Source organism: Phasianus colchicus, chromosome 1, assembly GCF_987193195.1.
Source record: "Phasianus colchicus chromosome 1, bPhaCol1.hap1.1, whole genome shotgun sequence".
NCBI lineage: Eukaryota > Metazoa > Chordata > Aves > Galliformes > Phasianidae > Phasianus > Phasianus colchicus.
Genome location: NC_143436.1, coordinates 50,343,058 through 50,464,610, shown reverse-complemented (window position 1 = coordinate 50,464,610; position 121,553 = coordinate 50,343,058). Strand labels below are relative to the sequence as shown.

Sequence of the window (121,553 nt, the reverse complement as noted above, 5' to 3'; positions counted from 1 at the left end):
CCAGTGCCCAAAGTGGCAATCTCACAACCTTATTTATCATGGGAGTCTCTGTTTTTCAAGCTGATGGGCACTCATCAGTAAAGATGAGTGGATGAGATGAGCGATTCAGGTTCTTGAATCATAAAATCACCAAGATTGGAAAAGATCTCCAAGATCATCCAGTCCTTCCATCCACCTACCACCAGTTTTTCCCCACTAAACCACGTTCCTAAGTACAATATCTAAAAGATTCTTGAGCACCCTCAGGGTTGGTAACTCAACCACCTCGCTGGACAGCTTATTCCACCATTCAAACACTCTTTCACAGAATTTTTTTTTCTAATATCCAACATGATTTTTAACGAACAATGGCAGACTGCCCCATACAGTACCTCACTTGGATGCACCTGGAGTCCTAGAAGCTTGACTACCCCATGTTCTCCTACAAATGGGCCATGAGCTTGTTTGGAGATTCTAGCAAGGGAACGCAGCTACCATATACCCTTGAGCAACGGATGGAACGTCTCTATCAGGGAAAGGCATCCTCTTTCACTAAGTAAGCAGCTTTGGGAGGGATGTGCATGGAACAGTGGGGGAGGAAGGAGACACACACCAAGCCAGCCAGATCAGCCTTAGCAATCAATGGGGTGAAAGATGTCACAGCCAGTTCGCCCTCACATCTGTGAAACTCCAGTGTCTCTGAGAAGATCCTGTCATGTACCAGTCTCAGCCAAAGCAAGAAGTTCCAATCACTGCTTGCAAAGTCATATGCTCACCCAGGAGAGTTTGGTCTGAGTGAAGGCATGTACATTACAGGGAGAGCTGTTCCAGAGGCTGTTGGAGACCATGGCCCATGGCACGTCATGGGGACCCTAACCCCATTATGCGCTTCCTGCTGTGCAAAGTCCTGTGTACGTTAGTCATCCTCTAGGTGCTTTGCTTTAGGCCCAGCATTTATGCAGGCTGCTCCCTAGTACCTGCAACTTGTGACAAAAAGACAAGCAGCACCTGCCACACCATCCAATTGTTCAAAAACTAGAATGATGTAGGTGGCACTCACTTGAACATTAGATTACTATTATATCCAAATGAGCTACAGCTGTAGGTAGGTCAGGACAAGCCCAGACAAAGCCTGCCAAGGCCAGGGTTACTCACCTAATGCAAAGCTGGTGATCCCTTAAAAGCAGTGGGCATTATTTCAAAAAACAACCTCCTGTGAGGTGGGTTGCTACCTCTGAGGTGTATGTGTGGGGCTTGTAAGTGCTAATGAGAAGGAAAAGTAGAAGCCTGACACAGGTGTTATTGCCTTCTTGGTCATCCATGGAGCTGCTTTGTGTGCTCTGACCTCTGAGTCCAAATCCTGTGTTCGGTGTTGACCCTGATGTACTGAAGGATATTCCTATGAGGATACTGGTGTGACACGCTCAAAATGAGGAAGGTCGTTATCTACAAAGAGGTGAATAGCAAGGTGCAATGCTGTCCTCAGCCATCTGGTTGAGTCTCCCAGATCCCATGCAGCAGTGGCTGGGGAGAACAGCAGTGAAAGCACAGATGAGTGTCCTAGGGTAAGGAACAGTTTGTGCCGATTGACGGAGATGCCCTGAGTAGCACCTGGTTTTGCCCTCCAAGCTCCCTGTCAGCCCCTGAAAAGATAAATCTTCCCTTCTTCCTCTCCCAAGCTGAAATGTGCATGTGGAAGGATGTTTTCTGAGCTCTGATTATAGAATAGCTTAGGATGGAGTGGTCTCTAAAGCCCACCCAGTCCCAGCCCATGCTGTGGGCAGGGCTGCCACCCCCCAGCTCAGGCAGCCCAGGGCCCCATCCAACCTGACCTTGAATCTCCAGGAATGGGGCACCCACAGCTCTCTGGGCAGCCTGTGCCAGTGCCTCACTGGCCTCTGAGTGAAAGATTTCCTCTTAACATCTAACCTAAATCTCCCCTCTTTTAGTTTAAAGCCCTTCTCCCACGTCCAATCACTAACAGACCATTTAAAAAGTCACTTTCCCTCCTGCCTGTAAGCTCCCTCAAGTACTGGAAGGTCACAATGAGGTCTCCCTGGAGCCTTCTCTTCTCCAAGCTGAACAAGCCCAACTCCCTCAGTCTATCTTCATAGCAGAGGTGCTCCAACCCTCCAAGCATCGTCATGGCCCTCCTCTGGACCTGCTCCAACAGTTCTGTGTTCCTTCCTGTACTGGGGGCCCCAGGCTTGGACACAGTACTCCAGACAGAGCCTCATAAGGGCAGAGTAGAGGGAGGCAATCCTCTCCCTCTCCCTGTCAGCTACTCCTTTTATAATACAGCCTGGATACTGTTGGCAATGTGACCTATTGCCTTTTTTATTTACTTTTTTCAACATCTTTCGTCTTGTCTCCTGCAACCGAAGTGCCTACCACTTCTTAGTTCTGGGAGTTCCAGCGTAATGGATTGTGAGGAGCCTTCTGAATTCTCCTGTATTCCTCCCCAGCAGGAAGAGTTTTATGACTTCTGAATAGAATTCAGAAGTCAGAGCAAAAGAGAAGAATCAGGCTGCAGAAGAAAAATGTCCCTTAATTCCCTTAATCCAAGTGAATTTGATTCAAATCAAACTGTTTAAAGACAGTTTTGTATATTAAAAAGAGCATGCCTATGTTTCACGTGTTGTTTAGATATGCACTTCTGGGTAGAAATATTCCTTTTTTTTTTTTTTTTTTTTTTTTCCTATCCACTGTTCCAGCACATTGAAGTTGATAAATCAAAGTTTGGCATGAAAGAGAATAAATGCTAGAGATATGAAGAGATATGTGCTTCCTGCCTACTCTTAACTGGGAGCTGGGACGAGGGATGTTGCTAGCGGGTCAACTAAGACCACGATACTTTTCCACGGTGGGGGGGGAGGGAAGCTGTCTTTGCATAAAATGATCGCTGAGGTTGAATAAAGAGCTGCTCGTTGGAAGGCCGGAAGCATGGAACGGTGCGGCCGCCGTAAGGCGCCACGCTCTTCCGCCTTCTAGCGGAAATCGAACTACGCCTCCCGTCGTGCCCCGCGGGGAGAGCAGCGGGAACAAGCTCTTCGCTGATTGGCTCCTTTTCTTCCAGCTGCTGCCAATCAGATGCGCGGCTGCGGGGAGGGATGTGCTCCACGCGCGTGAGGCGGGCTAGCGTCCTGAGAGCCATGGAGCAGGAACAGCAGCAACAGCAGGGGGAGGTGAGCGGCGGTGGGGTCGGAACGGCACCGCGAGAGGCCTCCTGCTCCGACAGCGGAGTGCTGTGCAAGGCCCCACAGCACAGGCTGGGAGGCCTGGGCCGCCCCGTGCCCCGCGGGAGGCGCGTGGCGCGAGCTGCGGCGGCCGTTTAACGGCTGTTTGCGGGAGGTTCGCCTCCCGGTGTGGCTTCAGCGGGCCGTGGGGTGGGGGAGAGACGGGGGCACTGCGGGTGTTCCCGCTCGGTAACGCGTCTCTGCTTTCAGACCCTTTTGGTTCCGGAGCAGCGATCCCAAGCTATTTGCTTCCTGCGAGCTGAAGGGAGGTGCGACCACGGAAGGGGCTGAGATGAACAGTTCCTAGTGCCTCACCTTGCACTGCTCGCTGTGTTGATGCTGTCTTCTTGCTGCTCTCTTGTGAATTCCTAACGCCTCTTCTCAGGTTATTTTGCCCTTATTCTTAGCTTGAGGCTTTTCTAGTCAGCTCCTCCCCTTCAGTTCCCGTCTCTCTGCTCGCACCGTAACAGTTAAAGACCTGACCCTGCCTGGATGCCAGGTGTGATCAGATGCAGAGACATCTGGTTGTAGGGAAAGGCTCTTTAATAAAACTGAACCCATTGAGACAGCTTCTGAACTGAGGTCAGCTCTGGTTTATGCACTTTCCAAAAGACATAAACTCAACTCTGAAAAAAGTTGGCCAGCAGATCACAGAATCACCGAGGTTGGAAGAGACCTTAAAGATCTCCAGTCCAACCATCCACCTATCGCCAATAGTTCTCACTAAACCATATCCCTCAATGCAAAATCCAAACGGTCCTTGAACACCTCCAGGGTCAGTGACTCCACCACCTCCCTGGGCAGCCCATTCCACTGCTTGACCACTCTTTCAGAAAAGAAAAGTAGTATTTCCTAAAATCTGATGTTTTGTCTGCACTAGTTTTGTGAGTTTTGGTAGCCAGAATGTGTAGCTTGGTACTCTGTGGGAAGCTTGCTATGACACAATGGTGTCTGCACTGCTGTGCACTTGTTGAAAGAGGCAGTGCCTGGAAGGACGTGGGCTCTTTCCATCTTTGTCAGCGTGTCTGTGAAGTTCCCTGCATTCATCTCACATTCCTCAAACTTTATGTCGCTGCAGCTCTGTGACTGTGCTTTTTGCTCTTGGGAAGCAATGTACAGCACATAAAATTCCTCTAAAGGAATTTGTTGTTGCAGGAAGAGCAAGGCCAAGTGCAGGGTGCCGCACTTGGGCCAGGGCAATCCCATGTATTTATACAAACTGGGAGAAGAACCCTTTAAGAGCAGCCCTGCAGAGAAGGACATAGGAGTCCTGGTGGACAAGAATCTGGACATGAGCCTGCAGTGTGTGCTTGCAGCCCAGAAGGCCAACTGTGTTCTGGGCTGCATTAAAAAAGGGGTGGTCAGCAGGGAGAGGGAGGTGATTGTCCCCCTCTACTCGGCTCTTGTGAGGCCCCATCTGCAGTACTGTGTCAGGTCTGGGGCCCCCAGCACAGGAAGGACATGGAGCTCTTGGAGCAGGTCCAGAGGAGGGTCACTAAGATGATCAGAGGGCTGGAGCACCTCTTCTATAAAATAAGTTGATGGGACTGGGCTTGTTTAGCTTGGAGAAGAGAATGCTCTGGGGGGACCTCATTGTGGCCTTCCCGTATTTGAAAGGAGCGTATAAACAGGAGAACAACTGTTTATGAGGGTGGATAGTGAAAGGACAAGGGGAAATGGTTTTAAACTGAGATCGGAGGTTTAGGTTAGATATGAGGAGGAAGCTTTTCACTCAGAGGTGATGATGCACTGAACAGGTTGCCCAAGGATGTTGTGGATGCCCCATCCCTGGAGGCATTCAAGGCCAGGCTGGATGTGGCTCTGGGCAGCCTGGTCTGGTGGTTGGCGACCCTGCACACTGAAACTGGATGATCACTGTGGTTCTTTTCAACCCAGGCCATTCTATGATTCTATGATTCTTTAAACTCCTGAATTTGAGATTGTTGCATGGATTTCTTGCACAGTCCAAGGCTTCTCTGTGGTCCTGAAGGCCTCCCAGCAGTGAAGGCAAGCTTGTGAACATTTGGCATAACATGTCTGTTTTAAAGCAGTCTGGTTCTTTTGTTAGGTGGTGTCTTCCATTTGCAACAAAACTTCATCTTTGGAGAGGGAGGAGGAAGGTGAGGAGGAGGAAGAAGAGGAGGAAGAGGATGACTTGGACATCTTTGGAGGCTACGACAGCTTCCGGAGCTACAACAGCAGCTTGGGCAGTGACAGCAGCTCCTGTCTGGAAGAATCTAGTGATGATGAGGTGGCAGATCGGGAAGTCGGAGATCTTCCACTCTCCCCTGTGCACCAGCCACCCACAGGCCGGATCACAGAAGACAGTGGCTCTGAGCCAGGTAGTGCCCATTCCTGTGTGTGATGGAAAGAATGAGGGTTGGAGGAAGTCAAAGTGTGTGTGATTTCATTCTGACTATGCTCTGGGAGCAGAACTGGACTGAGACTGCAGGTTCTGGATTACATGGGGGAGCTGTTATGTGCAGTGGGGATTACCTGGGCTTAGATCTGTCACTTGTAAAGCATTGACCCTGCTAACTGCTCATAACTGTGCTTTTCCTCTCAGCTGTGTGTGAGATGTGTGGGATTGTGGGAACCAGGGAGGCTTTCTTCTCCAAGACCAAACGTTTCTGCAGCGTCTCCTGCTCCAGAAGTTACTCCTCGAACTCCAAGAAGGCCAGCATCCTGGCCAGACTGCAGGTGAGTAAAAACCCATCCTCCTTCCCTGGAGATGGAGCAGAATGCCACTGTGTACAGGAATGGATTTTTGCTGTCTAGTGAGGTCTCAGGTTGCTATTACCATAGTTTCTTACTTCTGCTTGAAGCCCCCAGCGAAAAGCATACCAGCTGAGAGGTGATGTTTCCTAGAAGCTGGGAAGGGCATAGTTATATTTCATTTGTTGTATCTTCTAGTTCCTGAGAGCACTAATAGTAACCTGAAAATCATCCCTGAAGAGATGTGCATCTCCTGCTGGCCAGTTGCAAGCTTCTTTCCCTTCCTATTCCACTGATGTTCCTTCTTTTGTAGGGGAAACCGCCAACGAAGAAAGCTAAAGTCCTGCACAAGGCAGCCTGGTCTGCCAAGATCGGGGCCTTCCTCCATTCACAGGGCACAGGGCAGCTGGCAGATGGGACGCTGACAGGCCAGGATGGTGAGTATAGACAAGTCATGAGGAGGTACATCTTTAGGAGGTGTGACTGTGAGATTAATAGCCCCATGCTTCACTCTGATTTCTCCAGAGATGCTGGGGTCCCAGAGGTAGCCCCAAAACTCCATTTCTCAAGAGCAAGTGACACCACTTATGGGATCTAGCTCCCCTTCTGGGAAAATGCACTCAAATACAGAGTCCCTGCTCGCTGGGTTGTGTGGTTGCATGTTTTAGTCTAGAGGTAATTGTGTACTGTGTGCCTTTAGATAAACCTCTTTGCCTTACTTTCTTCTCTTGTCTATTTCTAGCACTAGTCCTGGGCTTTGACTGGGGAAAGTACCTGCAGGAACATGGCTTCAAGGCAGCTCCAGTCAGCTGCTTCAAACACGTGAGTTCTTTGCTTTGCCTCACAGTGTGCGTGGTACGCGTTGCATGCACTGGGCTCTCTGGTGGTGAGTGGAGAGAGGCCTGGGGAGAAGGTTCTTGAGCAATGTTTGTGAGGAAGGGAGCTGGGGTTTCTCACAGCCAGGAATGGGAGGGAGTCCAATGGGGGGAACCTTTAATTTCAAGGGTGGAAGCAGAGGAGGAGCACTGCCAGTGGTGATGAGTCTTTACTGGGGTTTGACTGGGTTGGATGGCAGACAGTTCCCAGCTGCCTCTGATTTCTGTGGGTGAGTACCACATGCAGTGATGTGCAAGGAGGAACAATAGCTGTTCCTCCAGCAGGTCTGCTACCTCTGACAGTGATTGCCAAGCCCTGTGAGCCAAGGACCCAAGGCAGAAAAAATGGAAGGATACCAGCAGCTATATTCTCTCTCTGTTAAAATAATCTGTTCTGTGTTTTGTTTTTTTTTTTTTTTAACTTTTTCATCTGTGATTAATATTAACAAAATTGACTTTTTTGAATATAGATCAGGAAGATAATGGCAATTTTATTGATGATTTGGGATTTTCATATTATAGAATGGCAGCAATATAGGTCACCCTGAAAAGTAATGCCTCTTAGTTCCATGGAAACTACAAAAGGTACAAAGAACACTATTTGATAGAGCAAATTCTCAACTATAAAACACTATTTTTCAACATAGTCACCACCATTAGCTGAATCATATAGATGAGCTGATCAAGATACTCTTCATTTTGTGGTGTGGCAGCAATGCATGGCTATCTGGGACCTGGCTTGTCTTTCACACTGCTTTCTCCTCTGCTGAAATGCAGTACCCACACCTCACTGTGCTTACATCCACTGTTTACTCTCTGTAACTGTTCAGCAATCATCAATGAATGTCAGTGGGTGCAATTTTTTCCACATGGAGGAATTTGGTGATACACCTTTGCTGCTTCTACACTTCCATGTCAGATGTCATTTTGTCAAACTGCCCCTCTGCTGCCCTCTGTCACGTGGCAACGGAATGTAATGGAATGTTGGCAGGAAGGTACAACCTCTGCTGCTATATCACTGTGGGCCAACGTAATAAAGTAGGAGGCATTACTTTCAGAGCAGCCCTTGTAATTTGAGACTGTAGAATAGCCAGCAATGAAATAGTACATTTTTACCTCTTGGGATCCTCTGTAAACACCCCAGTGAAATGTTTGTCACAGTTTGGTTGCTGCTGGCAGGTACAAGAGGGATAAAGCATGCAAATCTTTTGTCTAAGGTGAAAGTGCTCAGACTGCCAATGTTCCTTTTCTCACTGTGGCTGCCTCAATTCTTTAGGTGCCACTCTTCGATCAGTGGGATGACGTGGTGAAAGGTATGAAAGTGGAGGTGCTGAACAGTGATGCTGTGCTCCCAAGCCGAGTGTACTGGATTGCATCCGTCATCCAGACTGTAGGTAAGCCTCCGATGCAAATCCCAACAGCCAGACATGGCTGACTGCTGGGGGAAACTTGAGTAAGAAGAACATAGCTGGTCATGTAAAGCGTCTGCTCTTTGGAGTTCCGCAATTCATAGAATCACAGAATGGCCTGGGTTGAAAAGGACCACAATGATCATCTAGTTTCAACCCCCCTGCTGTGTGCAGGGTCGCCAACCACCAGACCAGGCTGCCCAGAGCCACATCCAGCCTGGCCTTGAATGCCTCCAGGGATGGGGCATCCACAACCTCCTTGGGCAACCTGTTCCTATGAGTGAAAAGCTTCCCCCTCATATCTAACCAAAATCTCCCCTGTTTCAGTTTGAAACCATTCCCCTTTGTCGTAGCACTACCCATCCTCATAAACAGCCATTCCCTCTCCTGTTGATATGCTCCCTTCAAGTACTGAAAGGCCACAATGAGATCTCCCTGGATCCTTTTCTTCTCCAAGCTAAACAAGCCCAGTTCCCTCAACCTTTTTTCATAGAAATAAATTGGAAATTGCTGAGGGATTTTGGACAGGAAATACCATGGTATAGAAGAGGGAGGAAAACAGCATCTGATTCCTTTTCTGGTTGCTGGACTCTTTACAAGGACTGTTCCACCTCCATAATGGTTAGAGAAACTGTGATAACCTGTGCGAAGTTCTGAATTCCTTGTTGTAGGGAATAAACCTGTAGTACCCAAGACAAAGAGAAATTCTGTCCCTAATGCCTTTGTCTGATTGTCTTCTCTGTCCTGACAGGGTACAGGGCCCTTCTGCGATATGAGGGCTTTGAGAATGATGATGGCCATGACTTCTGGTGCAATTTAGGCACAGTGGATATTCATCCTATCGGCTGGTGTGCCATCAACAGCAAAATCCTGGTGCCACCACAAAGTGAGTATGGGGCAAGAGAAGCCAGCACACTGGCTTGGCTGCCTTAGCTTATGCATGGTACAGTGGGATGGACACTCCTACCCACAGCTCTGCTTGTGCTCTGCTGTGACAGTTGGGGCTGTTCACCCTGCATCTCCCTGTGGCTGACCCAGGGGGCTGCTGGATGCCAAGCTGCTGTGTCACATCTGTGGACAGATCCTAATGAATGTAGTCCTTCCTTTTGACCTTCACAATAACTAGGTTTAGCTTTTGGAGGTTCATCTTGGATGCTGTTTCTGAGCAACATACTGGCTCCAGTTCTTGCTCAGCTAGCAGTTAGGAGAAGGATGCTAGTTTAGCAGGATTCTGGCAATGGATTTGTTTGGCATGACTTCCATGTTTCCTGTAATACCACTTCCACATCTAGATGAGTGGAGCTGGATGTCAGCTTGGCGCAGTCCCTTCTGTGGTGGTGATCCCTCACAGCCTGTAGTGAGGGTGAGCTGCAGAGTAGAGTCTGCCTGAGGGCAGAGAGAGTGTTGGAGTGTGAAAGCCTTCTAGTACAGATGAACTCTCCTCACTGAAGAGGAAGGGTGTAGTACAGTCCTTTGGTCATAAAGATGTGCTTTTTCCCTTATGCATGTCTAGCTATCCACGCCAAGTACACTGATTGGAGAAGCTACCTCATGAAAAAATTGGTGGGAGCCAGGACCATCCCAGTGGATTTCCACATCAAGGTGAGATCTTGATGAAGGTGGTGTTTCCTTTGTTGATTCTCAGGAAGTTGGTTTTTTGCTGCTTGTTCCTGGAACACAGCTGAGAGCTCACACTATGGAAGGTGCTGGAGGCAGGCAGATGTTGTCTGTGTGTTTCTCCTTCCAGCATTCCACTCCCACCTGATGAGCAGAAGTCGGGAGCACCTTCTTTTCAAAGATCTGCATTCAGTTTAGGCTGGTTTAAGTGTCAGAGTCTGTTCAGAGTGCTCTTAGTAGTTCTATAGCACTCTGAGATCTCCAGTGCCAAAATATCAGGTGTTCTGTAAGTGCCTTTGGGTATTTGAAGGCTGTTATCAACAAACTGCAGGTCTCCAAAAAGTCAATCAGAAGGCAGCCAGTGACTCATTGGGTCTGTCTGTAACATAACTCCAGCGTTGGAGGTAGAGTTGGCAGGTGGTTTATCATGTTGCTCAACCTTTGATCACAGTAAGATAGCGAAAACAAGGACCTGACCTCTTGAAGTCTACTGAGAATCCTGTTACCCTTTGGGAAGCTGTACCTCTCTGACTGTTCCCAACCTTGAAACCTTTGTGGCCTCTTTCATGGCTGAAAAAGGCACACAACTCCCCATTCAGTTCCTGCTGACCAGAGAAGTGATTTTTTTTTTCACCTTCCATAATATTCACGCAACATGCTGACTAAGCATGGCTCCTGGTCTGGAGCTCTTGGTTGTGAAGCCACAGGAGCAAGGGAGATTTAAGGTGTATGTGCCCAGCCATGCTGTCATGTTGTAGGGCTGGCAGGTCCCTGTGCCTCTGATGAATTCACCCCATGCAACACTTCCCAGAAATGTCTCCCAGTCAGCTTTGGGCAGTGAGAGGAGCTGACCAGAGTGTGTGTGAAGGGGAAAGCTGTTTCTTTGAGGTCTTTGGAGAAGGAAGGCAGTGTGTGCGATCACCTCACCTCTTCTTCTTGTTGCCAGATGGCAGAGAGCATGAAGTACCCGTTCCGGCAGGGCATGCGGGTGGAGGTGGTGGATAAGAACCACGTGTCCCAGACACGCATGGCAGTGGTGGACACTGTCATCGGGGGTCGACTGAGACTCCTTTATGAAGATGGTGACAGTGATGATGACTTCTGGTGCCACATGTGGAGTCCCCTCATCCATCCTGTGGGCTGGTCACGGAGAGTGGGTCACAGCATGAAGAAGACAGGTAGGGATCAGGCCCCAGCGTGCATCTTTTGGTTTGCTATGTGCTGCCCGGCTCTACCGTTAACACCAGTCCCATCGTGGTGGAAGATCAGGCATTTGTTTTTGTATGAGCTCTGTATCACAGCCTGTTATAGGAAGAGGTGGAGGGATTGAGCCATTCTTGTTCATCTGATCTGAATCTCATTTAGCTTCTGAGTTCTCACGAGATAACTGATAGCCAGGATGTTTTCTTGCTGTGTTTTCTGCATGTTTCTCACTTCTTTTGTATTTTTTTTTTTCCCATTCCTTACAGAAGAAAAGCGCAGTGACATGGCAAACCACCCCACCTTCCGGAAGATTTACTGCGATGCTGTTCCCTATCTGTTTAAGAAGGTAGGGCAGGTCTTGCTTTTTGCCATGGCTTCAACACAGAGAGCAGTGATACTACTTCCTTGAATACATGTTGCTTTGTGGGCAGTTAAGGGTGATTCATCTGTTCCCCTTACATCTATAGGACAGTGAAGAAGAAAGTCAGAATAATAAGGCAGGAAAACTAAAAGATGGCATCAGATTGAGCAGCTCAACTGAGTAGTGAGCAGGTGCTCAGAGTTTTGAGTAGGAGTAAGCAGCTAGACTGTACTGATGGGGCCTGAGATCAGAAGCAGTAGTTAAATGCTTGGTCTGGCCTGAGTCTTGGCAGAAACTTGCTGGCACAAGGGCAGTATTGTGCTGTCTGCCTCTTTATATTGTATTTTAGTTCTTTATTTCCCCTCCCTTCTTGGGCTAATCCAGTTTGCACCTGGGGCAGTTGGTGTCAGGATGGGTCTGTCCCACACTCCTGACAGTATATGGTTTTTCTGGGCTCTCCTGTAGGTTCGCGCTGTATATGCTGAAGGTGGATGGTTTGAGGAAGGCATGAAACTGGAGGCCATTGACCCTCTGAATCTGGGCAACATTTGTGTGGCCACTGTTTGCAGGGTAAGTTTTGGGAGGGGAAGAGGAGGTCTTCTGGCTTTATCTGAGACATCCCAGCCTTTCCTCAGGTCTTTGCAAATGGATAGGACTGGGTAGGATTTTGTCTGGGAGAGAGGAGAGAGGTGTAAAGTGGAGCAATCAAGAGAAAGATAGGCAGCTGGTATATGGAGGGTGTGAACTGGGGCATTAGCTCAGAGGTCTGACAGGCTGATGAGATCAGTAGCTGGCCATCCACACCTACATGGACAGCAAGAGAAGATGAGCATGTGTGATCTGTGAGCTAACTGTCCAGGGCGTGTGACTGGCAACAACCTTCACACTTTGGCATGCAGTAGGGAAGATCCTATCTCCAGTAAGGAGAGCCATCTGTAGTGCTGCTTTGAGGAAAGAGAGAACTGATGAAGGGTAGTGGCATATATCTTTTAATGGGCAGCATTCATAGGTTTGGGAAGCTGAGGATAAATGTATCTCTGACCATTTCTCCTGATGAGGTGATGGTGGGCTTTCCTCCTGGGCTGGTATTAGAAGGTAAATTGCGCCTCCAGGTTTCCTCAGGGAGATGCTCTGCATCTCCAAAAGCAGGGTTTACTTGGGCTTTCCCTGCTCCCTCAAGAAGCTGCTATCATAGAACCCCAAGCAGAAGGCTGTGATACCTTGGGTCTGGCAGGGGGAATCCGAAAAAGTTTTGACTGGAAAACATTCCCTTTAGTCAGCTCTTCAGAATGCTGACAGGCTGGGGGCACTTGTGCCTACAACATTTTGTCAGTACTAATTAGCTGCAATGGACATTATGAAACGAGTCTCACTACTGTAGGTAGCTGCCTACAGCTGGATTGGGTGACCTTCCCTTCAGCCCAATAACAAACTCAGTGTATCTGGTGCAGAGGGAGCTCTGGGCTGCCAGTAGGATCTGGTTTTGGGGGACAGCAGAGCTCCTCACCTTTATGGCAGAGCCCTTATCATAAAACTGATAGTGTCAGTTGCAGTCCTGCAGCAGTTGCTGCTTATGCTGGCTGACGTATGAGGAGAAGCTTCTGTGGATCCTGGAGCATATAGCATTGCATTTTACTGTCTAGTGGCAACAGTGATTCAGCTGTGGGTGCTGTTAGATCCTTTGAAAGGAAAGACTTTAGAGCACTTTTGCCTTTCACTCTCATCTTAGGTGCTCCTGGATGGATATCTCATGATCAGCATTGATGGAGCCACATCTGATGATGGCTCCGACTGGTTCTGCTATCATGCTTCCTCACATGCCATCTTCCCTGTCAACTTCTGTCAGAAGAACAACATTGATCTGACCCCTCCAAAAGGTGAGATTTGGATTCTGGCCTGTGGCACAAACCTGTGCGTAGAATCTGCTGGCCTGAACTTTTCTGAGAAGTGGCAGATTGAGATGAATCAAAACCTCAGAGTTCCAACCTTCCTGGTTTTTGAGATAGAGCTGACTGGAGGAAAAGCCAGTGCGTTTTTGCTCAGTACCAAGTCTTGGTACTTCGTGAAATGAAGCAACGTCTCCAGAGGGCATTAATGTTAGTTTAGCACCTGAAAGATCATGGGGACGAGTGTACAATTCCAGGTGAATAATGAGAGGTGTAAAGGATAACAATGCTGGGAAGGGATAACTAGAACTATTGCTCTGTGACTTGGACCACTAGAAATGGCAGAAATCACCTCTTTTTGCACAAATAAATCGAGTCTGATATGCCATCCCTCTAAGAGTGGATTTTACTGCCTCACCTGGCCATGCCCAAAAAGGGCTACTCTGAATTTGTGTTGCAGCATTTTGTGTACTGCTATTCTGTCTTCCTTTTATGTTGCTGTTGGTAGGATAAAGATTGCTTTTATTGGTTTGCTTTCGATGTGCAGTCAAACCACTTCTTGATTGTTTCTTCTCCCCTATTTCTGTGGTCTGTTATATGCCTGACATGGGTATTCAGTGTTGCATCTTTACTCTCTGCCCACTGGAGGGAGGTGCTGGACTGCCATGGAATATGTACTCTAAGTGTATGTCCAAATCAGGCTTTACATGCTTTGGAGGTAGCTACTGTGCTTCCTTCTTGCCCATTCTGCTTTTTCTCTCAGCTGATCTGTCCAGTGCTCGTGTTGCTCCCCTGACCTCTTCTTCCTCCTTCAGGGCAAGATGCAAAGACTTTCAACTGGGAAAGTTACCTGGAAATGACAAAATCAAGATCTGTTCCGGCACGGCTCTTCAACACAGTGAGTGCTGCCCAGGAGTAGAAATATGTTTGTAGTCAGCAAGAAAGAGCACAAGAGTTCTCTCTGTTATAGAGTGGTTGAGCTGGAAGGGACTTCTGTGTCCATCTGGTCCAACCTGCTTGAGCAGGGACACCTAGAGCAGGGTGCCTAGGCCCACATCCAGATGGCTTCTGAAGGTCTCCAGAGAGGGAGGGAGGGAGATCCTACAGCTTCTGTCAGCAATTTCTGCCTGTGTTCAGGCTTGAGAGTGGGCTTTTTCTTTCTGCTTGCTGTAGGCAAGCCTGTAGCTGTCATAGGGAACTGCTGTCCAGATATGGCTTTGGACTGGATGTAATTGCGTTGGGTTTTCCTTTATCTTTTTTATGCACTCAGGACTGCCCAAACCACGGCTTCAAGGCAGGCATGAAGGTGGAAGCAGTGGACCTGATGGAACCCCGGCTCATATGTGTGGCCACGGTGAAGCGTGTAGTGCACCGTCTCCTCAGCATCCATTTTGATGGCTGGGACAGCGAGTATGACCAGTGGGTGGACTGTGAGTCTCCAGACATCTATCCTGTGGGGTGGTGCGAGCTGACAGGTTACCAGCTTCAGCCGCCTGTTGTTCCAGGTGAGTGAAGGCTTGACTCTGGTTTCTAATGCTGGAGACAAAGGTGTCCTCCCTCCTTCTCTGTGAGCGGCTCCTCCTTTTGGCCCATTTGACAGCTTGGGCTGTGCTGGCTCCCACAAGTCCTTCTCTGTAGCTGCACAGGCTTGCAGCTAGCAGAGGAAGGAGTCTGTGGTGAGGAGAAAAAAACCTGAGGTTTGAGGTTGGCTCAGGTTTCCCTCAGCATCCCCACCTGCACACCAACAGAGAACTGCTCATGCTGAAGTTGGGTAGAGTTCAGGTGGTCCTGTCCCTGCACAGCTCCCTCTTACAAAGCACACTACAGCCTTAGCCAGGTAGCAGGGGCACCTCAGGCACTGCTCCCTTATCTCATAATTTCTCTGACTCTGTGAAAGGTAAGAGCGTCCCTGTCAAGAGTTTGTTCCTTTCCTTGTCACAGGGAGGCCATTGCCTCACCTCTGCAGATTATTTCCTTTTGCATCCAAGCTACAGATCTCATTTTTTTCTGCCTGTTCCTGCCCAACGTGCACTAGGCCTCTCTCCCCTGTGCAGCCCCAGCCTGTCACCCTGTGCCCTCACATGGAAGCACAGACATCAGCTGCACTAGGGCCTTGCTTTCCCCTCAGCCGGTTGTCTCGGGAAGAGGGCGCTGACTCGGGGGGGACGGGTATATCTTGTTTCTCGCTTATATCACTTCATCCCAGTTACCTACTGGTTATGGGACTTGGCTTTCGTTTCCCTCTCGTCTCTATGGCAGAGCTCACAACTCCAGTGAAGGCCAAGGAGGTGCCCAAGAAGAGGAAGAAACCCTATGGAAAGAAGAGTGAGTGATGTTTGATTAGTGCCCTCCCGCTCGCTCGCAGGCTGGGCCCAGTTAGAGGAACCCTGTCTATGATCTGTCAGAGCAGGAGAGAGAGGCCTCGTCTTGCTGTGTTTGCTCTCAGTCAGCTCTGGGTGTGACAACTCAGCTTCATCCTTCTTACTCGCCCCCATTACCCAAGAGCAGAGCGCTGTGTGTGTGTGGGAAGGCTCTGTCTCACAGTCTTTTCTGTTGGCTGAGGTACAAATGGCGCTTGTTTCCAGGCGTGAGGTGTGCTGCTTTCCCACCATGTCTGTGGTAAGAGGGAGTTTCTTGACCACATCTGGAGGGCAGCCAGAAAGCAGCCCTGGCTGCTTTGTGTTGAAGGAAAGAAAGCCTTAAGATGGCTGAAGAGGCCAGTAGAGGGGCTGGACCGTGTCACTGTTCTACCTTGTCCTTGTTGCTGTCATTGTTGCAGTAGATATGGCAAGTCATGCATAGAGGGGCAAGGAGTTCCTTCCTGGGGGGTGGAGAGGAATGGACATCTAAAGAGTATAAAGACACTGAACCTAAATAAAAACATCAGCTAAAAATGAAAATATCAATGCTACGCTGTCCATGCCCTGGAGCCACCGTGCCTATTTCTTAGGGCTAGATCCAGACAGGTAAGCAAAGCTTTAATGGACTCCAACAGGACCACCTCCTGGGAATTTAAGCACATGCTGAAGTCCCTTATCTCTAATGAAGGACAACACGGAGGAGCATATGTTGAAATGATGAATGTAGAGTTCTTCTTCAGTAGCTCCTTTTCTTTTTTTTTGAGTAACCAGTTGGAAGCTAATGATGGTGTAGTTTGCTGGTTGGTTGCGCTGGTCCATGGCCTGTGGCTTCTCAGTGGAGCTGGGGTGCTGATTTACTGGGGGAAAGAATTGCACATTTTCCTATGCTTTGTTATCTCTTTCTTAAGGAAAAAAGTTACCTGCCAAAACCCGCACCATCAAGCAGACGGTCAAGAAGCCTCCCGTCTCACGGATAAAACGAGAAGCAAAAGCTTCCAGCAAAGCTTTGCCAGATCCGGCACCTGATGAGAGTAAGGGAATGAGTTACTTTACCCTGTAGCAATGTGCAGCTCTCTGGTGCTGGGGAAGGGGGTTGGGTGAGGTGCTTGGTGTGCGTGAGGTGGGGTCTCAGAAGAATTCCAGTTGCTCTTAAAGGCTTAATTTCACCTTTGTGTGGACCCAAATAGGCAGAAGGTGGACCACACTGGCTTTCCCTGTATTAATTTCCCCTTCTCTTTTTCTGTCCTTTGCTAGTCATTGCTGTGCAGGTGAAAGAAGAAACCATCGACCCCTCGGAGGCAGAGTTTGAAACCACACAGCTTCCTGTTCCTGTCAGCAGCATAAAACAGGAGGACACAGAATGATCTTGGAGCGTCCTGCAGTTGCCTCACTTCATTTGTGGCCCTTTGGGAAAGGTCCTGTCTGTGGGAAGTAGAAGACTTAGAGGGACGTTCTCTCTTTGTGGCAGGCCACCCTGCATCATCACATCTCTGCTTTCTTGGTGAGCAAGAAGATTGCCCCCGGCCTGTAACTTTAAGCCTTAGCAAATAGACTTCAGAAGAGCCTCAGGCTTGCAGAGGAGCATGAATGGGTAGCTGCTGTGGCAGTGTGTTCCCTGCCCCAAAGGCATCTTTCTGAGCAGAAATCGCTGGTGGGGACAGAGACTGCCAAAACAAGAGGGCAGTCTGGGCTCTCAGCTGCAGCTGATGGTGTCATGGTTGTGATTTGAGATGATGTGTGCAGGTCACACATGTCAGGGAATCAGCTGCTATGCTGTGCTCCCTGGGTGCAGCTGCTGCCTTTGGAAAGGAGAGAAAGAGTGGAAGAGGTGAAAAATGGAAAAGGAATGATGATACCTCTTGAAAGAGCAAGAGACCTCTGTGTACCATCACTTCTTGCTTTGGAACCCAGAACTGCAGTGTGCATGGTGCACAGTTTGAGATTTTTATTTTTTAGTAGTCCTACTGTAAATTTGATCAACAATCTGTATCCTAAGGCCCTGTGGATTAAATGAAGGAAGAAGCCAAAGGCTTGTGTCATGTTTTCCAGCATACCAGGGCTACCCAAACTGGGGAGCAGAAGAACAAATCAGAAAGGTCAATGTGGCAACAGAGACAAAGAAGCTTTCTAAATATTCCTGTGAGCTTTCTACAGGTGGGGAAGTGCCTGTCCTGGTGCTAAAGGCTATGTCTGGCTGCAGCACATCTGCCTTGTCAAATGCTGCAGGAAATGACAGCTGTGCAGGACAGTGTCTTAGTCATGAAATGGCTGCCTTGGCCCCACTCCCTCTCCAGTTTCCAAGCAAGAGCCTGCAGTGCCAAAATAGTTTGTGCTTTGGAAAGTGCTTCATGACAAAACAATAATAATAAAATGGCAATGATGGCAAAACTAGTTAGTGAACACTGGGGAGAGTGAAACACAAGTGGAAAAATTGTGGAGGATCAGTGTCAAAGCTGATGGGCGAACTGGGCCATTGCAGTCTGCCCTGTAAATGTCTTCCTGGGTCTCAGCAAACATCTGGCCCAAGAAGGGCCATCAGAAAACTGTTATGGAAGCAGCCTGTTGTGGGGTGTTAATGAAGGCAGGGAAGGGGATGTCCCTGCATACCTGTCCCTGCCTGCTCCCCAGCCCTGAGTCTGTCCAGCTCCCATTAGATGCAGGGGGATCCTGTTGTGGGGCTAAAACAGAGTTTCCTCTCTTCCCCTCCCAGTGATGCCAACCTATGAACTGTTGTAGGGAATAGGCCAGGTATGCTGCTTATGAATGGGATGGGTGAACTACTGATCAAATTTTGCAAAAAGGAGAACGATTTCAATCTGCTTTTGTTTTAATTCTAAGGAGCAGCTGGGAATTCAGCAGTGTTTTCTCTGATAAAAATTTTTAAGTTTTCTCCTGTAAGATTTGAGCCAGCATGGGATGTTGTGCAAGAGCTGCTTCCAGTCTGTTTCAGCATTTCTGAACCTTTGAAAGCAGTCAAGTAGAAAGAACACTTGTGAATTCCAGCTTTTCCGCTTGGCTCTTGAAGGCTTGTGAAGGTAAAGCAAGCATATGGCTTTGCTGTTGGAGTCATCAGATAAAGCACATTGCAAACACTATGGAAGCTTTTCACACAAGTCCTTTACAGGATAATGTGCCTCTGTGGTCTGCAAAGACAAACCTTGCATCTGCCATCCTTGGCCAGGACAGGTCAGCATCACTCCACTGTGGCCAAGCTCTCTCCTTCATACCCTGTACAAGCTCTGTGTTGCTGCAGCGAGGACAAGCCAGAAAACTGCTCTCACCATGTTGTAGGTACAGCTCTGTAGCACTTTGCATGCGTTTCCTAAGCTTTGTTTTTCCTGAAGCCTCTGGATGGTGGTTTTTCTGATCTCTTCTTCTTGCTGGGCTTTCTTGCAGCCTTAGCCTTGTCAGCACTGGCTCCTCTGGCTCTCCAGCCAGGACAGTTTTGGAAAGTGGTGGAAAACTTCACCTTCTGCCCCTGCGCTTCTGCAGGGGATGCACAGGTGGCCCCGATACGCAAGTTGAGTTTCTCAATCCACCTGGAAATGAGGCAGAAGATCAGAGGAGGAGCAAAAGATGAGGCAAAATTGCATGTGAGCGGGTATGAATTGCTGCAAAACCTTTTGCTCAGGGCCTCACCTGCCTAGGCTTGGAATATCTGCTCATCCCAGTGCATCACTGCTCTTCTTACACTCTTTTTGCACACAGATGTGTCTTTGTGGGACTAGACCTCCCTGCTGAACCCATGTCACCAGTTGGGCAGCTCTGAGTGTCCCTGGGGCTGTCCCCCCTCACAGCACTCACCTGTACAGTGGTAGCAGCCGGCAGTTGCAGTGGAAAGGCACGTCCCTCAGATTGAGGATTTCTAGCCCTGTGAAGTTGCTCATGTCAGGAATGTTACTCATTTTGTTACTCTCCAAATGTAGGGTTTTGATCTTGGGTCCAAGTCCAGCAAAGGCACTGGGGGAAATCTGCAATGGAACAAGAATGGGGCAAGGGGATCATTGTCAAGAGGAGCAAACTCTGTTTCACAGCTGCTCTGGAGAGCTGAGAGCCTGTCCTGAATTTGGAGCATCCATGAAAGAGTAGCTCTAACTGTAGCAGTGACCATGGATCATGTTCTAGGACTCACTAGATCCTACTCCATTTCTGGGAAGAAGGTGATGTGCAGGAGGACATAGAGTGATCTCTAGGCACTGTTAAGAGGTGCATGGTCTGTATGAGATTGGTGTTAGCACCAAATTCTTGACGAGGAGAAATTCAGGGTTATAGCAGAGGAGTCCTACAGGAGGGGTCATCAAAAGAGGAGAAACTGGGATTGAGGAAGGAGTGGTTTGAAGAAGAAGGGTTACAGGAATGATCTGTACCCTGCTGGCATTTGCTATCTTTAAGAAACAGAGTGAGGCTGTCCCAGGTCAGCTGGGGTGAGGCAAAAGCAAGACACAGCTCCATCCCAGCACAAGGAAACTTCTCCCCCTGGCTGAGCTGTGGAGCATCTTCCAAAGCTCTGGGAGCCTGGGGATTTCCAGGGGGCAGAGATTCCTACAGGGGCCTGTCCCCTGCTCACACACACCTTCTCCAGCCCCATGTTGTCCAGATAGAGGTGCTGCAGGCTCCCAGCTACTGGCAGGAAGGCGCCATCCCTGATGTGCTTGATGGGGTTTTGGGACAGCTTCAGTTCGCTCAGGGCAGGCAGGTGCTGCAGGGAGGCTGTGGGCACCTCCTCCAGAGAGTTCCTCTCCAGGTGCAGCTTCTCCAGCATCTTGGTGGCAACCAGGGCAGCGGGGCCAATTCTCCTGATGACGTTCCCAGCCAGGCTCAGCCAGCGCAGCCCCGCCAACCCCGCCAGGTCACCTTTGACCAGCTCCCCAATGGCATTGTGCTGAAGGTGAAGGGAGAAGAGGTTGGGCAGGAGCTGGAAGGCACCTGAGGGCACCTGCGTGAAGGCATTGTGATCCAGGTGCAGGTAGGCGAGCTGTGGGACCCCCTCAAAGGCAGTGGGCACCAAAGTGCTGAGCTGGTTGTCAGAGAGGTAGAGGTAGACCAAGCTGGGCAGATCCCGCAGCGCCCCAGGCTGCAGCTCTGTGATGCCACAGCTCTGCAGGTGGAGGGACACCAGTGCCTTCAGGCCCAGGAAGGCGCCCGCAGGCACCACGCCCAGGGCATTTCGGCGTAGGTCGAGGAGCTGGGTGTGTGTGGGGAAGCCACGAGGGACCTTCCGCAGGCCCCTGTTCTCACAGTTTGCGTGGTGGAATTCAGGGGAGCAGGTGCAGCCCGTGGGGCACGGCCCACTCGTTGTTCCCCCAGTCTGCACCGAGGGCACGGTGGGATTGGGGACGGGCACCTGGGGCTGCCCACACTTCATCTCAGAGGGCCGCAGGGAGTCGAGGGGTCGGCCCTGGAGGGCTGGGGGGGCCACACATCTCCCCTCTGCCTGCACTCTTGCCCGCCCCATCCAGCGGTGGAAGGGGAGCAGGAGGCAGGAGCAGAGCAGGGGGTTCCCATCCAGGCTGATCCTCGCCAGCCCCCCGACCCCCACCAAGGCGGGGAGCCCCTGCAGCTGGTTGTGTGCCAGATCCAGCGTCCTCAGCAGGGGGCTGCGGGAGAAGGCATCAGGTGCCACATCCTGCAGGGCCGCATGCTCCAAGGAGAGGTGCTGGAGGGAGGCCATGGCCACGGCCTCCTCGGCCAGGTAGGTGATGGGGTTGTGGCCCAGCTCCAGCCGCGTGGCCTCGCTCAGCCGTGCCAGAGCCTCGCTGGGCAGCGCCTGCAGCTCGTTGTGGTCCAGGCTGAGCCTGCGCAGGGCGGGCAGAGCAGTGAAGGCCTCATTGCCCAGCACGTGGAGGGCATTGTGGGACAGCCGGAGCCACCTGAGGCTCTGCAGCCCCTGAAAGACCATGTCTGGGAGGTAGACCAAGGCGTTCTCCCTCAGATCGAGGAGGGTGAGGGACGCCAGCCTGCTAAAAGCACCCGGCTGCATCTCCTCCAGGTTGTTCTGCCGCAGGATGAGCTGCTGCAGGGAGGACAGCCCGTCCAGGGCCTCCTGGTAGAGGACAGAGATGCTGTTGGAGGCCAGGTTGAGGTGAAGCAGCCGCCCCAGCCCCCGGAAGGCCCCTTCCTCCACCCTCTCCAGCTGGCTGTTGCTCAGGTCCAAGTGCGTGAGGTAGGGCGTGCTGAGGAAGGCTCCGGCTGTGACCACCTTGAAGCTGTTGGCCCGCAGGTCCAGCTGCTTGGTGAGCTGCGGGTCATGCAAAGCACCGTGTCACTGCAAGGCTGCGGCTCATCCCCTCCCATCCCCTCCGGTTCCTCACCCACCTCGGGGACGGTGTCAGGTATGGCTGTCAGGTTCTGCCTGAGGCACAGGACGTGGGCATGGAGGTTGTCACAGACGCAGACTGCAGGGCAGCGGGCTGCAGCCGTCCGTCCCGGTGCCAGAGCCAGCACCATTGCCAGCAGGAGCAGCCCCATGCTGGGGGCACCTGCGGCTGAGCAGAGGTAGTGGTGAGGGATGGCAGCAATGCTTTTCTCACCCCAAACAGTATCAGCTTCGGTGGGAACTGATGGGACAGCCGCTTGTTCCGGCACACACGAGGCACTGGCTTTGAGCAGCCGTCCTGAGCCGCCACGCTGTGCCCAGAGCTCCTCCAGCCGCGCTGTGGAATAACGCTCAGCTCTGTTCAGCGGCAGCAAGGAGCGGGTTGGTTTTGGCCAGGCGTCAGCGAACCTCATCGGGGGGTACTGGAGAGGGGCCGGGACTAGGGGGGAGCACGGAGGGCTCCCACCACCGTTGTGCAATGGGGCCGACAGGGCTCAAACACGTGGGAGCCACCGTGCTGCCCAGCCTCTCACCCCGATCCCGGCTCTGCCCTCCTCGCCCTCACACTGCGGTCACATCCCCCCGGCGACGCAGCTCACGCAGCGGCCCCAGGACTGGTGCTGCACACCAGCGCTGCCCTCCCCCTCTTTTCTACACACCTTTTGGGCTTCACGCAGCGGGTCCCAGGTCCTCGAGAGACGGCAAGGAACGAGGGGGAAGCTGTTGCGTCCCGCGGCTGCCCGGCTCCTGCAACACCCCCCCGCTTCTCCGTGCCTGCGCCGGTATTTGCAAGCGCTGAATGGGGCGCGTTGTGTCCCTTTCCCAGCAGCGCTGGCTGGAAGCGGCGAGGAAGGGGGGGAGGAGAAAGAGGCGAGTCCCCTGGGGATGGGGCAGCGGCTCAGCCGTCACCTCCTCTTCACCTTACGGGGCTGGGATTCTGGGCGGCTGAAGGCGGCACGATGGGAAGCCGGCTGCGGGGCAACGTTTTAGCTTTGCCTGCAAGGAGTCCAGCCCTACTCTCTCTCTCGTTACCACCGCTCACAGACTCCCCCAGGATCACTGCATGTAACCAGAGTTTTTCCTCCCCTCTGCCACCGCTGCTTTGCTGCGCTTAGGAAGCTCGAATTGAATACAGCTCCGCCTTCGGGGTTTGGTGCACAAGGCAGGCAGGCTGAAGCAGCAGTGCTGTCACCTCCACCTCAGCCCGATTTTTACTTTCGAGAGCAGGATGTGCTCAAGGATCCTACAAGAGAGCCACAGGACGGTTGGGACTTCTTGCTTGCTCCTTCCAGCTCACAGCAACACTTCTGTTTGCAGGTGTTGCCAAAGGAATAAAAGGGGACCAGGTAAAGGAGGCAGGGCCCAGCCTTAGCACAGAGCTGAATGCTGCCATCGCAGCCTCCATTCCATTCATTCAACTCAGATACAGAGTTTTAGCTTAGAAAATATCCCTTGCTTTTAGCCTCAGGCAACCTTTTCCAGAGTGATGCAGACACTGCTCACCTGAGGGTGCTCCCTTTCCCTCAGTTGTAGGCACCATAAACAGGCCCCCAGTGTGGCAGAATTCAAGCAGAGAACGCATGCATGTAGAGCTGGAGTGCGCCACACTTCATTTCCATCCACTGCCTCAAATCCTTTCTTCTTTGTAAGCACTGCCTGCAAACTATGTGAGCAAACATCAGCAGCTCCTACATACAGGACAAGCATACAGTGCTGTCCCTCCCACTTAATTGATGGTAGCTGCTGAGCTAAATCCATCTCCTTTCCTGCTTCTGGCACTCTGTATGGTATAGCCAATGGTAAGGGCAGGGGCAAGGATGAACACTTTCCTTCAACGACAACTGAGGAGAAAACAATCAGCACCAAGTGAAGGGAATTATTACTTTTTATTACTCTAAAGAGAGGTGTTGATTCTCAGAAGCCCAAAAGACAATGCGGGTAGTTGACACTAACAGGCAGGCAGGTGAACCAACCTCAGTGTAGAGGATGGGGTACCTCCTGCTACTCCTTCTGTGCAAGAACAAGGGCTGCCCTACCTGAGGAACATCACCACTGCCCTAATTCTGTGCTCTTACCTGTGCTCAGCTTTCAAACATGTGAACAATCCCACTGTTCCAAAGATAAGACAGAAGGAGAAAGGGAACACATATTTCATATGGACTTCATGGATTGTATTCATTTCCAGACTGAGTCTATTTAGCCAGGAAAGGGAAGGGAAAACTACACAGGCAGTGACAAAAAAAAATTACAACGAAAATATGCTTGCTCCCTTAAGCAATGGCCACCTGGGTCAGCCACACTACACAGACACTCCAAGCCAGAGTAGCGGGGGAGAAACACCCTAAAATACAGATTGGCCACACAGCGCCTTCAAGAAATGGACTTGAATCAATGGGGAGCAGACCCTGCCCCTCTGAGCCAGCAGCAGCTGGCAGGGGGCATGTCAAGCACACCCCTGGTTGGAGAAGCAGCAGCAGCACAGCTGTCCTCCTGCACAGTCTAACAAAATAAAATGGACAGCAAGGGTTGATCCTGATGAGAGCGCTTCCAAGCTCTGTGTTCATCTTGGCACACCCTTGCCAATGCTACAGAAATGGAGAGAGACTCTTCAGTTCATGCTGAGCTCAGAGCATAAGCATCAGCCCCACAGATCAGAGAGTCACTTCACGAGGAATAGAACAATATTAAAAAAAAAAAAAAATCAGCAGGATTTGCCCAAGTTTATGAAAGCAGAAGGAAGGACAGACCTCCAACAGGGGCAAAAGAAAAAAAAAAAAGACAGCATGTCTGCGTGGGCCCCGGGATCTGCTTTCGTTGTGCAGCTCTGAGTTCTCTGCTGAGGACAGTCCTACGGGGAGGGAAGGGCACATCTCTGCCTCTCACAGCTGGTGGAGAGTTTGTAAAAGCATGTGGCGGGCAAAGGAACAGGAGTCAAGAGCACGGTTTGGTCTGTAGAAAGAAGATAATTATTTACAATAGTAAAGCTTCAAAATTGCACTGTAATAAACTCTAAGTGCCCAAATAAACACTACCTCAAATACACAGGGCTTGCATGTCCAGCAGCCTATCTTTTCCCATCAGTTCTCTCCCTGTTCTCTGCTTCCCATTCAGAGCATGCTGTAAAAATTCTCTCTCCTATTGCAGAGTTTGAGACAGGGAGGGAGCTGCCAAGAAAATTTATATCCAGAGGTACAAAAATGGGCAGCAGACTGCTTCTCCCTGCAGCCCTGTGCCTCATTTTTGGCAGCAGGAAGTAGGTGGGAAGAGAATTCCCCTTCCCTCCCTGCAATGGAATTTTCCATACAGATTGCGTTTAGGGCACCTGAAATGCATAAGACAAACCTGCTTATGTTCACATCTTTTCTCACCAAGCCAACACCAACTTCAGCCTCCAGGATTTTTATGTTTTCAAAAAGAGGCAGCGTAACCCTGGAGCCTAAGAGCACCTGTTGGCTTCAGAAATGGTCAACAGAACCTGTTGTTGGCCTGAAGTACCTGAGACCATATTCTGGAGAAGAGTTAACTGCTTTTATCCCCACAAAAGCCATTTAACATCCCACACATTCAGGAACATAGCAGGACACAACTATGATTTGCAGCTTATCTTCAGTCTCAGTGAGGGATTCACTGAATCACAGAATGGTTGGGTTGGAAGGGACCTCAAAGCCCACCCAATCCCACCCCATGCCATGGGCAGGGGTGCCATCCACCAGCTCAGGCTGCCCAGGGCCCCATCCAACCTAGCCTTGAACCTCCAGAACACCCAACCCTGCTGCATGGCACAGGTTGATTGCATCTAGGCAGTGTCCCATTTCTGGGAGCAGAGACACTAAAAAGCTGGTGCTGATCACAGCCAAGCTTGCTCATCTTCCACCCCTAACACCAAACCTCCTCTAACACTACTACGGAGTTTCCTCCTTGCTGTGGAATTCAATTGCCTGTTGCTCTGCGGTGGGCAGTTTAAAAAAGACCAGCAATGTGATCCCATCCAACAACATAGAGCTGCATAAATAAAATTAAAGAACTCTCCCTAAAAACCACCACAGGTTCTGGAGGGCAACAAGAGGACAGGCAGATATCCACGTACATTGTTTCCTCCTAAAGGATCATGCAGAAGCACAGGTGGGTTCACAGCACCCTCTTGTGTCCAGAAAAGAAAATAAGGACAGAGAGCAGCAGAATAAGATGGATGCTGCTCACAGTCACACACACCCCAGTTTCATTATTTTTTTGAACAGAGAGCACTATCCACAGAATCACTGCTACAGAACAAAGGAGGAGAATGACTAATCCAGAAGTAACATAGTTACACTCTTTCACTTTCTAGAACTGCTGTCAGTATGGCTGGTTGCTGGACACACTACTACTATGCATCAGCTTTCACACCTTCAGCCACACTACCTGCAAAAATCCTCATCTCATAACAGCCTGCTTCTAATCCTAGCAGAGCTAAGACAAGGCCAACTACCAGTATTTGACTGAATCCCTCTTACCCATGGTTTGTACCAGCCACAGCTACTTGAGGCCTTTGCCCTTTACCAGCACAAGATTTCAAGCATCTGCATATTCCTCACACTATGAAAATCAGGAAGGCTTAAGCCTTTTCCTGAAACCCACCTAGCTGTCCTGACCCTAGGTGGCACACAGTCTGTGATGAACCAGGCAGCCACCAAATGCCAAATGGATTTCAGGTGGTTTTCACTACTGACACACTGCTGGACTATTTCTCCCCTCTGCTCCAGTCAGTTAGCTTTCCTCTACTTCTTCCTGAAGTTTAAGATTTGCTAACCTAAACCTTGTGTACCGGAGTAAGAAAGATAGAGGGCCAAATTATTAATTCTTAATTTTAGAATAGATACTTAGTGGGTTTTAACAGAGCAGTTTACATGTGAGCTATTAACCTTCCATTACACCAACTCTCACGGAAAAAGAAGATGGCATGACGAGTACAATACTCACTTTGTGACAAAAGCAGAGAGAACTGGGGCCAGGGATTTAGGGAAATAATCCTGCTGGACCATATGGTTCAAAGTCATAAGAATACCATAGAGGCTCGGGACAGCTTTGATCTTCTCTTCGCTCTGAAAAAAGGACAAGAAGATGGAAATCAAGCATCAGGCAGTCGCTGATTTATCCGATTCACTAAGGCAATGAACTCCCTGTAGAATGAGGACTCTCATACACTATAGTAAATGCTGTTCACAAGGTTAAGCATGATATTCCTCAAAACCAAGGTGGCCAACTCTATAGCCTCTATAGCACCAACATCTGAAATGTGACCACATAGAGGGTATTCTAGTACATATCAATTAAATATTAGTCGTTGATTGCATCAGTAGTGGGGAAAAGGAAGTAATGAACATGCAAGCAGAACAACCAAACCTTAGAGGCTCTGTGTCAAATTGCTCTCCTGTGGAATTTTACTTGATTTTATCAAGAACTGAGTTGCCTTAATTACACAACTTTCTCTTGCATTATTCTGTAGTTCATTTTTATACTGCCTCCAGCTCTTTGTCAGGATGCCTCCAGAACCTGATGCACCATTCCCAGCACTGCTCTCACATTCATGAATAAGGTAAAGTTATTACCATTCCTCTTCTTGCTTACACGATGCAGAAATTCTTGTTGCTTCTAACACAACACTGACTTACATGCCCCAACTTTCATATTGTTTTCATTTATTTTTCCACTGCCATCCTACTAATCTCTTCATTCTGCAGACAGGAGTAAGACTGGCATTTCTGGGTATGTGACCTTATATTTCATGATGCTAAGGATATTTGTTGCTCATGTGCTTCCACCAAGGTGAGACAGAAAATTATGAAGCTCCTCCCTCTCACACATGCCTAATTTATCAGCAGTCTCCCACAGGTGACAACAACTGGTTGGCTGATCCTTGAGGCCATTATTACCCATGTTACTTCCTGCCATAACTTTTCCAGAGCACGAATCTGTGCTTTGTGCTTCACACATCTGTTATTTTCTGTATGGGATAAGAGGTAGGTGGCAGTGTCCAAAACAAGCATTCTGCAGAGCAGAAAGCCATCCTGGGTTCTGTAGACCTGTGAAGAGGGATGCTCAGTTTGGTCCCATTTGAATCTACACAGGGACAGGCTAAATGGATTTTTAAGGACATTCAGATGTGACCCGCATGTTAACAGCCTTCTTTCTGTTCCCTGAGCTGGATATTAGCAGGAGATTCATAAACTTAATTAAGAGGAGGCTGCTAGAATACAGACATTCTGCAGCTTAGAATCATTTTGGTCCAAGCTTCCATTTTCAATTTCTAGATCTTGAGAAAAAATGATCCTTGCAGCCCTAGTAGGCAAAAACATTTAAGTCTGCAGACAGAACCTCTCCCCAAGGTATCTCACTGAAGATAATGCTACAGGTATTCTGATGCAGTTTGCGGGCTTCCATCATCTCTTGGGAGAAAGTTTATTCCGTATAAAGACGTATTTAACACTAGAGTGATTCAAAGAGAAGTTAAATGCTACTGACCAAACATGAGAAGTTGGATATTTGTTTGAGACATGCTACTAGAAGATGCCCTAAAGGACCATGGTTAATAATGATATTACACACATCAGACACCTGGACATCAGGTTTGTTTGTTTGTTTTTAGCTAGACATCTGTAAGAATCTATAGTCCAACAGCACGGCGCTCCCTACCTTTAGGGGATGTCTGAGAATGCAGAGCACATTAAACAGAAGAGGTACAAATTGCTGACACCACCTTCATCCTCACGCAATCTTGCAATTTTTGCCAGTCCTGCAGACTTCTATTGTCCCCGGGCATTAGGCATGCACAGGCACCCAGCTGTTTCCATGGTAACATAATTACCCCAAGCCCAACCAGACTGGTTTTCAACAGCCTAAGCAGACCATAACTTAACTCTTTCCTGCTTCCTCACCTTAAGTAGCCCCATGTGGATCAAGAGTCTTGTGATGAAAGCATCTGAATTAAATGTGGCGGAAGAGAAAGCTTTTTTCATCAAGGCATCTAAAAAAGAAATGCATCACATGAAACAATACAGAAAGGGACCCTGTAAAAAATTTTAAGATCACAACTGATCATATCCATCATTTGTTGAAGGAATTTTGAGAGGCGATGTGCCTGTCTGTTTCCCCAGGATTAGGTAGAATCTCTAAAAGCAAGACAGAGAAGATCCAGTCCTTAAGTATAAGGCCTGATAGCAGGGTTTAAGCGAAAAAAATACACAAAATCTCATAGCCAAGTTTCAAATGCAGCTTGATCTCTATCCTACGCACCACAAGATCACTCTAAATGGCCTTAAAACCAACGGATCCATTTCTTTTGCACAATACTGATAGGTAACTCACGTATGGGGAAACTGTATTGCTGCATCATTTGGAAAAAAAATGGAAGCAAGTGGTCAAAGTACATAGCTGCTTTTTGGAATTTCTGTTTCTCAATGAGAAAATGAAGAGATACTGTTATTACACTCATAAATCAAACCTACCCATTCTGTGCTGTACAGTGAGAAACAGTCCCTTGTTTCACAGTACCTGCTGTGCTGTAAGTTACTGCTGTAACTTAATAATTGTAATTAATAAAGAGGTACACTAAATAAGAGATCTCTCTTTACATTCTCTTAAAATGAAATTGGAAGGCTACTTCCTGTACTTTTTAAATGAGCAGCCTTGAAAAAAAAAAAAAAAAAGACACCTGATCTTGAGACACAGAACTATTGGCTACTGATAGCACAGCATCAAGATTCAGGTAAGGGCAACACATGATCACAAAGACAGCAACAACAAGAGACACTCCTCATCAAACTTTGGAAGCATAAGACTTCCTTCATTTAGAACAAGCCTTTACTTCCACTCCACACAACAGCATGTCACAGCATGGTACTTTGTAATCTGGGGTTTCCTGCTACCAGAGTCAAGCAATTGAATACCCAGCCCACAAGGGCCTTCCTTTGCTTTGCATTGCATTGCATCCGTAAGTGAAGAAAGATCCTGTCACCTGTTGTTTCATGCACTGCTGTTTTTACTGGGGCTTCATCTTTGAAGACTGAAGATATCCTTAAGAGAGCTGTAACTACTTTCTCTACATCAGATGTATCTGTCTGAAAGCCAAGGAAAAAAAAGAAGTTAAGTGGTAGCCAAATAGAGAAGCTGGATCTCTGCCAACAGCGGTGACAAGAAATACAGCCTCCAGCTGACTGACATCAGTTTTGTCTTGGCCACACTATAAGACATAAGCAACACTATGAAACAAAGTTACTCTGTGTAAAACACCTAGGGTGCCAATATAAGTATTAAATGCACCTCTACTTCCATGAAGTTCCTCAGGATCACCAGGGAAAAGTAGCAAGTCTAGGACTGAGAGAAAGTTACCACTCCTGGGGATTAATGATCCTGAGAAAGAGTCAAGTGCAGCAAACCACTGGCTCACCTACCTGCTGAGCTATCAGCGTAGAACACTTTGGCCCTAGCCGCAGCAGCTTCTCTGGTGATGGGAAAGCAAGGAACGTGGCAACATCCACAGGAGGAGATGGCACTGGAGTTGAATCCTGAAACAGGCAGAATCCATCTCGAGTTTACTCTTAAAAGCAAATAAATTGGTACAGCGAAGGCACAGAGCTCTGACTTGCAAAGGCACATCAGGTCAGAATTTGTTTTACTTTAAAACTATTTAAGGCTAGGATGAGGCTAGACTTAAAACAGACACAATATTCTAGCATGACTGCATGGCAATGTGCATGCAAGGTTCTTACCACACTCTGAAGATGGGGAGTCTTTTTCCACCCATGTCTGTCACAATGGCTGTTCAGCTTTTACCACTACACGTGTGCACACGCACCCTTTAACAAAACAGCTTGCCAAGTCACCCATTTTCTTTATCTTCTGCATGTTATCTCCCTGCCTGTTACCACAGAGCCAATCCACACAGGAATGTGAATTCCTGCCAGCACTGCAAATTCTCTCTAAATCTTGTTTCCTCCTTAGCTCTTCTCCAGAAAGTAAACAAATGTATCCTGAAGTAAACTTACCTGTGAACCAATTATCTTCTTAGGAGTCATTGAGTCCTGTTCTCCCTGTCCTCTTTCCTTCAACTGTTGCTGTTCCTCCTCCTCTTCTTCTTCCTCTTCCTCTTCTTCCTCCTCCTCCTCCTCTTCCTCTTCTTCATCCTCCTCTTCCCCTTCATCATCACTAAAGTTAGAGAGTTCACATATTCCATTAATTACATACTTGCAATATCTATATGCTGGTATTCAATTTTTCTTTTCCAAGAAAAAAAAGCAGCGTCTCCTCAAGACTCAGTGCAAGAAGCACATCTTCACTACAACACATTATGAGGCTATCTGAGACTTCAGTCATCCAGTTGACAGTGGTAAGCAAAGAGCCTGGAACGTAGTCAGTAACTGACACCAAGTTAATTCTATCAATGAAAATGGGGTACAAGGCTTATCCTGCTTATGGAATCCCTTCACAGCACTCCACACTGCGCTCAGACCAACATCCAACAAAGTAAGTGTTGATAAAAATTGGTAGAAAACTTCTCATATAAATTCTGTGCCCTGCCTACCTCAACGATCCCAGCACAGTTGCCATATTGAAGCCTTCAAGGATCTCCTGCAGTTGCTCACATCCCTCTTCTCCCAGGCAGTTACCTGCATTCAGGGAAAAAGGGAGTACATTCAAAAGATGCACACAAGCTTGTTCTTGGGAACATCGTTAGAGATTCTTATCTATATCTGTTTAAGTTAAAAAATAATATCAGTAATTTCTACATCAAGCCTTGGAGGCAGCAATGCAGACTTCAGTTATCGGAATCAAACAGCTGTTTAACAGATTTCAGAAGCCATTACACAACATTTGGAGACAGACAAAAGCCTCTGCTATTCAGAATGTCTTAGAGAAACTTCCTGTTAGTTCTGTAAACAGCTGTTAATCCCAGCAGTTCTGAAATGCAGAGACTTTAGGGTAGGCAAAAGCCTACACTGGTCAAAGTCTCCAACTCTCCTGTAGATATCTGCACAGAAGTTTTTACTTACAATTTTGAAATATCTAAGATCACCTTGAACAGTTTTTAAAAGTTTTGTTGAGAACAGCTACAGGTATCACTCCCATCTTTCTACTTTATGGGATGTACTGAAACTACTGAACTCTAACAACTGGCTGAGTTCACAGCTTAAGACTGCTTTCAGAATCTAACCGCTTCCTGTCCCAGCATCACCCAACTTCAGCTACTCCCACATAACCATTTTTTAAATGCTAGATATTGTAATACTGGTACAGGTGATCCTGTAACCATTCTTTCCAGTGGTTTCTAGTTGGGATCAGACTACATGTGCTTTTACCTAGCAAGCTTACTTACCATTGAGATCCAGCTTCTCCAACTCTGCCTTATCTTCAATAGCTTCAGCTACAGACAGAGCGGCGTCTCGTTTGATCTCACAGAAGGACAAATTCAGTTCCTAAGAAGCAAAAAACCATTTGTTTACATAATTCCCATAATATCTATCATCCCCATAAGCTTCACATGCTTTCTGGAAAGATTCTAATTTGAAAAGGCTCTTAGCAAAACCAGATTTTTAACTGGAAGTGACATTTCTCTACCTCATTTAAAAGAAATATTTTGCAACATACTAATACAACTGCTCCCCTAAAAAGTAGCATCTGTTTCAGCCCTTAGCAATCAGCTGGTTGAAGATCTTCACCTACTCAAGAAGCACTTCTTAGAGAACCAATGGGAGGAATTCTGGAACCACTTAAAGAAAGAAAGGTGCATTAGCTCCTTAATTTCCTCTCATCCTCTCACGCTGCCCTGGGATACAGCAGCATGTCCAATCTGCTCGGGTAGCACAGGCAGCCTGTCGTATTATCTTCTCCCAGAAATTGAAGATTTTAGTTTCTAAGTACATTCTACACCAGCAGAGCTCAGCTGTCTGTCACACAAATAGGTCAGAACTCACACTTCAAGTCTTACTGAGGAACGGTAGCTGCTATACTGAATGAAATTGCCTTTTAATGTTTCAAGTTAAAGCCTCCTAAAGACAAACTACACCATCCCCCACCATTTCATATAGTGTTCTGTCAATCTTTTCCTGAGATTTAATATTAACAACAGAAGGGAAGTTGTTCTTGAACACAATGAATCAGTTACTATTGCTTCATAATACCCTCCCTTAACCACTTCTGCTCTGGAAGAGCAGGGTTTAATTTTCAGCTGTTCACACAGATAGTCCCATTAGAATCCTTACTGAAGTTTACCTGGGAAACTCAGAAACAAATTCTGGTGGAACCAGCAGAAACTTGAGGAAGGGATCTCACAACACAAGGCACCTAATATTTACTGTACCAAGATTCATACACATAGATAAACATTAGCACTGCTGAATTTTTAGTTTTATCTGTAAGCTTCCAAAAATAGGAATTGTGCTCAGCATCTGTCCCAGTGCAGCTGTGACCCCAGACAGGTGTTTCGAGAGATTCTAGTTTACTTATATTACTGACTTGACAACATTTCAGACAGGCCTAAGTCCAGTGCCAGTGAAGTTTAAATACTGATACAGGAGGTGATGGTACTGCCAAGAAACAAAGAACTATTTGAACCTTTGATACATCCCCAAAACAAGAAAAGGCAACAACTGTATCAACACTGAAATGATGTAGAGATCACAAGATATTCAGGAAGAGAGATATCTCACTCTGCTCTCATGACTCTCAGGGGTTCTAAAAGCAGATACTTCCATTTTCAGACTTTCTGAAGAGCAATTGCTAAGCTGAACCAGCAACTTAAAAAACATAATGGAGCCTAATCAGATTACTGGTATACCTTTACACAGAATAGTCTCGCATGGATGTGGTGATGCCACTAATCTACAATTTATTGCTTTCAGTTACGGGCACAGAGTTGCACTGAGGTGAAAGCCACCTTAAAGTAACGAGTAGCAGTAGGAGAATGGACATGAAGCCAGGTAACAGAAAATGAGTCATTTTCAAAAGAGACTCAAAGCTGAAGGCAGTACCTTTAATTTATGAAGTCCTTCTTTAAGAGCATCAGCAATAGCAAGAGCACCCTTGGAACGCACCAGGCAGTCTCCAAAGTTGATCACTTCAACCTGCCGAAGTGCTTTCAGAGTCTGCAAGATAACACAAAGTTGACAGTACAGACATACAAGTCAAATGTGATGTCGCTTCTGGAAGGTCATCCTTCCCACCTCATTGTGGTACGTGGCTGCACCAACCCACAGGCTGATGCTAACTAGCTACATTTGAAGAGACTGGGAGGTGGAAGACAAATCAACTGCCTGGATCAACTCACCTCTGCCATGGCCACAGCTCCTTTCTCTGTGAAGGTGTTGTCATTCAAATTTATAACCTTAAGCAGCGAATTGATGGCAAAGGCCTGGGCCAGTGCTGTGATGCCAGGATGGTTGATTCCATTCTGTGGCATATGGACCTCTTCTAGAGTCCCAATGATCTGTGAAAGGATGCAGATACAGAAAAGGCTGTTAGAAGACACATTTCAACTTAAGAATATAAAACTCCACTCTTTAGGATTTGCTCAAAAGCTACTTCTTGCAACTCAGAAATCCATTAGCTCTTCTACACAGCAGCAATTATATCACAAATCTAAATGAAATATATGGCTCGTGGCAAGCATCTAATTAAGTTATGGGTAGCTCCCTGCTATTCTAGATACCTCAAAACAAGAGTTCTCAGTTTGAGATTAAACAACCCTCAAAGAAAAAAAATCACTAGTTAGTTATTATATTTTATTAACGCACGGGTTGAGGTAAAAGCTATTTACTATGTCAGAAGAGAAGAAAAATGTGTTAGTTGCAATGCTACCTACTCACCAACACCCAGCTAATACCACAACTGCCCTCCGAGAGACAGCCCACTAACAATGCAAGGTAATTAATTAATCCAATTTTTATAGAGTCGTTCAGTATCAGTTCCTCTTGAATAACTTTGTTATATGCCTCTCAAGTACCTAAGTCTTATTTTTGCCATGATTACCAGTTAGTCAATCCAGAAAGACTTCTACAAAAAACAGCAACCTATAAACTGCAAAATCATTGTTAAGACACTTTACAACACGCGTTATCACTCAGAAGACATTTTTAGCAGCAATGGAGGAAAGCAAAGAGATGTAGGTGGCACCAAACACAGAGACCTCTCTTCCTCCAATGAAAGTGGAAGCTGATCAGAGACAGCTAAAGAAAGTTGAGATCTCACAGGCTGATGCCAGCAAAAATAGCAGGTTGCTCCTGCCAATTGACTAAACAACTAAGCAAGGAAATAACTAGTACCTAATCACTTGCTCTACCTATCCCCGTACCAGACAACATCCATTAGTACAAAGGAAGGAGAAGGAATAGGACTAAGAGTTTACTTAGGAGATACTTATTTCTCCTACTTGACCCAGCAACTAGTTATGTCCTTGAAAACTTAGTCACAGAAACATTCAGTCATCCATTCTAATCACACCTGTTGAAGATTCCAGTCTCAGCAGCAAAGAGCATTGTTACTTCAAGTGACTTGAAAGCCAGCCATTGTTTCCAAACTGTGGCAAGCCCTGCGTGTGCTACCTCTAACATCAACACTTAAGTATACCTTGCTCTCACTTGCTGACAAGATCTGGTTTGATACTTACTCCAAAGGCTTCAGCCAGCGCAGTGGCACCATCATTCTCTAGACGATTTCTGCCAGCCACAAATATCTTCAAAGCAAGAGGCTTGCCCTGGGCACTTGACTTCCTGTGACATTCTTTCAGGGCAGCAGCCAATATCTAAAGGAAGCAGAAGCAGTTTATACTACCTCACCATTTCACTGTGAAGGGGCCCAAATGTTTTGTGTATCCAACTCTCAAGCAATAATAATTCAGACAATGCCAAAATACATTTGCTTCTACAATACGTTATACAAGAAAACTGCTACTGCAACACTTGCACATAAAGTCCCTAGGACAGAAATGACGATTTTGCAGTAGAACACACAGATCCCAGTAACATTTGGTTAGTAAATATGTAAATGAACGGGTCTTAGTAATAATGACAGCCAGTCCTGCTTTCCTGCCTCATCGAATAGGCATCCTTCAGTGCCAGGCTTGGTTTTCTCACATCTCCAAGGATATTAGTTCTCTTGACATGGAATTTAAAGTCTAAGACAGACCTGTTTTCCTACCATGGAAATCATTATATTTCAGGAATTTGTCAGTATAAACACAGAGGGAAGGGATCGTGACAGACTGGAGAAGTGGGACAGGAAGATTCTCATGAAGATCAAAGGACAACACCAATTCTTGCTCCTAGGGAGAAACAGCCCTGTGTAGAAGTATAAACTGGTTGCCAAATAGCAAAACAGCTTAGTAGGGAAAAAAAAAACACAAAAAAACAACTGGGGATCCTGATGACTGAGAAGTGGACCATGAATTAGCAACTTACACTTGCAGCCAAGAAAGCCTACTGGGTTGCCGTGGGAGAAAGTGGTGTAAAGAAGGCAGTGTCAGACAAATGTGTAGACTGATGCAGAGAAAATTTCATTTAAAAACACAGATACAAAAAAAAAAAAAAAAAGAACACTTTTTACTGTGAAGGTTGTCAAACACTGGGGTAGATTATCCAGAAAGCCTGTGAAGTATTCATCTTTTGAGATAACCTGACTTGATATAGCCCTGAGCAACCTGGTCTGGTTGTTTTGAGCAAGAGAGCTGGGCTAGACGATCACCAAAGATCCCTTCCAAACCCAATCATTGTGTGATTCTGTGTAGGGAAGTCTGAAACCAAGTACTGCTCTGACCTCATTCCCAATAAAGACACCACTTTTACCTTGCCACCACCAATGCCCATGCCACAGTTATTGAGCTTGAGCTCCTGCAGGGTGTAACAGGCAGGGCTCTTCAGCAATGCCTCAAAGCCACGCACACCGTCTGGCCCAAAGGCATTGTCACTCAGGTCCAGCTCCACCAGCTGGGCTCCAGCAGTGATGAGTGCATCCCCCAAAGAGATCTGCAGGGAAACAGGTGACAGGGGTGAGAGGAAGGAGTGGACTGACTGCTACTGACAGCAGTAGTGCAGTGGTGAGGTGAGACAACGATGCTGCAAAAAAATTCTGTTTTGAAGATGTTCTGCAAAGTTGCATGGAGAAATATAACTTCACAGCTAAAGCCAGAGTAGGAGTCAAGCAAATCAAGCTAAAGAAAACTGCAAGGAAGTTACCAAGAACTATCCCAACTCTTTAGGTCAAATACACATTTTTTCCCAAATTGTTTTTCCCTGTCTACGCTGTTCAAAGAAATATTTTGTTAATTCCTTCAAATTTAACACATTCTTGCTCAACAGAGCTTAAGGCTGGCAGGGGAAGCACTGTAGTGTCATTGGAAGAAAAAGCCACATGCTTTTGTTTGGAAAGTTTAGTTCCCATACTACCTTTTGGATCATGGAGATGTCTTCCCAAAGGACAAGCTTCTTCACTAATACAGAACTGCATTTGGCCTTTCATCAACACTTCTCCAGCTCATACAGAAGGAGCTAAAAACACGTTACTTATTCTGAGACACTTAGTGTTAACAGTATAGAGAAAAACTCACTAACGAAGTCTCAGAAATACACTCCCACAAAAAGCATGGCAGGTGAGAAAATAAGTTATATTAGGCGAAAGTCTCAGATCTAGTTTTCACTTACCAAAGCAGGAGGGATCTCAGATCTTAGCCTCCCAGTAAACATGTCACTCCAATGACACCTCTAAAATAAGAAACATGCAGATAGGAGCCATGAAAAAAAAATAGTTAGGATACAGTTGTACAGAAATTTACACATACAAGATGCATTACATTAGTATGGACAGCTTAATGTTGTCTGCCGTGGCCTTGCCATTTCATTGTGCTAAGGAACAGTGACAACTAGTACTACAAACTGCTTTCTTGGAAGGACATTAAGCCACTGAAATGCATACTGTAAATAACAGTAATAGTTGCTTGCATTTGAGCTGGGCTTCTTTTCTGCTGAGAAAATTACCAATGGAAAAAAACAGTAGGAAACTGAAAGACAGAAACATATATATTTTTTACTAAGGTATGGAGCTCAACAATCTGGATTGACATGAAAAGCCACAAGTGGGTGAATCAATGTTTCATACTCCTCTCTTGCAAAGAGCAGTGCCCCTGGCAGCACAGCATCCTTTTAACATTAGTCTAAAAGAATAGCTTGGACAGAAAAACCTTCCGGCGTGTATCCTCCATCAATTCCTTCATTATTCAGGTATTGTATGAAACATCATTCAAAGAAGATCTGACCATTCTTCAGCTTTGCCATTAGAATTTGCTTTGTGGCCACAGATCTTTGTCTACAGACGTTGCCTCCACAGAGAGACTCTTTCTTGCACAGCTTCCCAGCTTTAAGACTGGAAGCTTTTTGAATAGGAACAGTTAGGAATGCAGGAAGTGCTCCTCCCACTACCCCATAGTATCCAAGTTCTGCTATGTTTTCGTACAGTTATTCTTAACACTGGAAGAACAAAGTAAGCTTTGGGGCTAACTCAAGGCAGGCTCCAGAAAGAAGAGCGCAGATAAGCCTTCAGTGTTGCTACAAAACCTTTCCTGCCCCACCATCCACTTGAAGGCCTCACCTTGAGCTCTGACTTCTTTTCCAAGGCTTTGGCAATAACCTTCGCTGCCTCCACGCCCACTGTGTTGCCTTCCAGACGCAATGCTTCCAGGCCATCAAATTCCTCAATTTGTTTGATCACTTCTTCAGCTGGAAAAGATATACAGTCTTGTTGGCCTTGTAACTACCATCTTAATAACAGTAACAACTGTTAATAACTACCATCACAATAACAGTAACACACTGAGGCAAAAGTATTTGCTAAATGCTACACTTAGTAAGAACATCTGAGTAACACTATGTGAAACAATCCTGAAACAGCAATGGAGAACATAGCTACAACCTCAGATCACTAGAGAATGCTCTCCATTCTCCACTCTCTCTCCCTTTTCGTGATTTATTTCTATTATTACTTTATCAAATGTGAGGATGGCTGCATAAGTTTGATCTGCCATTCAGCACATCGTTTAGGAATCCAGGCATCAACAAAGACAAAAGGCCTAACATATGATGGCAATGGGTGCCACATCAACAGGAATAATTTCCCACTGACTGGCAGAAATAGGTGCCTGTTTAGTAAATGTGACAGAGTAGAACAATTGTACTCTGGAATACTCCTATTCAAGGCAAAGGTGCAGGCTGCAGTCTCTCTCCTGTCACTGACATACCCAAACTCTTTCTTCAGACTTCAGTGGCATTGCACTCTTAGTATGGCATATAAAAAGCACCGCCAGAGTCAGTAAAGAAGGTGGACAGAAAATCAAATTATATCTCTGAAGAACGTGCTGTTATTTCATGTAGCAGAAATGTTGATCTAAATGTATCTTTTCTCTTACCATCTTCAGCTGTGTTGAGTTTAAGGCTCTGGCCTTTGAAGCTCAGCTGTCCACCACCCACTTTGGTTTTGGCAAGAGACTCTGCAAGCTTAGCGATGTCTTCCGATGCCATTTTTCTGCTTTCCCAATGCTAAGTGCTGTCAATTAAAACAAATGGTCACCATCAAAAAGATAAAACTATAATACATAATCTGCATTAGTAATCATCTTTATAATCACTAACGTGCTGGTATTATTTCCTGAGATACCTAATTGAGTATTCAGTGTCACTACTGTTTTCCCCATAGCTCGCTTACAACCACCAAGCTAGATTAACATCTCAAAGCCAGCCAGACGGTGTTGATTCTTCCAGTACTGAAGTGACTTGGGTTTTGATGAAGTTGTTACACTTCCCAAATAACCAATAACTAAAGCCACTGGAAAAGACCACTTTAAGATGTTAGTCTTGGGCACAACACTTCTACAATTAAGATGCAACATTCCTCTCTCTCCCCCAGCCCCACCCCTTAGTAATCCACGCTGCACTGTTTTTTTTTTCCTGTTCTCCAAACTCAGCCAGAACAAACACAACTGTTTTTCCTTTTCAGCAATATCCCCAGTAGCATCTAAGTCAGCGGAGTTCCAGAATGACAGAGCTGCTGAAAAATCATGTGTGTTGTACATAGCTCATTCTGAAACTAAGGCCTCCTATTTATTTCCATGGAAACTACAACGGATACAAAGAACACAATAACTCCATTTGACAGAGGAAATTCTCAGCTACAAAACAGTTTTTCAACATAAGCACCATCATTAGCTATGCATTTTCACCAGTGATAAACTAGAGCCTACATGCCATGCTCATAAAAATCTGTACCAGTGGAGATGATCTACTGCTTCACAACTGCTATGACAGCATCGCTGCAATGAAAATGAAATGAAAAAGAAAATGTTGCCCCCAGAGTCCATCATTCATCAGCCCAAGCAGATGGAAGTCACAAGGTGCCAGAAGTGGACTATAGGGTGGATGTGGTAGCACAGTCCAGCCACAACTGGCAATGTGTTTTATGGCCTTCAAAGTGGTACAGGTCCTGATGTTTTGTACTGCAAGGGAAAGGTTGCCTTCTTCTCTGGCTCAACTCTGTTCAAGCCTGTAGCTTAGTCAGCATCACAACATAACAGTCAGAGTCGATGGTTTGTCTGGGTTCCAAGAAATCCAGAAGAATCACCCCCTTCCTATCCCACAAGACAGTGCACATTGCTTTACCCACTGAGGTCTGCATCCTGAGCTACTTCTTCCATGGCAAATTCACATGTTGCCATTCCAAGGATTGCTGTTTTGAAGCATTTGATTTCAGCTTCCCCAGGGCAGAGCTACAGTTTTCATTAACTTTAGTATTTGGGACACAGAAGATACAACATCTCCAAGGTTTATCAGCACCACCTTTTGAGGATGACTGTCCCCTCAGGTAGATGCTGACAATAAAAAGAGGCTCAAATAAGTCACTGCACTGATTCTAAGTCACAGACATAGTGCAACAGGCAATGGATGCTCCCAATCTCCGTCAATCCAATGAAAAGGGAGAAAGAGAAGATGCAAGGATGTCCTCCAGCCATGAAGGTTTTACCACAAGGAACAGAAGTTAGATAGGGTCCAGCAGTCAATCTGTCCACCAACTTTAATCTTCAGCTTTATAATACTTCATTACCAAACAGTTTAAATCATAGAATTGCTTTTGTTAGAAGGAACCCTTAAAAGTCATCTGGTCCAACCCCCCCGCAAAGAACTCACAGCTCAGAGTTCTCCAGCCTGACTCTGCATGTGTCCAGGGATGGGGCACCCACTGCCTCTCTGGGCAACCTGTGCCAATGCATCAAGTACCCTTATCAAAAACAGATTTATTCTTATATCTAGTCTAAACCTTTCCTCATTCAGTTTGAAACAATTTCCACTTACCCTTTCAGAACAGACCCTGCTAAAGAGTCTGTTCCCTTCTTTCTTATATCCCCCCTTTAGACACTGAAAGGCTGCTCTCAGGTCTCCCCAGAAACTTTTCTTCTCTAAGCTGAACAGCCCTGACTCTCTCAATCTTCTCTCTCACAAGAAGGTGTTCCATCTCTCGGATCATTTTTGTGGCCCTTTTCTGGACACACTCCAACAGGTCCATACCTGTCCTGTACTGAGGACTCCCCATCTGGCCGCAGCACTCTAGGTGAGGTCTCACAGCACAGAGCAGAGGTGCAGGATCACCTCCCTCGCCCTGCCAGCCAAGATCCTTCTGATGCAGCCCAAATACAGTTGGCAAAATGAAAGCAGGGTTCTGGATACCATGAAGTTCTCCTATACCTGACAGATCCACTCACACCTTTCCTTTTCCCTGAGATCTCCTTTTACTTTTTATTTCATAAGCAGTGACAGCTTCCCAATTCCAGCACACCAACTCCCCAGCACATCCTGCAGCGTGTTTTATCGCACACGTCGGCCGCACCCAACCACTTACCTACCCGAGGGCTCTTATGCCGCCAGATCTTCCACGAGAAAACCTTTGGACAAACATTGAAATTTCAGAGTTACTAAGCACCCTTAACAAAACAGGAGCTGGACACGCGCCTGCTGACAGCCCAAGGTTATCCTCCTCGCTCTCCCTCCCTTCGGAAGGTCCCTTCGCTGCCCTCCGCCCCTTGACGTCCCCACACGCCGCCGACCCGCGGAGGGCGGCTGTGGCTGGGGTTTCCCAAGGCTCACGGGCCACGCGCGGAGCCGTCCCCGCGCCTCACGAGGCCCCGCGTCGCGACGAGCGCCCTGAGGGGCGCCACTCCGTCACGGCCCTCTCCCAGCGGTCCCCGACGGCCGCCGCGCCTCCCGACCTCACCTCGGGGCCTCCGCCGGGTGCGGGTCGCTGAGGGGCCGAGGTGTCGCCGGCTCGGGGCCGCCTCACGCCGCCGTCGCTGTCGCCGGAGCGGGTGGGGGAGGGGCGGGCGGAGGCGGAGGATTTGAAAGCCGGCAGTTTTGCTCTCCCCGCTCCCATTGGCTGCAAGGCGCTGCGTCACAGAGGGCCGCCCCGCGCGTGACGCCACTCGCCGGAGTGACGCAAAGGCGCTCGTGGGCGGGGCCGCGGGGCACGCTGGGATATGTAGTCCTGCGGAGGGGGGCATTCCCGGCGTGCCCCGCGTGGGGGCGCCCTGCGGGGCCGTGGAGGAACTATTTGATATGGCAAATTCTCAGCGACAAAGCGCTGTGTTTCGATTTAGTCACCACCGTTAGCTGTCTGTTTTCACCAGCAAGGAACAAGAGCCTGCATGCCACGCTTGTAATAATCTGCACCCCATTTGACCATCGCTTGCTGCTGAAAGGCACCACCTACTGCCTCACTGTGCTCACGTCTGTTTGGTCTCCGTCAGCACCCAGCAAGCATCACTGAATGTTAACAGATGCCATTTTTTTGCATGGAGGAATTCAGTGACGCACCTTTGCTCCATACGCGCTCCCATGTCAGACGGCATTTTGTCAGACTGCCCCTCTGCTGCCATCTGTGGCACAGCTGCAAAGTGTAACAGGATATCGGTGGGAAGGTTCAACTTCTACTTGCCCTACCGCCATCGTGCAGCTTTCATGTCATTAGCAAACACTGTAACATAAAGCGGCATTGCTTTCACAACTGCCACTGTATGAGCAAGAAATGTGGCACTTGTCGTTAGTTCATCACAGCCTAAAGCAATAACCAGGATTGTATCAAATATACCCAATTCTTTCCTCTTTCTCCCAAATATTGGCTGAGCCAAAGGATCGGGGATAAAACCTTTTAATTGTGGCTGCAGGCGTAGTGCAGTGAATGTGTGCTGTGCCATTGCAGCATAGGTCGATAGAATAATTCTCCTTACAAGTATAACTTTACACGTCAAAGTCAGTTTTATGACACTGCCGTATTTTGCAGTAGAGATTTGCAGCATTTTGACTCTACTGAATATAAGACCTGGGTAACCATGTTTCCAAATTATAAGAATTTTCATAGAATCACAGAGAATCATAGAATTGTTTGAGTTGGAAGGCCATGTAGTCCAACTCCCCCACAATGAACAGGGACACTTACAGCTAGAGCAGTGTGCTCAAAGCCCCTCCAGCCTCACCCTGAATGTCTCCAAGGATGGGAACCCACAACCTCTCCAGGCAACCTGTTCCAGTGTTCCAGTCTCTTATCATAAGCAGCCTTTTCCTCATTCCTAGTCTAAATCTCCCCTCTTTCTGTTTGAAACTATTTCCCCTTGTCCTACCACAACAGACCCTACTGAATAGTCTGTCCCCTCCTTCCTTATAGTCCTCCTTAAGATACTGAAAGGCCCCTAATCTTCAATTAACCCCTGAGGAAAGGCACCATTTCACGAGCAGGACAGCGTTTGCCTTATGTCCCTTATGGGGCAGCTCTTAGTATTACAGACAAAGGAAATAGGTGCTGTGTGAAGTGACATTCAATGCGGAAACTCAGTCTTGAAAAATAATGTTGTATAAACTGTCCTGTATAAAAATATAATGCTTTTTCCAGTATAACTCCTGATTGTGAATAGATCATGGTTTAGTGCCTCTTTCTCCTTGGCTTCTCCTAGGTGCTCTTGTTCCTCTCATCTAGCTGCAATTTTTATCTTGCCTTTCCGACAGTGAGCTTTGAGAGCATGGTTGGAGGCATCCTGGGCTCTGTGACTCGCTCAGCGCCCCCTCCCTGGAGGTGTTTAAGAGGTAATGAATCTGCTGAACAGGTAGCAAAAATAAACATTGTCCTATCCCTGAATCAGAGTAGTCTTTGGGTTGTATTGGACAACATAATGAATATCTAAAAAAAAAAAAAAAAAAAAAAAAGTAGATTGTTATTAAACATAGTGAAGAGAGTAGGACAATGTCCTCCAACATCATATGGTATATTATACAATCCACTATATTTTGTAAATTATCAGTTTATTGTGTTGACAGGATTACCGGCAGCCAATCCTACTGTCTATCAAGTATTTCCTTCTCTGGTTAAAATATTCTAAATACTAAGGAGTTTTAATACGTTTTGGATGATACTTTCTACCCACACCTGAATATTACCTGAGATGTTTTTCTGCAAATCACTGAGTGACACTGTTTTGGGTCATGGTAAATAGAGGAGTGAGGCACTGAGGAGTAAACACGTCCCTGATTACATGTGAAAAAGGGGGATAATTTAAACTGGTGTCAGTCTGGAAATTATGACCTGATGGGAGACAGAAGTCTTTGGGGAGTGGAGAACCCATCCTACCAGGGAGGCTAGGTTGGGAGCCAAGCATAATGCTCATTTCAGAGGGATATTTGAAGTTAATGGCATTGCAGATGGCGGGGAGGGATGAAACCTTTATCTGAGGTGATCTGTGTACCTCCATGTTAACATGTGGGGTTGTGGCTGTGTAGTTCATTTTCCAGAAACACTGAAGGTTTTGAGATGAGAACAAGCCAAGCATTTAATTCCAAAAAGATTTTATTTAATTCAAAAAAAATTTTATGTGCATGTAAGTTACACATATGTCTTTTGTATAATATGCAACAGTATATAGTGCAATAATATTAATATTTTATATATACACACAGTATTTTCATTTCCACAGGAAGGTTCATGTTTGTAGATCCTATTTTCAGGGAAGCTGTCAGCAGTGTGGGATGCAGTAAGTGCATTCCAGACTGAATAAATCATTAACAACGTTGTATTCAAATCAAGAACAGAGCTTCAAATATTTCAGTGCTTTATTATGATTATTTTAAGCCTAATTCGACTTAAAGAATCTCAACACCGTCCAAGAGGGAAAGCTGCACGCATGTAGGCTGTGGGAAGCGGTAGCCTCTAGGGCCCAGAGGATATGCGGGAGGCATTTTCTCTGCTGGTGCGGCTGCGAGCGAGCAGAGCGAGAGACCTGGAAATGAAAGTAAAGAGCTCAGGAGGCACATGGAGGGAGCTGCAGGGGCAGCCGATCCACAAGCAGAATGCTCCCTCCTATAATTAAATAACACTTACTGTTATTATTACTTATAGTAATAATACGTTAATAATACCTCTAGTAATATAATACCATTTATCGAGGAAAGTTATACGTAGCGTGGGGGGGAGAACCCGAGGAGAGGTGAGTCCTTTATGATTATTTTATTATTATTATTAAACCGAATGGCTATGCGTGTGTATGTGTGTGTGTAGAGAGGGGGTGGACTTGTGAAACGAGAAAATCTGGACATCGCTTCATTAAAAAGTAAAGGTTTCCAATGCTGACTGCATAGATGCAATGTTGTGTAATTGCAAAAAAAAAAAAAAAAAAAAAAAAGTGGGGGAAAATGATACTGGCGATATTCAGAAGCTAACCCCCCGCTTCTGCCAAAAAATGTGGGGCTTGCAAAAAAATAATTGTCAGAGATCCTAATCCCACCCCCCGGAAAAAATGTGATGGTAGTCTGAAAGTGAATAGCGAGGGGAAAAGCCCCTGGGTTTCTATTAAGAACTTGGGGCTCATTGTGCTCGTGGCTCGTAGCTTTCAGGACTGCTTTTGGGGCTGTATTTGCGTTGCAACTCTCCCTCCTGTTTGGTATAAGCCCCGCTGAGCAGCCGAGAAGCTCAGCTGGAACAGCTTCCCAAATGCACCTTCCTTAGGGCTTGTAAAGTTTATCAAATGAGAAGGTTCTGCTTTTGTATTTGTTTATTTTTTGTCTTTAATTCTTAATGTTTTAAGCAGCTTCCGGGTAGCACGAGAGGTTATTTTTAAATTTTATTTTATTTTATTTTATTTTCCCTTTTTCGTAGAGTCTCTCCCCCTCCCCCCAGACTCCTGGAGATGCGTGGTTTCTATTGAAGCGGAGCGGGGGGGGGGGGAAGGAGGAAGAGTATGTTTGGGCTTCTTTTCCGTTTTCCGGGAAACCTAGCTATTTCCCCCCGGCAGCACCGGGAGTGGGGTGATGCCCGGGTGCGGGCACTCGGTGGAGCCCCGGGGGCTCGGAAGGCACCACCGGCCCCACGCAGCCCCGGCCGGCGGAGGTGGCGCTTCCGCCCGCGGTGGCCGCTACGCGAGGCCGGGGATCGGCGGCCTAGTGCTGCGGGTGGGGGAGGAGAGCGGGAGCCGTGAAATCAGACCTGACGTTTACATTTTAAAATGAGGCAGGGGAGGACGAGCTGGGCGGGCAGGAGACCTTGAGTGAGTGGTCGAGGGGCTGGCAGTGTAATCCCACTGCCCAAGCTGTGCTGCTGGGGCAAGAGGAAGGTGGCCTGCAGTAAACAGTGGGTGGGAAGCCTGATGGAGCCAAAAAGGGGGTGATGAGGACCTGGGTGCTCTCTTGAGGCTTTGCCCTGGGGAAACATCTGATGGCTGCTTTTATTTTCAGCTGGGGCTAGTTTCACATTCACTGGAGACTGGACATGGTCATCATTTCTGGCTGGATGGGGGAAAGTTCTATGAGCAGTGGCTGAGGAACTGGTGTTGTTCATTCTGGAGAAGAGGAGGTTCAAAGGAGACTTTATTGCTGTCTAGAAAAACCTGAAAGTTTGTAGCGAGGTGAGGTCAGCCTCTTCTCCCAGGTAACAGCAATAGGATGAGAGTTAATGGCTTCAAGTTGTACTGGGGAGGTTCAAGTTGGACATTAGGAAGGATTTCTTTTCAGAATGAGTTATGCTGCCCTGGAACAGGTTGCCCAGGGAGGTGGTGGAGTCACTATCCTTGGAGGTGTTCAAGAAACATATGGTTGTGGTAATTAGGGATGCAGTTTAGTAGGTAATATTGAGGGCAGGTATATGGTTGGGCTGAATGATTTTAGAGGTCTATTCCAACTTCAGTGATTCTATTATTCTATCCTGAAAATTGTTGTTTGTGAGAAGTGTTCAGACTTAGGGAGCAGCCTCAAGAAACAAACTGGAGCCCTTATTTGTGGCAGGCTTGGCCTGTTTTGCTTCACCACCATGATGGCCAGATTATAGCCAAAGCCTTCATGCTTGCAGGCTAGCAAATCCTGCATGGAGGAGAGCACACAGCCAGTGGCTGAGCTCCTGTCTGAGCTCTACAACCTGCCACTTGCATTTCATTGTGCTCATTTCTGGCTGAAATGTTGCAGTCCAAGCCTAGAAGCCAGACAGATATAAACTCATTGCTATCGCAGAAATATACTGTGAAAAACTTTGTGCATATTCAGCTTTGTCAGGGCTCTTGATAAGGCAAATTAAAGTATTTCTATTCATCTCATATTCTCTCATTGAATGAATCTACCTGGTTTGTGACTGAGTCACTGTGTTTACTGGGTTGTGTTTTCTTCTGAAAGCAAGAAAACTGTTGTGCCAATCTGCAGTATTTTATTTTTATCTGACAAACTCATTGACAAACCACGAATAAATTCCTCTCCAGATGTTGGATCAGAGCGGACGAACATCTCAACTGAAATGAGAAGAGCTTTTTGGTGGTGATATAAATATCCTGGATTCTAATTCTGGTAGTGACTTGAGCAGACAAGTCTGGACAGACAGATTTGGGGGGAAAAAAAAGGACGTTCAGGCACAGTGCTTGATGAAATGTTTTGTACTGTGTTTCTAAAAATATTTACGTGACTGAGAAAACAAAAGCTAAGCAGGCTCTGTGCTTAAAATTAGTTATGCATCAACTATGGTATGGTGTGCAACAGAACCAAAGCACTGTGTGTGTCAATGGCTGATTGTACTCTGGGGTTACAAACATAATGAGTGTGCGGTTTGGTATAAGGTTAGAGTGGGACTTGATGGTGAAGAGGCTGGAGTGACCAAGAAGAGACTGAGTTTGCCAGGAATGCAACAGGGGGGTATGAAAGGGCAAGAGGAATCTGCAGTGGCCGTGGAGCATGCCAGAGGGAAGAAGGGAACACGTGGAGGAAGGTGCTGCTGTGGAGTCAGATCAAATAGGAAAAATGGTTGTTCCTGAGAGAGATAAAATAGGTTGTTAGGGCAGCGGCATGTGGTGTGCATTTTGAGGGTGTTGCCATGAGAAGATGAGTCTTATGTGTGAAATTATGACATAAATGTGAAGGTGTGAAGGAGTGCTAGCAGAGGAGGCTGATTACCAACCTATAAGGAAAGAGGAATGTGGGGCAGCACCAGAGCGCAATACTGTAGAGGGGCAATTGAACCTGTGGTCTGTGTCTAAAGAAGGCAACAAAGAGTCTTGTGTTGGGAAGCACTAGCTGTAGAAGATGAGTCTCAGACTGCCAAGAGGAAACAGTGTGCAGGGAACAGAAGTTCTTTTTATGAGAGTTTTTTATCAAGGATCAAATCTTTACGAGGGTATTGTGGGATGTAAAGATGATCAAGCCATTTAAGTGAAGCAAGGATGGAAATGGGTATGCTGGATCTGATGGCCATGAGATTAAAAATAAGGGGAACTCCAGGATGCAAGAGGAGTTGGGTAACTGTAGGAAAGAGATGTTTAGAGCCTTTTTTTGCAGGCCGTTGGCCCCACTCCACCTTTTTGTCAGTGTTTGAATGCCACCCTGTGGACAAGCAGCAGTGACCAGTTCTGGTTGTAACACATGCCAATGTCTTGCTGTGGAAGATGTTCAGCAGTGGATCAGGGTAGCCATCAGAAGTGGTACTGATCTTCTCTTCCTCGCTCCTTGCAGTAGTATTTTGAGAACAGGGCTGAGCTCAGTAGCAGAATTGAAGCATGCTGTGTATATCAGAAGTATTTTAAGGTGATGTATCAGTTGTGTGGATATACACAAATGTGAAGATGTGCCACGGTATTTTTGGAGTGCAGTCATTGACTTCTGCTTTCCGCAGGCACCAATAATATCCCTTTCCATCAGGTCTGTGGGCCACAACTTTCCTTCTGTTCTTTGTGTTCTCTCCAGCGTGGCTTGTGTTGAGGACCAGCAAGAGCAAGGCTTCTCCAAGGAGGACAAGCCTGACTTTTTTCTCCAGCTCTCATTGCTGTCTGTGTGCACATAGCTCCTGCTTCTTCTCGTCTTGTCTGTTCTCTCTTCTGTCTTTTCGGTTTTGTGCAAGGAGAAATACTGAATGAGATGACTGTCTTATTTTCTACCATTCAAACCTGTCTGCTTGTAGCTTCTGTGTTCATATTAACCTCACGGTCTCCTTGTTAAATTTCTCTCTTCCTGATTGCTCATTATCCAGGTTATTTATAAACCATTCCAGGCCTTCTGGTGGTGGTGTGCTGAGGTCTACCAGCTCTTCTCCATTGCTTCTGTTTAAAAGCCTTTATAGAGACACTGATCATCACTCACCTTCTCTGCATGGCATTCTGGCATTCCCCTGCTTGCTGAGCTGCCCATCCCATTCCACATACAGCTGCTTAAAATCTTCTGCCTGCTGTTTGGACCAGATTGCTCTCATATTTAATGTCTGATGACTTACAAACAACACTGTATCACTTTCAAGCCCTTGCTTACTTTTGCTGCCTTTGCTTCTTGGTCTTTATCTCTCTTTTCCTTTTCCTTTTCCTTTTCCTTTTCCTTTTCCTTTTCCTTTTCCTTTTCCTTTTCCTTTTCCTTTTCCTTTTCCTTTTCCTTTTCCTTTTCCTTTTCCTTTTCCTTTTCCTTTTCCTTTTCCTTTTCCTTTTCCTTTTCCTTTTCCTTTTCCTTTTCCTTTTCCTTTTCCTTTTCCTTTTCCTTTTCCTTTTTCTTTTTCTTTTCTTTTCTCCTATATTTCCTGGTAAAGGGCAAGTATCAGCCATTCTGCACTTTGCATAGTGCAGAGCATAATCAGTAAGGGCTTGCTTAGCTGCCAGGATTGATTTTCATGTACCTTAAAGGTTCCTTCACAGTGTTCTGGGCTGATCATGCTGCAGGTACTGTAAGATACATTAGATTGGTAGAGACATCTGTAATATGAAAGGGAGCCAGGTGGTAATGCTCTCCAAGAAAAATGACTTTTGTTTTTATCCTAATCTTTTCAGAGGCAATCCCAAGCTGTGGCTGCATGTTGTCTTCAGTTCCATCTCAGTGTTTTTGAGCTTGCTGTCTTTGTCCATCTGTGTGCATGCCTATGGGAAAATGTTCCTCCGAGTCCTCCTGAGGCCACAATTCAAAGCACTGCAGAATGGGGGGGGGTCCCCTCTCCCTGAAGCATCCTGGAGCCCTGTTCCTGCTCCCAACGAGCATTACCAAGTCTCTGCTGCACTTGTGCACTTGTCAACTGATTTTCAGCACAAAATATCCATTGCTGAGGTCCCTTACTGTCTTTTTATTTGTACCACAGCAAGAAATTCCACCTCCTTCCCAGTGCCTCACTGTGATATGATTCCAGATGCCCCACATAAATTACTTGTTTGGTATGCAAGGATGTTGTAAACCAGTTTGAGTCTGGCCCAGTGGTCGGAATTGCTTATCGTGGAAGGGTCCACATACAAATTCTTGAAATCTCTGCCAGTGCGGGGGAAGTGTTTATTTTTTCCCCCTTTCCTAGAAGGCAGTCATGATTGCAGTTGGTTCCCATTGCTTTGTTTATTGGCAGTCTAAGCAGCGAGCTCAAATTGAAGCAGTTCCTCTTTGCCTGTGTATCCTGGCAGTGGCATGTGAGAAAAAGCAGATACTGGGTAGCGAGCTGCTTGTCGTCCTTTGTCTGCAGTGTGGATAAATCATGGGCTTCAGTGTTCTGTGCGTTTGGGCTGGTGTATTTTGTTGGTAGTAAGTTGAAGCGCACACAAAATACTGTGCTGCTTAACTGCCAGCAAGACCTGTAATGACTCATTTCTTTTTTTTTTTTTTCTTTCTTCTTCTGCAGTGATTGTAATGGAGAGACAGAAGAGAAAACAAGAAATAGAGAAAGGACTTCAATTAATTCAGTAAGTGGACAACCTCATTGCTTCCTGTGGCTTGGGAGGTGGTTATCTTTGTATCAAGGATTGCAAGGATCAAGTTCTTTCTGTTCACCTTTCTCAGGAAGACAGTATTCCTATTACGTAGGTGAGGAAAGGAGGGTAAATGCCAGGTGCCTCGTACACTGCTGTTACCAGAAAGAGATGACCTGGGCTCTGTTGCAGTTGCCAGCCTGGTCATTGCCTCCAGTCACTCTTCTGCAAATATTTTGTGTCTGCCTAGAGCTTTGGTGATTTCCTGTGTGGTAGCTACAAGTTCAAGCACTTCCTTATGAAGTGTGGTCATGCTTTTCCCTCCAGTAGTTGAGTTGGCAAAAGACTCAAGGTCCAAGTGACATGATGAGTAGGGAAGAAATAAGATTAGAATAAGATTTCTTTTCTTACGGTGTGCTTTGAATCCTGCAGTTTTATGAAATCTGTCCATCCACAGTAGAGAAAAAAGCCAACTCTTCCAAGTTATGTACTGACATCCTTTGGCATGGCCATCATATTTTTACCCCAGTTTGAAATTATGTGAGGCTGGTAACCAGTTTCAGACAGAAAGTTGTGAGGTTTATTTTGGTAATGTTTATAAAAATGTGTAAGGTTCCCATAAATGAAATAATTTAGAAATAGAGGATGTTGTCTGTGTTTCTTGAATGTGTCTTAAACTCTGAACCAGGGAAAGTGTTATTCATTGGCTTGTTTTGGGGTAGTCCAACTTTATAAGCAGTGTGAATGTTTCTTACAAAGCCATTACATTTCCTGTAGTTAGTTTTAAGGATTTGTACTGATGAAATTTTAAAAAGTTTATTCTCTGACCAGTAAGGCCATGTATATGGTGCTGTATTTCAAAGATGAGGAGGGACATGAAGATTGCTAGAGATTTCTTGAAAACTTTATGTCGTCTCCAGGAAAAATAATATGTGTGGAGCAAACAGGTGCTCTGATTTGAAGAACAGAACCTTTTGCCTATGTCTCGAGGCTGTTGTGGGGCAGATGTAATCCACACAAGCATGGCCAGTTCTAGTACACAGACTGGCAGTCTTGGCCAAGGCAGCAAGGATTGAATGGTTTCTTGCACCTCCAATGTTTTCTCCTTTCATTGTGTTTGTGGTGTAGTTCTAAAGGCATGTGGCTGAGGTAACGGGGAGGAAAGTGATTGCATTTATCACTGTCTTTTCCGTGACTGCACAGAGGATTTGAGGAGATCTTGAAGTGACCAATCTGTTGCCTCTCATCAGGGCTAGGTGCATTTATGCTCCCATTTTCTATGACAACCTCACATGAGATTTTCTCAGAAATGTTTTTTTTTATAGGTGGCTGTCTGGAGGCATGTGACAAAATATCACGTGATATGCACAGAAATATATATATATATATATATAATATATATATATATATATTATTATTATATTATATTATATATATATATAATATAATATAATAATAATATGCACAGAAAATAGCTGAGAATAAGATTCCTCTTGTCTCAAATACCTTTGGGACCTGGCCGTCTCTTGACATCACTGTGTCCATCACTGAGCATAATGGTTCCTAATTGTGTTCTCTTCACCCCAGCTGTCTTTTAAGTGATAAAACATTCAGTAAATCACTGAGATAATCAAAACAGGACTAAAAAGATGGTTTTCTTCATCAGACAAAAGCGAGATTTTACATGGATGCCTGAATCGTGAACACTTTCTCTTCTTTTTTTTTTTCCAGGTCTACATTACCCTTAAGCCAAGAAGATTATGAGGTAATTACAAGGTGTTTTTTTCTGAAGTGGGGAACCCCTAGGTTAACAAGATTTGTTCTGTTGCACAGCCATTAGTTTACAAACAAGAAGTAGAGAGCAAGAGTAGAGCGTAGAGATGGTCTGTCACAGTTTGTGTAAAATGTAAAGCGTTAAGAATTCTGGCAAGGAAAACTTCAGTGGAAGGAGAAAACACTTGAGGGATCAAGAAAGGAGGAGATTTGACTGGATTATTCTTCTCCACCAAAAGACTCATGCTTTAAAGGAGAGTGGGGATGTGGGAGAATTGTGGTGGGCAGACAGGTTGCTGAAACATGGGAAGGAATGGGAAATTGGGAAATTGCTTCTGTTTCCATGTATCCATTTCAGTCTGTTTGCTCTGTCCCTTCTATCCAGGCTGTCTTGCAGAAGCTGGTGAGAAACTTGTTTGCAGAGGGCAATGATTTGTTTCGAGAGAAGGATTTCAAGCTGTCACTGGTACAGTATGTAGAAGGGCTGAACGTGGCAGATTATGCAGCCTCTGATGAGGTGACCATCCCAAAGGAACTCCTGTGCAAGCTGCATGTCAACCGAGCTGCCTGCTACTTTGCCATGGTGAGTGCCTTCCCAAGGCATCCCCAGGAGTCAGGGAGGACAGCTGGATTGCTTTGGGTGTCATGCAGATGGAAAACATGTCAGTAGGGGATTCAGCCCCCAGCACTGAAGGAGATGGTGACACACAGAACTTTGATACCTCCTCACTATCACGCTGTGTCTTGCAAAGCCAGAGGAATGATGTAAAGAAGTTGGGTCCTGCTTTTGTTGGCCAGGCCTAAGGTACTAAGAAGGCAGTTCAGGTCCATGTTGTTGAGGAGTTAATGCACTCTGGAAATGCAGTTGTAAAGATCCAGTGCCTTCCTGTACTGACTCTGAATATTGCTCTGGAAGTTTGCCTGCCTCCCCACGTCTGTGAGACTGGAAGATGGTGAGAAGGCTTTGAATCATGGCAGAGCATTCAGAACGCATATGGAAAATGATTCTGAAATAATCAGGCTCTAAAAAGCTGTGTTCTTCCATTTTCTTCAGGAATGCAACAGTCTTTCTTTATGGCACAACCCCAAAGCAGGTCCATCCTGTTCATAACGAGGCTGAGTCCTATGAGAAAAGTTAACAGGCAGTCACATAATTAAAGACTGTCAAATGTAACATGTCCACGGTAGAAGGGGAAGCAATATAAGGTTGTTCAGGCAGCCCAAACCGTGCTGTTCACTAACTTTAAAGTGTTCTGTGTTTCACCAGAATTAAAAAAATGCAATGAGTGCATTTCCAACTGTCTTTTCCATGCTTTTATATTTCTGCTGAGGGATACAACACATGGATTCACACAGAGAAGGGCTTGTCTGCTGTGCTGACTTTTGTTGGTTTCTTCCACTCAGGGGTTGTACGAGAAGGCTCTGGAAGACAGTGAAAAAGCTTTAGGTCTTGACAAGGAGAACATCCGAGCGCTCTTCCGCAAAGCCCGCTCTTTAAATGAACTTGGAAGACACAAAGAGGCGTATGATTGTAATAGCCGTTGTCTGCTGTCCCTCCCCCATGTAAGTTTTTGACATACAGCTTATCTTGATTTCTGGGGCTCACCACGTTGCTCTTCCATCACTTAATATTTAGCATGAGGCCTGAGGAGGAAGGAAAGTTGGCTATACTTGGTGACATGCTTATGTCCAGGAATCTTCTCTCTCTCTCAACTCAGAGACGATCTTTGAATGCTTGTGTTTCTTCAGTCCAAGTCACCATCTGCACACAGTACGAGCCAGAGACACTGGCTAATGGTAGAAGGTTTGCTGGCCTATTCACAAAGAGCAAAAAGTTCCCCTAACAGAAGGTGAGCTAAGGCCATGAAGGTGTTTTAATTAGCCCTCTTTATATGCCTAATGAGAGTGACTGTGAGCATGGCACAAATGCAAACTGGAGCCCTGTAGGGAAACATACATGTTTTTCCTGTTTTAGATAAAAATGTCTGATGTTTTAGTTAATAATTGCTAAGGCAAGCTGATAAAGTGTTTTTGTTTCTGAGGGATATGTGAAGGGGTCCTTGATGATTAGTTGTGTTCACAGGTGTGTAAATTTTTTTACGTCAGAGGGGACTATTCGCATATACTAGGCCCTGGGTATTTTCTTAACAATGCTTTTATTGTGCTTTCTTTTAGGCCAGATATTGACCAAGTAAGCAAATTCTGATTACATCCCAGTGAGTGGTCATCTTTGCTAAATTTAGTTCTGATCCATCAAAGTAATGCTGTTAGAAAAAAAAAGGCAACTACTTCAGCAGAAGTTATTTTTTTTTTCCTATTAGAATTGCAGAAGCAATTTTATAAAGCAAAGCTATGTTAGCAGTGTTGCCTCTTTTGTATTCAGTTTACTTGAATTGGCAGAACAAGGTGACCAAAACACACTGAAAGTATTGTGTTAGGGGAGTTGTAAAGACCTATTTCTTAAATCCTTTTATAAACAAAACTGCCTAATACATCTGTTCATGTAAAACTGTATGTGGCTGTATCTCACAATGTAGTTCAGCCATTTTAATATGTGGCTGAAATGTTAAAGATCATGGTGGTCTACAGACATTTTATCTAACTTTTTTGGGTCAGGATAGCTCAACTTTACAAATTCATTATCAAGACATCTGCATTCCTGGCTCTGAACAATTCTGTCTTGTAAATTAAAATATGCCATTGCCTTATTATCTGATTAACAGGAATCATAAGCCTTCTCCGCATCAAAGTCAAATCAAACTATCCATCATCTCAGTTCTGTTTCAACTACACCAGTTGCTGGGCCTCTGCAGCAGTGAGGTGGTTCCAGCTTGTGTTGCTGTAACAGCTGAGAAGCAGATTGTATATTAAAACTTACAGTGATGAAGGAGTGCCACTCATTTGACTCACTGTCTAGCAGAGTTAGCGTAACCCAGGTGCAGATATTCAGTGCTGATAGCTTGCAGAGGTTCCCAGCATGGTGAGACTGGTGCTTCTCTGTGGTCTGCTTTTAGGATGGCACAAAGGGTGTTTTTTTTAGGATGTTGGAAGAGAGCATTTTGCATGCCCTTATTGAGCATCCCCTTGCTTAGGTGGGAGGCAGTAAGCACCTGAGGGTGGCTGAGGAAAAGGAAGGATAAAGAAAAATACTCAGAATGACAAAGATTGAGTAAGCTCCCAGTCCCAAACCTCAGGCCTGCTTATTAAAAATTAACTCATGCTGTTGGGAAGTGAAAGCAGCCTAGAGAAAAATATTTTTGATCTTGTCCAAGCATCAGAGAGGACATCTTAGGGACGTGATGGCATGTGGAATTGTATAGGATGAGCCTGGTAGGTATTGTTGTAAGATCAATGAAAAGATAAGGTGCAGGAGGTCTTTTCTTTCTGGGAGTTTTCCACAGGGAGCAGGAAAATGGCAGGTGTCAGAAGACACCTGCAAGACTGTTTAGAAAGGCAGAAGAACCAGAGGCAAAGAGCATTGAAAACATGATTGGGGTAAAATATTAATAAAGACAGAGTGATGGTTATGTCAGACAGATCTGGGAGTTGGAAGGGATGGAGTAGGGGGAGGCAACCATAAGAACTGACCAGGAAGAGATCTCTGGAGAGTATGGGGACAATTTCAGGAAAGGAAGGTACATCCTGAAGAGATATAAGATGGAGAGAGAAGACGACATGGGTAGATTGGATTTTTTCTTCACTGACTTCAGACCAAACCAGTGTTGAGAATGTGGGGAAAGAAGATCAGTCAAAAGGTGGCATTTCAAATTGAGGAGAAAAGTTCATGATGCTGGGGGATGGAAGATCCACAGGCTACTGAGGGGCTGAAGGAGAAAAAAAATGAACCTGCAGAGAGAAGGAAATTGGGAAGATCAGAGTTATGTGGTAAGCAGAGAGAAAAGAGCAAGCTTCAGGGTTATAGATGAGGGAGACATGGTAGCATTCAGAAATGATATTGCAATAGATTGGGCGAGCATGTTGTTTTTCTTTGAAGAAACTGTTTAAGTATGCCAGTATTTTTGCCAGCGGGAAAAGGGAGGAAAGCACAAGGAAAGAGTTACTGATGATAAAAATAAGTGAAGAGGTTTGTGGCAGGTTAGTCCAGGCAGAACTGGAAAGAATGGAGCAACCTCAGTACTTCAGCAGGAATGACAGGAACATTCTGGTCTGCATGGCCTTTGCTAGGGTTGCTGTGCTGCTATCTACAAGTGAGGCTTTTTGGCACGGCTGTGCGGACAGCTGCATTCCTGTTTGTTTTGTCTGCCACAAAGACACAAAGCTGAAAGTGTCCTTCTAATGCTTTTGTCCCCAGGATGAGAGTGTCACGCAGCTGGGACAGGAGCTTGCACAGAAGCTGGGACTGAGGGTTCGAAAAGCATATAAAAGGCCTCAGGTATGACTATTTTCTTGTTTCTTTTCTTTCTTTTCTTTTTTTCCTAGAGGCTATCCTTTGACTCTTTCAGATTTACTTCTGCAAAAGTGGTAGGTGCTGCTTTGCAGCTACATACACAGGTATATTACCCTGCAATCCTCCCAGCAGGCCACTGGCTCCCCTCCTTATCCTGCCTCTTTGATTCACTTTTGCCTTTGTCCATTTCTGGCCCCACTGCTGCTCTGGGTCTTTTCCAGGATGTTCCCTGCATCTCCAGCAAGGTCAGACTGGTGCTGTAGGAGAATGTAGTAGGAGCCTGAACCTACATGAAGAGAAAGACATGTGGCCTGATCCCAAAGGGGGTTTTGCATCATTTTTTTTTACAGGTTTTTCCCCTGTAATAGGAGTAACAGGAACGTGGCTGATACACATCTGGTCAGATGCTAGGAAAGAAGGCACCAAAAATTAAGCTGTTGGTCCAGTTAATGGATCCCAGTGGCTGGATCTGTTACCTGGCTTTTAAAGAAAGTGCTTTAGTACAGTGCAGGTATAGAAATGTATACTCTGGGGTGGAGCTAGAGGGCGTTAGGCCACTGCTGGCCCTCTCAGATAAATCTGCTTTGGTGTAATGTAAAATCATGGGGTGTATTTTCAGGAGTAAGCAGCGCTAGCTTGTGTCACTGAATGTTCACAGGATGACTGTTAGTGTGCTTCCCTGAGCCAGCTCTGCCCAATATCCCGCAGCCCCCTGCACAGCAGTGTGTTGGACACCTTCAGGGGACCTTTACAGTAGTTGGTGACGTGGTTCCTGGGCATTCAGTCTGCAGAGAGCTTTTGGGAAAAGTGTGGCTCTGATGTCATGTTCCACTCAATGACAAAACTCATGTGATTGATCCACCCACAACCCCTCAATACTGTAGCAACTCTCAGCACTCTGAAATGATTCTGTCTCAAAGAAAAAGAAGATTTACTTGGAAAATACTTTTTTTAGCTGCTCATTGTGTTCATTGGCCCAGCCATATTTTTGCTGCTGTCACATTACTGAACTCTGATGGGCTTAAACTATGCTGATGTGTTGAAAAAACAAAGACTGTAAAAGACAAAATGCTTTTATTGCTTGATGTGTAGGGATTGGTATTTTGATAACACCTTGCTATGTTTTGTGTTGACTTACAACTTTCATTCCAGTGCTGTAAAGCCTTCCCAGAGCAGTAATGTTTTAATGAAAAGGAAAAAAAGTTTGGTTTTTAGGAATAATGTTAGTTTCCTGATCATGCATTGTATGTTAGGTGTTTAGTAAACAGTGAGGTGACACTGAGGTGTCCATAATAAATATGTGGTCCTGCCAGCATTCATAAAACTACCTTTGTGTCACAGAGTTATGCTTTTGGGGTAGCTTTTATTTCTAGACAGTGCCTGAAAGAAAAACTGTATCATACCCCAGCTTTACCTGTTTTACAAGTGTTTGTGGGCTGTCTCTGTTCTAAGACATCTCTCTTCTTGCAGCAGGAATTGGAAACATTCTCTCTACTCAGTAACGGCACGTCCATCAATTTGTCAAATCAGGTACAGTTGGCATCCTCTAGTTATTAATGTTGATGGATTGCTACTGGAATGTTTCTGAGCTTTATTTACATATGCATTGATAGCTGTCTTTTAGAATTTAAATGTACTAATTAGTGTATTCCCCTTTGTCATGGTTTAACTCCACTGGCAGCTAAGCATCCGCAGCTCTTCTCTCACTCCTTCTACCAGTAGGATCAGGAGGAGAACTGGAAAAAAGGGTAAAACTCATGGACTGAGACAGACAATATAATAGAAAAAGGAAGGGAAAATAATAATAATAGTGATCAAAGAATATAAAAAGCAAGTGTTGCATGATGCAATTACTCACCACTGAGTGATGCTCAGCCTGTCCCGAAGCAGCTGCAGTCCCTCGTGTCACCTCCTCCTGGTTTCACTGGTCAGCATGATACCACATGGTATGGGATATCCCTTTGGCCAGTTTGTGTCCTCTCCTGGTTCTGTCCCATGCCAGCTGCTTCTTACTGGTGGGGCAGTACAAGAAGCTGAAAAGTCTTTGATTAGTGCAAGCACTGCTTGGCAACCAGTGAAACCGGTGTGCTATCAGCATTATTCTCATCCTAAATCTAAAACACAACACTGTAGCAATCTACTAAGAAGGAAATTACCACTGTCCCAGCCAAAACCAGGACAACGTTATAAGGAATATTGTTAAGGAAATTTATTTCTTTGAGAATATTTCTAGTGAAAGCATTTTTACTGTCAACAGATCAGTGACGATGGTTATTTTTCTTGGTTATTGTGAATGGTTGTCTTCTTTTGTATTTTAAGTAAGTTCCAGTTTTCAGGTTTTTACATAGTTAGGACTACACTAAGTAAAAATCAGGAAATGCAGATGCTGAGGAAAGACAGGAGGTCAAATCAAGCAGTGTAATTTTGTTATCCAGAACTGAGCAAGGTGCATACACAGTTTGTGTATTCTTTGTATTGTCCTTTGACCTGGGAGATCCTTGAGCAGAGCTCTGCACAAATATTGAACCAAAATATAAGAAATTGCTGAATTCTTTGTTCCACCACTGGCTAACAAAAGCCTTGATGTTTTTACAGGCTGTCTGGTACTTCACATTACTCCTTAAAGCAAGCAAAATATAACCATAACTGACATTTTGTTTGACAAGGAGGGATACTAAAGAACTAGTTTACTTGCCAATGTGCAGAGACTTGCCTTCACTATCTTTCTAGGAGAGCAAGTCAGTTTTCTTGTATAGTTGTGCCTAGTTTTTCATTTGTAAATCTTGAAGAAATTGGAATACTGCAAAGGCCAGAAGTTGTGTAAACTATGGCAGTAGCTGCAGTATCTAGAAAGCAATGCTTTACTTGTACCTTTGTAAGTTTAAACTGAAAGCACGCATACTTGCATCTGTTTATGTTACTGTAAAATATGGGGCTTATTTTATTCCTTGCCTGAAGCTTTGTGTCAGCAGTCTTCGTGGAAACCTTTTCCTGTTTTGAGTTTGCTGTAAAAGTTTGTGGTTATTAGATAGCAAAGTGAACTAAGAGAAGGAACATTGTGTCAGACCAGGCTAATCAGATCTCTCTGCACAGGGCTGACTGACTGGTTTGTCCTGGGACTTGGAACGCAGTATTCTTTCTCACCCACAGAGGAAAAAAAACAATTCTATATACAGATTTGCTCACGTGGTTGGGCATTATGCAGAGTTGGTATTCCTTTGCAGCAGCAAGACTTGTCCACTGCTAGAGGTGAAAGTGCATAGGTTTTGGATGAGCGGACTCTTAAAGTTTTGTGGTTTTACTGTTCTTGCACTAAAGGAGGCAATAAAGGAAAATAAAGAGCCTGATGTGTTAGGAGTAGTAAAAGGTCTCCTCTGTGAATTGAGAATATATTTTTCAAAGATTAATTTCTCGTGATAATTTCTCTGTTCTTTCCTTTGCCCTCTGCAGACCACTTCCAATGGTTTGGGGTCGATTGATGATATCGAAACAGGTAAAGATATTTCTCTTCTCTGATTTTTGTGGTGTCAGTGTGGTACCTGACCAGGCTGGCAGGCCTGAGAGGTTTGTGGTCTGCATTTGTGTGTCTCTGTGTGCTCCTGACTTTGATACCTAGGAGGAAGAAAAGATGATGGGAAGCAGAAGCATATGGGACTGTTACCTTAACTAGTTTCCCTTCATATCTTCCATATTTGCAGTCAGTTACTGAGGCACTGTTATGAAGGGCAAAAGAGGCTGAGCCGTTATATGCCTATTGGTACCTCCTACAGAAAAGCTTCTTGTGCTTCTTGTCCAGGCCCAGCAAGGGACATCTCCAGGAATTAGAAGGGTGTGCTGATGTACACAGCTTCCTCCAGTTCTGCTTTCTTAACATTGAGCTTGGCACAGCTTCTGAGATTCTTCTGTTACTCCCAGACAAAACAGTCTAGATAAAGTTAAGATTGTAGGCAACTGTCTGTGCTCCGAGCACATGTGGTCCTTCAGGACACAGAGATGGAGGAGTTCAAAACAAGGGGGTTGGGAAGGATCCAGGGAGAGCCTTGTGCTGCATAGAGGAGGAGCAGAGTGAGGGCCACAGGGTTGCTTTTCTCATGCTGAGAATCAAGTGACCTTAACTCTTCCCCTGTAGGAAGGCTGGCTGCGTGCTTTGCCCTTTGTTGTGTGCTGGAGCATTTTAATCTTGCCTCTGAGTGTGTCAGTCTCTGTTCCTTTGAAAAGTAGCTGCAGCACTAAGTGTGCAGGCTTAACACTGCAGATAGCTATCGCTCTTTTTATAGAAAGACACTAATTTCATAATCAGGGTGCTCTGGTGTCTATTTTGGAAAACATGTTAGTTCCCTCTTGAATTCTGGTTCAGTAACAGAATGCTGCGTGCAGGCATGAGACCCAGTTCCTCAAAACAAGGAGAGTTTTTCAGTTATTTGCTGTGCTGAGATGAGCTGGGCTCTTACTGCAGAGTGAAGAGTGGCTGCATCCAGGAGGCTCTTTGTCTCGTCAGGGCTTGGTGCAGGAGCAGCATGCCAGCTTTCCTGCAGCTCAGGCAGAGAGAACATTTTCTGCTAGATCTTTTCAAAACTGAAATGATGTGTTCTCCGTTGCCCTGAGATTGGCATGCTGTTAGGAGAGCTGTGGGTGCCAGGTGCCCCAAGCGAAACCCACAAGACTGTTGGGGTTTTGTTGATGTTATTCTGGGGTTTTCTATTGTTCTGTTTTTTTTGTTTTTTTGTTTTTTTTTGGGGGGGGTGTTTTTTTTTTTTTGAGATGCAAACTCGTGATAGCCCCTCCATTCTTGAAGTCAACTGATTAACTCAGCCCTGTCCTGCATTTGTCATGGCTCAGATATGGCTGAGTATTGCCTTTGGCCAACTGATGCATGGAGGAGCAACTGCTTTTTGGGATGTAGAGTGAGAAACAGGGCTCTTAAAAGAAATCTGTTCACCTCTCTGGGACAGGCAATGTCCAGAGAAGCTCCCAAGTGGGGAACATATTCTGCTAGTTTTGGTAGAAGCTCAGGGAAAGGAATGGACAAGACCCTCAATGAACTCATAATAATACATGTGGCTTAGTAGTGTTGGAGCAGTGGCACAGGAGGGCAGGGGTGTATGTGTGATCTGTTCATCAAGGAAAGCTTATGGTTTTTGTTTTTTAAAGTTTGGGCAAATGTTAAAATGGGTACAGGGGGTGCATGAGCTTTTTAGCAGAGAGTAGATATGGGCATGGTGATTGGTGAGGAAACTCAGTGGATGGGAGTGTAATGGGGAAAGGAGAGGTAGGGGAAGAGATAGGATGGAGTGGAATGGGAGCGAGGAGCCAGAAGGAGGAGAGGGTTTAGGTATCAGAGAGAGAGGAGCAGACATTTTTTCTGCTTGAAGGTAGTTCCTTGCTCTTCTTCTTGTTAACCCATACCAGTCTGTGGGACATTCCTTATCTTTCTCTGCCTTTTGATCATATGTTCAGTTTTTCAGAGTTTGGGGTCTGTTAGGGCATATGAGGGCATCTCTCTGCTTCCCAGTCTGACTGAGAACCAGAGGGCCTCATTCATTCCTTGGAGAAGGTCTGAACTTGTAAATCCCTTGAGGCTGTATCATTGTGAACCCTTTTACTCCCCCCTGCACGTGTCCCTGGCCCCTGCGGCATGTCCTGAACTTCTTGTTGGCCTTCACAGGGATCTTGACAGTACTCCAGATTAAAACATCTGAAAAATGGGAAGGGACAAGCTGTCCCTTTGTGCTGAGGGAAATCTGGCTGCACTACCAGCAATGAGGCCAGCACCAAAGGGAAGCTGAATGGCTGGCTCCCAAGCATGGCTGGAGGGTCTGCACCAAAGGGAACTGAGCTGAGAGAATCCTTCGCAAAGGAAACATGGGGTTGGAGCCAGGCCTGATCTGAGGAACAGCTTTTCCTGTGTAACCAAGGGCATTTACAGCCTTCCTTTGAACCACTCTACTGCCTGTGGTGGCTGAGTCTAGCTGCAATGCTGAAAAAGTGTGTTGGAGCCCATCAAGTACATGTGCTCTCCTTCAATTGCATGAATGAGTTTTGTGGAGAGGGACCAGTATCTTGCTATTCCCCCCCCAGCCATTCCTTTGTCATTGCTTGGCTTCTGGTGCTTTGTACAGCAACCTTAGCTGCTGTCCTCCTGCTCACAACTCCTGGAGGAAAGGTAGCAGCGGGCAGGGGTGGGATCTTGTAGGATCAAGATTTGCACTTCAGAAACTTGTCAAGTTTTTTTCCTTCCTTATCAGTCCTTCTAATGAAAGCTGTTGTTGCTCCCTCCGAACTTTCCCTTGCTTATAGCTTTAGTCCACCATAGGTACAGTGCAGCCACTGCTGTATGGATGGAGGTGGCAGCACCTTTTTCTGATTTCTTTTCTTTTATTCCAGGACATCTGCACAGGGGCAGAATTAAGGTAGTTTGGGTGCTTGGTTTGAGAGCTGCAAATGTAATACTTCATTTCCTGAATTTCTAACATTTGAACATTTTTTTTTAACCTTTAATTTTTATTTATTTATTTATTTATTCTGGAGAATATAATGCTCTTCTGTAAAGAACATGCGCTTGTAACCTTAACTTCACTTAACAGAGGTTTATTTTGCATGATGGGAACACATTACCTTTTCAGTAGTGTAGCAGAGCAGTAAGGAAACCTTAGGAAAAATCCCTGCCTCTCTCCTGCCCCAACCCTTATTCACACAAGTTTTTAAGGGGATGTTTGGTGCTGAGTGTTGGAGAGAGTATAGGGAGCATCCTCCCACCTGCAGACATCAGGAAGCATACAAGAGCAGGGAATTTTCTTGGGTAAAGACAGCTGAGTGAGTCTGATAGGACTTTAAGGCACACATTTTTATCACAATGTGACGTGAGCTTTTGATCTCTAGCTTGTCCCAGCAGGACCCTGTGATTTTATCTTTTGCCATCCAGGATGCCTGAGGGTTTAGAGAGTTTGTGTGAATAAGCAAGCCTTCAGCTGGGGTGTCAGAGTTCCAAGGAGCAGAGAAGGCAGCGGTCTCTGCCAAGTGCCTTAGTGAGGAACATAAACGGAAACACCAGGTGATGGGTTCTACAGGAATCAGATTATGTGCCTTTGGCCTTCTGTCTTGGACAGCAAATTCAGTAGCTGGTCAACCAGCAGCTTTATGCTGTTCTGATTACTGCTTGACACACCCTGACAGCCAGTCTGTGCACTGGCCTGTAGGGCATATTTCAGCAATCAGTGAGTCATTGGAGACTGAGAGCAAATATCAAAGAGTAAAAGCAGATGAGAGTCCCTCCTCTCTGAAAACAGGACATACTCGGTGTTTGTGATTTGATGTATTGGTTTTGCCAGACTGTGCTCTGCTTGCATCCTCCTGGTGACTGACTGTCTCTGTTTCTTCTCCATCGCAGACTGCTCCATGGACCTGCAGTGCCTGCCAGCTCCTGTGGCCACTTCCATCCCTGTGAGCGAGGGGCTGTCCCTTTTGCACTCGGATTCAGATGCAAAGGGCCTGCCTACCTCGCTCCCTGCTGCCAGCCTGCTCCCATCTCCAGAGTCTGTGTCTCTGCCAGTGCCTGACAGTGTGGAGGACTTCACAGATGGGGACATAATTGGGGAAGAACTGGACTCCCTCCTGGATTCCCTCGCTGAGGGTTCACCGTACCCTCTAGTAAGAGTGGACATTGCATAATTCCCTTGCTGCTTGATCCAAATAGATCCTTAGAGCCTGCAGTTATGTGTACTGCTTCTCTTTCTGTCACTCCTTCCTCCTAGCTCTTCCTCTAGCAAAACTCATTCATTCTTTTGCTTATTTCTATAACTGGCTTGTGAGTACCTAAAAAGCTTGTCTCTAAGCCTGCTTTGCTGTGTGCAGCTTCATAGAGCTGACCCTCAGTGGCCTCCTCCAGCCACCATCTTCTCCCTGGCCTCTGGTGTCTGTGGATTTGAAGCAGGCCTGAGGGTAGACATAAGTGAGCTGAAGCAGGTGCAGTGGATGTATTTTACACAGTGATGTGCTGGCTGCATTCAGCCAGAGCTCTTTGCACAGGTCTCCATGTTTAGAAACAATCGCATTTGATGCTTATGTTGGATTTTAGTTGCCAGTAGTGCAGATGTTATGTGAATCAGCTTTGATCTGGAAACAATATAACCACATTCAGGCAGGAAGGAACTTGAGGCAAAAAGCTCTGCTGAGAGGCGCCAAGAGTAATGGTCATTACCCCAACCTTGGTGCTGTGTGTATTCAGCTATGCTGTGTCTCAACCTGAACTCGTGCAGATGCCCAGTGCAGGGCTCTGCCTTGTGGGCTGATGAGCTCTGGTGCCCCAGAACCTCCTCAGGAACCTCAGTCAGACTCTGTGTGTTGCAGACAGGTGGGCAGATCTGTGGGAGGTCTGCAGGTGGATGGAGCTGCTGGGTGTCCTTCTGCTTCAGATAATGCAGCACATGCTTGGGTGGGAGTCTGTTGGCTCTGTCTTTGTTCAGTCACTCCCTTCTTGTTTCTAATACGCTGCTTATCCTCTTCCTTCTCAATCTCCAAAGTCTTTGGTCCAGGGCACCATTCCCACCAACCTGCCAACAGAGATGCCCCAGCTGATCCCTGTGTTTCCAGGGGGAACTCCGCTGCTTCCCCCAGTTGTGACAGCTAGCATCCCTGTCTCCACCCCGCTGCCACCTGCCTCCTTTGGCCTGGTGATGGATCCCACCAAACAGCTTTCCTCCTCCTCTGTCTTGGATGCCTTTGAGCCCCCGCCCGGGGGAAGTGGTGGCTCCACCTTAGATTCCCTGGATTCCCTGGACCTGCTCCCCTACACAGACTCACGTCTCGATGCCCTGGATTCCTTTGGGACAAGCAGAGGGTCGCTGGATGCCTTGGACTCCTTTGCCATCGGTACGTGTGGGGCTGACAGGGTTTTGTTCTTCTTTACCTGTGCTTGCCACAACTGTTTCCTTCAGTGCTGAGGCCTGTTCTTTAGCTGTCTGTGCCAGTGCTTCAGAAAGGGAATACAAATGTTGAAGAGGGCAGGGAATTGTTTTGAGCAGAGCAGCTGGGTATGTCTAGCTCAGGAGTCGTAAGGAGGGCTGTAGGTGTGTAATCCCAGATAACTAGTATGTGCATGCTATGAAGTCTCAGAGGAGAAAGGAACACAGGATGTTTAATGGAGTGAGGTCTAATTATGGCTTGGTATTCTGGATACCTCCCTTGGCACAATTTACTTGACTATAAAGTTTTTCCTCCACCTTCCCTCGTGACTGTTGGACATTTGGGGCCAAATGAGCAAAATCCTGGTGACTGTTTTAAATGAGATAGGACCTTTTTGCACTAGACTAAATGGTAAGGGCCAAGGTGGGTCCTTCCATCTCTGGATTCAGAACAGTAAGCATCCTGTTGCCTCAAGTACTGGACTCTCACATCTTAAGGAGCCAAACTGTGGAGATCAGTGGGCAAAAAGCAAGTTTCCACCTATCCCATGAGGGATGACAGGCTTCTTCTTGGTTAGGCTGTCTGCTGTATTGCTATATTTTGGTTAGCAAAAAATATTTTCTGAAGAACAGAGATTGGCCAGTCAGCACTTCAACACACTGCTTTACCTAAGGATTGGACTGCCTCAGAGCTGCCACTTTAAAAGTGTCAGAGCTCAGTGGCACAGAGTTGAGTTCAGTATAGTTTTGGGGACACAAAGGCCTTTCCTGGAGCTTTTCCAAGACTTACATGGGGGATTTGGGTATAAAATGTTATGAACAAAACAAAGTAATTTTGCTGGCATGTGTTTGTCTTTCTGTGAGCAGAACTACCTCTGAAAGTGAAATGTTTTTGTTTTTTCTCCCTTCTTTGTCCCAGAAGAAACCAGCCCTCAGGAACTGCGACATCCACCTGGCAACCAAAAACCATCCCCCGTGGTGAGTGAGCCGCTCCCCCATGCTGATGTCCCAAGGTGCTCTGGAGCCAAGGTAGTAGTGACTTGGGTGAAGTAGGTAATTTGGGCCCCTCTTTTTAACCTGCCCCAATGAGCATTTCCTCCCACCTTGTGACAGGAGTCAGGAGGAAGACATTTGTTCTGCCTTCGTTTTTATCCACAGTTCTGCACATTGCCAAAGTAAACATGGTGTGACCTAGGTTGTAGGATCAACAGGGGATCAGGGAGGCCAGTGTGCTAATGTATCTTGCAGCCTCTTAACTGTGGATCAGAGTAATCCAGGCTTTCTTAAGACTAGTGTAGTTCTTTATTCCTCTTTTTCCCCTGTCAGTCAGCTTTTCCAGGTTGCTCTGTTCCTATCCCATGTCTCCAGTCCTGTGGGAAAAGGATGTCGATGGTTAGCAAGTTTGGAACACAAATTGTTCTTCTTAGATTCCTGTTCACTTGCTGTGCCTGTTACATAGCTGTAGAACAAAATCTTTGTCCTCAGATTAATTCCCAAAGACTCACTGATAAGTGGTTCTTTTCTTTTTTTCCAGGTAGTGGTGGGGTTGATTTGAGAGTTGGTTGTAATGGATGGAATGAGAATGAGTGAGTGGACATTCTGTTCTGTCTCATGGTAGAAAACTGGTGCCCCTTACCAAGAGAGAAAGAGATCTTGAGGTGATCATATCGCGCTTTGTTATTTTTGAAAAAGTTACGTGCAGCTTTTCAGGAAATGTCATTTCAGCATTGAATGTTTTGATGAGGAAGATGAGGAAGTTTTTTTAGAGATGGGAGTGAGGTGTGAGGTTGCAGAGTTCTCTTAGCCGTATGGCTGCAAAGCTGAGAAGAGAAGTATGTATGGTTTTGTACAGGTCAGCCTTGGTGGAGTGAGTCACCCAGCTGTGCCCAAAGTCACCGAGCACCTGCTGTCCCAGCCAGAACCAGTAATACCCAACACAGCCTTGCTGGTGAAGAACCCTCTGGCATCCACCCATGTCTTCAAACAAGCCTGTCACATCTGCTACCCTAAAACAGGTGATGTGTTTCCTCTGTCACTCACAGCATTGCCCATGATAAAGCTTTACCTCTCTCCTGGCTGACAGAGGGAGGCTGATGGAGTTCTTCTCTGCTGCAGGGCCCAAGGCTGGTGATTACACCTATCGAGAAGGCTTGGAGCACAAATGCAAGCGAGACATCCTGCTGGGCCGGCTGAAGAACTCAGAAGACAAGACTTGGAAGAGGATCCGTCCTCGCCCAACCAAAACCAACTTTGTAGGATCATATTACCTGTGCAAAGGTGATCTGGGGGGGGATAGAGATGTTGGTGGCTGGAAAGGGGTTGTAAGGTGTGGGCCAGGGGGTCTGGGAAAGGACTTTCTATTGGTCTTGCCTGCTGTCCCTGGGGTCTTCCTGTCCCATCAGTAGCCCACAGCCCGTAAGGCCCAGTGCTGTCAAAGAAGATGAACTCCCATGCTGTGGAGAATGGGCAGTGAAGAAAGTGATGGAGCAGGAAAAGAGTTGCAAAGGCATAGTGTGGTGCTGTGCACAGCTAAGGGCTTGGAACTGCCCTGTTAATGCAGGCTTTGCTGGGAATCTACGTAGCAGCCACATGGCAGGTCAATGGCTCGACCTAGGAGAAAGCTCCTTTACTCTAACCCATCCACTGGGTCTCATTTAATGTGACTGGATTTGTCCCTGAGGCAGTGTCATTGGAAAGCACCTAATGAGGTGGGGAGAGAGCTCCAAGATAGTGGAGCTCCTCAGTGCTGGGCTGCTAGGAGAACTTCATCCAGTTTGGCTTTAAAAGGGGTCAGTTAAATTTCAGTCTGTCCTTGACCAAGCATAGCATTATAGCAGGTCTCCGGTTTCCACAACAGATTGTGATCTTCTTGAGATCTTCTTGAGATTGTCACTACTTAGAAGTTTGCATTAACTTTTCTGAATGCCTTGGTGTAAGCAAACTTGGAGGGAGATGTCTTTTCTTTTTCTTTAACTCTGTGTTTTCTTGCTTTCAGCTCCTTGTGAGGTGTGGGCAGTGGGAGGAGACAAAAGAGAGCTTAGTTTCTGACTGGGCCGCCCTCCCTGTGTGGTGGTGTGTGCTGTTTGTTGCTTTGTAGATATGCTTAACAAGCAGGACTGTAAGTACGGGGATAACTGCACCTTCGCGTACCACCAGGAAGAGATCGACGTGTGGACGGAGGAGAGGAAGGGGACTCTCAACCGTGACCTCCTCTTTGACCCACTAGGTGGGATCAAGCAGAGCAACCTTACCATTGCCAAGCTCCTGAAGGAACATCAAGGCATCTTCACCTTCCTCTGTGAGGTACAGAGCTGGTGGGGGAAAGTGGGCCCTTTCAGCTTCTTCTCTGTGTGGATCGGAATCATTGATAAGTCCCAGCCAGTGCCCTGTACCCAGAAGGGCAGTGAGCAATGGATGCAGCTGTGTAGGAGGAGGGTGAGAAAGTTTTCCTCACCCATCAAGCTGCCTGAAATACACACAGCCACATGGGACTACTTTCCTCTTCCTCTGTCTTTAGGTGTTATTTTGAAGCGTAATTTGTATCCATCTGTTTTAAAAATGAGAATCCCACAGTACAGCAGCTTTCCACTTTATGTCACAGAGTCACAAAATGGCCTGGGTTGGAAGGGACCTCAAGGATCATGAATCTCCAGCCCCCCTGCCACAGGCAAGGCCACCAACCTCCCCATTTCATACTAGACCAGGTTGCCCAGGGTCCCATCCAATCTGGCCTTGAACACCTCCAGGCATGGATGGGGCATCCACACAGCCTCTCTAGACAGACTGTTCCAGCACCTCACCACTCTCATAGTAAAGAACTTCCCCCTGACATCCAACTTAAATCTTCCCTCCCTCAACTTAAAACCATTTACCTTTGTCCTGCTGTTATCTACCCTTTCAAAGAGTTGATGTCTGTATTGAGCAACTGCCTTGGTCAGTTAGAAATTAGCTCTTACCCTTTTGACACAGTGCAGCATAGAGTTCCCTGAGTAGTCATTGTAATATGTAAAGAAACATGTTCTTAGCTGTAACTGTTGTGTGTTTTTTTCCCCTTCTATTTCTCCTCATTTCCTCCTTGTTCTTGCTCTGTTGTCCAACTGGAAAAGAATATGTGGCTCTGACCAAAATGTTTCCAACCACAGTGGAAAATACTGTGGAAAATAAGCCAAAAATGTTGTCCTGAAGCTTTTCCAAAAGTTTGCTTACTTTATTCTAATGCCCTACCATGAAGTTTTCACCAGGCTTGTACAAAGTTAGAACATTAGAATAGGCTGGCTCTGGTTCTTCTTCCCCTTCCAAGTGGCTCTGGTTTACTTCTCTATAAGGTTTTCGCAGCGTGCTAATTCTTCTCTTCTCAGATTTGCTTTGACAGCAAACCCCGGATTATCAGCAAAGGGACCAAGGACACGCCATCTGTCTGCTCCAACCTCTCTGCCAAACACAGTTTCCATGACAACAAGTGAGTGAACGTGTGTTGCACTGATGGGAGCAATCTCTCAGATGTCCAACCGATTTAATGCCAACCCCCTGGTCTCTTTCTTTCTTTGTTCCCAATGGGTTCCAATCGTAGGCCAGCTCAAAGTATGGTCAGTAGTGCTATATGCTTCTCCCTCCATGTTAGCTGCTGATGCTAAGGGATTTGAGGCAAGAGCAAAGCCCTTTGGAAGTCAACCTGAGTTTTCCATTGACTTAATTTGTCTTTGAGTTTGGCCTTTACATAAAGGTCAAGCCAAAGATCCTTTAGCTCAGGATCCTGCCTCTGACTGGCTGATAATGAATGTTTAGGAAAACAAGTATAAGAAGCATGTCAAGTACTCAGTAATACAACCCCTTCTGGCTCCCGGCAACCTGAGGAACTTTGCTGAGCCAGAGGAGTTTGTATATTTGCTGCATGTTTTTGAAGTGGATCTGATTTCTGAACTTGAACTCATCAACCATGGGCTGAGAGGTTGCACTTATCTACCTAGAGTTGAGATTGACTGAGAGGGCAGCAACTTGGTTTCTCAGGTGTTTTCCTAGAGTTCGCATCTCCTAGAGCTGATCTTCTGTGTCCTTTCCCTGTTCAGTCAAATGTACGAAAACCAGATGTAAGGAGGAGTGGGAGGAGAATTGGTGCTCTGATGACTCACATTTCTCTGGCCTGGCTGTAGGTGTCTGGTCCACATTGTACGTTCCACATCCCTGAAATACTCCAAGATCCGACAGTTCCAGGAACACTTTCAGTTTGATGTGTGCCGGCACGAGGTGCGCTACGGCTGCCTGCGTGAGGATAGCTGCCACTTTGCTCATAGTTTCATTGAGCTCAAGGTCTGGCTGCTGCAGCAGTATTCAGGTGAGTGTGGCTTGGTGCAGGACTGGAGATGTGTACACCTTAGTTTCTCCTAGCATGTGCTGGAGCCAGTTAAAAGGGGAAGGATGTGATGCGGAAGTGCTGTTGCTCACTTGTGCCTATGCTTAATCTCTCTTCTCAAGAGACACAGAAAATAGTGCCAAGGTGTTCTGTGAGATTATTTGGCCCTTGTCCCTTTACAGGAGATACTGTAAACTGCAGACTGGGGGGGCTTTTCCTTTGGGACCAGCTGTATAAGTTGAAATGATTGTTAGGTAGAATTGAATCTTCAAAGGTATTTTGATGCATAAATCCTGCAGAAGATCCTAAATAGCAGTTGGGATTTGGAATAAACATCTGGCACAGCGAGAATAGCAGTATGCACAGGTGACAAAGCAGTTACAACGGGCAGACTGTGCATCTCTAATTTCTCTGAACAAATTAACCAACGGTGTGAAATGATAAGATTCTTGGTGTTTCCCAGAAAGGCTTTGATGATGTACCTCTGAAGAGGCTACTACAGGAATTATGTTCAGATCACTCACACAATTACACTGCCACATCTGGCATTTTCACTCCTCCCTGACAATGCTGGAGGGTTTTTCTTGCTGCTCTCCTGTTAACTGAGTAGATGTTAGTCCGCCCACAAAGTTGCCTGGCTGTTTTTTTGCCACAGGGTCTTGTTTAGTGCAGAATCCAGCCTGGTAATGGGAATGCTTTAGAGAGGAAACATGTTTTAAATTTTCTTTACCATTCTTTGATGTAGTTGGAGGCAACTAACTCAGTTTACTGTTCAACTCTCTGTCACTATTGCGCATGCAGTCCTTAGCCTTGACTTGGCTCATGAAGGACAGTGAAGAACAAGCAGCATACTGTGGCAAATGCCATCTGCATTTTGCCCAGCTGTCTTCACTTACTCATGGCCACAGGAAAAAAAGAGTTTCAACACTAGTTTCTAAGACAATGTGTTGTTTGTGAATCATATGCAGGATTACTCCACTAAATGCTCATGATACTGCATGTAGTACTCTGAGTGCTCTAGTATTCAAGCATCCTGCTCTTTACCTCACCTCATATTTATTTTATTTTTAGAAGTCTCTTTGCTCCCTCTTTCCTTCTTCCTTCCTCTTCTACCTGTAGAAGAAATGGATTGATTTTTGCCTCTTGCCTCCTTTTCTCGAAGGAGCCACTTTCAAAAGAGAAGCTGAGGAGATAAAAGCAAGCTAAGAGTTTAGCTGCAGAGGTGGTCTTGTGCTTGTTCTTATTTTTTCCAACAACGGGACAGCCATAATCTTTTTCTGCAGAGAAGCGGATATGAGCCTGTTCTAGAATGGTAGATTATTGCCTCTCTTAAGTACAATCCTTGTTAAGGCAACAGATGAAAGGTGGTTGTCACCATTCTCTGAGAAGGCCTTAGCCTTGAAGCAGAGAGCTTGATTTAGGCACCAGTGCTCTGGAAAAATAGGAAGGGAGCATCCATTGTTCATAGCAGCTTGCATTTGAAACCAGTGGGCTGTTGCATTTCACAGCCATTTGAGCTTTTACAGAACATGTGGCTTTGCTCATGGGGATAATGGATGGCACTTACAGAGTGAAGGTTCCCATGATTTGAAAATGTGGGTGGGCAGGACTGCTTCTTTCTACAGTGTGGCTATTCACAGACATACCTTGCTATCTTCTTCTGTCATTGGAAATAAGAGCCTTTGTGTTCACTAGTGATGTTGCAGAAGATGCTGAAGTGTTAAAAGTAATCAGCATTACTGATCACCTTTTGCTTCCCAGACTTTCTCTTTGGGATAGTTAATGCTTTGTATTGGAAAACATTCTTTCATATCTGGGAGTGTTTTCCAACCACTACATTTCTAGACCATATTGTTCAGTTAGTTCAGATTTCTGGGAGTGGGAGAAGGCAGTCACTTGCTAAGGACTTCATTTGAAATTCAGTCTTCTGACAGGAGCTATATGTCTTTGTCCTGCTGTTTCTTCATGCGAAGGATCACAGTGCAGGAGTGAAGAATGGAGATGATGGAGGTTGCTTTGGCCATTTCTCTGCCAGATCCAGTGCAGTGAATTAATTCTTCACTGTGGTTTTCCCAATTTTGTAGTTTTTACCCCCAAAGTGTAGATCAGGGCTGTGTCCAGCTCTGGACTACTTAGACATGAGAGAGAGTTGCAGTTTTACTAACTCTACATTGTGTCTTTTGGGATTAACGGCTAACAAGGAAAAAATGTACAACAGCTCTGATCTGGGAGTACCAGCTAGGCAGCAGATGCCATTCTGGAGGCCTCAGCAAAACTTCCTGGAGAAAGTCCCTTAATCCTGCCCAAACCCTGTATAAACAGCAGTATTACTGTCTGGCAAGGATTTGGATAGCTGAAATCACAGATGGGGAAACTGAAGTCCGGTGTACTGTGGCTTACCCAAGTTGCACACAACCTAAGCTGAGATGAAAACTTGTGTTTGCTGGTTCTTATCTTCTGGAACATGCTGACTCCCAAATCAGAGATCATGTCCATGTAGCATGTCTGCAGAGCACCAAACTTTGATAATAGAAGCTGTTGGTAAAAGCAAAACAAGCAATTTTGTAAGCCCTCTGGGCTGGGAGTACTACACCAAGGCCATCATCAGCATCCCACTTGTTGCACTCAACTAGCACTTGTAAGATACTTCTTCAGTTTGTTTTGACAGATGTTTCAGGTCTTTACAGCACTTAAATAACATGGCTTATCTCTAGTGGAGCCAGTTCTCACACTGACCAGCCAGCTCCTATTCTTCCATACTTTTCTTTTGATATTTAGTTCTCTGAGAATTGTGGCACCAGTCTAATCAGGTTGGTGCTGACAGAGGCTGTTACTTCACCCTTGAGTTGGCCAGGAACTAATTCCTTAGATAAAGTCTGACTAACCCTTCTTCTCCTTGGCTGATGCATTTCTGATTCCTGAAACCTTGCAGATCTTTTCTTGCTGGTTACAGAAAAGCAGCTGTTTCTTTGTTGGTTTTGCACTTTTGATCTTTCCTTTCTACTTTGGCTGGACTGTTGAAATTCAGCTTTTTCCTTCACTTATTGATTGATGAACACTCAACTTGAAGTGTGTAGCAGGCTAATTAATCCTAGCAGGGATTAGGTGAGACTTCTGGGAGCTTGAAGATTCTAGATTCTCAAACAGGGGGAGATTGAAGTTTCTAGATGTCTCCAACAGTGGGATATCTGTGATTCTGTGATCTTCCAAGCTAATGGCAAAAACTCCAGAATACAGTAACAACAGTATCAACAGATACAAAAACAGATACAAAAACAATACAGATCAACAGTAACAAAATGTCATCTTTAGAGCCTTGAGTAGATCTTTTGATTTGGTGTTGGTCAAGGTCTTGATCCCTAGTCAAGAATCAGCATATTGGAGGCAGCATCAAGGTTTTTTGTACACAGTCTGAGAAGAATGCCAGATCTGAATATGCTCAGAAGACCAAACTCTTCCCATTTCTGTGGTTGGAGTGAGAGTGCTGGAGAGAGATCCTTCCCTACCTTGTTTTTTGAACAAGTTCTATGGTGGTGTTGGATTCCCTCACGACCTACCTGCTGGCGTTCCTGGTGGGACTGCTGGGAGCTGTTAGCCACACAGGGGATTCCTAAACCCCAGTGCTGGAAGTCCTGCCAGCTCTCCCTCCCTCTCTTCTGTTGGCCAAAGTGGAGTAGCTCAGTCCTGTCTCCTCCTTCTTGTTCCCAGGAATGACCCATGAAGATATTGTGCAGGAATCTAAGAAGTACTGGCAACAGATGGAGGCACATGCCAGCAAACCAACCAACAGCATGGTAAGGTGCATCTCAGGCTTGCAGCCTGGTTTTGCTCCTAACTGTTCGAGCACTTTTTCTCACTTTTCCTCCCACTATTATGCCTTGTGCCTAACAGGTCCCAGCAAACCAGGCTGGCCATAGAGGAGGAGGACAGCTGTGAGCTTTCTGTTTTGCAGTGCTTGTGATGATCTTTGCACCTTGTTTATCAACATTGTATGTGCTCAGTTCAGTGGTGGAGAAAAGCCCTCAGAACAGAGAGGGCAGCACACAGAGAATGGTGCTTCTTGCAACATCTTGCTAGTGAAACTGAGAGACTTTGGGGGTCCTGTCCACACAAAGGGATCAAAGATGTCCTGCTGCCCTTTAGTGGCCAAGGGATGATATGGCAATCTGGAAGGACTGTAAGAAATAACTCATGATCCATGGGGCTGCTCTTAACATGGGAGTGTGTGGAACTTGTGGCTTAGGTACTGTTGGGACTGGTCAGAAGCCTTGGTGGCACCTTGACAGGGGGACAATGTGAGCTTTGTCTTTGCTTTGTTTCACCAGTCTCTCAATATAGGAAAAAATGTTTTTGGCTGCACTTGAAGCACAGCCAAGAGATTTCTCTGGAGGGGCGTGTTTCAAGCAAAGAACACGTCTTTGTTTACTTTATTCCAGCTCACTAGCTATGGGTGGTGCCACCTTACCCTTTCGTTCCTCCAAGGAGGTGTTCTGTAGCATAGGAGCAGAGCCCACCTAGTGAGGTTGATTCCTAGCCCTGAGATTGAACTAAAGCAGTTTTCTGTCATTAGAACAGTGATTTTCTGTTCCTTAGTTACTTTCAAAAGGTAAATCTGGTGAAATTTATAAATGTTGTGCCTCCTGGCAAGCTCTCAAGGGTAGGCACAATCCTCTCCCCTGCAAAATGGTGGAGAATGTGTTGTGAATCCATTTTATTCCCATCTGACAGCTTTCTTCCCCTTCTGGAGGCCTAAACCTACTACTACTTGGCCTGTGCCTTACTGTCAGGGCAAGGGTGATTCACCTCTGTTTGGGACCTCCCACCAAGAGTTTCCTTGTACTACTGAATACAGCTTCTGAGCGTCCTGGAAGAAAATGCATTGTAGAACAGAGGTCTGAGTCACTCACATTGTGTATGGCAGCTTTTTTTGGCAAGCCACCAGAAATATTCTGAAGGCCAGGGTGCTGCTGCTGGGAAAAGTGGCTGTGATCAGCGTGGGTTATTCCACTGGGAAAGACTCAGGTGACTTGCAGTGATGATCTCAGTTTGCTGTATGCCCAAGTATCTACTGGTTATGCTGCATGAGATGGAGTCATCTTTGAGGAAATGCTCAGCAGCGTACATCCATATTCTGCTGTCATGGTCTGAAATGACAGGGGAAGAGGGTGCTGACTGAGGAATGGGAAACAGCAGTCAAGAGTAACCAAGGTCACTAGGCCCCAAAGCTGTCTGACTTGCCTAAGTAGCTTGTTCTAGCCTGTCAGGAAACTGTATTTTTGGTCCTGAAGGTATGAGATACGTTCTTACCATCTGTATTATGTGAGAAATGAAAAATCTGGATGGTTCCATCAGACAGAGCTGCCTATGCTCTCTTTCTAGCCTGGCATAGAGGCGGAGACAGATACCTACATCTCCACAGGGGAGGAAACTAAGTATGAATCTGCAGCAGTTTGTGACAGTAGTTGGATCTATCTCAGCAGTCCCTGCCCCATGGAGAATGAAGTCTAGTGACTGGTTCTGTCCTACCTGCAATGGAGCTGCCAGTGTTTTCCAGAAAGCTCTGTCTTGTCATTCTCTGTATAATGTTGGGGTAAAACAATATCAATGGACATCTGTATTTTTGAAGCCTTGCAACATCAAGTTCACCTTTCACTGGAGGTGCTGCTGTTAGAATAAACTAAAGGCATGGTCAGAGCATGTCCACTGAAGCATGTGAGCTCTAGATGCTGAGTAAGGGTTTCATTTCTGGCTGCTAGGGCTTGCAGGGGCAGAGGCTGAGAAAAAGAAATGCCAGCGCTGTTACAACAGCCATCAGGGGATTGGCAGAGAGCTATATTTTCTGGGTCTTATGGGCAGTGTTTCATACTGATGGTCAATACAAAGTCTGGTTGTGCCCCACACATGCCTGATGCAGAGCTGGATTTACCCTGAGCCCTTCCAGGACTTCAGTTTGTTCAGAGGTGAAGCAGCAGCCTTGTTGGTACAGTCAGAATGTGCTTACTAGTGGCACCATCAATTATCTGTGGGACTTGGCAGCCTATCACGGGGTAGTGAGACAGTCAAGTCAGTCAGACATCTCTGTTTGCAGTAGCAGACCATGGCTTGGGAATCAGCACATATTCAGGCAGAGGGCTCTGCTCTGGGATGAGACACAGGCTTGCTGCTGAAGACCCTGGCGGCAGGAATAATGTATCTGTTGAGAGATGTTTTCTTTTGCTATTATGTTCCCCAGTTCAAGCAGGCTAATGTGACTCAGAGTTTTCTCAGTGTCCTTCCAGCTTTTGAAGTTGGCCTCCTGGCAAAGACAACTTCCCAGGACTACTATAAAAGCAGACCTCTTCTTCCCATCGTCCAGTGTGATCCATGCTTGCCCTGGTGCCCTCTGGTCAGTGGAAGCAATGTTCTTCCCAGGGATTTTGCAGCAGCTTTGTCACAAGCAGTCAGTTGGACACAGCAGCTGAGGGCTATCCAGTTGTGAAAAAGAGGCAGACAGCATACAGGCACCTGGCAGCTGTGATGATACAGAAGATCTAGTAAGAAATGGAATATGATGATACTTCTTGCTGAACACTTGGCAGGGAGCTCATATGTAGGCTGCAATGGGAATAAGCCCCGTGGCTGCTGATGAAAGAGGCAGTCATTCATCAGGAGAGACAGTTGTAGGTAGTTGGGAGTTCTCAACTCCCAGTGCATCCCAGGAACTGAGAGGTGTAAGCCCTTGTTTTTTCTTTTTTTTGAGGGCTGTTTTGTTTCACCCCACTGGCCAGCTGCAGAACTGCCACACAAACTAGTCCCAGAATTAGCAACTTCAGCAGGGAGAGGAAAGGATCATCCCTCCCTGTCATAAGGGAGACTTGTGCCTAAATACAGCTCGCTCAGGTGACCTGGGCTGCTATGTTGTTCCCCAAGGGCACACGGATCCTCCAGATAGCATTTTAGTATGACTGAAAAGACTTCCTGTAGCTGAGAGACATGCATGGCAGTGCTGGGGCTTTGCTTTTTGCAAATCCTCAAGTGGAGAGCTGTTGTGCCAAAGACTTTTATTTATTTGGTTGCCATGGTGCATAGCTAACACTATATTGCCTGGCTTTAGATCAAGGGGTGGTACCACAGCCGGAGGCACTTTTGCCTGGCTTGGTCTGCTACAACCTCATGTGATACTAATTTCCACACTGCTGGTTATCAACAGCCTGCCAGGTATGTGTCTTGCCTTTACAAATACAATCATGTAGTGGCAACAGCAGCAGCTTTGATTTTTGTTTTACTCCTAATCCCCTGGGAGCATACATGCCCACTGGATTATTGACCAGCAGTTGGTAAGACTCCCATGACGAAATGCATAGGGCTTCATTTTGTCACAAATTTCTGAAAAAGCAGCTTAGAGCACCAGAATTACCTGAGAAACATATTCTCTCTCTCTTCGATCTATTGTGACTTCTGGAGCCACTCAGTTTTTCCTTCTGCTGGTTCAGTAGATTTGAGCTGAGCTTTCTGGCTGTGCTGCAGAATGTGTTTCCTGGTAGATTATAAGGCAGATAGCACTGGGCTGATAAGAGCCAGTATTCCAGCAGTACTGTCTTATTATTTCAGCCCCATAGGTATGGTGGGTCAGTGGCAAACTGTAATTTTCTTTAAACACCAAATGGAGATTAAAACTACTGCTGAATTGCCACATTTGAGAGCGAGACACCTTACTGCCTTCTATGATATCCCAGACCTCAACCCTGTTGATGCTGCAGCTGGCCACTTTACTGTGTTCTTGGTGGTCACCAGCATCAGTGAAGACGAACAGATGAACAAGTCATATCGCAGATGCCACCAGAAAGGCCACCTTGCAGGCAAGTAGGCCAGAATCAACACTGCTTTGCAATAGAGATGGTGGTTCTCCAGAAGTCCTTTTGCAGTGAGAACCTTGCAGTCAGCACAGGCAAAGGTTACCTCTCTGGATAGCTTTTCACAGAGCCAGAGAGTCTCTGTCTGCCAGATCTGCTTTGAAAGACTGGATCTGACAGATGCAGAGTGGTAACCAGTAGCTTATGTAGTGTTTCCTGGGAGATGCTTTGATTCTGCACCTCCCTGCATTTGCTGCTTTCCTTTTGCCAGATGATGCATGCAGGATTGACATTACTGCTGTTGCTGGCAGAAGCCAGCTCCTCTGGGACACTGCTTGCCTGTCTGTTCCTTATGAGATGCTCAAGATTAGAAATGAAGGCATGGCAGCTGTGGGAGCTGCTTGTGTGGTTAGCAGCTAGTGAGCTGCTTACTGATACGTTACTCTTGTGCTTCATGGTTGGCTCCATCACCAGGATGTTCCATATACCCGTGCCCAGAGCTGCTGGCTTGCAGTCAGGTTTGGTCTTTGGTTTGGAAATGAACAGGAGACACTAGCATTGTGTCTGCTAGTGATGGTATAAAGTTTAAATGACTTTTCAGAGATTTGCTGAGATAATGCAAGACAGTGGTGATATGGGACTTGCTTAGATTGTTGGGTTTTTTCCTGCACAATCTGTTGGTCATAATCCCAAAGCATCCACTTGTGATGATGACAGGTAGAAGGCCAATTAAGCTAAGTGGCTGAGAGGATATGAAGTGTGGGTGTTTATGGTTGTACCTCTGTCCAGAGATTGTAATTAACTGCCTGTGAAACCCATAGTAAGGGAACTATGAGGGATGGAAACCTGCCCAGAAATGGCTTTAAAAACTATTAACAAGAGGACCCAATCTGATTTTGGTGTTTCGAATGCTCAGTGTAACACAAACCTCTTGGTCCAGAAGCAGCTCCTGCCTCGTGTCACAGCCTGGCTTCCTCCCCAGGGGATCCTCTCTGTGCATAGCAAGGAGGATGTGGGTTGCCCTCCCTGTGGGGAAGCAGGGATTAAGCACTGGGGCAACTCTTGCAGAGCTTGTCTGTACATGGAGGTATGCTGCAGGGGTTTGGCAGCCAGGCCTGGTCAGTGCTGGAAGTTGCCAGGCTGGCTGTGCACTTGGCCAGAAGTCAAAATGCAGGAAATCATGCTGAAGCAAGCACTAGTTTCACTCCCGTCTGGTATTTCAATGGGCCACTCTGGTGAAGGAGAGCTGGGCTGTCTCTTTTTAATCAACTAGATGCTGGAACATGGGAGCTGCCACTGTGGCATTTTAGGGCATGTGTTTTGGCTCTGTTTGCCTGAGGTGCTGGTTCTCTTCCCCAGGCTTCACCCCGGGCTCCAACATCAAGCACCTTTGACCTCCAGATGAAATTTGTGTGTGGCCAATGCTGGAGAAATGGACAGCTGGTGGAGCCAGATAAAGACCTCAAGTACTGTAGTGCCAAAGCCCGCCACTGGTGAGCAATGCAACCTCCTCTTCTTCCCATCCCTCCTGAAGGGCAGGAATTTCTCCTCTTACATTCTCCAAGGCTTCATTTGGCATTGTTGGAAGAGGTTGTAAGGTTTCCTAGCAGCCTCTTTGTCCTCAGGGTGTTTTATAGTGAGCGTTGCAGGTAGCTGTTTTCCAGTTTCCAGCTCTCTTTATTACTGCATGTATCTGCTGCCAGCACCATGCATGGTGCATCACAACCAGACTCTTAATCTTAGTGCTTGCAGTCCAGCTCCTGCGATTCCATTTCCTCCAGCTGCTATCATTACTCCTTAGCAAGGTCACTAAAATAGTTCTGCTCTGCGCTTGTTTATACTCTGTGCTGTTTGAAGATGTCTGTCATGTCACTATTAGCAATTAATCAAGGCGTTGTATTTCTTTTTAAATTAGTTTCCTTGGCCCTTTCATTGCTTTTGTTGCTCTTCTCTGACATAAGTCTTGTCTGTTTGTACCTCCTAGTTACATGGAACCCATTGGGTTTGATAGAAAGGGAATATTGGCTGGAAATAGGCCATTGGTCCATGGAAACTGTGTCCCCTCTCACCCAGGCAACTTGGCAGCACAGGATGGAAAGGTTTATAGGACATCAGTTCCCAAAACACAAGCCACATAGGTACAGTTCAGCATCCTATTGCAAATGTTAAGACCTTTGATGAAAAGAGACAGAGGCAGGAGTTGCTGCAGGAAGTGAGAAGGAAAGGATTACTTCTTGAAATGGGAAGATAACACCTCTATGCAGCTACTGAACAGAGCTGGGGCTTTTGCCCAGGGTATTTCCTGGTGATCACTTGCTGATGCTGCCTGAGTATTAGTACTTAATGTTCATAAGACAGTGCTTGTAATGACTTGCATTTCTGCTGTACCTTTCAAGCAGAAAAGATTCCCAAATGTTTTCCATGGATCTTGTTGCAAAAGAATTGGCTGTGTCAAAGGGTGGAATGCAGCTGTTTAGTAATCCATAGTGATGCCACACAAGACGTGGGGGAAACTTCTGTGGCTTTACAAAAAAATATATCCCAGAAAACATGTAAGAAGTAGAGGGAGAAATCCTCCTAAACACCCTTCTTCTGACTCCTCTGCCAAAGATGTGGATATCTAGGAGCAGGTAGATAGCAGCAGGGACAACTGGAGGGTCTGGTCATCACTCTCTATTCAAGAGATCTCTGAGGAAAACAAAGCTTTGTTTTGCTCTTCCTTTAATCTTGACTGATTTATTCTCTCTTCCTTAGTTGGACAAAGGAACGTCGAGTTCTGCTGGTGATGTCCAAAGCGAAGAAGAAGTGGGTGTCTGTCCGACCACTGCCTTCCATCCGCAACTTCCCACAGCAATATGATGTAAGCCTCATAAATGACTTGGCCAAGTGCCCCTTTCCTCCCACCATTGTGCGGTGCTTTGAGGCATGCTCTGTTGTAGACCTGTCTGGGAAGCAGGCACGTGGTATTGGCTGAGGTGTGAGAACAGGACAAACTGAAGGCAGCAAGGTCTCAGATGCATCCAGAAAAATGGTGGTGCAGGAAAAGGAGCAGCACTCATTTGAAACACTCAGTTACATACGTATGCAAGTTTCCATCACTGTTGTTAATGCAGTCACCATCTCTAGAACTGATTGGCACAGGGTTTGGAGATGAGGTTTAAGGCTTCCCTTAGGTCAAGGTTTCTCAGTGTGGGTGAGAGGCGAGATGGAGTACTGGGGAGAAGCCTACCCCTGCCTTTGCTGTGTCTGGGCTGCTGTCTATTGTGAAATTTGCCCAAATTGTGTTTTGAAAGCTGAACGAAGAACTCAACTAAAAAAGCCTCATGCTATGAGGAAGACAACAGATATCCAACCTCTTCCCCTAGCTCCAAATATGGCAAACAGTTATCACTCTCACCCTCTCTTTTCCTTTCTCCCTAAAAAGGAAAAGCTCCTCTCCTTGCTGCCCCATGGGATCCCCTGTATCATGTGCAGATGGAAGGTGAGGCCTTTGGCACTCTCCAGTTGAAGGCCCGTTGCTGGAGGCTGGGAGGGGGCAGCAAGAGATTACTATGGTTGCTGCAGTAGGAGATAAGGCCCCTGTGAGTCGAAGGTCACACAACAAAGGCAGGTTCCCATAGGCCTATCTTTGCCTGCTCGGAGATGGCTGGAGAATGTGTCACCTTTGGGGCCAGCAGTGTGACCAGCATTGTTGGGTCAGTCCAGGTTGGTCCCTGCTATTTTTCCCCAGGGCCAGCTGCATGTGGAAAAGGCACTTAGAGAGGCCAGGTGCTGAACTGAGCTGCCTCTGTGTTTATAGGGAAATCTTACCTTTCATGTCATAGGGAGCTTGAGGAAAAGAGGCATGAGTTAATGATGTATGATGTGTCCTGTTTTGTGACCTCTCCTGTGTGCAGTTTAACACCCTTATTGTTTTTTTGAGTCCATTTTCCCCTCCAGCAAGGAATGTTTGTGCAGATGCTAATTTTTGCTCTCTGTCTTTTAACAGTTATGTATCCATGCACAAAATGGCAGGAAATGCCAGTATGTGGGCAACTGCTCCTTCGCCCATAGTCCTGAGGAGAGAGACATGTGGACCTTCATGAAGGAAAATAAAAGTGAGTGTGGGAAATGTGGGCTGTGGATGCAAGGTCTGTTCAGACTTATTCCTGACAAGGTGTTACCCTGGCAATTCCCCAGAAAAGCTTCAGTGGCACTGACATCAGCTGAACTCCATGCAGCTTTGTGCCCATGGGAGCAGAGTAGGACCGGTGGAGGGACCGTATTGTTTATTCAGACCAACAGCGAGCTGGGGAAAAAAGATTCTTTGCAATGCCCAGTTTTTCAAGTGCTTACCTAGCTCTGGTGGGAGCTGCTGATAAGCTCGAAGGATTTCCTGAAGGTTGTTCAGTTTTTGTGCTTGGATAGAGGGTCTTTCTCTGCTGTGCCAAATGCTATTGTTTGTTGTGGTTCAAGAGCTTTTGTTACTGGGCCTTTTTTAAGCACATCAGACCAGTTTGGGTGTGTTTGTTCGAGCATGAAGGTGAATCTTCAAACAACAGCCATTGTTTCAGTTTGGAGCAATTTGCATTAATTATTCCCCATTACCTTGAGTTCTTCAATTACCTATTTAATGAGGAGTAAATCACTAACTCATTGCATTTAGAACGTCACACTGCTATCTGTAAATTCTTATTTTTCCATGGCCTATTTCACAAATTGATCTTGAAAAGGCAGATATGCAGTCAAATCTTCCAGCCAAAATTTCTCAGCAGCATCCCAAATGGGTTTTAAACCAAAAGCACCAAGTCACATGGATTGCACTCCTCTGGGCAGGGTTTGAACTCTGGGGCAGGCTATCACTAGGTCTTCCTCCCCTCCCTAGTGCTTCCTGTGGCCAGCTTGCTTATGGGCTCTCCTCCTCCTTGAGCACTGAGGATGAAGTGTAGGCTTAGAGGAAGGGGATGGAGAGAGGAAAGGGGATCCAGCCCCTGCGTTTGCTGTGGCCGCAGTGAGAAGCCTGCTGGGGTCAAGCAGAATCAAGCCTGATGGAGAGTCACCTCATGGGGTGAAGTCCACGGGGATCTTGGGGCATCTTCTGTCCTTCCTGAATACTTTGTGTACCTGCTGTCATGGATGCCCCTTGACTCGTAAAAGACAGCTCCTCATGACAGGTTGGGAGATGTAAATTAGCTCCTCTGCCCACAGCTCTTATCTGGGGAGGTGACACTGAGCCTGCTGAGCACTGGCCTGAGCTCTGATGGCAGGAGTTGCTGCACTGGAGAGGGGAGGAAAGGGCTGCCCCACCATTCATCCTTTTCTTGTAGTTTGTGCACGGTGCGGGAGGTTGTCTGAGTGACTTCACGGGTCGCCTTTGTGCAGTACTAGATATGCAGCAGACCTATGACATGTGGCTAAAGAAACACAATCCTGGGAAGCCTGGAGAGGGAACACCACTCACTTCGCGAGAAGGGGAGAAACAGATCCAGATGCCCACTGACTATGCTGACATCATGGTAAACAGCTAATCTCTTGTCCTTCATCCTTCTCCTTCAGTGCTCCAGGTATAAGCCAGCAGGGGCTGAATTGCTTTTCTGGGAAAGAGCCTGTGCTGATGTAGGTTAAATGGACAGCTTGGAGCAGCACAGATGAGGTGGGAGGGGATTTACCTGGGGCAAGAAGGCTTTGCAACAGCTTTTCTGTTAATCCTCAAATGAGTAGGCATCTACCTTGTGCTCCCTTTTGCACGGGCTCAGCCTCTCCCCAGGATTCCTGCTCCTGGGGAAGCTGGGAAAGCCACTGCTGGCCTGTGAGAAAAGAAGTGGAACCTTGGAGATGAGCTGTGTGTAGAGCACAGAAACCTGAGAAAATCAAAGGCAGGTGTGTCTCCTTAGCCGAGGAATGGTGGCTGGGGAAAGTGTTTGTGCTCCTGAGGGGTCTTGTGCTGCCTGAGTGCCTCACAGTCAGCTTGAGCTGTGGGTAGACTCAGAGCATCTCCTCTGCTCGCCTTCAGCAGCAGCGTAATGACCAGAAGATGATGTGTCAAGGGAGAGTGCAAGGTCTTAGAGTGAGGTGAATATCCAGGATGCTCAGGAGGGAGATGGGAAGAGGTGATGCCAGCATAAGGAAGGCGGTGAGTGTGAATATTGATGCGCTAACTGGCCTTTTGCCTTTTCTGCACCCATTAGATGGGCTACCACTGCTGGCTCTGCGGGAAGAACAGCAACAGCAAGAAGCAATGGCAGCAGCACATCCAGTCAGAGAAGCACAAGGAGAAGGTCTTCACTTCAGATAGTGACTCCAGCTGCTGGAGCTATCGCTTCCCTATGGGCGAGTTCCAGCTCTGTGAAAGGTACCATGCACACGGCTCTGTTTGATCCCAGAAGTGACGACTACCTAGTGGTAAAAATACATTTCCAGACACACAGCTTCAGAAAAGGAGAGCAAGCTTCAAGTCTGCCCTTTGTAGCCATAATGTGCTCAGCTCTCGGTCTGCTAAATAGAGTCTGCTTGGCTCAATTCTTGGGGGAATCCCAGATGCTTTATTAAATTGTTTGAATGGCTCACGCCCTCTGAATCAGTGCCTTGAGGTGCCTTCAGAAGGCTTGTGATGGTTAGAAATGCCATTTTGGTTAGAGAGAAGGCTGTGTCTCTTGTGGCTGCTTTAGAATTTCCTGGCATTTCCTCTCTTGGGTGGTGGCTTCTTCTTGTCCCTGCTGGTCCAGCTCTAGCTCACACCATTTCATTCTTTTGACTGAGTCTCCTCATAGGTGCTGCTGTTTCTGCATCCAGCTTCTCTCTTTGCCTCCCTTTGGCTGCACGCAGGTTGTAGAAGAATCACCTCCCCCTTAGCAGGGAGAGTCTGCAGCCAGTTTTGGTGTCCACCCAGTGGAGTCTCAGAGAGCTCAAACCCCCTGTCCCAGTGAGGGATCCCTGCTGACAGTGCTGCTTGTGCTGGCAGGTTCCAGAAGAGCAAGGCCTGCCCCGAAGGAGAAGAATGTCGCTATGCCCATGGCCAGGACGAGCTGACGGAGTGGCTAGACCGCAGGGAGGTGCTGAAACAGAAATTGGCCAAAGCCCGCAAGGACATGCTGCTCTGCCCCCGGGACGACGACTTCGGGAAATACAACTTCTTATTGAGGGATGGTGTATAGTAAGGGCCGGGGGGGGGGAGAGCCTGTTGGCTGGAGAAATGCAGGGCGGGTTTTCTGAGTGAGGCAGTAGCAAGGCGAGCATCCGTGTCTCGCAAAGAGAACTTTTTCTTTTCTTTCGTTTTAAGATTTTGAGATGATGATTTATTAGTGGTGAATGAAAACGTGAATTTAATTCTCCTTGGCCAGCGAACGCCATGCTCACTGAGTTTGTGGTCCATCTTCTCTCTGTTATTTCCCCTAAATTCTCCTTTCTCTCCATCTTTTTGTTTTCACTGTCCTTCATTTAATGGAATGGATCCAGTCTGTACTGGGATGTGAATGAGAATTTTTCCTTATCGTTCCCCTGCCCTTCAATTGGGACTGTGGCTGCAGAGGTCAGGAAGAGAGAGCTGAGAGAAAGGGCTAGACATCTGCTGAAAAGGGGACCATGAAGTTCATGTGCTTCTTTTCTCAGTGCTGCAGAGCAAGCATTGCAACTGGCCTGCTTTCTTGGGAGTTCAGTACCAGAAGAACTGGGAATTGAGATGCAAAGAAAAGCCACAAGATGTGGCTTAAAACATCTGGGTTTACACCCCTACTGATTATATTCTGCTGAGGCATCAACTGGAGCTGAGGGGGGTAACAGCCATCTAGTAGAAAGAGTGCAGCTAAGTGCAGCAAAGTAATTACACTTTTTACAATGGTGGGAACTACATTGTAAGAACCTATAGACTGTTTTGGCTGACTGTAACCAGGAAACAAGTTGGTGATGCCTTACTAGATGTCTTTCTCAAGTGTGCAACATGTTTTTGGAGTGGGTGGTTTTGGTTTGTTATTTGTCTGGTCTGACTGGTGCAAGTAAGACAGCAAAGTCATCTAGGAGGTGTACTGGAGACTTTGATGTGCCATGTGTCACTATACTCCACACAGCAAGAACATTCAGGAAGAAGGCTGTAACCAAAAGGAGTCTGTATTTCTCTATCTGCTTGTGTCCAGGAAGGAGGCAGTGAGGTTCCCTTCTTGCTCTCTAAGTGGTGCGTGTTGGTAGTTACTTAGAGCTAAGCTTTATACTGCACCAGCAGATGATGAGTTGATGGTTGGACTAGATGATCTTAATGGTGTTTGCCCACCTTAATGATTCTATGAACTGGATGGGGATTGAATTAGAAGGACACCATCAGGCAGTATGGGTGTAATGTGGAGGGCCTGGCACTGGTCATGCTTTGCTGATGGGAATTCAGCTGGAAGCACATTTACAAGTGCTAAAGGTCCAGTCCAGACTCACTGGGCCTCAGCCCCCTGATGGTTCTCCATCAGGGCTGAACCTCTGGCCAAGATTTTTGGTTTTCATGGTGGCAGCAGTGAGAGGCCTCATTCTGTATGCCAGCCTTATTCTTTCTGGTGTTCCTATCCTGTAAGTAGTAAACATGTCTTATCCTGAGCTTCCCTCTCATGTCTCCTACATCAGCTGTGCTCTGCAGTTTTGTTTGCATGGATGGCATCATCTTGTCCAACACAAAAGCATCTCCTTCCCTGCCTTCATGATGATGTCTTTTTTGTATACAGGTTCCCAGAACAGCAAGCTGAGAGCCCTCGGGGCTGGCAGACAGCATTGTATCCATGGCAAATACAATTTGGCTGTGTTCCACATGGTGCTTTGGCATTGTTGAGTCCCACTTTACCCTGCCTGCTTCCATATCCTTCGGGTTCCCAGCTTTGACAAAGATGGGACATGATAATAATATGCAGGAGATGCTGTGGGAACAGCTGGCACCTTTCTAAACCAGCCTCCAGGTAGCTGCATCAGCAGCACTGAGATAGTTATGGCCCGGGAGCAGAATGTGCTGCATGCTGGTCTTGGGTCTTTCTAGTAGTATGATGTGCCCCAGATAAGCCACATGTGCCTCTGAGCTTGCTTCCTCACCTGTAAAAACACAGAGGGGGTCATTGTTTTCATAGGAGGTTCCCTTCTTGGCTGCACACCACCTTGAGATCTGCCCTGAAAGGGGCCTGGGCTGTAGCATCTGATGAAACATGAGTGGCTTATGGTAGATCAGGGAGATGAGGGGATGGAAGTAGCCATTTCCAGCTCTGCCCATATGAGAGGTGAAGGATGAGAGCCAGAAGAATCTGCACGGATGGAGAAAAAGAATGACCAATGCAATATCAGATATGGCATTTTTTGAGAGCTAAGGTACTGTGTCTTCTCTGCTCTTTGTTGTTCAGATTGTATCTTCTGCTGGTGCTCCTTGTGCTGCTCAATTTTATGAATAGAGAAGGAGAGGGGAAGTGATAGGCACCAGCTCCTGGGTTATCTTGTCCTGCTGGGCAGAGATGCCAAGGAACTAATCTGGACTGGGAAATGTTGGAATATGTTTTTATTTTTAATACAAATCTGCATCTCTAGTGTGATTCAAGCGTTCGCTGAGCTGTGATTTCTCATACAGTAACTTGTTTTAGGTTCCAGAGTGGGTCATTGTCCCCTCTCCCTGTCTCTGCATGGGGAGCTGAGCTGCTCAGTGGGACTGAGATGGGGAGAGGCCAAGCATGCGTGAGGGGAGGGAGGCCCACGGTCACGGGTGTTGCGTTGAGTATCTCTTTTTGTTTTCCCTGATATGATAACCTGGTCTGTGGTGTTGCAGTACTTTGTCACCAGACTTGTTTTAGTGTGTATATATGTGACCCCTCCCATGAAGCATATATACACAGGTATTAAATATATCGCTCTATATAATATTATATGTGTGTGGTATCAAAGGAATCTTTTTAATGAGGGTAAAGGAAAAGGACTCGGGCCAGGAAACGCAGCATCTCCATTTAAAATATGAAGGCTTCTATTTGGATTAGGGAAAGGGAAATAACAGAGGGGAGGGTTTTATATAGATAGTATAAATTCTGAGATGGGGCAGGTGTCCTGTTCATGCTTTTAAAACCCCCTAGGATGTCCTTACAGTCCCATCTCAGTGAAAGGGTATTATACTGCTAATTAGCGAGTGAAGTTTTCACAATAAGGCTTTGCTTATATTATCTAAAGGGACATTGTAAAAGGCAGGAAGCTTCACACTTGGCTTCCCAGGCTCACTTATTGAGTCAAGAGGTTTTTCTTCAGCATGTTATGTACTTTCAGTAGAAATGCTTGGCTCTCTCAGCTCCACAAGAGCCCCACAGGTAAGTTGCAGGGCTGCTTTAGCAGTGCATTCGCAAGACCCTCTGATAACTCTCTCTTTTATTCATTCTTCTGAGGGAAGAAGAAAATTTTGCAGTGTGGAACCAAGTCCAAGGGTTATTAACAATGCTTTGATTTTATAACATTAGAAGAAAATCTCACGTCCTGTAGAATAATCACACACACAGAGTAGAGACTTTGATTTAGATCAGCTTGTTAAATGCTGAAGGACTTGGTGAGAATCTCTTCCCAAATCCTTTGGTAAGGGGTCAAGGTTAAAGTGATGCTGGTGTGAACCTGACCTTTACGAGGGGAAGGAAAAACAAATAAAATACCCTACTTTGCTTGTATGAAACTGTATGTCAAAAACAAATGGGTTTTAGCATGTGAAAGGAAAAGATAGCAAGGGGATGCTGCAGTTCTGAGCTGGGTAGTAATGATTTCGAGTCCTTTAATATGTCTTTGTATTAATATAATTTAAGAATACCACGCTTTACTATTAAAAAAGAACTTAGTATCTTTCATAAGGTCTAGTATCAGGATAATAATGTAGATGTTTTAACAACATTTTTGTTTTTGTTCTTAAAAAAAACAACAACAGAAAACTTGCTTCTTTTAGCCTTTGTAATAGAAAATAAAAGTGTGCACTTTAAACCCTCTTCTGACACAGTGTGTGTTTGCATTTTTCAAATAGCCCACAAAGGCTTCTTATCCAGGTTCCAGGTTTCCTTGCTGTAAGGAGGGAAGCAAGGAGAGTACTTCTGGCATTGGATCATTTTTGCTTTCTACCTTCCTTCCATATAATCTACTGCTCATCTTGCCAAGTAGAAAATTGTGTACATCTTTACCAACAGATTCTGCAGTTCACCTCAATCTAGAGATTGCTCTGCTGTGCAGACTGCTCTGTTCAGCTGGATCAGCCAGTTGTGCACTTTGCCAAGGAAATGCCCTTATTCCCATCCCAAGTCACATACAGCTCAAGCCATGAAAAGTGTTGGTGCAGATTCCCCCTGGTGGGATGCTGTGTGAAGGTCATACCTGGGGGACAACAGCAGTATGGAAACATTTATTAATAAAACTTTATTTTTTCCCTGCCTATACATCATGATGCAGATGAAGTGCCAAAACTGAAAATGGGACAAAGACAAGGGAGTCCCATGGAGGCACCCTGCTACTGCTCTACAAACTGCAGGAGTGACTAGAAGGTCAGACTCAGTGAGACCTAAGGAGGGGAGTTGATAGACATCTTCCTAATGTGCCCGGATGCAAGCATGACAGCTCAGGACCTTCTGGTCAAAGGAATGCAAAGGAGAGGATACAATATTAGAGTGCAGGGAGAATGAGATGGGTGCATTTTTAAATGCATTGACTGAATATGTACAATATGTGAGGCATTTGTTTTAGCCTCCACAGACAACTGAGACCCTGCTGGCAAGAGTGATTGTAGCCTTTCCAGTTCAGTGGAGACCAAAACTGTCAAACTGTGAGGCAGACAAAGCATAGGGAGAAAAACAAAAGTACTAACTGCAGTGTTTTCCTGGCAAACCTGAGCTTCAGCTGTAAACTCCTCACTGAAGAATAGCAATGTACACTTTGAGGAGGCAGGAAAAGGAGTGGTGGCTTCACCCTCCCAGGAATTTCAGCAGACATGAAGGCAAAGGGGAGAGCACAAGTTCAGCCAGGAAGGATTTGGGTCTGATGGCAAAATGAAAGGAGCTAGGGAAGGGACCTTCTCCTTGAGAGGCAAGAGAAAGGCTGCCTTTAATGCTACGATGCAGCAGTATGGCAGAGGCAGTTTGCCTTCCAAAGTCCTTAAGTTGCAGATGGAATTCCTAAGCAGTTTTGTGACTGAGTCTGTCTTCCCACACTACAGGGAAACATTTCTGGGCAGTGACAGCAGGTGATGTAAACGTGGTCATCACTGTTGATTGTTTGTAGCCACCATTGCAACCAAGAATGGGAGTGTGTTGCATCATGCCTGTGCAAGGAGAGCAGCAGATGGTTTGTGCCCTGAGGGAGCTGGAACTTGTTGAGGTGTGTGGGTTGATGGCCAGAGAGGAGGGCACAGAGTAGGTAATGCTGTAGGGCACGTGGTGAGGAAAACATTGGGCAAAAAGTGATGTGATAAATAGTAAAGGAGAGAGGCAAGGCTGGATGGAAGTGACTGGTACGAAGGGAAATGGAGGAGGAAAGGCTGCAGGAGTGCAGGCTGGAGCACACAGCTATTTGGTGCAAGGCAAAGGAAGATGCAGAACAGATGGATAGGCACCTACAGGGTGAGTCTGGGCAGAGGTCTTCTTTCCTCCTGGAAAGCTGTGGGTGCTGCTCAGGAGCTCTGTCCTATGTCTCAGCCAGCCTCATTCCTTTATCCTCAGGATGGGAGGGGAATGGCCAGAGCCCTCTGTTCCCATTAACTTCTCTCCCTCACGCTGGCTGGATTCTTGCTTTCTGCTTCTCTGCAGTTCCCCCTCCTGGCAGGAGCAGCAGGTCTCAGTGCCCCCAGGGCAGGAGTGTTGTTTCCCAAAAGCAGATCCAGCTGCTTTCCCCAGAGCAGGGAACAGACAGGATGACAGCTCTGATTTACTCAGTGCCCTCTGCAACAGCTCCTGAGATTGCCCTTCATGAGTGCTCCTCTCTGTGTTTTAGCTTATGGTTAGCAGTTCCCCAGAAAACTTCTTTTCTTTTTCTTCTTCTTCTTTTTTTTTTTCATGAGAGCCTTGTGAGGTACAGACAGCAGTGTTCCAGGAAATAGGGTTATTTGTTATTATCTGGGATAATCCTCCCAAAAATGACATTTACCAAGGATTGAGATGGAAATCTCTAAACCCAGATGCCAGAGTAGATTTGGCTTGCTTGGAACCGGAAAAACACTCAGTGCTGGAGGTGCTTTTCCATGCATTTCTCTGTGGATTTCCTCTCTCTGATTTAGTTGTGGGCCTTCAGTAGTGCTGGGGCCCTCCAGGCGGATGGTCAGGGAGGATGAAAAGCTGCATACTTTCTGTAATTGAATACTAAGGCACGCTCCCCTGTTTGTACCCCAGCAAAGCTCAGCAGCAGAGACAGAGAGTCCTAGTTCCACAGGGGTGAGATGGCCTCTGTTTTCCGCAGCCGAATGGCTTGAAGATACCTACAAAGTTGCTGGATGTGGGGATCCAGTGCAGAAGTGGATTTTCAAGAGAGACTCAGCAGATTAGATTGTGTCCTGTTAGAAAAGTAGGCATTTGTATCTTGGCTTTTGGTGATCAACTATAGCCAAGCTGTCCAGGCTTCTTGTGAGACTGGCTATTTTCTTTCAGCTCGTGTTCTTTCCCCAGACTCAAGCTAACTCTTATCTATCTATCGGTTCTGACCTCTTGGCCCACAGCCCTGCAGGGCTCCTTCTCCTACCAGGGGTAACATAGCTCCTGGGAAAGGTGAGTGAGTCTGGGATGGGTTGGCCAAGGGATGGCTGAGATCACTTACAGCCAGCCTCTCTCTTTTGAGAAGTGGCTGCAAGAACATGCATCTTCCTTGCTATCCCACCCAACGATCTTCCACGGACCCTGGCAGAGGCCCAGCAATTGCTGTCCTTGGATTTCCCCATCCTTCCTTAAACACCTTTGTTTTTTGTTGCTCTTGGCATCTCCTGGGCTATGCCTCCTGCCAAGGGTCTGATAAAGCAAAGGCTTGGAGAGCTCCCAAAGCCAGCTCTGCCCAGGCTCCCCGAGTATTTCTGGAACAGGGAAATGCATAAAAGCAGCTTTAGGCGTCCTTCCTGCGCAGGGCAGCACAACCTTTGATGACCCTGAGTCCTTCTCACGTTATCTCCCTGCCTAGCACCTACTTTTCTGGCATATTACACCACACAGGGAAGGCCACGTGCAGAACAACAAAGATGCCGTGAGCCTGGCTGCCGTGTGAGCGCCCCAAGAGGTGGGTATGTCTTGGCAGCAGGGTGGGAAGGAAAAACTCATTAGATTTTGGCACACATTTTGAGAAATTAGTTTTTAGAAATACTTTTTCCCTCAGGCAGGAGATGTAGGTGATTCCTTCTGCTCAGCTGTGCTGTTTGCTCAGGGGTTCCCAGTGCTGTTGATAGGACTTCAGGAGGTGCCCGTCCCAATGCCAGCCCTGGCTTGCAGAGAAAGTGAAGCTGCTGGCTGCCTCCAGCCATGGGCTGTATCCCTGCAATGGGGAGGTATGGGTACTGAAGGCTCTGCCAGGGCCGGGCCAGCACCAGGGGATACAAATAGAGTGGCTTGCAGCAGCAATCTGTCCTTTCCCAGGTACATGAATCACTCATCAGCCCTCCTCCACATGGGGATACAGGCACACGTACATGTGAATGTATGCAATGACCTGTCTGGGGAAGAAGTGGCCCATTAGAAGGTGGGAAGGGGGTTCAGCATAATACCTCATCAAACCTGCCTGTCCATATCCCACATTGCTACCATCAAAAAGGGTTTTATGCATGCATTTCATGCACCTGTCCACTAGCAGCAGCATCTTGAGACTATAGAAGAGACTCCAGGATGTGGGCAGACATTCTTTCAGAAAGGCCATGGCAAAATTTATCCTGCCAGTCCCTGCCAAAGTGAAAAAAGAACACCCACTAAGCCCAATGCACTATGCAAATAAATAGTTAAGTTCCTCAGTGGAGGCTCTCATTGGAGCACAGTATTTATTTGTCCTAGGAGCTAGCACTGGAAAAAAAAAATTACGGATGTCTGGAAAGAGGCAGTGACTGACCTCTGGCAAAGGGTTTGCTTGGGCAGGAGAAGAAAGAGGAAACCATTTACCAGGCTGGGTTTGATGAAAGAACTGGGGCTGGAGCCTCCACCCAGACCACGGGGAGTAGGTTTGATCTGCAAGACCTGCAAGGGAAGACCATGTGAGATGATATGGAAATTTCCAAATTTCCAAATGGCTGTGCTGCCAAAGTGGATGCTCTCAAGTGACTGAAAAAAGAAAGCTGTTTCAAGAGCAGCAGGGCTTGTAAAGCTTCTAAGGGTTTCTACAGACTTTTATCCTTATTTCTAGGTATACCTCAGAGGAGCAGCAAACCTTATCTGTCACCTCAAAGTCCTCTCAGTTCTGCTGGCTTCTGCCTGTACCCACACTATTGCCTGCCAGGGGCAATATGTGCTTTGGGGTCTCAGCTACCAATACACATGCCCCAGGTCAAACAGAATAAAAACCAGCAGGTTTTCTTGCTGAAGAGTCATTCATTTGACTTTCTTCTTCTTAGCTTATCTGTCCAGTAGAAAAAATATATTTAAATATATTTATCCCTTTGTCAAAGTGGATAGTGTGTTCTGGGTAAGGGAGGGGTGAATAGATGGATAGATAGATATTACTGTTGTGTAAGCTTCGCATCCTTATCAAATCAGACAAAAATATTTTTTATTTTCTAAGAGGAAACATCCCATTGGATTATTGAGCCAAGCTTTCATTTCATTTGAGGAAGCTGAGATAGCAATTAGTAATAATAACCATTAATGCTGCACTTTTGTCAAATATCCTTGCTGCTGGTGGGCTCCCCATAAGCTGTGCTCTCATAACACACAACTAAGCTCCCTTATGAAACTGCGGCCTCACAGTGTGCAGCCAGGTGCTGTCACACAATACAAGACCCATAGAGACAATTTTCAGGAGTTTCTGCCCAAGAAGGCACCCAGGCATGCCACTGTCTCATGTTTTGGGGCTGAAATTGTGAAAAACTGGTATGAGGGGAGGCAGCAGAAAGGCCACTCCAGAAGTACTGCGGATGTGGCCCTTTGAAAAGACCGAGGGAGCATTCCTGGTGCTGAGGGAAAGTTGGTAACATTTAGATCTGTACAAGGAGCCTTCTCACCCAGCTCCTTGCAATAAGCAGAGCTGTATCAGAGAAGTCCAAGTGCACAAAATAATTCCTTGGAGTCTCAGGGTGTCAGGAAGGCAGATGACCCCTGCAGCAGGTGCTCTGCAATTCCTGGTGCACTTTGGGCCTGTAAAAAGATTCCTGCAAAGAGAGCAGGAGAATTAGGGTTTTAAAATGAATGTATCCCTAGCTTCTGCAATTTAAATAGTTGTTCCTGGAGTCTGGCTCTCTGTGTCATGTTCAGTGTACCCTTCTCTGTGCCACCCACTTAGAGCCAGTGCAAGTTGACTGTGGCTGGTCAAGTGTGTGAGAAAATCTGCTGTGAGTGGCTGACTGGGCTTCTCCATCTGGCATAAGATGATGGAGAAGGCTGCAGAGAACTCCACTCATATGGGATTACAGTGAAAATAAATAATGAACTGATCTGATAACAGTGCAGCCAGAACAAATTATGCGATCTATGGCCATGCCCGCAGCTCTCCATGATGACACAGAGCCAACGTTTCAACTCCATTCACTAAAGCAACTCAAGCTTTCTCCATGTCAGGGACATAAGGGCGGTGGATGCTCTGCATTGCTGTGATGTTAGTCCATAGCATGATTTCTGCTTCTCTGGGGCAGTGTTGATGCATCCTACTAATGATGTCACCAAGCTCTTCATAGAATCACAGAATGGTTGGGCTGGAAGAGACCTTAAAGCCCACTCAGTTCCACCCCTGTGCCATAGACAGGGCAGCCACACAGCAGTTCAGGCTGCCCAGGGTCCCATCCAACCTGGCCTTGAACCTCCAGGGATGGGGCACCACAGCTCCCTGGGCAGCCTGTGCCAGTGCTTCACCACCCTCTGAATAAAGAAGTTCCTCTTAATATTTAATCTAAATCTCCTCTCTTTTAGTTTAAAACCTATCACTGCCCATGTAAAACTTTCTCCTGATTGAGTGCTTGATTTTCATTGGGTTGTGAGTCAAGGACACATGGTGTTGGCAGGAGATTTTGTGGACATCGCAACACAAGATGAGATGTGCCTTCTCAGCTCTATACACGGTAACTTGTAAATGTCCACTGAAATTTAAGAATTTAAGATCTTAAGTGACAATTTCCTCCCAACAAACCTAATTTGCCAAAGCAATAAATGTCAGCAATGGGACTAGAGGAAATAACCTCAAGTTACACCAGTGGAGGTTCAGGTTGGATACTAGGAAAAGTTTCTTCTCCAAAAGAGTGGTCAGGCACCGGCACAGCCTGATAATGGAGGTGATGGAGTCACCATCCCTGGAGGTGTTTAAGAAACATTTATGCTGTACTAAGAGACATGGTTTAGTGAGGAAGTACTGGCAGTAACAGGATAGTTGGACTAGATGACCTTGGAGGTCTTTTCCAACCTTGGTGATTCTATGACTCAAACCACTGTAAGGCTGAGCAAGACAGGAGCAAAAAGAAACAAAGGCACTTCAGTCCTCATTATCACACTCAGCAAGAGAAGACCCCAGCACATGTAAGCTTCTCCTTGCCAAGGCAGATCCCTATAAAGAAGATCAGACTTTTTTCCTCCTGTCTCCTGTCCATCCCTCCACACTAAAAAAAAAGAATCCTTCACTGATAGAAGAGGCTTGAATGCTAAAGATCTTACCTAACCAACTGTTACCAGAGTACTCTCAGGGTACATGAACTTGCCTCACATCACCGCTTTGAGACGGGGTTGTTGGATTTCCAGTAAAACTCTGTGTCGCTTCTGAAGAGAAATTCTGCACTTGTGTCTGATGCAAACTTGATAAGGAGGATGCCTTTCGCCATTAATCAGTGGGGACTTAGCATGGACACACAATAAGTGTTACATCATAGAAAAACAGGCTCTCTCTGCCTCTCTGACAGCTGGAAAGTTAACAGGCAGATGCAGGCACAGTGTGTACGTCTCTGTGGGGCAGGTTGGGCAGCTCGTAGCTCCACAGATCCATTTGCTGTTGTGCTCACAGCCAACGTGTGCACCCCTGACTGTGCATGCACTTTTTTTTTTTTCTTCAAAATGTTTGTATTTATTATAACACCTTGGGAAAGAAAAGGGTGCTGCCTTTTCAAAGTTAGATAACTGGCCCAGTTCTTCGCAGTCGGATTGGCTGCGAGAGGCCCTGTAAAACCGTGCTGGCCAGCAGCCCGGCCCAGCCCTGCTAGGCTGCAAGTGATTTCCACAATTGGCCACTTCAGAGTGGGAGTGGGGGAGGTGAAGACAGCTGGGCAAACTGCATCTCCACCAAGCTGCTTCCCTTCCTCCTCGGGTTTTCTCAGCCGGAGTTATTTGGCAAAGCCTGCTCCGGGTGCCTCCAAACCCCTCTCGTGAGGTCCAAGCGAGCGGGTTGCGGCACTGGCGGCCAGGCTGCTGGCACTACATTGGCCTCTCTAGAGCAGTCCCTGCACAGGACATGTCAGTCTGCAACAGCCCTGGGGGCCCCGCTGCCCTGGACTTTCCTGAAGTCCTGAAGTCCCTGCTGGAGTACTCCTTACCCTGGACCAACAAAATGACAGGTAGGACAGAGCTTAGGGGGTCTGGTTTTGTTTCTCCTTAAATTGCAATGCGAGAAGGGGGCAAAAGTTTGTCCACTGCAAACTTTTCAAGGGTGTGCTTCCTCTGAACCCAAGTGAGCTGGGGAGTGCTAGGACTGAGTGTGGCGTGCAGCTAGGAATAAAACAGCAGTGATGGATTGATTACAAAATCCATCAGGAGTGCTGAGCTCCTGATCCTTTTAATCTCTTCGCAGCTACTTCTTGAAAGCCCTCAAAGCTTTCTGCACAGAGAAGAACTGGGTACAAACCTTTGTGCTCACATAGGAGCAACTTCCAGGATTTCTATCTGTGCTATCTAATGGTTAATGAGTTCTCAGTCTCTGGACACTACTGCTCCCCAGATGGGCACTGCCTGGGGTGGGGTGCCCAGCTGGCTGATTCTGTGCAAACTTTGTGCATGATGCTACCGTTGTTTATCGGTGAGAAGCTGGGGTACAGAACAAAGCAAATGTTGTGTTTTCTTTGCAAGAGCACTTGGGTACTCCTAGGCTTTCCCACTCTCTGTGCACCCTCTGAAAAAACAAATGGAAATGATCCAAGAAGTTGTTTAGTCTGTGCTTCTGCTGGGCTGACCGATTCTCTCCTGTTGGGCACGCTCCAAGCGCCCATCACATAACTCACAGACTTGATGGTTTTGGATGGGATGCCACATGCTCTTGGCAAGCTGTTTTTTGGTTGTTGTGTTGTAATGTTTGCTGCCGAGTGCTAGCGAGGTGTGTGGGAACACCTCGGCACCACATGCTCATGTCCAGGCATGAGCAAGTTGAACTCACCAAAAAAAAAGCCTCCCGCTGAGTTGGCTGTTGGGCAGGGAGTTGCCAGAGGACAATGCAGACAGCTCGGCAGTCTTGAGAGGGAGCGTGACCCAAGCTGGGAGCAGAAAAGCCAGGCCCACAGTGTGGAGGGGAGCTTTCCTTTTTCCTGATTGTCAACAGGAAAGAAAAATGCTGTGGCAGTAAAGCAGCTGCCAACACCCGCTGGAATACAGCAAACTTTGTGGGAAAAGGCAAGGGGAAATGCCCATACCTTCCAGAGGCTTATTTTATCACATTACTCTGCTGCTCCCATTTGTGAGTTTGCTTGGCTCACTCCTTTGCTGAGACTTTGACTATTACCTGGTGTGCTTACATACCACACGGTGTGAAGCTGCATGCTGGAAGCAGGTCATGTTTTCAGGGTTGACTGATGCCCATGTGGAAAGCAGACCTGGCTGGAAGGCAGCAGTAATGAACAGAGGTGGCTCACATGGCACAGAGCCTTGCTGGGGCACAGCTGAAGTATGGCTGGCCCTTTGGGACCTCTGGTCTCCACAGCCAGGTGGATTGAACTAATCCATGGGAGGAGTGCTGGCAAGATTGATCTGTCTGGCAAGTAGGAGTAGGGGCTGTTGGGGATCAATGATTTGCAGAGGGAATAATTTCATTTTAACTGAATGTGGCTTATTTGGCAGCTGAGGTTGCTGTCTTGTGGCAGCTTTCCTCTTCAGACCTGGGACCACCCTGCCTCTTAGCATCACCTCATGTAACCCTCAGAATTGTGATTATTATGCTGCTTCCCTCCTGAGGCCACTGTTCCCATCACGTTTTGCTTCCCACAAAGCTCTGTTCTCCCTCCTGGGTCTCCATACCTACATACCCCTCTTCTGTTTTTGCTGGGTTTTGGCCCTGCATTTGAAATGAGGCTTCAGACCTCCCAGCAGAGCTTGCTGGACATGTCCCACCCTGTGCTTAGCACTGGGCTGCTTTCTGCTTCCCTCCCTGATGCATCAAAGCTGGGCTGTTCTGCATCATCTGTCCCTGACAGGGACAGCCAATGCCACTGCATTCCTCTCCTCACATATCACTGTCCCCCTCTCTTCCTCCTCGGCTGCAGAGCAAAATACCAAGTGTAAAGATCCAGGCAGATTCCAACTCAACCAGGAAGGTACAGCTGATGGAGCAATGTCCACTTTGTGCTGGCAGCGACTTGAATCCCTACTCCACTGAAGCAGTGAGGAAAAGCTCTCAGAGCAACCTCCCTCCTTGTTGGTGGGGCAGAGCCGACGCCTGGGCAGGGTGCTGTGAGAGGGAACCCACAGGAATGCTCCCCAGGACCTCCTGCCCTTAGGCAGAACAGCTAACATTGTGCAGGCTGAACCCTCCCCAAACAGAGTCACGAGGCAGTGGCAGCATAGGGCAAACTTTAGCTTCAGCAACTACTTAGCTGGGGTGGAAATGGGCTAGAGAAAGAGCATGATAAATCTAAAGGGAAAATCCCTGGAGGAAAGGCTGCTGAGTGGATGTAGCAACCTCCATTCACACAGACGTCACCCAGCAAAGTAGCTGCCATTTAGATCTGTAGGGGGGGATGCACACAGAGCACATTCCTTGAAGGAGCTATGTACTGTACTGATACATAGCATCATCCCTGGGGGCCTCCAGCCGCAACAACAATGGAACAAAGCAACCCAGAGAGCTGTAGCTGAATGGGGAGCCTGCAGACTGCCCTACTTTGGCCAAGTCCCTCACCCTATTCATAACAAGCTGCTGCTTCCCAGCCTTGCTAGGTTGTGTTCTTGTTACCACCTACCAGTTAGCTGTTTTCTGGGCAAGGGCTTTACTGTAAACCTTTACTTGCCCCTTGCTGAGCTGCATGTGCTGCCTCTGTCCTGTGTGGTCTGACATCTGTCTTTCATTGTCCCGTGTGAAGTGCCATCTCTCTTCCACTCATATGATTATTTCTTCTGCCAGCTGAGCTTGGCAAGGCAGAAGGAGCCTGTGAAAGGCACGTGGCAGCCCTGGAGCACACCAGGCAATGGAGCATGACCTGTTCTGCATGCTTTTGCAGCTGGGTTTATCAGCTGCAATGATATGTTAACCCACACTGCTCCAGCATCCTACATTCACCAGGTGGCCTTCCACGTGAGCTGGCATTGTGCTGCAGTATCAAGGAGATTCTGTTTCCAGCCTGTGCAAAAGAAGCAGCTGGCATTTAGGGTAGCGTGCGCTCCACATCCCTCTGAGTTGGACAAGGGCTTGCTGCAATGAGGTATCAGTGGGGAGCACCTACCACGTGTTGCTTCCAATCCTTTCCCTTTTCTCTGGGGCACATGGAGAGGAATTCAGACCTGATTTTGTGTCTCAGTGACCACTGAGGTTTATCAGGAAGGGTCAAGTCAAGCCGTGCTTTGAAACCACAATGTCTGAAGTTCTTTCTGAAGCCTTTACCCCGGAGGTCTGCAGAGGTGCAGCTGAACCAAGGCAGCGTTATTGTCTGCTGGGAGGGACAGGGCCCTTTTTGGGGCGGGGGGGGGGAACCTCTCAGTCCTTTCAGCCGCGGTGCCGCAGGGTGCAGCTGGGGCTCTAGCGGAGGGGCTGCGTGCCCGTTCTTCCGGCCGCTCGCAGCACCGGGCGGGTTCGCTGCAGCCAGCCTTCAGCGGCAGGAGGCAGCAGCTGCTGCCAGGAGAGGCCCGCGCCTGTGGTGCTGTCACTTCTCCGAGCTCGCTCGTTCGGCAGAAGCTCCTCACGCTCTGCCTGTGCTCTCGGGGATAAATTGGCATACGTACATCTCCCCGCGCCTTCAGAAGCTTAAATCCCAGCGCGAATCCCTGCCGCTGGAATAGAAGGCAGGCCCTGCCCGGACCGCTGAGGGCAGCTGATGTCCCTCCTGGCTGCTCACGCTATGTGGGGCACACAGCGGCCGCACTGCAATGTAGGGCAGAGGGAGATTAAATCCGGGCCGCGTAGGCACGGCGATCCCGAGCTTCAGACGAGGGATATTTAGGGATCTGCCTGCCAGCGGCGGGGCCTCGTCCCACAGCAACCACCGCTGTGATGCAGCTCCCCAGCGCCAGGCCCGGGCCCACAGAGATCAGGGCTAGCGACAGCGCTTCGCGGCTTCACCGTCTCCACAGCCACTAACGGCTGCCGGAGGCGAGATGCGTGTGTGTGCGGCGGGAGGGCGTCTCTCGCTTCTGCGCATGCGCGCCCACCCCGCGACAGGCCCTGCTCCTCCGCCGCCCACGCGCGCACTCCGTCCACCCCTCCCGCCGCCTTTAGGAGCAGCTGGCGGTGACGCAGCGCTCTACGGGAGGGGCGAGGGGCGGGGCCTCGCATGCTAATGAGCCGCCGCAGCCTGCCTCTGCACGTGCCCCGGAGGGCGGGGGACGCGTGCCCGCGCCGGCCGCGGCGGGGCGGGGAGGGCGGAGCCTGGCGGCGAGGGCCCGCCCTTAGAGCGGCGCGGACCAATCGGCGCCGCGGAGAGGGCGGGTCGAGTCGCGAGGGCTCGGGTGGGCGGCGCCGCGGCGCTCGTGAATATTGAAGCGAGAGGCGGGCGCGCATGCGCCCTTCCGCTCCAGCTGCTCGGTGTCGCTGGGTCCCGGGGTGCCGCCGCAGCAGCCTGGCGCCGCGCGCCGCGGCCGTCGGCGATCGTTGACAGCCCGTCAGGCGCCCGCCGGCTCGCGGGGAGTATGCCCGGCCGCGCCGCGCACCAGGAGGCGGCGGCGGCGGGAGGAGCGGCAGCGGAGCCCGCGGCAGCCGGGGGGAGCGCGGGGGCCGTCGCGCAGCAGCCGGAGCAGCAGGGCCTGGCGGGAGCCTTCCCGCTGGTGCTGAAGAAGCTGATGGAGAACCCCCCGCGGGACGCGCGGCTGGGTGAGCGCGCGGGGGCGGCGGGAGCGCGCGGCACCTCAGCCCCCCCCTCTCTCCCCCCCCCGCTTCCCCTCTCTCCGTTCCCATTCCCCTCCTTCCACCGCTCCCTCCTCCCTCTGCCGCCGTCCTCCTCCCGCCTTAGGGGCGGGCCCGGTGCGGGTTGGGGGGGGTGGCGATCCGGGGGGCGCCCCCTGCGCCCGTTCTCTCCGCCCCGAGCCCCGCAGCGTGGCGGGGGGGACGGGGGGGAGGTTGGGGCCGGCCGCTCCGGGCGCGTCGAGGCGGCGAGAAACGCTTCAGGTGGGAGGGCTGTAGGGCGCGCTGCGGGAGGAGGCCGCCTCCGTTGCCGCAAAGTTGGGCTGGAAGGAGCCTTCAGGTGCCTCTGTCTGCTCCCAGCACGCTGCTGTGGCAGAGCTAATCCCCGAGGGTGTGCCCGGTACCTGCACCGTCCTGCCCGGCCGGGGCTCCTCTGCTCCTGCGGGCAGCGTTGTGCAAACGGGACTGGCTGCAACCTTCCCAGTGCGGAGCCGTTGGCGTTTTCTATCTTTGCACGGTACCGTGTAAGCCTATTCATTCATCTCGTGATCCTGGTGAATACCTTTTTCTCCTTTCTGCTTAAAAAAAATAAAAAATAAAATACTAATAGAAAGGTCAGCCTCGGGTAGAGTCTGGCCGTGTTGCTATGGCACAGGATGCTGCAGTGCATTTTGAATCTCCGACATGTTACGGCAGTGCTGAGGTTATTATCCTCACCCAATACCCTTTAGAGGTGACAGAGCTATCACAAACAACCTCAGGTGGTGTGTGGTGACCAAACAGGATATGGCTGCTTTGTTTCCTACGTCCAGGAGCTGTGAAATTTTAAAACAAATAAGGATTTCATGCCTTGCACTGCTCTAAAATGAGAAGCATTGAATTCTTTTCCCCTTACCAGATGACCCCGTTCCAGCTTGGGAAGGCACACAGCGTGACCCTGTTAAGCTTATTGGTGGGCCTGCTGAATTCTGATTACCCCTCTCCATTCATGCTGGGATGAAGTTCACACTGTTCCCATTCTTAAATTTCTCCCTGGGCTTCCTTTAGTTCACCTGGCACTATGTCATTTCATTTCACGCTTCCTGAAACGTGTTGCTTTGTTTATTTCGATCTCTCGATGCTTCAATTCTCTGCATGTTTGCAAGACAGCAGAAAAAAAGGCACCACTATTAGCAGGTAACTGTTCTTAATTTTACAAAAGACCTGCCAGTACAATTGCAACTACTGACTTCAGAGGATCCTTCTTTTATTTTCTGTTCCTTTACAATGCATGGATGGAGCCAAAGTGTCAGCAGGCTTTCTAAGAAAGGCTCCCGTGTGCTTTGCCTGTTGACAATATACAATTTGCTGTATTATTCTGAGATAAATGGTATCAACTAGCTGCAGTTGTGTCCATTTATAGTCTGCACAAGCTTCCTATGGGTTTTCCAACTGCCCTGGGTAATTTGACTACCCAGTAAGCGAGCAGGCTTTCTAATCCTTCTGAGCAACAGCAGAGGACATCCAGTTCCAACTGAATGCCATCATCTTGAATGCTCTGCCATGTACTGAGTATATGCAACAGCACTTGTTGTAAGTTGTTCTTGAGCAGAGCATAAGGGTTAAATAAAAAAAAAATAGTAATTTAAAATAATACAGTCTGTGGAGTAAGGGAAGAGGATTAATATTTTGGAGCAGGAGTGTAGGTCCTGCCTATTAATAATGAACTGCTGCATACTCTCCAGTCCAAAGGAGGCCTTAATCACCAGTTGCATGCTGCTGTGGCAGGAATGCCTCAACAAACATCACAGTAATGGGCATCAGGAGTACATTACTCTATAACCTATCTTGTTGCACTGTCACAAATGGGGCTGAAGATCTGTGGAAGAATCAGCCTTGGACTATACAGCATTTTCGGTATAATATGGCAAAATATTTTTGATGAAGGGGGGTTTCCTCAAAAGCGTGGGTACTGGCAGTGGCCTAAATATCTGTCTTGTCTTGTGGAAAAACAAGCATGAGCAATAAAGCTCTTTCCAGCTTGCTAAAATAAGTGTTTCCAGCTGTTAGTGACCTGGAGTTCTTGCTTTTCATTGCCAGAATTATTTAAGGTAAACTAGTGACCTCTCTTAACAGCAAATGTACGAGCTAGTTAATAGGTCATAGTAGCAGAATGAGGGGACTAAATTGGACGTGAGCTTTCAGCTGCAGAACTACAGTCCAGATTTACCAGGGTGACCTTGAATCACTGCAAATGGAGCCTCTTAGGATACTGCAGCTCTGCTGTCAGGTAATACCTGTTTACACTATAAATATATTTGGAGAATTAATGTTTCAGGTCCCTGTGCTGGGGCAGGCAGAAACTTTCACCTCAAGATGCAAGAAGTTAATTAGTGTTTCATTAGATATTGTGTACCCAGCAGGATGTTGTGCAGCAGGAAATAAAGATTAAATGAATTGAAAGAAAGCCAGTGGGAAAATGTCAGTGCAAAAATGATCACACAACAGTTCTATCTTTTTATGCGTCATGTTTGAAATACATGGGCACTGGGTTTGCCTGCTAACGGCTGCTATTTTAATTTTGTTTCAGATATTGCTGCTAGAAGTGAGGGTGGAGAAAGAGACAGCATAGCTAAACAAAGACGACACTGGGGACTCAGTGCTTGTCCAGTTCTCAATGGGTAGCAAAAGGAAAAGAATCAGGTGGTCCTCTCATGTGAAGAAAGGATTTAATTTGATGTGAGCCAGGGACAATAGCAAGAGGAAGTTGGAAGGACTGCGGTCTTTTTGGGGTGCTAAAGTACAGCAGGATGATGGTGCACATCTGTGGGGCTCTGAAAGTTCTTATAAGGGCCACGCGTGCCTGCAGAGTGGCATCTATCTTCTGGGGGGGTGGAAAGGGAGGGGTTGGAGACATGACAACTAAGCTTTGTATTTTGAGGTGTTGCGTTAGATGTTGCAATGCCCATGCACTACTGGCTGTGTTAAGACTTGCATAGTTTATAATGGAATACTGATGTTTTTAAGACCAAGGGGTGACGGTGTATTGATTCAACATTCACAAGTTGTTTATCATGTTGATAAAAAATAAAGTGATTTATAAAGAGATCATTATTGTCACTTGTTTTGTATCGTTACAATACTGTACACAACTCCTTGTACAGATCTGGGTGGTTGTGTTGAGCAATATGCAAACCTTATGGGAATGCACTATCCTAGATTCAAAAGCTTGATGTAAAATGGCTGTTCTGATTTGGTGGAGTGTGCCTCACTAGTGACGTCATCTTTGTATGTGAAACAGAGCAGACAGCATTTCTTTACTTGCTTCGAGTACAAGCTGTTTAGAACATTCAGTCAGTTTGGATCGTGGCTGTTAACCCGAATATTTGCTTTGCCTGGGAAAAGGTAGGGAAGTTAGCAAAGGAGTTTATAGCAGGGATAGGTGTTGGGAGGTGGAAGTTCAGAGGCAGCAGTGTGAAGTTGTGAGGGGAGCACCCCATAGCTGCAAGGAGATAATGTTAACAAAGCTTACCCTTTGGTACTTACTGTTAGTCTGTAGCTGATAAGTATTTTCTTATATGTTTAGATTAGTAACTATCTCTTGTGTAAAATGTTCGGGGGATGGTAGATGAAAATGATAATTTATTTTGTATGGCAGTGCTGTTCTTTGAGCCATAAAAAGCTTTTTCAATCTCAGTTCCGTCTCAGCTAAGGCAGCAGTGGAAGGAATGCCAGTTTTATCAAATAGGCTTTATATAAATAGGCTTTTCTGATTTAGAGCACGGTTTCAACCACACTCCCACCTCGATGAAGTAGAATACTCCTTTAGTATATTTTAGCTGGTCTGGAATATCCTATTGCCAAGGGCTTGTGTGTTTTGTCAGGCTGATGTGTACAGATGCTGGAGATGCACAGTGCTCCAGTATATGTTCCTGCAGCCCTTGTTCCCTCAGAGTGGCTATTTATCTATTTCCTTGATAAGATGCAATTCCCAGTTGGTACAGCTGCACCTGGTGACTGTTCCTTTTGATGGCAGCACTGGCTCCAGTAGTCGCTGCCCTAACATTGCTTCTGCAGTGCTTCCTTGCAGTGCAGGTAGAATTGCATGGCTATGTGGAGAACTGGATCAGGAACAGGACTTGGACTTTTTATTTTGCCAATTTATTTTTATCTCTTAAATTATGTAATTATTGAGTTTTAACTTGAGTTTTCTGCTTGGATTCTGTCCCAGACAGTTGTGAAGATTCAGTAGCTATGGGGAATGTAAGACCAGCCATTTTTCAGTATTACATGCTTTGAAGCATAGTAAATGGAGAGCTCATCAGTCTTTTCTGGCTTGGGGGTGGAGATGTGGGAGTATGCCTTATCAGACATCTCCCCAAAGAGTAAAAATTGTGTGTAGGTACACTGAGCTATCTATAGTGAACAGCATTTGGAGCTATTACTTTATGTGGACATGCTGAGTCATTTTAGAAAGGAATGCATCTACAATACCAAACAGTAGTGGTCCAGGTCTCTGATGTGCTGTGGACCCTTCTAGCTGATTTTCAAATGCAATCTGAAAACCCTTATTTACCTCTGAATGTCAATCTAAATTATTCTTCTGCACCTTTTTTCCCTTGTGCATAGAATAAACTACTCTGCTTCCTCAAAGTTCTCTTAATGGCTTCCACTGTAATTCTATGTCAGGACATTCACTTCCCCATCTTCCAGGACAAGTCAGGAAAAGACAAATGAATCCACAACAGCAAAACCAGTCTATTTTGCAGTGGCTAGTGAATAATAAGCCAGATGCAGTATTATAGTGTACTTTGGTGAGTTATCAGAGCAGAGTTGCTGATCTCCAAGGCTACTCGACTGTGGTCCAGCCGTTGCAGGGAGGCAAAGCACTCCATGCTGAGCTGCATACAAACGTTGCCTTTCAACACCTGCATTTCCAGATCGTGTCTTGAGGCAGAAATATGGTTTACTGAATTTTCTTCCATGGGATTTTTTTTTTTTTTAAAGCTGCAACTTGTGCAGTGACCTACTTGTATCTTTCAGATAAAGAGAAGAAGATAAAGCTTGAGGAAGATGAGGCGGCCGCTGCCAGCACTATGGCAGTCTCAGCTTCCCTCATGCCACCTATCTGGGACAAAACTATTCCTTACGATGGGGAGTCTTTCCATCTGGAGTACATGGATCTGGATGAATTTCTCCTAGAGAATGGAATTCCTTCCAGCCCTACTCACCTGGATTTGAACCAGAATCCACTCATGCCTGTGGCTAAGCTGGAAGAAAAGGAGCCAGCCAGTGCATCCACTGGTTCTCCTGTGTCTTCGTCATCTACTGCCGTCTACCAGCAATCTGAAGCAGCCTCCAGCACAGGTAGATGGAATTGTTTTGATTGTTCTGCTATCAACAGGTGCCTCTTCAGATCCAGGAGAAGATGTGCTAACCCATCGCTGTTAGCTGTGGCAGGCTAAGTAACATGTGTTGATTCATGAAGATGCTGCCTCTCGTCTTCCTCAGTCTCCTTACTGGAAAAATGAGTCAGTGTTTACAAGTATGCAGCCTTTCTCTTTTGAAATCAGTGGAGCTGGAATGCCAGCATAAAGAATTTGCTTTCTTAATTTTGCTTATTTGGTGAGAAGCTGGGTGTGTTGTGAATTTAGCTGCTCAGATTGTCTTCTAACAGATTCGATAGGTTGTGCCAAGTCACTTGTACTGCCTTGGTTTGTCCCTCAAATAACAATGCTTAATTGGAAAAAAAATAAATAACAAAGCAGCCTTTCCTTGCTGGCCTGTGAAACTGGCAAACTGACCTTTGGAAAAGGTCTATTAATGGTACTGTTTAATATTCTGTGCTGCTTTGAAGAGAGAATGAAGAAACAAAGAAACAAAACTATGTACTTAAATGGTACTGAGAGAATTCTGCTTTTCATAAGTAGTGTTTGAGCTAGATTTGGAGTTTAAACTTCTTAGCCACTACAGTTGCACAGTGCTATTTCAGGAGCAGAGTTTGCAGCATTTTGCTGAGGACCTCCTCCTGGGAACCTATGAGAAAAGCAAAACATGAAATTCTTTCTATAAGTGTGTTGGTTGTTTTTTGTTTTTTTTTCCAGGTGGCATATGAAAAGGTTTATTCATTGATCTCTGCTTCAGATTGCACTGACATTATAAACTTCATGAACTTGAATTGTTAAGCGATAGATAAATATGTCAAAGTTCATGTGAACACTGTCAGGCAGCTTGTTGGGGCACTTCTGTTCCCATGTGGCAAGGTAGTAGCATGTATTTAAATTTGTACCAAATCTACACTTCTTTAGTCCTTTGGTAATGCAATTGTCTTACCTTTGAAGGATTTAGGACTGCAGTATTTGGGCAAGCTTTTTTCTGTGAAGTTTTCAAAGTGACAAATCTCAGGCTGATACAATTTCCGTACTTAGAAACACTTGTTGTAGCAATGCTAAATGTGCTCAAGTGCAAAAAGCACTTTGAGGAAGTCTTAGCTTTTGTCCCACACCTGTCTACTCACGTCTGTTAATTTGGCAGATGTTCCTGGAGCTTGTATTACAATGGACATGCAGTACCAAGCATTGCATTAGAGAAATATCAGGTAGTGCTATTAAATGCTAGCTGCAACAACAGAGATATCCAGCGTGGCTTCTGAGTTAATTCTCTTCATCCTGCTGAATGTGTTGCAACTTCTGTTTTTGCCAGAATCCCCACCGCAAAATGAGAGAAATACACCCAGCCCCATTGATCCTGACTGTGTAGAAGTTGAGGTGAATTTTAATCCTGACCCTGCTGATTTAGTGCTGTCCAGTGTGCCTGGTGGTGAGCTTTTCAATCCTCGCAAGCACAAGTTTACTGAAGAGGACCTGAAACCACAACCAATGATTAAAAAAGCAAAGAAGGTTTTTGTCCCAGATGAGCAAAAGGTAACAGATTTATTACTGCAGACTTCTCTAGGCTGTGATCAAAATTTTTCACTCTTTGACCAAACGCATTCACATATAAAGGTAACATGCTATACACACATGATTGGGGAAAAGCACTGCCAGGAATAGAATTGACAAGTAAACTGCTGTTCTTGCTGGTTTAGTACCATGAGATAATTACCAAGCAGGAGCAACTGAAAATGATACACACAGAAATTAGAAGAACTATCAGGTCACGTCCACATTGTGCTGTGCTTTGAAGGCCAGTGTATGTATTTGCCCAGCATTATGCCTGCTATAGCTTTGAGCAGACAAGAAAATAGGCTGTTTTCCTTGGAAGTTCATTCTTGAATTGGAATTAAGTCAAGGGCAGATTTCAATTGGACAGCTTAGTAGCCAAGTCTTTTATTCTCCCCAGTTCTAGCAGCGTGTCTTGTTTATGCTAAAACAAGACTTGTGTGTGATTATGAAATCTTACAGCTCTCTCTTGCTTATATTTTAGCATCTGAGCCTTACGAACCAATGAAGGAAGCTTTCAAGTACGGCATGTGATGCCCTTATAGGACAGAGGTGTTTATTTGATACAAAATGTCAGGTTGGCATCTTTTTTTTTTTTTTTTTCTTATTTCTTTTTGCTCCAGGATGAAAAGTACTGGACAAGGCGAAAGAAGAACAACGTGGCAGCAAAGCGTTCTCGTGATGCTCGACGATTAAAGGAGAATCAGATCACAATTCGGGCAGCCTTCCTTGAGAAAGAGAACACGGCCCTGAGGACGGAGGTTGCAGAGCTGCGCAAGGAAGTGGGGCGATGCAAGAACATTGTTTCTAAATACGAGACCAGATACGGACCCTTGTAAGCACACCCCTTTTCCTTGTTAGGGCTCCTTGTTTTAGCCTCTTAGACTTCTCTGCCTTCTGTAGAGACTTTCAGAAATAAAGTTTGTGGAGGCTTTGCCATTTTGCATCTTAAAAAATCTGTTGGCACAACATTCAGACACATTTCCTGATTATCACGTTGCCCGAAACCTTTGTGTCCGTATTTACAACTTTAGCACTAATAGAGCACTTTCTGATGTCATACGAAAGAACAGATTATCCTGTCCAAAGGAATATATATGGATTCCTTGTGACTGGACAGAGCTTTTGCTTTCTGTTCTAATCTCTCTTTTTTTCAATGGAGGGAAAAAAGCAAAGACCAGAGTCCCTTAGGCTCTTTTCTTTTTTCTTTTTCTTTTTTCTTTTTTTTGTTTTCAAGAAAATCCTACTCTTTTGTACCTGTGTGCCACCTCCCTGCCCCAGTCAAATTGTGAAACATAATTTTAAGATGTTGCTGTGCAGCATCGTGAAATTTTCCTCTCCCGTTTAGAGGCACTAGAAAGCACTCTCTTCCTGTTGAAGAGGAACAGAGAATCTTTAGGACAGGGAAGTGTTCAATTCTCTTGTGGAAACTGAGATCTCTACCTTAAGCGTTAGGAAAACTACAATCAGTACAGTGTTGGTAAAATACTGCTCAAGCCTCTTGATAGGCTCTAGTTCTGGATAACTTCCAGGAGCCTAGAGAACAGCAGGGGCTCTCACTTTACAGATGACTACAGAATAGTTTGTTGTGGATGTTAGGCTGTAATTCTCCCACCACCCCTCATTTTTTGTTCCCCGAGGGGAGACTTCCTTGAATTGCTGATGAAGCAGCATATTCATCATAACTGAGGAGTAAGGGAGAAAAAGAAGTCTGCCTTCTTATGCTGAATTTGAGACCCATCTGTTAAAGAATTGCTTTTAAAATTTTTACAGGAAATCTTCCATAGCATGAGAAACAGAGAAACCAGCCACTCTTACTTTGTTACACCTTACCTGATGTACAGAGTTTTTGTTGTTTTGTTTGTTTGTTTTGGTCCTTTGCCTCCCGAATGTGCTATGGAACAAGCTACCAACAGTACACCTCCATATCTCTTGTGTAGCAGTGTATCTGGACTCTCTGTGCCTGCTGGTTCTCTCTCTAGCATGCTTCTTGATAGAAAATTAATATACAAGACTTGCCCTCTTGAAAATAATCCATTCTCAGCACCGAGTGCTGCTTCGACAGTATGTGCTGCTAAAAGAGAACTATGCTGTGTGTGATGTTGGGACCTTCTCCATGACCTCCAGCTGCAAGAACCAGAAGCTTTAACAGAAGTATTTGTGCAGAAGTTCCCTTCTAGACAAGAGAAGCTATCTTAAGATAGTGGTTATGTCAGAACTTCTAAGCTATGCTTTCTGAGCTAACGCTTCTATTAGGGAGTAAATGAGGTAGAAGATGTTGAGAAGATAGTTTCCAGTTCCCCTCTTGAAGTCTGAAAAGAATGTTGAGGGAAATGAAACAGAGTTTTTTTTCCTGTACTAAAGACTTTGTGCCCAGCTTGTCTTTTAAACATAATGGAAAAATTGGTACGAATTTAAACCAATTGTGCGTTGACTTCTTAAGAAAGTGGAGAAGCAGGCTAATTCAGTACAGTTAAAGTAAATGTATGCTTTGATCTCTCTCCCCTTTTTATGTTCTAATTTGACCAGAATGTCTCTTCATACTGTGTTGGTCTGATTTCTTTCAAACATGCTAAAAATGGTCACCCTTTCAGCAGGGGATTTGCTTTCACAGGGTGGTGTGTGGTGGTGGTGATGGTGGGAAGTATATTATAAATAAATTGTCACACTTAACACTTTGCTTTGTTTAAAGTGACTTATCTGATTCCGAGTGATGCAACTTTAAAGACTTTTAAAAACAAAGAAACTAAAAAGCACACATGAATCGCCAGTCTTCAGAGTGAGCAGTGAAATCTTTGAGGTGTCCCAACACAACTGACGATGACCCTGCCTGCCTGCTTGCCTGCAAGTACCCCATCTGAACTACCCAGGGCTGGGCATGATGAAAAGTGCAAAGTCTCCTTAATTCTGTATATGGCTTTCTTATCTGTCTTTCTCACTGTAACTATGAACTACAATAAGCTTACTTACTGGGGTTTTGTCAAGATGCTCAAAGTTCATGTTTCAAAGTCTGTTGACAGCCTGTGTGAGTAGTGACTGTTTTGGCACTCGAGTGGAAGAAAATAGAGAGATTTAAATGGAAGTGTCTGTATATATTAAGAACTGCTATACTTTAAAACTTCTTTCCCCTGCAGTAGAATAAGTTGTACCTAATGCTGCAGCTCGCTTCTGGTACAGCATAGCATCTTGTGGAGTATTGTGAGTGCAGAATCAAAGACAGCAGTTTGTGATGTGTAAGGCTTCCAGTGCAGAGTAATACAGCAGATGTATTGAAGCAGTCCAGAAAGTGCCCCAGTGTGCCATACGAAGGCTTGTAAGAAATCTCTATCAAACGACCCATGTAAGTGAAAACACTGCTGTAACCTGCCTTCTTATTATTTTTCAAGGCTCACTTTCTTTAATGGTATCTCGCTGAAACAAAGTCTGATCTTCTGTTATGAGTTAGCAGTCATGGACAAGGTGCTAGTCTGATCCCCATGTCTTTTGGCAGTGTAAGACTACCAAGTGAGTATTAGTGCCAGCAAAGCAATGGCTATGAGCTGCCGTGCTGCAATTTGTTCTCTCTTGACTACATGAGAACTGCGGTGGCAGGAGAGTATTTCATCTGTTTGACAAATCTGAAACGACTAAAGACTATGCAGAGGTACAGCAGACCATTCCTTGTGCTGGTGTGGGAGAGTAGCTGAAAGCTTAGGCAGATTGTGGAGATGATTATTGTGTGTAGAGGATGGGGAAGGTAGGTGGAAGTTCCTTTGTAATAGCTTCATCAGCCAAACAAGAATTTACCTTTATATTGAGGAAGGTTAAGAGCTATGTTTAAGTGGGAAGAACAAGTACTTACTTTCTGGGAAAGTAGCACAGAGCTGAAGCCTGTAAGACAGGAGTGAATGTTTGTTGTATTTGTGCCTGGAGATGGATGAACAGCATACACCTCAAGAGAAATAATCCAAAAAGCTTTCAGAAGCACAAGTGCCTGAGTTATGAGGCACAACTAGTTACCAGCAAAACCTGACACAACATTGAGCAAGTATTCTGAGTTAGTGTTTATCCAAGAGATACCACTCTTCAGAGCAGAAAGGCAAAGAGAAAAAGATGCAAGGCAGCAGATAATGTTGTACCTTCACTTAAAAAATAAAAATTAAAATGCAGAATTTGTAACTTTTTTTTTTTTTGAAAGCATAACCTCTGTAAAGGGCATATATATTAAATGCACTTATTGACCTGTTATTTGTAATGGACCATGATCTGGAGTAGAGAAAGTATTTTTAACTTTCGTTGGTTACAGAATTATACTGAGTGCATGATCAGAATTTGTGATTCTGAGGTGATCTCTGAGTATCCTCAGATGGATGAATAGCTTAGCTCTGCATTGCTGAAACATCAGCATATATCACTACCTGTAGCAAATATTGCAGATTCGAATGGATATTTTTGGTATGTCCTGTTTTTCTTTTTCCTTTATTTTGGTGATACTGACATCATGTAAATATAGCAAAGCAACTCTTTTTCCATTTATCATTTCTACATTTCCAGTTGGCTTTGGCTATTCTTGAAAGTCATGCTTCCTGCTTAAATCAAAGAATATTGTAACTGGGCAAGGAGTTGCTAATCCTTCATTGGGTCTTGCTGTCTTACTGCTTTAGGAGCACGTTTTAAATGCCTATACATTGTATGCAGGACCTGGTTTTGCAGTATGCCACGCTATTTTAACAGCAAAACAGTAAGAATAGTATGTGCAATTCTATCTTTTCCTGTCTATCAAATGTTTATACAGTGGAAACTAACAGTGAATTGTATATATATATATATATATATTTTTTTTTTTATTTCAGAGAAGACTGTTAGTAAATTCTTGTGCTTCCCTGTAGAACAGTGCATAACTACACAATCTGTTTCACGTATCTACAGGTTGCAAAACTGGAAAATCACACTTCAGGATAAATGTGACTGATCTTCTATAGTTGGAGATTTTTTTTTTTTTTTTTGTTAAGAATCAACATTTTCAAGGGTAGATGAGAAGGTAATAACTACGAAAGGAGTGTGGGCATTGCCAGACAGCAAAGTGATGTGCAGTGCTGATTTCCATTCTCAGCTTTTGCAGTCTTGGGAAGTTGAGCTTACTGCTTCAGAGCATGCTGCTCCTTTCAGAGAGATTCACTTACAGTCTCGTTTCTTTGTTGAGGATGCCTATCCTATTTGTAAATGATAGCTTGGATACGTTTTCCATAGTGATCATAAGGCCAATATTCTTCTAGCTCAGTCTACGTGTTAAAAGATGCTGAATTGACACTGTTAGTGTCTGAAGTTCTCTGACCTTGGAACGTGCTACGTAGAGGCCGTAAGTGTGCCTATTGCCAATGCACTCCATTGCATCCACAAAGGGACCATCTCCAAGGGGAGGGAATCAAGGGAATGCATCTTGGAGCATCGCTGCAGGGATTGCCATTAAAGGGAGCTGTTTTTGGCAGCTCTGCATTCATTAAGAAATAGATAGAAATCAAACAGCCGTTGCACAGCACTAGCTTTCAAAGTGCACAAACTGTTGATAATGGCAATTGACTGTTGTCTTATTCTACAGAAAAATTGACAATGAACAAGTGATGCACAGAACTTATTGCAGTACTGCTTTCGTGCATGACCTTGTAATCCATGCAGTTACATTTCCATGCAGCAACACATTTCGGTACTTAATAAGTCCCTAGAACTTTATTCTTTCATCTGATGCCAAGATTTGCTCCCAGTGAAGCCACTAACAAAGATCTCATTAACTTCCATAGGAAAAAGTCTTTGTTCTGGTGAGGTGAGCATCAAGCTTTAAGCAAGCACTGGAGCCCTGGCTGTATTTGTGTTACTCTGGAGCTCCCTATGCTGGGATCAGGTGGATGTATCCCTGATTGCAGGTGTCGTGCTCATAAACTGATCCTTCACTTATTTGTTCACACAGTTTTGATACTCAGACAGTCTGAAATCTTTTCCCTCCCTCCCCCATCATGGACAGGGTTAAAAAGCATACTATAAACTTGTGCTGGGAGAAGAAATGGTTTTTGTTGTCGCTTTTTCTTGTTTGGTTGTTTCTTTTCTTAAAAAGAATGTTATGTGGCTTTCTACCAGTTCTTTTGATAACGTTTTATGTAATTTCTGACAATTTTCCTTTTCCCTGCTATGCTTTTTGCAAGCCCAAGGTATTACAGCTGTCAAAATCACTTTCAGTGTTACCTGCAGGATTGCTACTGATTTTAACAAATGTATTTCACGTTGAAGGGTGTAGTGGAAGGCCAGCAGTAACAGCTCAATAAAACGTTCTTGTGTGGGGAATTTTTTTTCCCCAAAAATAATGGATTTGCACAGAAGAGAATATTGTTGCTTCAGCCTTGTAAACCTCTTCAGGATAACACGGCTCTGTTCCTTGTGATCGGATGCCTTCATTTTTAGTGAGAGTGAAGGTATCTTGTACCCTTTAAAACCCAGACAGGATTTCATTTGCCCTCACTGTTTTAGCTGATGAGCAGGAGATAAGAAATGCAAACTTATCTTAATGCATAGATCTTTTTTTTTCTTAGTAATCTACATCTAAATCCAGAAGCAGCAAACTAAATTTGTCAGTGCTGTTGTTTTGCCTTTGCAATAGTGGAAGATACTGGCTAGTTTTCTAGATTTTCAGCCAATTATTCTGATCTGTATAGCTGCCACTGTAACGGGGTGAAGATGGATAAATTCACAACAAAAGAATGGGAAGAAGGTAGAAAGAGCAAATGTGACTTCTGTGGAGATGCTAACATAATGCTAATTGAGAAACTACAATGATTTAATTGTCAACAATGCAGATTTGTCATACAGAATGTTCATTTTTAACTTGAGAGTATGCTGTCCCCTAGGAAGTCCCTTCTGGAATGCAGACTTCAAGTTGAAGCAACTATGGGAGAAAGGGAATACTTTGAGGAAGATACGTATGTAGATAAACATAAAAATACCTGTTAAGTAAAGCAGAAAATGGAAGTGGGGAAAACAGTACCACAGGTTACTGACCCAAATTAGGCTGCTGAAACCAAAGCCTCGCTGTTTAAATTCTGCAGCAGTTTGGATCCCCTTCCTGTAGAAGATTTTTTAGGTTTTAGGAAACTTGTTTAGGTTTGGGAATCTCCTTTTCTTGATCTCATGCCCACGGTTCAGAACGAAGTGAAAGGAATACAGAGATGGGGGTGGAGAGTGGCCGCAGAAAGGCATGAACAAATAGCTATTGCTTGACCTGAGTGTGCTGTTGTGCCAGGACTTGACTTACCCCTGTGAGCTGATAGTGCTGTGTCATGAAGAAATTACTATCTGAGGCCCCAAGTGTTTTAAGACCTCAGTTCTGCATGGGATGAGCCCTGTATCTATAGAGAACCGCGTGGACTTCACAGCATCTTTGAACGTGAAGCTCTGTCCAGGCAGTGGGCTGCAGAATTGTGTCCTTAACACCGTCAGTTGTAGTTATAAAGCTGTTCATATTAAAGGTAATTTGGGTGCCTGTTACATAGCCAAAACCCTTGTTACGTCATTTTCCCAACCAAGGCATGAGCAGAAGCCCTTTCCTGTACAACACCTGTAAAAAAAAAAAAAAAAAAAAAAAAAAAAAGTACTTCACATCCATCTAGTAAATTAAGGCATGTGATTTTGATCTGTGGGTCTCAACAAACTTTGCTCGTGTACCTGCCTGAATGTTTCCTTAGATCTGCAGCTGTGTCTCAGTGGGAAGGTATGGCGGCGTTTGTTTTCCCCAGGGAGCACAATAGCAGCTCTGATCTGTCACACTGCAGGTGAGACCGCTTGCTGCTGGCCAGGACCGTGGAAGGATGCATCCTCTGCACTTTTATGTGAAGTTGTCTCAAATATGGTGATTATTAACATGACTATTGAAATACTGTATTTTGTATAACTTAGAACGTGTAAATACACTTTTAAAACTGATCTGTTCTATGAAGTAATAAATAAGTGCTTCCATTGTAATTCCTGAATATTGTTAATGCTTCGTGTAGCTTGATTTGGGACGATTTTATTTTTTTTTTTTTCCTAGAGAACTGCAGAAATCAAAACCAAGATTGATGTTGTGGAATTCTAGTCTAGTTGTGATGCTTTCTATCAAGACAAAATGTGTTTAAAAATTAAAAAAAAAAAAAGAGCTACTTTAGCAGAGAAACTGAGAATTTGAGGGAACTGATTCTTTTCCAGTCTCTCTTTAAGGGTAGTCACCCATGGCACCAGTAACTGTATTCTTCCCACCCCATTAGCTGAGCAATTAATTTTGTTGTGTGTGAGTAGCATTTGGAAAGTGGCAGTGTTAAATGATTCATAACACTTAGAGATTGAGGAAAATGAAAGGGTTTGGTTTTTTCCAACTGTTCCCTCTTTTGGCTTGAACAGATCTGCCTCCACCCTTCAGCCTGACTGCAGCAAGTTGCAATGAAACAGTGAGTGACTGTTTCTGAAGCTCATTTGTAACCTGGATAGCCTGCATCTCTATTAGATGCATTATGTACGTAGATGACATGAGTACCCTGTCTTGGTTTTGGAGAGGTAAAGCAATGAACGAGTTGAGGTTTTGCTGAATGCTGCACAGCTGGAACTCTCATCAGCTTTCACAACCTGTTCTGTCTTGTGTTAAAGGAGGAACAGTGGAGCAAGCTGGGTTGATGCTTGGACTAAATGATTTTTACAGGTCCCTTCCAACCTTAATGATTCTAATCACAAGCAGTCCGTTAGGAAACACCAACACTTTCAGGAGATGTGGAGACTGGTCTGTCAGTCTTCAGCTAGGAGATCAGCCTGTGAGAACAGCCTCTCCAGCAATAACGTAACTTCTTTGTCTTCGATGCTGTACTGGGCCAGTCTTTATCTGGTATCAGCTGCTTCTGTGGTGTTCCATAAACAACAAAGCTACAGCATCTTTTCTAGTGAGCACAGATGATCTCTTCCTCCCCCCCCCACCCATGTCTCTAGGCTATAAAATAGCAAAGCATATGTGCAGGGTGTTCAGAAAATTCTGTTCCTATAAGGCTTTTTCAAAGACATTCAGTTTGAACTACAAAGTCAGAGGGAACTCCTGTCTGCTATATTTGGCCTAAAATTTCGTTTCCTCTTGGATAAAAATATTTTATTTGGCTTCAGACGTGGCACTGATCTGTCCCAGCAGTTCAACGGGATGGATGATAAATCTGCACAGTATTTATATGAGAGACAAATGAACCTTAGTTTTATTACGTGCTAAGTTGTCTAATCTCTTTGGATGCCTACTCCTAAAGGTTGTCTAAATAATTCCTGTAAATGTAGCTGCTTTTCAGAGCAGCCCATGAAGTGCATTTGAGATCATTCTGGCTGAGAGATTCTATAGAAACAAAAGAAATAATGAAGATTGTATAGTGGCTGGGTAAAGCTGGATCGCCATAAATGGTTTTAATTCATATATGAATCTTTTGTCCCAACCTACTTATTTTGTACATAAACCTACACACTCTTGGCAGCTGATAGAAGAAAATAAAGGTGCTTAAACAGCAATCAAATGAAGAAAGGGCATTTCGCTGTTGCAGAGTTGGTATTATTTTATATTTCCATTTATTACACTTTTTAAATTGTATAAACCACAGATTTGAATTCTCAAAGTCTTCAGCTTGGATTCTGTGAGTAGTTTCAATCCTCTCACCTCTCTGCTCATAACTGGTTTTTAAGAAAAACAAAAGCTTTTGTTTAAAATGTAAAATTTTGACTGTATTAAATTCTGTTAGTACCCTTCCTTTTTAAGAAATAAAAAGTATATTCCACTACACAGAGATTCAGTAGTTTTGTTCTCTAGATAGCAATCTGTGTGCTGTACCCTTCCAACTGCCAGCGTCACACCTGCAGTTTGCACTGAAGTCGGTAGATGCTGAGGAGCTGATTGCCTTCCATGACCCCACTGCTGTTCCCACGCGTTAACTATTTGGTGTGCAGGTAGCTGCTAGCTGGCTGCCCTATTCTGATTTAACAGGTTTAAAAATCCACAAGGTTTTGAGGACAGCTTTGCCATTCCTTCGTTTTCAACCTAAATTTTGCTTTTTTTCCTTCCAAGGGTTGGTAGGTAAAGATCAACTTAGTGGGAAAGGAGTGGTAAGAAATGCCATTTATACCTCGGTGTCGGACTGACCTTCCAGAGCAAGATGCTTAGTGTCCTTGGCCTCTTGCAGCCTGTAACAGTTCTACCTGAGATGTATGCTCTCGAGGAAGATGAGGTCACTGGCGTTTTAGCATGCCATGAAAATGCAGTAAGGTTGATTTGATTCTTTGCTTTTGTTAAAAGTATCTCATGAAGAGTATCTTGTGATTTGGAGGGTGGGGGCAGGTAGAAAAGAAATGATTTCAAACAGGAAATGTAGATATTTACTGATTGTTTTCTGGCATTTGAGGAAGAAAAGAGGTGTACAGACTAGGCAGTACACAAAGTCTATGAAGAGCAGCTTAACCTCTTGTTGAAAAGGGTAATTCTGAAACGAATGCATGAAGATGACCATGAAGATGACTACCATGAAACCTACCGTGGTGGATTAGCAAATGAATTGTTGTGATTTTGCTGAAGGAAGGAAGTGTAACTGAGTAGCTTTTCCCTGGCTATCTGCCTGAGACATGATTAGCTATTCAGGCAATCTGAGCAGGAAAGCTAAAAAGCTAAATGCTGTGTAGAGGGAGAGGCCTGACCTGTGCTGTGTGTTGTAGGCCAAGAACGTGACATTGCCAAAGCAAAGTACTGCAGTAGAAACTGAATGGCTACAAGGGTGTGTTGGATGCATCCTCATAGTTCTTGGCATCAATGCTAGAATCAGTGGGAGATGCTTGGTATCTGCTCCCTGTTGGGAGCACAGCTGGCAGCAGTGCAGATGTTGATAATTCAGTGCCTTCTTTCCAGGGTCGTTGTACATCCTCTTGGGTGTGTGGGGGACAAGTTTCCAAACATGCCAGCTCTGCACATTGTACTGCTAGTTCCTTTCAGGAAATGGAACTGCTTTCTCCTACTTGTAGCCATTAGTGATCTGAAAGATGGCAATGGAAAAAAAAAAAAAACAAAACAGCTTCTTATTCAACCTCCTTCCTGTTATACGGCGGGGGGATCTGCTGACTTCGGGACTTGAACTGTGTTCCATTTTCCTCTTTTCTCCTCTGATCTGCAGAGCAGCAGGGAAAGGATCTGTCTTCTGGTTTCTGCTGCTCTGAAATAGCAACTGGAATGCTTTCATTGAGAAATATGCAACAGTTGTGTACACTAAGCTCAGGGTGCTTGCTTGCTGCTGGTTGTGATAGCTGTAGTTATAGTTAGTGTAGTTTCATACATCTACATATAGTTAGATGTAGTCACTGGAGAGAACATTTCAAGTATTTTATGTAGCTTTCAAACGTTACAACTCTCAACTGGGATCACTTGGGCTTTAAGATGCTAAATCCATGGGTGACCAGGTTGCAAAAATGTTTTCAACTTCCTCTTGCCCTTAAAACAAGAAGAACGAAAGCAACTGAAGAGCAGGCTGATACCTTCCCTGCTGATGTGCAAAGCTGGAGGCAGCCTGCCATGGGCCTGGTGAAGCAGCAGGACCTGCAGCAGGGTGGGCATCCCCACTCCTGGGTGGGACGTTGCTGGAGACCCTGTGTGCATAACAGGTATTACTGCCAAAATTGCCCGCAGTGGGAGGGGACAGAAGACTTCAGATGCGGTTGTGTAAAGGATTCAGTCTTTCATCCCGTCCCAGTGCTGGGAGGGGAAGGCGTTCAGGGGGTGGGGAGGGAGATCGTTGCCTGGACTAAGGAGTGAAAAAGCAATGGAAGGGAACCAGGTGCAAACCAGTCGTGAGGATTTAAGCTGAAAGTCG

At 46.1% G+C, this 121,553-nt stretch overlaps 5 protein-coding genes across 21 annotated transcripts; 3 read left to right on the top strand and 2 right to left on the bottom strand.

The window, feature by feature from the left end:
* Positions 1-3,030: 3,030 nt before the first annotated feature.
* L3MBTL2 (L3MBTL histone methyl-lysine binding protein 2) lies at positions 3,031-17,667 on the top strand. Of its 2 annotated transcripts, XM_031600240.2 has the most exons (17): positions 3,031-3,164; positions 5,284-5,557; positions 5,782-5,915; positions 6,244-6,367; positions 6,673-6,752; positions 8,082-8,199; positions 8,966-9,100; positions 9,728-9,816; positions 10,778-11,009; positions 11,301-11,380; positions 11,861-11,965; positions 13,125-13,272; positions 14,097-14,179; positions 14,552-14,786; positions 15,541-15,606; positions 16,550-16,672; positions 16,896-17,667. In XM_031600240.2, exons 1-17 carry the CDS (start codon positions 3,090-3,092, stop codon positions 17,003-17,005), a joined length of 2,211 nt encoding a protein of 736 aa, XP_031456100.1. In that variant the 5' UTR covers positions 3,031-3,089; the 3' UTR covers positions 17,006-17,667. The 2 variants fall into 2 exon arrangements, with proteins under 2 accessions (XP_031456100.1, XP_031456101.1); XM_031600241.2 differs by lacking the exon at positions 15,541-15,606 and having other exon boundaries at positions 16,896-17,666.
* A 1,232-nt stretch (positions 17,668-18,899) lies between these two features.
* On the bottom strand, positions 18,900-23,289 carry CHADL (chondroadherin like). Of its 2 annotated transcripts, XM_090141863.1 has the most exons (5): positions 22,617-23,289; positions 21,957-22,126; positions 20,215-21,879; positions 19,446-19,612; positions 18,900-19,180 (listed from the first exon to the last, which is right to left on the bottom strand). In XM_090141863.1, exons 2-5 carry the CDS (start codon positions 22,107-22,109, stop codon positions 18,964-18,966), a joined length of 2,202 nt encoding a protein of 733 aa, XP_089997989.1. In that variant the 5' UTR covers positions 22,110-22,126; positions 22,617-23,289; the 3' UTR covers positions 18,900-18,963. The 2 variants fall into 2 exon arrangements, with proteins under 2 accessions (XP_089997989.1, XP_031456105.2); XM_031600245.2 differs by having other exon boundaries at positions 21,957-23,289.
* A 535-nt stretch (positions 23,290-23,824) lies between these two features.
* On the bottom strand, positions 23,825-42,392 carry RANGAP1 (Ran GTPase activating protein 1). Of its 3 annotated transcripts, none has more exons than XM_031600243.2 (17): positions 42,235-42,392; positions 41,867-41,905; positions 39,383-39,519; positions 38,569-38,696; positions 37,626-37,685; positions 36,771-36,950; positions 35,597-35,731; positions 34,259-34,417; positions 33,963-34,076; positions 32,309-32,408; positions 31,517-31,601; positions 30,981-31,140; positions 30,387-30,500; positions 29,951-30,053; positions 28,872-28,960; positions 26,917-27,038; positions 23,825-24,906 (listed from the first exon to the last, which is right to left on the bottom strand). In XM_031600243.2, exons 3-17 carry the CDS (start codon positions 39,492-39,494, stop codon positions 24,837-24,839), a joined length of 1,731 nt encoding a protein of 576 aa, XP_031456103.1. In that variant the 5' UTR covers positions 39,495-39,519; positions 41,867-41,905; positions 42,235-42,392; the 3' UTR covers positions 23,825-24,836. The 3 variants fall into 3 exon arrangements, with proteins under 3 accessions (XP_031456103.1, XP_031456102.1, XP_031456104.1); XM_031600242.2 differs by having other exon boundaries at positions 41,863-41,905; positions 42,235-42,391; XM_031600244.2 differs by lacking the exon at positions 36,771-36,950 and having other exon boundaries at positions 41,863-41,905.
* A 2,687-nt stretch (positions 42,393-45,079) lies between these two features.
* Positions 45,080-92,089, top strand: ZC3H7B (zinc finger CCCH-type containing 7B). 11 transcript variants are annotated; one of them, XM_031600246.2, is made up of 23 exons: positions 45,080-45,487; positions 51,103-51,163; positions 52,901-52,934; positions 53,328-53,525; positions 54,347-54,505; positions 57,255-57,335; positions 58,821-58,880; positions 60,801-60,843; positions 64,738-64,997; positions 65,870-66,218; positions 67,170-67,282; positions 68,103-68,265; positions 68,366-68,527; positions 69,348-69,553; positions 70,609-70,709; positions 71,401-71,582; positions 75,309-75,394; positions 80,792-80,925; positions 82,187-82,292; positions 83,421-83,529; positions 84,794-84,927; positions 85,600-85,763; positions 86,373-92,088. In XM_031600246.2, exons 2-23 carry the CDS (start codon positions 51,111-51,113, stop codon positions 86,563-86,565), a joined length of 3,090 nt encoding a protein of 1,029 aa, XP_031456106.1. In that variant the 5' UTR covers positions 45,080-45,487; positions 51,103-51,110; the 3' UTR covers positions 86,566-92,088. The 11 variants fall into 11 exon arrangements, with proteins under 11 accessions (XP_031456106.1, XP_089997917.1, XP_089997920.1 ...); XM_090141794.1 differs by lacking the exon at positions 45,080-45,487 and adding an exon at positions 46,253-46,543 and having other exon boundaries at positions 58,824-58,880; positions 67,173-67,282; positions 86,373-92,089; XM_090141763.1 differs by lacking the exon at positions 45,080-45,487 and adding an exon at positions 46,253-46,543 and having other exon boundaries at positions 67,173-67,282; positions 86,373-92,089.
* A 5,652-nt stretch (positions 92,090-97,741) lies between these two features.
* TEF (TEF transcription factor, PAR bZIP family member) lies at positions 97,742-114,671 on the top strand. 3 transcript variants are annotated; one of them, XM_031600257.2, is made up of 5 exons: positions 97,742-98,069; positions 107,789-108,112; positions 109,448-109,668; positions 110,310-110,521; positions 112,379-114,671. In XM_031600257.2, exons 1-5 carry the CDS (start codon positions 97,967-97,969, stop codon positions 112,398-112,400), a joined length of 882 nt encoding a protein of 293 aa, XP_031456117.2. In that variant the 5' UTR covers positions 97,742-97,966; the 3' UTR covers positions 112,401-114,671. The 3 variants fall into 3 exon arrangements, with proteins under 3 accessions (XP_031456117.2, XP_031456118.2, XP_031456115.2); XM_031600255.2 differs by lacking the exon at positions 97,742-98,069 and adding an exon at positions 102,440-102,736; XM_031600258.2 differs by lacking the exon at positions 112,379-114,671 and having other exon boundaries at positions 110,310-112,364.
* The last annotated feature ends 6,882 nt before the right edge of the window (positions 114,672-121,553 follow it).

What these genes read in the sequence shown, in the direction of transcription:
- L3MBTL2 (XM_031600240.2), top strand. Translation starts at nt 3,090, where the DNA reads ATGTGCTCCACGCGCGTGAGGCGGGCTAGCGTCCTGAGAGCCATGGAG. An exon ending in AGCAGCAACAGCAGGGGGAG is followed by an intron (nt 3,165 to 5,283) that starts GTGAGCGGCGGT and finishes TTCTTTTGTTAG; the next exon opens with GTGGTGTCTTCCATTTGCAA. An exon ending in ATCCGTCATCCAGACTGTAG is followed by an intron (nt 8,200 to 8,965) that starts GTAAGCCTCCGA and finishes CTGTCCTGACAG; the next exon opens with GGTACAGGGCCCTTCTGCGA.
- CHADL (XM_031600245.2), bottom strand. Translation starts at nt 22,370, where the DNA reads ATGAGGTTCGCTGACGCCTGGCCAAAACCAACCCGCTCCTTGCTGCCG. An exon ending in TACCTGACACCGTCCCCGAG is followed by an intron (nt 21,880 to 21,956) that starts GTGGGTGAGGAA and finishes CATGACCCGCAG; the next exon opens with CTCACCAAGCAGCTGGACCT. An exon ending in ACAACATGGGGCTGGAGAAG is followed by an intron (nt 19,613 to 20,214) that starts GTGTGTGTGAGC and finishes GTTCCATTGCAG; the next exon opens with ATTTCCCCCAGTGCCTTTGC.
- RANGAP1 (XM_031600243.2), bottom strand. Translation starts at nt 39,494, where the DNA reads ATGGCATCGGAAGACATCGCTAAGCTTGCAGAGTCTCTTGCCAAAACC. An exon ending in AAGGACTTCATAAATTAAAG is followed by an intron (nt 32,409 to 33,962) that starts GTACTGCCTTCA and finishes TTTGCTTCTTAG; the next exon opens with GAACTGAATTTGTCCTTCTG. An exon ending in CTACGCTGATAGCTCAGCAG is followed by an intron (nt 30,054 to 30,386) that starts GTAGGTGAGCCA and finishes CTTGGCTTTCAG; the next exon opens with ACAGATACATCTGATGTAGA.
- ZC3H7B (XM_090141745.1), top strand. An exon ending in GTCTGCTGTCCCTCCCCCAT is followed by an intron (nt 54,506 to 57,254) that starts GTAAGTTTTTGA and finishes TTTTGTCCCCAG; the next exon opens with GATGAGAGTGTCACGCAGCT. An exon ending in AGTGCCAAAGCCCGCCACTG is followed by an intron (nt 80,926 to 82,186) that starts GTGAGCAATGCA and finishes TCTCTTCCTTAG; the next exon opens with TTGGACAAAGGAACGTCGAG.
- TEF (XM_031600255.2), top strand. Translation starts at nt 102,556, where the DNA reads ATGCCCGGCCGCGCCGCGCACCAGGAGGCGGCGGCGGCGGGAGGAGCG. An exon ending in TTGTCCCAGATGAGCAAAAG is followed by an intron (nt 109,669 to 110,309) that starts GTAACAGATTTA and finishes TTTTTGCTCCAG; the next exon opens with GATGAAAAGTACTGGACAAG. An exon ending in GAGACCAGATACGGACCCTT is followed by an intron (nt 110,522 to 112,378) that starts GTAAGCACACCC and finishes CTTTGTTTAAAG; the next exon opens with TGACTTATCTGATTCCGAGT.